General features: G+C 33.3%; 22 protein-coding genes, 1 non-coding gene and 1 pseudogene across 31 annotated transcripts; 14 read left to right on the top strand and 10 right to left on the bottom strand.

The window, feature by feature from the left end:
* The first annotated feature begins 787 nt into the window (after positions 1-787).
* Positions 788-2,924, top strand: LOC127263438 (DELLA protein GAI1-like). The gene has a single exon (XM_051292453.1). It carries the CDS (start codon positions 830-832, stop codon positions 2,483-2,485), a length of 1,656 nt encoding a protein of 551 aa, XP_051148410.1. The 5' UTR covers positions 788-829; the 3' UTR covers positions 2,486-2,924.
* A 10,641-nt stretch (positions 2,925-13,565) lies between these two features.
* On the bottom strand, positions 13,566-14,837 carry LOC127264000 (protein C2-DOMAIN ABA-RELATED 4-like). The gene is made up of 4 exons (XM_051293325.1): positions 14,727-14,837; positions 14,438-14,533; positions 14,165-14,351; positions 13,566-13,675 (listed from the first exon to the last, which is right to left on the bottom strand). The coding sequence occupies exons 1-4, from the start codon at positions 14,835-14,837 to the stop codon at positions 13,566-13,568; spliced, it is 504 nt and encodes a 167-aa protein (XP_051149282.1).
* Positions 14,838-16,603: 1,766 nt separating this feature from the next.
* Positions 16,604-17,955, top strand: LOC127263695 (uncharacterized). The gene is made up of 2 exons (XM_051292856.1): positions 16,604-17,306; positions 17,550-17,955. Exons 1-2 carry the CDS (start codon positions 17,078-17,080, stop codon positions 17,726-17,728), a joined length of 408 nt encoding a protein of 135 aa, XP_051148813.1. The 5' UTR covers positions 16,604-17,077; the 3' UTR covers positions 17,729-17,955.
* Positions 17,956-18,428: 473 nt separating this feature from the next.
* Positions 18,429-20,988, bottom strand: LOC127263691 (uncharacterized). Its single transcript, XM_051292855.1, has 7 exons — positions 20,541-20,988; positions 19,851-20,092; positions 19,647-19,769; positions 19,435-19,551; positions 19,170-19,349; positions 18,860-19,001; positions 18,429-18,757 (listed from the first exon to the last, which is right to left on the bottom strand). Exons 1-7 carry the CDS (start codon positions 20,914-20,916, stop codon positions 18,651-18,653), a joined length of 1,287 nt encoding a protein of 428 aa, XP_051148812.1. The 5' UTR covers positions 20,917-20,988; the 3' UTR covers positions 18,429-18,650.
* A 181-nt stretch (positions 20,989-21,169) lies between these two features.
* On the top strand, positions 21,170-22,812 carry LOC127263694 (uncharacterized; annotated as a pseudogene).
* A 2,474-nt stretch (positions 22,813-25,286) lies between these two features.
* On the top strand, positions 25,287-26,912 carry LOC127263808 (protein WUSCHEL-like). Its single transcript, XM_051293041.1, has 3 exons — positions 25,287-26,074; positions 26,149-26,252; positions 26,405-26,912. Exons 1-3 carry the CDS (start codon positions 25,474-25,476, stop codon positions 26,723-26,725), a joined length of 1,026 nt encoding a protein of 341 aa, XP_051148998.1. The 5' UTR covers positions 25,287-25,473; the 3' UTR covers positions 26,726-26,912.
* Positions 26,913-28,823: 1,911 nt separating this feature from the next.
* On the bottom strand, positions 28,824-31,496 carry LOC127263809 (phytanoyl-CoA dioxygenase). The gene is made up of 8 exons (XM_051293042.1): positions 31,177-31,496; positions 31,043-31,103; positions 30,625-30,693; positions 30,297-30,415; positions 29,693-29,840; positions 29,450-29,594; positions 29,282-29,368; positions 28,824-29,014 (listed from the first exon to the last, which is right to left on the bottom strand). Exons 1-8 carry the CDS (start codon positions 31,360-31,362, stop codon positions 28,972-28,974), a joined length of 858 nt encoding a protein of 285 aa, XP_051148999.1. The 5' UTR covers positions 31,363-31,496; the 3' UTR covers positions 28,824-28,971.
* A 340-nt stretch (positions 31,497-31,836) lies between these two features.
* Positions 31,837-35,777, bottom strand: LOC127263382 (protein ESMERALDA 1-like). The gene is made up of 10 exons (XM_051292372.1): positions 35,055-35,777; positions 34,857-34,926; positions 33,980-34,047; positions 33,781-33,869; positions 33,453-33,650; positions 33,141-33,345; positions 32,887-33,054; positions 32,567-32,734; positions 32,291-32,481; positions 31,837-32,195 (listed from the first exon to the last, which is right to left on the bottom strand). The coding sequence occupies exons 1-10, from the start codon at positions 35,214-35,216 to the stop codon at positions 32,012-32,014; spliced, it is 1,503 nt and encodes a 500-aa protein (XP_051148329.1). The 5' UTR covers positions 35,217-35,777; the 3' UTR covers positions 31,837-32,011.
* Positions 35,778-38,162: 2,385 nt separating this feature from the next.
* LOC127264040 (10 kDa chaperonin, mitochondrial-like) lies at positions 38,163-38,936 on the bottom strand. Its single transcript, XM_051293378.1, has 3 exons — positions 38,717-38,936; positions 38,479-38,618; positions 38,163-38,394 (listed from the first exon to the last, which is right to left on the bottom strand). The coding sequence occupies exons 1-3, from the start codon at positions 38,819-38,821 to the stop codon at positions 38,346-38,348; spliced, it is 294 nt and encodes a 97-aa protein (XP_051149335.1). The 5' UTR covers positions 38,822-38,936; the 3' UTR covers positions 38,163-38,345.
* Positions 38,937-39,074: 138 nt separating this feature from the next.
* LOC127264039 (perakine reductase-like) lies at positions 39,075-41,472 on the top strand. Of its 2 annotated transcripts, none has more exons than XM_051293377.1 (7): positions 39,075-39,331; positions 39,558-39,804; positions 39,904-40,107; positions 40,208-40,380; positions 40,495-40,591; positions 40,688-40,841; positions 41,076-41,472. In XM_051293377.1, the coding sequence occupies exons 2-7, from the start codon at positions 39,658-39,660 to the stop codon at positions 41,258-41,260; spliced, it is 960 nt and encodes a 319-aa protein (XP_051149334.1). In that variant the 5' UTR covers positions 39,075-39,331; positions 39,558-39,657; the 3' UTR covers positions 41,261-41,472. The 2 variants fall into 2 exon arrangements, with proteins under 2 accessions (XP_051149334.1, XP_051149333.1); XM_051293376.1 differs by having other exon boundaries at positions 39,076-39,331; positions 39,634-39,804.
* Positions 41,473-41,959: 487 nt separating this feature from the next.
* Positions 41,960-42,041, top strand: TRNAS-AGA (transfer RNA serine (anticodon AGA)). The gene has a single exon. It is a non-coding gene; the product is annotated as a tRNA-Ser (tRNA).
* Positions 42,042-42,825: 784 nt separating this feature from the next.
* LOC127263653 (SEC12-like protein 2) lies at positions 42,826-46,670 on the top strand. Its single transcript, XM_051292785.1, has 10 exons — positions 42,826-43,119; positions 43,485-43,579; positions 44,103-44,253; positions 44,607-44,698; positions 44,789-44,885; positions 45,200-45,275; positions 45,357-45,477; positions 45,653-45,769; positions 45,850-45,917; positions 46,380-46,670. Exons 1-10 carry the CDS (start codon positions 42,889-42,891, stop codon positions 46,469-46,471), a joined length of 1,140 nt encoding a protein of 379 aa, XP_051148742.1. The 5' UTR covers positions 42,826-42,888; the 3' UTR covers positions 46,472-46,670.
* Positions 46,595-57,024, bottom strand: LOC127263652 (uncharacterized). Of its 2 annotated transcripts, none has more exons than XM_051292783.1 (25): positions 56,580-57,024; positions 56,143-56,255; positions 55,892-56,018; positions 54,843-54,941; positions 54,702-54,770; positions 54,430-54,564; positions 54,285-54,353; positions 54,101-54,156; positions 53,820-53,979; positions 52,138-52,302; positions 51,659-51,743; positions 51,252-51,485; positions 51,002-51,120; positions 50,846-50,888; positions 49,948-50,105; positions 49,143-49,253; positions 48,542-48,610; positions 48,323-48,466; positions 48,168-48,242; positions 47,920-48,096; positions 47,732-47,817; positions 47,607-47,661; positions 47,355-47,480; positions 47,011-47,241; positions 46,595-46,907 (listed from the first exon to the last, which is right to left on the bottom strand). In XM_051292783.1, the coding sequence occupies exons 1-25, from the start codon at positions 56,694-56,696 to the stop codon at positions 46,842-46,844; spliced, it is 2,889 nt and encodes a 962-aa protein (XP_051148740.1). In that variant the 5' UTR covers positions 56,697-57,024; the 3' UTR covers positions 46,595-46,841. The 2 variants fall into 2 exon arrangements, with proteins under 2 accessions (XP_051148740.1, XP_051148741.1); XM_051292784.1 differs by having other exon boundaries at positions 51,002-51,096.
* An 8,528-nt stretch (positions 57,025-65,552) lies between these two features.
* LOC127263371 (uncharacterized) lies at positions 65,553-69,216 on the top strand. Its single transcript, XM_051292359.1, has 2 exons — positions 65,553-66,145; positions 68,021-69,216. Exons 1-2 carry the CDS (start codon positions 65,690-65,692, stop codon positions 68,984-68,986), a joined length of 1,422 nt encoding a protein of 473 aa, XP_051148316.1. The 5' UTR covers positions 65,553-65,689; the 3' UTR covers positions 68,987-69,216.
* A 2,914-nt stretch (positions 69,217-72,130) lies between these two features.
* On the top strand, positions 72,131-75,987 carry LOC127263805 (mitogen-activated protein kinase 9-like). The gene is made up of 12 exons (XM_051293036.1): positions 72,131-72,254; positions 72,791-72,906; positions 72,991-73,399; positions 73,496-73,623; positions 73,709-73,768; positions 73,860-74,009; positions 74,094-74,249; positions 74,330-74,467; positions 74,550-74,623; positions 74,741-74,827; positions 74,910-75,417; positions 75,747-75,987. The coding sequence occupies exons 3-11, from the start codon at positions 72,994-72,996 to the stop codon at positions 75,169-75,171; spliced, it is 1,461 nt and encodes a 486-aa protein (XP_051148993.1). The 5' UTR covers positions 72,131-72,254; positions 72,791-72,906; positions 72,991-72,993; the 3' UTR covers positions 75,172-75,417; positions 75,747-75,987.
* Positions 75,747-78,807, top strand: LOC127263806 (homeobox-leucine zipper protein ATHB-X-like). The gene is made up of 5 exons (XM_051293037.1): positions 75,747-75,856; positions 76,778-77,446; positions 77,557-77,762; positions 77,881-77,960; positions 78,376-78,807. The coding sequence occupies exons 2-5, from the start codon at positions 77,344-77,346 to the stop codon at positions 78,638-78,640; spliced, it is 654 nt and encodes a 217-aa protein (XP_051148994.1). The 5' UTR covers positions 75,747-75,856; positions 76,778-77,343; the 3' UTR covers positions 78,641-78,807.
* Positions 78,808-81,953: 3,146 nt separating this feature from the next.
* On the top strand, positions 81,954-82,239 carry LOC127263998 (uncharacterized). The gene is made up of 2 exons (XM_051293324.1): positions 81,954-81,975; positions 82,091-82,239. Exons 1-2 carry the CDS (start codon positions 81,954-81,956, stop codon positions 82,237-82,239), a joined length of 171 nt encoding a protein of 56 aa, XP_051149281.1.
* Positions 82,240-83,329: 1,090 nt separating this feature from the next.
* LOC127263807 (uncharacterized) lies at positions 83,330-85,499 on the bottom strand. Of its 2 annotated transcripts, none has more exons than XM_051293038.1 (2): positions 85,305-85,499; positions 83,330-83,723 (listed from the first exon to the last, which is right to left on the bottom strand). In XM_051293038.1, the coding sequence occupies exons 1-2, from the start codon at positions 85,465-85,467 to the stop codon at positions 83,428-83,430; spliced, it is 459 nt and encodes a 152-aa protein (XP_051148995.1). In that variant the 5' UTR covers positions 85,468-85,499; the 3' UTR covers positions 83,330-83,427. The 2 variants fall into 2 exon arrangements, with proteins under 2 accessions (XP_051148995.1, XP_051148996.1); XM_051293039.1 differs by having other exon boundaries at positions 83,330-83,714.
* An 8,445-nt stretch (positions 85,500-93,944) lies between these two features.
* LOC127263787 (uncharacterized) lies at positions 93,945-96,728 on the top strand. 4 transcript variants are annotated; one of them, XM_051293011.1, is made up of 8 exons: positions 93,945-94,082; positions 94,653-94,911; positions 95,470-95,541; positions 95,634-95,701; positions 95,899-96,055; positions 96,144-96,224; positions 96,322-96,417; positions 96,513-96,728. In XM_051293011.1, the coding sequence occupies exons 2-8, from the start codon at positions 94,663-94,665 to the stop codon at positions 96,600-96,602; spliced, it is 813 nt and encodes a 270-aa protein (XP_051148968.1). In that variant the 5' UTR covers positions 93,945-94,082; positions 94,653-94,662; the 3' UTR covers positions 96,603-96,728. The 4 variants fall into 4 exon arrangements, with proteins under 4 accessions (XP_051148968.1, XP_051148966.1, XP_051148967.1 ...); XM_051293009.1 differs by having other exon boundaries at positions 96,507-96,728; XM_051293010.1 differs by having other exon boundaries at positions 96,319-96,417.
* Positions 96,729-98,143: 1,415 nt separating this feature from the next.
* Positions 98,144-103,484, bottom strand: LOC127263928 (ABC transporter G family member 7). Its single transcript, XM_051293241.1, has 12 exons — positions 103,178-103,484; positions 102,434-102,624; positions 102,195-102,345; positions 101,841-101,973; positions 101,372-101,573; positions 100,799-101,072; positions 100,318-100,449; positions 99,703-99,923; positions 99,232-99,444; positions 99,027-99,111; positions 98,642-98,870; positions 98,144-98,487 (listed from the first exon to the last, which is right to left on the bottom strand). The coding sequence occupies exons 1-12, from the start codon at positions 103,391-103,393 to the stop codon at positions 98,477-98,479; spliced, it is 2,058 nt and encodes a 685-aa protein (XP_051149198.1). The 5' UTR covers positions 103,394-103,484; the 3' UTR covers positions 98,144-98,476.
* A 1,409-nt stretch (positions 103,485-104,893) lies between these two features.
* On the top strand, positions 104,894-107,331 carry LOC127264170 (beta-glucuronosyltransferase GlcAT14A-like). Its single transcript, XM_051293597.1, has 4 exons — positions 104,894-105,786; positions 106,009-106,084; positions 106,176-106,291; positions 106,392-107,331. The coding sequence occupies exons 1-4, from the start codon at positions 105,300-105,302 to the stop codon at positions 106,904-106,906; spliced, it is 1,194 nt and encodes a 397-aa protein (XP_051149554.1). The 5' UTR covers positions 104,894-105,299; the 3' UTR covers positions 106,907-107,331.
* Positions 107,332-107,589: 258 nt separating this feature from the next.
* Positions 107,590-109,189, bottom strand: LOC127263782 (putative fasciclin-like arabinogalactan protein 20). Its single transcript, XM_051293001.1, has one exon. It carries the CDS (start codon positions 109,117-109,119, stop codon positions 108,040-108,042), a length of 1,080 nt encoding a protein of 359 aa, XP_051148958.1. The 5' UTR covers positions 109,120-109,189; the 3' UTR covers positions 107,590-108,039.
* Positions 109,190-111,777: 2,588 nt separating this feature from the next.
* On the top strand, positions 111,778-113,389 carry LOC127263361 (uncharacterized protein At1g66480-like). Its single transcript, XM_051292345.1, has 2 exons — positions 111,778-112,418; positions 113,233-113,389. Exons 1-2 carry the CDS (start codon positions 111,831-111,833, stop codon positions 113,293-113,295), a joined length of 651 nt encoding a protein of 216 aa, XP_051148302.1. The 5' UTR covers positions 111,778-111,830; the 3' UTR covers positions 113,296-113,389.
* A 1,199-nt stretch (positions 113,390-114,588) lies between these two features.
* On the bottom strand, positions 114,589-121,826 carry LOC127263570 (putative 1-phosphatidylinositol-3-phosphate 5-kinase FAB1C). Of its 3 annotated transcripts, none has more exons than XM_051292669.1 (10): positions 120,582-121,823; positions 119,380-119,877; positions 119,138-119,291; positions 118,720-119,064; positions 118,091-118,639; positions 117,562-118,020; positions 117,290-117,457; positions 116,085-117,206; positions 115,094-115,360; positions 114,589-115,014 (listed from the first exon to the last, which is right to left on the bottom strand). In XM_051292669.1, exons 1-10 carry the CDS (start codon positions 121,040-121,042, stop codon positions 114,754-114,756), a joined length of 4,284 nt encoding a protein of 1,427 aa, XP_051148626.1. In that variant the 5' UTR covers positions 121,043-121,823; the 3' UTR covers positions 114,589-114,753. The 3 variants fall into 3 exon arrangements, with proteins under 3 accessions (XP_051148626.1, XP_051148627.1, XP_051148628.1); XM_051292670.1 differs by having other exon boundaries at positions 119,380-119,874; XM_051292671.1 differs by lacking the exons at positions 114,589-115,014; positions 115,094-115,360 and adding an exon at positions 115,370-115,738 and having other exon boundaries at positions 120,582-121,826.
* Between the last annotated feature and the right edge of the window lie 2,773 nt (positions 121,827-124,599).

Below are 124,599 nucleotides of genomic sequence, written 5' to 3'. Positions count from 1 at the left end.
ATAGGCGGAGAAAATACTATTTACTATTATAAATATTACATTAAAAATATTGTTTAAACTAAAAATTAAAATAAAAAAACTAATCAAATTTACAATGCCATCACACTCCACATGATTCTTTTCGAACTTTTCAAATTACTAACACAGTTCGAACGGAGGATTGGTCAAAAAATAAAAAATTACAAAATAAGCAATCCCAATATTTTTTATTCGAAAAAATTATTATATCATGTAGTAACAAGTTTCGACTTCCAATTTCAAAAATTTAAAATCTTACAATAAAAAATTATTGACCGCAGTTGAATTTATGTTCCCTAGAAAACGAAATTTGAAAAAGAAAGAAAAAAAAAGATTAGGGTAAAAGAACAGTAGGCCGAAAGTTACTAATTAGAATGTGGACTAGGTACTCTGTCACTGCATGACACGTGTAGGTAGCCCATAGGCTATCTCGATATATCTATAGTGGACGGCCTGGATTGATTCTGGATCTCAGCTCCAGGGAGTCCCCAAGAATCAGCTACATTGTATGTATAATTGCTGTGTTTTTCAGTGTCCTCTCTCTCACACACTCTGTCACCCTCTCTCTCTCTCTCATATTCGTACCACTGTTACTGCAGTCCCAATAGTGTCCTCTCTCTCTCTCTCTAATAAAAACTCAGAAACAGAAGCAAACACGGGAAAAACAAAGCAGTCTCTAGGCCAATCCCCAATGCCTTAATTCCTTTCCCTTCATTCATTCACTGTTTTCATCACAGGACGAACAGCAATTTCAAATCCCTAATTTCTACCAGAAATTGAGAGGAAGAAGAAAAAGTTACCTCGATCGAAGATGTGGCGGAGCGAGGCGGACGACGGCGGCGACGATGAGCTTTTCGCGGTGCTGGGATACAACGTGAAGTCGTCAGACATGGCGGAGGTTGCGATGAAGATCGAGCAGCTGGAGGAGGCCATGGGAAGTGTCGAGCAGGACGGTTTGTTGCAGCTCGCCTCCGACACCGTGCATTACAACCCGTCGAATCTCTCGACCTGGCTCGAATCCATGATTTCCGGCCTCAACTCGGAGCTTGAATTCAACTCCGCTTCCGATTCGTTCCGCGAGTCCTCCTCCACGATTACTGCGGACAACGCCGCCGCCGGCAGCAGCGTCAACAGCGGCGGTTCCATGGCGGTTGAGTTGGATTTCGGGTCGGATCTCACCGCCATACCCGGGAAAGCGGTGTACCCGAAACCAGATCTCCCTCCGCAGGCGAAGAAGATGAAAACGACGCCGTATTTGAGGAACTCGGGCGAGTCGGGCTCGGACCGGCCGGCTGAGTCGACTCGGCCAGTTGTCCTGGTCGACTCGCAGGAGAACGGAATCCGCCTTGTGCACACGCTAATGGCGTGTGCGGAGGCCGTACAGCGCGGGGACTATAAATTGGGCGAAGCTCTGGTCAAGAGCATCGGATTTCTGGCGGTTTCTCAGGCCGGCGCGATGAGGAAAGTGGCAACGTACTTCGCCGACGCATTGGCGAGGAGAATTTACCGATTGTATCCTCCGGCGAATCCGCACGACTCTGCCTTCTCCGATTTGCTGCAGATGCATTTCTACGAGACGTGTCCGTATCTGAAATTCGCTCATTTCACCGCCAATCAAGCGATTCTCGAAGCCTTCGCTGGTAAATCTCAAGTTCACGTTATCGATTTCAGCATGAAGCAGGGGATGCAGTGGCCGGCGCTCCTGCAAGCTCTGGCTCTGCGTCCAGGCGGTCCTCCGACCTTCCGATTGACCGGAATAGGACCGCCGGCGCACGACAATACCGATCATTTACAGGAAGTCGGCTGGAGATTAGCTCAATTGGCGGAAACAATCAACGTCGAGTTCGAATACCGAGGCTTTGTCGCGAACTCCTTGGCCGATCTCGACGCCTCCATGTTCGGACTCCGAGAAGGCGAAAGCGTCGCCGTCAATTCCATCTTCGAACTGCACCAGCTGCTCGCGCGCCCGAACGCCATCGAGAAGGTTCTGAATCTGGTCCGCGATTTGAACCCTAGCATCTTCACCGTCGTCGAGCAGGAAGCCAATCACAACGGCAACGTCTTCCTCGACCGATTCACCGAATCCTTGCACTACTACTCCACACTCTTCGACTCCCTGGAGAGCGCCGGCGCCGGCGCCGCCGTGACCGATCAGGATAAGGTCATGAGCGAGGTCTACTTAGGGCGCCAGATTTGCAACGTAGTAGCCTGCGAAGGACCGGACCGGGTCGAGCGGCACGAGACGCTTTCACAGTGGCGAACCCGGTTCGATTCCTCCGGTTTGATCCCGGTTCACTTAGGGTCAAACGCTTACAAGCAGGCTAGTATGCTCCTGGCGTTGTACGCCGGTGGGGACGGTTACAGAGTCGACGAAAATAACGGCTGTCTGATGCTCGGCTGGCACACTCGCCCCTTAATCGCCACGTCAGCCTGGAAACTCACTGAGTCAACTCGCCCACTTCTCTAGCCAGCTGTCTTATTTTATTTTATTTTATGATCCATCTATCCTGCCTGTATGTATTTATTTACATAAATTGCATATGGGTTTTTTGCATGCATAATAAATTAATGACAACCATAATTTAAAATTAGAAAAATAAAAATAAAAATCAGTATACATACATATATATTTTTATTTTAACGTAGATATGAAACTTATTAAATTAGATATTCTGATATATTTGGGCATAAATTATTCTAAAATGATTTGGCAACTCAGGTGTGTAATTAGCGATGATTAAGGGGAAATGAATAATGACAGGCCATGTTAGTGAGCTGGATGCCTAATTACATCGTTAATTAATTAGGACATTATTAATTATGGGTAGCTATCAGACATTTTTTATTTAAATGACATAGTTGATGGCTTTATGATAATTAATTGTGGGGTTATTTATATAATGGTTGATGTGATGGAGATCAGGGATTTCAATATATTATTATTATCATTATTATTATTATTATTATTATTATTATTATTATTATGTCATTCGATAACATTTGCAAGTTGTGTTATTTAATTTGGTAATCCATCCACAGCATCTCGGTTGGCTTAGCTAATTCTGATGTGATTTTGAATCTGTTGAAATCATTGGTGAAATATTTTGACCATATTTAATTGTTAACATGAATTTACAGGAGTTATTTCATTTGAGTTACAAATTATAGTCGGTCAAAATTCAAATAAGATATAGTATCATATTTGATGTTTCCTTTTTTTAAATAAAAATGTTTGATCACATTTAGTTTTATATAAAAATAAAGTTAATTACATTAAGTTTTGTGGTAATTTATTTAGATGCAACATACTTGTAAATGTTCATCTTAAATATACTTAACAAGTATAAACTAATTTAATTAAATTTCTTATTTCTTTACATAGGGTTCATTCAATTTTTTTTTTTTATGTCTATATTTTTTATTAAATAAATATTTTTATTTATATTTAAAATTTTTATTTTTTTATAAAATTAATTTTAAGTTAATTATAAATAAATATATTTATTATTTTATTTCTATCAATATTATTGTAATTAAGATTGTTAATAAAAATAATTATTGTATAATAAAACTAATTATATATTAAGATTAAGATAACTATTAAAATTATAAAATTATAAATTATTAAATTTAAAATGTGATTAAAGTGTATAATTATATTTTCTAAAAAAAGAAAAGACAAATTAGATGAGACGGAGGGAATATTAGTTATTGAAAATCATAAAAATAATTTAAAAAATGATAGTATTTGTTCTTTAGTAAAAGAACTTTTTATTTTATTTTAATATTTTCAAATCAGAAATAACATGTTTTTATGGAAAATATGCATGAAATTTTCTTTTAAAAAATAATGTAATATACACAAATCCTCAAATTTCATCAATTAATAGAATATATTTGGTGCATTTTCACACAAAAAAAAGCTGGCCTGAATTAATTTTAAACTAAATATAATGAATTGAATTAGTCATTAAGGTATGCTGTGAATTAATATATATATAATTGAATAATAATAAATCATAAACATATACTAATATTATATATCAAGTGGATCAAAACTGTTTTTTTATGATGGTTAATACTAAATCATCTTAAAGTCTTCACAAATCATGTACATATATAAAACAAAAAAATATTTCCTTTTTTTATATATACATGAAGAATTAATTAATTAGTTAATCATGTATATATTCATAAATTAATAAATTGGAAATTGGAAATTGGAATTCCAACACATACATGATTTAGCTATGTTATATTAGTGGCTGGAATATAATTAAATAATTAAGTGGAAAAGCGTTTATTGTCATATTACACCATAAATATTGGGTTGCGGAAATTCACAACTTTAATTAATAATAATAATAATAATTGCACTTTAAAGTGCAATTTATTTTTTATTTTTTAATAAATTTGTGGGCAATTAGATATAGTGGATGACATTTTCACATATATATATATATATATTTATTTATATTTATAGAATAATGAGAGGGAATTTTGGAAGCCAAGTCAGAGTAAACTTGCATGAACTAAAAAGCTAGTTAACTTTTCACAGTCACCTGTCATACATGGTTCGCCTAATGTGATTTTTTTGTTGGGTTTAATTTGTTGAGTATTAGGTTCAGCCAAATGTTTACCCAGTGCGCACTTTCAGATAGCGACTGCGGATTCCTACGTCATAAAAATAAAAAAATAAAAAAAAATACACAACTTTGTAATACATACATATCTTTAGATACTATCAACAAAATAATAATAATAAATTAGATTATTGTGTTTCCAATTATTATTATTATCATTATTATTTTATCCTTTGAAATAATTTTTAAAATTGTTTTAATTCAATATATTGCATAATTTTTAAAATTGTTTCTAGAAGATTTTTGAATTAAAGTTTTAGAGGACAGTTCTATAATGATCCAATCAAATTAGCAACACATTAACACACATATATATATATATAATACATATAAATGACGTTTATCATATCTATTTTTTTTTTCATATTTATAATATATTATATACCATGTTATAACATAATATATATTATATTTTTTTATCCGTTCTAAAACAATAGTTCTATTTTGCCATTATTTTATATTTTAAAACAATAATCTCATTTTCATTTTTATAATTACTTCCTCACCATTTTACAAAACGGTTCCAAGTTTATCACAATAATTACATAAAATTTGGACATTTTGGTTTTTTAAAAATACTTTTACACCCACTATCAATATTGTTACAATATGAAACTAAAATATTTTATTTCAATCATAAGAATACGTACGCATTTATAGTAAAATACAAATTGTCTAAATAATGCAAGAATTCTATAAATCTCTTAAATAAGACAACTAACATAAATATAATATATTGCTTCTAAATATATTTTAACAAATACTCCCTCCGTCCACTTACAATATTTACATATTTCTATTTTGGGAAGTCCAATTACAAAGTTAATATTTCATTTAATACTCTTACTTTACATTACATCATTACTTTTACAAAAAAAAAAAAAAAAGGACAAAAATGTCATTATACTACTTTAACTACTCACTATAATTAAAATACTATTATTTCTTATACACCGCGCCAAAAGTAAATGTAAACCTTGTAAATGAACGGAGTGAATATAATACTATTATTCCTTAATTGTTATGCTCATCTCAAAATGTCCCTATTATTTTGAGACATAAAGAGTATAATATAGCATATGTTTTATTAAGTAGAAATTATTATTAGTCATGTTTATAATATATTGACCGGATGAACATGAAATCAACACCCAAATTTTAATAAAATATACTTTACAATATAAATTAATGTTAAAAAATACAAATGAACTTTGCACGATAATATAATTAGAAAATTATTGTCTATCATTATTATATGTATATTATATTATATATACACCCAGGCAACTTGCCTCATTTCCCACTGCAACAAAAAGTTGCACTAAACTATATTAATATTTATATGACATATATTCATTATTTTATATTATTTACATAATTTTTTATACTTCATATAAAAAAAATTCATTTAAATTATTTCACAAAATAAATATAAGAGGTTTGTTCTTTCTATTACTTTTTCCGATATTTCAAAAAAATTAATACATTACAATATTCATTATTTTTATATTCACTATACAATTCCCTGTAACTTACGTCAAAATATTTTCCTTTCCAATAATCTTACAAAACAAAAGGCATTTAATTTAATTGGGATGAATTTGGAATAAATAGACTTCTTCAATTAGTTTTCCATTTACTTTAAAGCAATGTTGTGGATTTTAAATAAATCTATTTTAAGGTGTATTTTTTGGAATTTATTTTTATTTTTAAAAATATTATTTTTAAAATGTAAGGAAGGTTTTCTTCACTCAAAACCATCCATTTTTTTTATTATTTGATCTATGTATCTCCGAAAAAGAGATATTTTTCTTTCTCTCATAAATATTTCATCAAATATTATTTTAATATCAAATTTAAACAAAGTTTCTTCCCAAACTAATTAAAAGAAACACAACCTAATGTGTTATGAGAAAATATACTACTACTATTTTTATAAGAAATGGTAATAATTTTATAGAAAAAATAAAGAAATAAATAAAATAAAAAAATATTTTATTAATATTGTAAATCCATATTTATGAAATAAAAAAATATGTATACTGTGTGTAGACATCTTAAATAGCAAAATATATATATTTTTGTGATATAATATTTTAAATAAAACTAAATATTTAATTTGATATGCTTTAAAAGTAAATTTGTTGATGAATATACACCATTAAAATAAAATCAATTCATCTGAGATTTACTATCAAATTCAAATTAAGGTACTTCACGCTCAATTTATTTTATTTTTTTAAGAGACTTTTTCGGCTGTGTTTACTTGTGAGGTTTTTATTTTAAATTTTGATTTTGAATTGAAATAGTTATTTGATGTGATATAAATATGTATTGATACGATGTTTTGAATGTAGAATTATTTTAGTTTAATAAAATAAATAAAAATTGAGTGTTTGATTTGATATTCTTTGAGGAAAAAAAAATTAATAGTAAAATGAGAGATAACAGAACCAAAGATACTCATTAGAAGTGATTTTTCCAAGCCCAATGTTGCTTTTATTTTTAGGTAAATTCAAAATTAATAAATGTGGCCCAAATACTCAAATCCAAATCCGAAGGCTTATTGGCCATTCATTGGGCTTTTTTTATTCCAAAATTGAATGAATTCATGTAATAACTTTTATTACTTCTAAATCCATTCAATGTTTTAAATACTCTACAGGGGTTGTTTGTTTGCTTGAGTTTTAGTTTTTAATTATTATTATTTTTTTAATTTTTATTTGAATAGTGATTTTAATGTAGTAAAATATTTTATTATTATAAAAAATTATATTGTGAAAACATTTGATATCAAACTCTAAAAGTAACAAGTCTTTGCTTTAAATTATCAATAAACATTAAATTTCAATTTTAGAAAATAGCATTTTTCTCAGAGTATTAAAAAAATAATAAAACATATATTTTAATAATATTTTTACGTTTTTTAATAAGTAAAAGAAAAAAACTCATAATATATATATATATTTATATCCAATAAACCAGAGTTTTCATTTTTTATGTATCAAATTAATTATACGGATTACCCAATTTATTTATATCCAATAAACATCTATGGATTGGTTTCTTAATATATATATATATATATATATATATATTCTTTCGTATGAAATAATTATATCAAATTTTGTTATTATCTGATAAATTTATGAATAAATTATTTATAATAAAAAAAATTATGTATTTATAATATTATTACTCTTATTTCAATAAATAATAATTAATTTGTCATTAATTTTTCTATACTGTGCTCCTTTTTATTATATTTTTAATTAATTTTTATAATATTTATAATTTTTTTTTATCTACTCATAAACATTCGAGACAAAGATAGTATGTCTTTATATAAAACCATAATACTTGTATAATAATAATAATAATAATAATAATAATAATAAAAATAAAAATAAAAATCTTATAAAATTCTGGAAAAAAACAAAGTTAAAGATGTGTTTAAAAAGCACAAGATTTTTATTCCTAATATGTATAGATAAGGTAGGTAGCTATATATAGAGTGAATGAGACATATATTGATTTATGGAAGTAGATACAATGAATACATTAAAAGTAGGTGCTATAACCCCAAAAATAAATAAATAAATAAATACTTAAAAATAAATCAATACTTGATTGAAAATTTGGTTTTGTTTATTAAATGATATATATATATATATATATGCATATTGTTAATTTTGAAATGAAATAATTGCTACTCGTTAAGTCATAATAAGATAGATTTTGTACAGTAGGTTCGACCTAAAAGAAATATTGGATTTTGACCTCATGCGTTTGCATATTTGATAGTTTGAAATTGATTTGAAATGAAATATTAATTTAAATTTTTATTTAAATGGTATTCCAATGTGATATTTTGTAAAATAAGATAATAATTTTTTTTTTTTACCGAAAATTATATAGAGTAAATAATATTAATTTTGATTTAAAATAGTAAACGAATAGAACATCATGGTGCATTAAAAACCAACCTATTACACCAATTTGACCAATTTGACCAGTGGTGAATTCAGAATTTGTTTTTTTCTATCATTATATATAAAATAATAATAATAATAATAACATAATGCTATTTTTGTATATTTATAATTTTAAAAGGTAAATTAATTATTTTAATAGCATCGTGTGCTAATCCGGCCTGTCAGTATGGTAAAATCATATGCTATACGAGTGACCAACGTATATTTATACATATCTCAGCATATGATATGTTATAATATAGCATATGTAGTTATAATATAATATAATATGTATTATAAATATATATTGATTATTCATATAACATATATGTTAGACCCGATTAAATCATACCATACTGATTTGACCAAATCAGTAGTTGATCTATGTCCTATTTTATTTGAATTGAATTATAATTATTTGTGGATCAACAATTATTTAAACTTCAAATAATTCACTTACAATTTTAGAAAAATGATCCAATCGCAAATTTTAAGTGACCTCAATCCAATTTTTTAATTGCACAATTATTAAATTATAATTTTTTTTTTTATTGAAATACTTGTCACCACCGGATATAATGTGAATAATCATTATTTATTATTGGTCTTATTATTATTATTATTATTATTATTATTTATTTATTTATTTATTTATTTTATTGGTCTCATTATTGGTTGATCATAAAAGTGGATTGCCAAATATGCCCAAATTGTTGGTGGGCAGCCTTGTTGATTTCAGGTAATGGAATGTCCTGTCTCAAATCAGTCAATTTCAATTAATAATGTGTGTGGTTGTGATTTTTTTTGAGTTTTAAATTGTAAGAAAATAATGGACCATTAATGAAATAAAGTTAGTAATCACATAGACATATTTAAAATATGCTTAGTTATAGTGTAAAGTTCTTTTATTATTTTTAAATTTTTTTCGCAAAATAATTACGTTTTTGTATTATCTCCTATTGGCAACATATTTTGAAAATAATAATAATAATAATAATAAAAGAGAAGAGAGATTGTGAGTTTGGTATATTAAAGGTGTGTTTGTTTGGGTGATTTTACTTCCAATCTATTATTCATTCAATTTATTTTTTTCTCAAAATATTAAATTAACACCTATTTTTTATTTTTTTATATTATACTAAAAATTAATTTGACATTCAAAACATCACATCAACACATATTTATATTATATTATACAACTATTCTAATTCAAAATTTTTACTGTTCAAATCCCAACTCAAAATCCAAACCGTCAAACAACGTGTGTTCGTTTGAAGGATTTTGGCGAAATCCTACTACTCATCCAAATTTTTTCCTCCAAAAACATCAAATCGAATATGTATTTTTTATTTTTTATATTATATTACAAAATAATTTTACATTCAAAATTATCACATATCTATTTATTTCAAATCATACAACTATTATAATTTAAAATTTTTACTATTCAAATCGCAACTAAAAATTCAAACCCCAAACAAACACACCCTTAATATACCAATCCACTGGTTATTCCGAAGATTTAGGAATTGTCGACTCCCATTATTATTGCAGAGGTGCGCTTCACTCCTATCGAAAAAAAAGAAAGCGATTGAGAATAGGTAAAAACAACCATAACAGCAAGGTTGGGGAAGATAAAGAAGATAATGGAGGGTAATTTTGTAAATTTTTTTCTTATAGTAAGTGAATTTTTCAAAATATTAACGGTGGAGGTATTTTTTGCAATATTTTTTAAACTACAAGTAGGTAATATAAAATTTTAAAACCAAATGAGGTTTTCAGAGAATTCGGAAAACCACATGGGAATTTTATGTTATTTTGTTTAGTATTTTTTTTATTCAGGATAATTATGTCATATGTTTTTTTTTTATATATAATTTGTTAAATTTGTGTATAATTTATTTATAATAAATACTTTTATGTATCCATAATTTTATTATATTTCTTTTAACAAATAATAATCAATTTGTTACAATTACTTCTACTTACACTACAATTCTTTAATAAATTTTCGATACCACATCCACTTTGCTTTTATTTATTTCACTTATACATTAAAATACTACTCCCTTTATCATCCGTACCGTGTGCTCAAATGTTTTAGATGTCAAATTTTAATAAAAGTTGATAATAATTATTCATTTTAGCATTTTATAGTACAAAAGTACAAATATTAATGTATTTTTTTCCTAAAAATAAAATGACATAATTTTTTTTTAAACAACTCAAAATAAAAAATAAACATACTAGTATATTTGTAATTTAAGTAAAAATTAAGAGTATTTTGATATTAATTTATAATTTCTATTACTAAAATAAAAAAAAAGATACTATTAAGTGAAACGAAAAAAAATGATTAAAAAAATAATTGAGTGCATTTATGTTTTGGTTTTTAATTTAATTGTTATTGGAGACTTTTCAAATAAAAATACTTACTTATATTAATTGTTATATTTTGTTCGCCAAAGAAAAAAAACTTGAAAGTCCGATAAGGATGTTTTGGTAGTACAGGGTAGGGTCAGCATGTGACCGTGAGATCATAAATTGCAAGATATAAGTTTCCAGACTATTAATTTATCGAATTTTTATATCATAAAAAAATTAAATATTTGATATATATTTAAAAAAAATAATATTGATAAATAGTGTTAAACTTTTTAAAAATATGTTGATAAATAATTTTTTTTTTTTTTCCCCCTAAATAAGAATGAGAAGGTGTAATTAAAACTCTCACTATTTAAATCTATTTTTACTATTTGTTAGCAGTATTTTTGCATATAAATAAATAAATAAAATCGGATATTTAGGATATGACTACACACTCACTCACCTAAAAATCAATCCAAACACATGAATATATATTTTCAAATTTGGTGGGATGAAAATGATATTTAAATAATTTGTGAAAACAAGATACTATCAACATGTGTCTCCTACATAATTTGTTTAATATGATTTGCTTACCAACATAATTTGTAATTTATTATGTTGGTTCGAAAATTTACTCAATATACATATGAAAATTAGAAATTGTATGTTCTCACGTCGTCAACTAATAATAATAATAATAATAATAATAATAAGGGTAAACTATTTTTTAATCTATAACTGAACTTTCTTATCATTTTAGTTTCATAATTGGATCCCCTTATCATTTTAGTCCCGTAAGTGGAGCCTTTCGCAAATTAGTCCCATAAGTAAAAAATTTTCGTTGTTTTAGTCCTCCGACGCCGGAGACGCCCGCATGGCTTGCCGGAGGCTAAGGGCTGACTAGTGGATTTTATTATTATTTTTTTATATTTTTAAATTTTTTAAAAAATTGATTTTAAATTACTTTTTAATTATATTTGGCTTTTTTTAATTTTTTTTTATTTGGTTCAATTGAAAAAAAATTTAAATCCACTTGTCCGTTAGGTGTCGCTAACCTAGCGAGACAACGTGGCTTCCGGCGAGCCATGCGGACGTCTCCGGCACCAGAGAACTAAAACAACGAAAATTTTTCACTTATGAAACTAGTTTACGACAAGCTTCACTTACGTGACTAAAATGATAAAAGGGCCATTATGGTTACCCTAATAATAATAATAAATTAAGAGTATTTTTGTTTGGGATTTGGATCTTAGTTACATAAGAGAAAAGAGTTTTTTTTTTTTTTTTTTTATTGCACATTATCAATAAATTTTTGTTTGTTTATGTTTTATGGGTACTTTGAATTAATTCTTTTTAAATATATATATATATATATATATATATATAAAGGTGTGTTGTTTGAGTATGTTTATTTGTAATTGCTCTGTATATGCCCTTTGCATCTGTTTAAAAAATATTTATTTTTATAATTTTTGGTAAGATAAGTGTACAGTATTTAATTTTTTTTAGTAAATATAGACATCATTACATTTTATAAATAATATCAATTTTATAATAATATCATTATATTTAAGAAAAACACAAAAAGTAAAATAGTTTATTACTAGTACTAGCAACTAACATTTAGGTAATGAAAAGAGTAAATATTTTTATATATATATAATATTACATTAAATACTATTTAAATAAAAAAAGTAATTTCAAAAAATGACTCAAAAGAGGCGCATTCTTTGTTTATCTTTTTCACGGTTTGGCTATGGTGTTTTGTGTATTATTATTTTTTTATTCTCTAATTCTTCTCTCTCTATATATATTTAAAAAAACATAACAAAATACAAAACACACACACACAAAAAAAAAAATAAATATATACAATAAAAAAATTGATTGGATATAATATAGCACATAAGAAATAAATATGAAACGCAATTTTAATTATAAATAAATTAACTAAATATTAAAAAGAAAACAAATTAATAAAATAAAACACCGAAAACAATGAGTTTTATTTATTTATTATTATTATTAATTAATGTATATTTTTTCCTTCCACTCATAAAGTAACAATATTATTATTTTTCGTGATCCAACAATATTAAATTTCATTTTTATCAGCAACAAATCTCATCATACATTACAAACTCTTATACTTATATTTATTTACGTTAACATAATTACATTAATTTACAAGACAATAGTAAAATAATTGTATACGTAAAAAAAAAATAATTACATTAATTTACGAGACAATAGTAAAATAATTGTATACGTCAAAAAAATTTCACTAACTGTCATTAAATTATAATATTCATTAAATTTCATTGAAAAGAGAAGCCATTAAATAACATTATAACACATATACAAAAATACATACACACGACTAACACAACAATGGCATCAAACCTACAAGTTAAAGACAACATGATTTCATAATTCACTCAACACAAACAAACCTACAACAACCTTAAATTACACATCATTATAAATACCTTAAATCTTACCTAAAAAAAAAACAACCGCAAAAACGGAAGTCATTCATGTTCATGTTCGAAATTCATCCTTAAATATGTATACCTACGTCTCCCGGAAGATCGGTCCATTCGATCCTAATTTCAACTTCGCCGGTCTCCACATTTCTCAATTTGAGCTTCATTTCTTGACTCATCTTACCTGTCAATAATAATGTATTTTCTTATTAACTTAAATTTTAAGCAAAATGATCATATTATACTTTCATATTATTTAAATTTATACTCATTTTTTTTTGTCATAAAAAAATATTTTTATTTCTATTTTTAGTAAAAGCATACTATGTTTTTTTTATTTTTTCTCTACTATAAAAAGAAAAAAAATTATTTTTATCTATTTTTAAAATTCGTACTCGTTCAAATGAACAAAAATTTAGATGACAAGATAGTATTATACGTAACTAATAATGATATATTGAGTTTGTTCGCTTTGTATTTTTAATTAATGTGTTTTTATATTAAATATGAAAAATCTTATGAATAATATAAAAATAATATTTTTGTATTGAATTTTGTTACTTTTTGTTATGCATATATGGTTTTTTTTTATTTTATTTTTTATTATTATATATATATATTTATACGTATCATGCCACCAGAAATAAATAAATGAATTTGATGAACAAATTACCATCGGTCCAAACGACTCGGCTCTGCTCGGCTAAGCAATTGTCGGGGCTCGGCTCGATCTTCTCGACCGTAGTCCCGTCGTAAAGATCTTCCAATCCCATCCTCGTGCATTCGAACAGAGGTTTGATGTCCAGCTGAGCGTGCCCCATGTTGTCGTCATCTGTGAATGTGTCCTTGTCGTAGACTGTCTGAAAATTGCACAAATAGTAGGAAATTAAGGATCCTCGATTGATTCAAATTATATCGAAATCATCAATTGAATATGTTTAATTACGAGAATGACTGGGAGATTTAGATCCTTAATGTGAATCGTCAAATCATCTTCCCAGACAGGATTCAGAGTGTCTCTCAACACCTTCGACCTCACTTTCTGCATCGAGTAATTGTAATAACAATAACAACATCAACAATATAAAAATCAATGTATAATCCATAGATTCAGACAACAGCGGAATCTCATGTCCGAATAACATCGAATTGATTACCATCGAACAATCGAGGCGGTTTTATTTCCTGATTTTGGCTTCTAGAATTGAAATTCGATGTAGGAAATTGAGACAGACCTGGAGGCCGGATTTGACGACGGCGTAAGGATCGCTGGTGCCGCGCTTGTCTCGCACGGCGAGATTGATACCTCGGTGAACTCGAATCCTCAGGAGTCCCGAAACTTCCATCGACGAACGATTTTTCATCAATCTCCACGAATTCGATCTTCTTCGTTTTCCCTTTCGTACGGAAAAACTGGAAATGGTAGGGAGGGAGGGAAGCTGAAATATATATATAGTTAAAAGGCGGATGAATCTCCACCGTTGATGTAGTTTTCGACGGTGTGGATCTATTGGTGTTGGTCTCTCTGGAGCTTGATGGATTAATTAATTAGAGGGACAATGCCATTGTAGATTTGACACGTCATGCTCGAAAGTTTGTTGAGTTATTTTTAAAGTAAAAATAATTGCTATTATTATTCTGTATTATATTGTGTTACATCCGTCCTACGATTATTAATTTTTTTTTATTCATAACCATTGATACATTTTTAAATAAAATTTATTAAATCAAAATATATTTAATAAATACAAATTTAATTTAATTAATTACATAATACTATATAATATTATAATCACGTAGAAGTCGTTCAAAACACTTTTTTATTTACTTGTATTATAAAAAATTTATTTTTGAAAGTTGATATCTATATTTTTTATATATTTTTATTGAATTTTAATTAAAAAATAATCTAATAAATATTCCAATTATTTTTATAGTATATATTAACTTTAGTTTTAAAACTATCAAATATTATTAATTATATAAAAAATAATAAAATAATATTATAAATTTCTATTATTAATTATTTAAATATTATTTCCTTAAATATCATGTCACTAATGAAAGTGTATTTAAATTTAAATTATTGTTTAATATGATATAAATAAGTATTTATACAATATTATAAATGTACAATTAGTTTTAATATATAATACAATAAAAAAAAATAAAAAATTGATTTATATATTGAATAATAGCAAACCTTAAAAAAAAAAATTCAACCAAGCACACATGACATATTTTCTAAAGTCAAACAACTTTGTCCGCTCCGACACTTCCAGGTTCATCGGCCACACATAATTCGCGTGATTTTGCATTGTCAAGTTTAATTTGCAAGGCATTAAGTTCGACCAAACGTTTACATTTTTGGCAACGGCTTCAAATTTCTACGTTATTAAAAAATAATAATAAATAAATAAAGTCAAACAACTTTGTCTTCTAAAAGAACTTCAAATTTCGGAATGACACGTGCATAAACGTTGCATGCAACATGCTCCTTTCTGCTATGCCTATATACTTATAAAATAAAACACCTCTGTGCTTCAACACGCCATGTTGATCACCCAACACGCCCATTTTAATATTAATAAAAACTTGCTTAGCATTGCAGTAGTTCATTCAACTTGTTCTACTTTAACACGGGCGTGTCCACTATTATAGTATCTATCAATATTCTTTGTTGGACAACTAAATGCGATTAAAATTCTAAAATATGATCAATTTGATCTCTAGTAGTGGACTAGTGGGAGCGGCAGCACTGCAATTTTCAATTTTCAATCTTAACTCATATATATATTTCAAATAATAATAATAATAATAATAATAATAATATTCTCAAAATAAAAACATATACAGTAAAATTTTAAACATAAAATTTATGGATAAAGAAGTAACACGCGCAAATTTAGTAAGATATGTAAAAATATCTTATGTGATAGAACCACATATTTATGTAAATATTCGATTATACTAATTTCTAAATATATGGTATTATTTTGAAACAACTTAATACCTATTTTCCTCACCGATATTGATGATATTTGATAGATACATACATATATCTGTATCTATCTTTCTCCCTCTCTCCATATATATATACCAGAATCACGTCTCTTCTTCCTCAATTATTTGCCGCTTCGTCTCCACCCCCAAATTCGAGTCCTCCTTCCTCATCGGTGATCGGCGATTTCTTCCGATTTCTGGTTCCCTAATCGGCGAGACATTCATTCGCTATATCTTCCTTACCCCGTGCTGCGTTCGCCGATCGCCTGTGGTTTCTCCCTCCATTGTGAATGGTGAAAATCTCGACAGAACAATTCATGATCTTCCCCTCTTCCTCAAGTAGGGGGATTTCGATTTATTCCGCTACCATCGCCAATTCCTTTTGCTTTGCGTCGTGCAAGGAAGCCTGGTACCACCGCTGCCTCGGCCTCGACCCTTGAATGTTTGCTTAATCGTTTTCCGTTTTTGTGGTTCTCTCCTTTGAATTTTGCGACGAGCCCTAGTTTCTTCGGTTTTCGCCACCGTCTCTCTGTGTAGATCTCTATTGTTTAAAAATTCACCATCAGAAAATCGAACGATACACATGGCGCTTCACAGGAAGAAGAGTCAGGCCACGAAGTGCAACCGCTTCTTGATTAGTATAACAGTGTTTGGTAGCGCCGGTCCGATTCGATTCATCGTGAGCGAGGAGGAACTCGTCGCTGCTGTCATCCAGACTGCGTTGAAATCGTACGCGCGCGAGGAAAGGCTGCCTGTTCTAGGAACCAATCTCAATAATTTCATGCTCTACTGCCCCGGTCCGGAAACAGAAGGTAGCTGTTCAATTTCACTCTTCTTATATCTTCAATTTCGATTGTGATTGCGTATCTATTGAAATATATTGTGATATTGCGAGAGTTATTAGATTTCAGAGGTTTGTCCTTGTTGTTCTTTGTTGTGAATGGTTTCTTCTAACTCATGTTGATTCAAGTCTTTACTCGGACTATAACTTTTATTAACTAAATGTCTTGATTGTGATGTTGATGTTGCATTATTTACTTGTCTTTGGTTATTAGCTCTGAGTCCATGGGATACAATTGGATCATTCGGTGTCCGAAACTTCATGCTGTGCAAGAAGCCTGATGCTGGGAATGCCACTAAAGAAAACAAACTGCCCGCGATCTCTCGGAAGAGCAGTGGCAGTTGGAAGTCTTGGTTCCATAAATCTACCAGCCCGAAGATATCTTCTCATTGAGTAAATCTTATGGTGGGCAATTGGGTTATAGTTATTGTCTTCTAATAGGACTAGTTAAGAGGACTCTGTTCCAGGTATGTCTGGATCAGAAGGTTTTGAGTGATTATATACATTATGTTTGGTGTTTAGGTTTTCGCCTTGGCGATCTTTTTGTTTATATGAACAAATTATTGAAAACCATGATGAGGGTTTCTTGTCTATAATAAAAGCTTATACTTTCTTTTCCATTGATGGATGCCGGATGCCTTCACTTTTTATTTGATGCTTAAAACTCATTGTGCTATGTTTAGGATTAATTCATATCTGTGTAGAGTTCATCTCGTCGGGCAATGACAGCGATGTTGAGAATTAGCATGTGCTATTTCTTTGCTCATAACTTAGATGGTAGAAGTTTTTATGCGGCTTTTGGGAGCAGAATGAATTGGCTTTTCTTTTTCTTCTTAATAATAAATAACAAGAATAATGTCTCTTTATCTGATTCTTGAACTTCCATGGTTCTTCCCATGTTATCTTGTTTGGTTGTTTGTGTTGATGGTTGACTACTAATCATCAAAGTTTGGCCTTTGGGGCATTAATTTTTGGGCTATGGCTCTTCGTCCAATCAAGAGTTGCACTTTATTTATTCATTATCAGAGATGTCCTCTTGAATTACTATTGCCTACTTGCCCACTGGACTTGGTAGTAATTTTACTCTTATCCATAGTCAAAGAAAGAGCTTATTTTATTCATCAAAGATGGCAAATGCCTTAAAAACCAAGAAAGGGCAGCTTATAACATATAAAAGCTACCATATTTTTATTGTTTTTAAGTGTACTTGTCCTGTATGTGGAAAAGAGTTCATGTAGGGAATCTATATACATTTTTATACACATAAGTATAATCCCAAGTCATATGTGAAACAAATATTATATATTCACTTGCATTATGATAGTTTGTCTGATCCTGCATCCATCCTTTTGCATTCTCTTGATGATGATGATGATGAGGATCTTGTTCCGGTTCCCATCATCTGCACCGTTAAGCTTCCACCTACATTGCGCAGCTCGTGACTAAATAAGACATGAAGCGAAAAATCTTTCTTGTTCTCTCAAGTGAAATTGATTTTTGCATAATGCAAACGATGGTGTTTACCGAGAACAAAGGCGGCGCCCATCCATCCAAGCACACCCCATCTCTCACCGAGTAGGAACCAAGCAAATCCAGCACCCCATACTGGTTCCAAACCATAAATTATCGCAGTTTCTGTGGCTGAAACATCACACATGGCAACCATCTGCATAGTTCTTGGTAAATTATTACTTGGCAAATCATCTAACATTACCATGTAATGATCCAACAAAAGGGAACTCGAATATTTAAGCTCGTGTAAGAAAATCAGGGAAATCACGAACATATATTGGTATAAACTTAGGATATTAAGCCAAAGAACACAAAAGTATACCTCTACCCATAAGCATACGCCCGTTGAGAAACTTCCGGTATAAAGTGCAGGTATCCAAGGGAATGAAGAAATCCAATGAAAGATTGCATCCCATTTCCATGTTGCTGGATTAAATTCTTGTACCCCACACCGTCCTTCAATGAAATACCAAATGATCGATACAAGGGCGACAATGCATACCTATGAGAATAAAAAGTGTGCATCTTACAAGATTAATACAAGAATCAAAGGCAAACAGCCGTCTGAACGCGAAATATCACCCAACCTCGTATCCCAGGAGTGGCAAAACATCCTCTTTTCTTGTGTTCCGGGAAATATGTTCAGTTCTAAGCATATGAATACCAAACGACACCGCACTCAAGAAATTTAACAAGTCTCCAACCTGAAAACCGGCACAAGAATAACAGCATTAATAAATAACTTAGACCGACTTAAGAGCTACAAAAAACCTTTTATGATACCACTTGATACACTCACACAAGGAGTAGATCCACTGGACTCCAGCATTCCGACCCCAAAGATACACATGAGACCTCCAAACCAGGTACGAGCAGGTATGGAAGATCCTAACATAGCATCAATTACGGGCACAACTATGACCTGTATCTACCTCAAGTTAGCAGGCACCCGTCCGGAAGCCCCAAGCAATTATCAGATAATGGGACTGGAAGAGTTCCTTACAGTTAACATCGATATAAAAGATGCTCGTCCAGCATCAGATGTGAGGAGTCCAACTGCTTGCAATATGTATCCTAGGCTTGCCCAAAATCCCAACTCCATTCCCGCTCTACGAGAGTGACCATCATCTCTAGCCAAGAGGACTATTGGGATAAATGGAATGGCAGCTAAAGTAAACCGCATTACATTGAAGACTCCGGGGTCAGTGATGGCTTCAACTTCCTTCACAACTGAAATATTACTGGCTGCCACAAGTTCGATATATATATATATATATACACATACATAGAATTATAGAAAAGCCATTCAATGCCATATCTAGAATAATATCACAATTCAGTAAGTTATGACTTCTCTCTTTCTATATACAACGCAATTGTGAGCATTTACTCATTTAGGCATAGCCATATCCATCTCATGAAAATCACTAATGTTTCCTGGATTCAAATTCTTGGAATCAAGAAATGTATGCAATCTAACACTTCTGCTAAAATTATTTAATAAATGGAAATTAAGTAAACAGAGATTCAGGATCATCACTTCAATGAATAAGGATCAAATCAGCATATAAAGCCCTAAAAGAAAACCCCAATCTACGATCCATTATAGTGTTTAACCAAAGTGACCAAAATAAACACTACTAAAACAAGATTCAAGAACGAATTGGAAGGATTCCGAATTTAAGAGTCTCACCGTAAATAAGGGAGCTAAGATTAAGCAAAATGATGCTCCTGACTTTCTTTGACGCAAAGAAAATCCTCTTCCACGACGCTGGCGCCACAAAGATCGAGTTGAAATTCAATCCATTGTTGGAAGAAGCTACAGAGGAGGTAACTCGTTTCTGGTTCCTCGAACTACTGTTGACAGTAAATTCTCCAATCGATTTTCTTCCCACGCGATTCCTCTTATCCTTCGAAACGCAATCAATCCAGCAAGCAGAGGAACAAAACAGAGGATTTAAATTCCAAGACCCAGAGGCAATCAGGCACCGTCTCCTATCTCTGGGCAGCGAAATCGCGGATGAACTGAGCGGAGAGGCCGTCGTAGATCGGTTCATCCGAACGGCCATAGCCGTGACGGTGGTGCAGTACACATCCGCCAATGGAGTTCACTCAGATACAGATTCTCTCCGGGGAGCAACCGTACGGTCTGACACAAGTGGACCAATAATCGGACGCCACGTGCTAGGCAGACAATTTTGTGGACGGTGCTGTGAATTGACTCTTTTACCCCCAGCACGTGTTTGTAGGCCGCACGTGCATATAATTCAGCCCACTATATTTTGGGCCAAAGCCCAATAAAGTCCTTCCAACGAGCAGCGTTCAAAACCCTAATTCGGAAATCCCCAAATCGGAAACCCTAGCGACAGCCATGAGACCACTCGACGAGAAAGAAACAACTCTGGTGTTCGAGAAACTGCACAAATTCGTTGGCAACAACACAAGAACATTGTCCTGGAATCACAATCGCACGGGGGACCCGATCCGATCCCCGGCCGGTACTGCTTCCGCCTCCAGAAGAGCCGCGTCTACTACGTCTCCGAATCACTAGTCAAAAGGGCCACCAACGTGAAGCGTGAGAAGCTGGTTTCGCTCGGCATCCAAATCGGTAAATTAACGAAATCGGAAGTTTCACTTGACGATTCAGAGCTTGAATTTGTTAGCTGCCAATGCGAAGCACAAGGTGTGGCTGAAGCCCACTTCGGAGATGAGTTTTCTGTACGGTAACAGTGTTTTAAAAGGAGGGGTGGGGAGGATTACCGAGAACATCCAGGTGAATGATGGCGTGATGGTTTATTCAATGACGGATGTCCCGTTGGGGTTTGGTGTTGCGGCGAAAAGTACGGTGGACTGTAGGAAGATGGATCCTAATGGGATTGTGGTGCATCGGCATTCGGATATTGGGGAGTATTTGAGAATGGAGGATGATCTCTAGGGTAAATTCTTCTTGAATTTTGTTCTGAGAATTCTTGCACATTGAGAAAATGTTTGTTATGGTCCTGAATTTTGAGCTGTAGATTGTTAATGGCATTTTTGTTGGTGAGTTTTGTGATTTACATTATCCAATTACCATTGATGGATGTTATAGTTCACATGATCCCTAATTGTTGAAGTCTTCTTTGGAACTTTTGCTCAATTAGGACCTGGTTTGTGTATTTGTCTGTTTATGGCATCTTTTCTTGAGTGAGGATTTTGAGGGTAGGAAATGGAGTAATTAAACAGGGTAATCGAAAAGGGGTTTGGTTGATGCTCTTTGGAGAACTCTTACATCACCTCTCAATGTGATCAAAATCAGATTTCATGTTGAAGCTGAATTTGTTGGTTGTGTATTTGTGCATGTGTGCTTTATTACATTCTGACGATTTTTTCACCTCAACTGTCTTTTAGGAGATTAAAATGAGCTGAACAACTGATAGTGCTTTGAACTGCAGTTTCCATCGAAACCCATGGGCCAGAGGAAGTGCATCAAATTATACGACTTATTTTGGGAGTAAGCAAGTGCCTTACGGGGTTGTTGTTGTTGTTGTTATTTAATTTGAATTTGATGCTGAGGGGAATTGATATTCAAGTGGTTGATTTATGCTATTATTGGGCTTTGTAAAATTTGAAATCTTTTACATGAATTTCGCATTGAAATTGAAACAATGTGTTTGGAAATTAATATTTGAGTCGATGAATTGCAGGAAACGCGTAAAGGGTGCATTGAGTGATGAAGATCGTCGGGCGGTTGCTTCTTTTAATGTGGAACAGTATTGATTGAATAAGAAGAGGAGGTTGAAGATAGCTTTAAATTTTAGCAGCTGAATGAAGAAAGAAATGGGAATTATTACTTCCTTGTTTGTTATGTTATGGTGAATGAAATCAATTGAATTGAATATAGATTCAATTATTTTGGCTATAGTTACAATATTGAATGATATAACTTTTTTATTCAATTCTTGTTCAATTATTCACAGTTTTTTCTTCTTCTCTTGGTTCTTATACTTTCTTCATAATAAGAATTACAAATATTTGATCTTAAATATTGTTACCCTCCATATGGATTCAATGGATTGAGGGTAATACTTCTTTTGACATTAAAAATTTATGTATTGATATTTCCTAGAGCTCATTAGTTAATAGAGATCATTTTTTCATAGTAGTAGCTATGTGTATGCCTTGTTTAGATTTATTTATTTTTAAATAATTATTACAAAAAGAAATTGCAATATTATATCAAATATGCAATTTTATAATATTTTAAGATTTAAAAAATCTCTATCTATCTATCTATGTTGTTTTATATATACATATTCACTGTCTCGCTTGTTTGGATACTGAAGCCTTTTTAGGTGTGAAATCTCTCCCAAGTGAGATATAATCGACAACCTAAATCTTTAAATGTTGACCATTTTTACCTATAAAGAATTAAAAGACTTTTGCACACAGAGTTCAACACTAATAATAATAATAATAATAATAATAATTTCTCAATAATGTATAGCATTAATAATAATAATAATAATAAAAGTTAGTTGTTGGGGGATTCAGCGACTGCTATTTCATAATTTTGTATAAGAAAGGTATGTGTATTTACGGTGGGAGATATTTTTATTTAATAGTCAAATGTATTAAATATTAAAGAGGACATTATAATTAATTATTAGGGTGGGTTTCAAATTTATTTAATTTCCTTCGTGCGGGCAGCTCAGAGTAGTGAATTTGTGTGTGGGGGGTGGTCACCGGTGATACTCCATTATCATTATTATTATTATTATTTATCATTAATTTTTATATTTTAGAAATTCATAGTTATTACTCTTTGAACGTGCTCTTAATATTATAAAAACTAAGTTAGACAAGATAAATCACATTAGATAAACTATGTGTGACAAATGAATACACATGTGAGTTGGTGATAATGTATTAAGTGATATTCCATATAATTTTAAAGTTAGAGTAATACTTAGAAGCAGTGACATCGTAGGAAATTCTCATATTATAATATATTTTGTTTTGTCTAGATTAACTAAATACTAAAATAATTTTACTTTTTAATTTATTTTAGTGTCAAGAGCAAAATAAATATATTATACTTTATTACAATACATATTAAATATTAAGAGTAAATTTTTTATTTTGTTATTTTTAATAGGTACTTACATAGATTAATTAAATATCAAAATTTTTACTTTTTTAGGTACAATCGATGAAAGTACTTTTTCCGTTCAAAAGAATTATTTATTTATTTATTTTTTATTTTTTTCATTTTCATCAATTTTAAAACAGTTGTCATTTTTTTTTATCTAGTACTAGTTGGTACTCTACTTTACAACCAAATTATTTTTATTTTTTCACAACTACTTCAAATTATTACTTTAACGTACTTTTTAAAATTTTTCAAAAAAAATAAAATAAGTTAATATTTTACCTTTTATTTTATACTTATTTTTTAATTAAATATTATTATTCATTAATTTCTGACGTCTGTTATGAAAAAATAAGAGTATTAATCCCAATAAAAGATGGGACTGATGAAATATTATTTAAAAAAATTTAAATTCAAAATATCTCTGTTTAAACGAGGTGATATTTGTGAAATGATTGATTTGATTTGACATACATCACTGACTCACACACTTACATCATGTTCATGTTATGTATCAACAGCATATATATATATAAATATATATACACGGTAAGTATTTATTAGTCTCTTGTTGGCACGTTATATGTCCAATTTCCAATTTCTTTCCTCGTACGATCATTTTAGTAAAATATAATTAATAAGGGTTTAAGAAAATTATTAAACAAAATAATTATTATATACATTATAAATTTAACTTAAAATAATCAATTAATTTAAATAAAATATAGAAAAATATTAATTATGAAATTTAATATATAATTAATTTAAAAAAAAACAAATAGTACGATTAAAGAAAAATAAAATCAATGAACAAATAAAATGGAAGGAATAAGTATTACTCTTTATCTCTGTTATCTCACCTTTCATGTTATTTAAAAAAAAAAAAGAGATTATTACACATTTTAATTTTATTTTAATTTTTAAATTTTATAAATTTTATTAAATTAATTAATTATTTTAATCATAATTTATAATTATTTATTTATATTACGTCCTCAGTCCAATAAAATAATCTTATTTACTATTTTTATTTTTTGTCCGTTTTAAAACAAATTTTATTTTCATAAATAATCATGTAAAATTACCTTTACTTTCTCATTTTTATTACACAATTTTTATTACTTTCTACACTAATACACTTACGGTAAAAAAAAATATTTTATTCATTCTTTAAATTTTGTGTCCAACTCAATTAAGACTATAGTTTTTGGACGGAGAGATACTCATTTTTGTTTTGTCACCTTCTACATTCTCTCTCTCTCTATATATATATATATATATATATATATGATATTATATGTAGGTGTGGAGCTGGAAGCTGAGCTTCGTCTTCGTCTCAACCTGCAGTTGCAGTTACAGTGGCAGTGCAGTTCTGCTCTCATCTGACGATTTCTTCTCTGCATTTGCAAATTCTATTCTATTCACTTTAATTTACTTCAATTCAATATATATATATATATAATCTCTCTCTCTCAATCTCTCAACATCACCTGACCTGATGAGGACGACGACGAAGACGAAGATGAATGGTACTCATTCAACGCCTCAACATTATTCCTATTCCTATTCCTATTCCTTATTCACAAAATTCAGGCCTCTCATTCCACGCCCTTCCACCACCACCGCCGCCGCATTCCCTCCTCATCCCCGAAACCCTAACTCAGCCGCACCACCACCACGCACCTCCTTAATGTCAACTATTACCAATACCATTAATCAACATCCTCCAATAATAATATCTCAAACTCACAGTAATGGTAACAGTACCAGCAGCAGCAGATGGAATCCAACGGCGGAGCAAGTGGAGGCGCTGGACGAATTGTACAGAAAAGGTACGACAACACCGTCGGCGCAACAAATCCAGCACATCACAGCCAAGCTCCGGCGCTTCGGAAAAGTGGAGGGGAAGAACGTCTTCTACTGGTTCCAGAACCACAAGGCCAGAGAGAGACAGAAAAAGCAGCAGCAGAGGCACGTGAGCATCAATCGCCGCCATCGCCGCCCTGCACCATCACTATCACTATCACCATCACCAACAACAAACACGCACCACCTCATCCCTACTACACCTACACCTACACCTACACCTACACCTACAGGTCCTGACATCCACACACACACACACATAGTGGTCCAGGTTGCATTAGTTATTAATAGTATTATTATTTCGCAGGAATGAAAATGATCAAGTGGTGCAGGAAACATTTAGCAACTGATCAAGTGCATTCTCCATCCTCAAATTGCACTTGTACTACTACTACTACACCTCCTCTGCAGGTACCTACCTGCACACACTACAATATCACATGTATCTTCTTCTCTAAATAATACTCCTACTACTGTAATACATACATATCTTCTTCTTATTTTCTTTTTCTAAATTCGGAGCCGAAGCTAATAACCTACGTACATATGTTACTGTTTTGCAGTGTTGTGCTTCTACAACGTCATCAATGGTGGAATCCGAGCTATTATTAGTATTAGGTAGAAAAGACATGACTGGTAGAAGTACTAGTGCTGATGAGATTGATGAGGATGAAGATTGTGATTTGACGTGTAAGAATCAGACACTAGAGCTGTTCCCACACGAGGGAAGAACAAGCAGTAGTAGTAATATTATTCCAAATGTTGTAGGTGTTGGCGTAGGTTTAGGTATAGGGATTGGTAGTCTTAGACAGCCTCCCAATCACTTCTTCGAGTTTCTTCCTACCAAGCCCATCAATGACAATGACCAACCACAACAACAATAATGCTCATATTATTGATGTCAAGTTTGGACCTTCAAATACTAAGAGCAACTGCAATCACTACATTTAAAAAAGTTTCTATATCTTCTGCAAATTTGATGTATCCAAGCTTTGAACATTTAAATTGATTGAATTTACATATTACCATACAATGGCATTTCTACGTTAGGATGAAAAGAATGAGAGGGAGAAAGAGAGAAAACAAGAGAGAGGAGAGATTAAAGGAGAAAAAAAAACAAAAAAAAAAGATAACTTGAATGCAGCAGCATTCAATTTGTTTCAAGTTTTCAATTTTTTTTTTCTCTGAATATTAAAACCATTGTATACATATTTTTTCGATTTTGATAAAAAAAAATATATATATATTTGAATAAAATCATTCAAAAAAAGCCATTATAGTTGCTCTAAGTCAATGTCACTTGCTTTTGCCAATTTAACATAATAAATAAAATAATAACAATAATCATAATCATAATGTGCCTTTATGATGCATGCTCCCGCTTGTAGTGTAAAAACTATTAAATGACCCGACCGACTTGAGTATGGACTGTTCCAACTTGATTCCAATTTGTTCAGAGTACAAACTTGGCTCAGTTTATCAAGAATTCAGAGTTAAAATAGTAGATTCAAGTTTCAATTAAACTCGAATTCAATTTCAACTTTGAATTTTATGCATGTTGTATATATATTTATATATATAAATTAAGGAACTTAATTTCATTCATAAATCATTATAATAAAATATTCAATTATTATTAATAAATATAAATTTTGATACAAAATTATATATATATATTATAACTTCCACCTTCGAGCTCGACTTGTTTATTAAAAAAATAATTTTCCAGCTCAAAATTCAACTCGTTTATCTTTATAAATAAGTCAAATCACGTTGTTAACGATCTAAATCAAATTTAGCTTACGAGCTACTTTGTTCATTTAACAATTATTTGTATAAGCATATATATATATATTTTATTACCATCATTCATTTACAAAATATATATATTTTTATTTTGGACTCTCTAATTATAAAATAATTATTTTAAAAATATCTCATTTTTTTTTTTTAATACAAATAGCTTTAATTTAAACTCCTATTAAAATACTATTATTTTTAAAATTTTGTGCCAAAAAAATATAGTTGAACGGATAAAGTATATTATGCCATGTGTCTACAGCTAAGGAGTTCTTTTTACCATCTTCTTCCCAAAACCTATACAGTCCAAAAAAAATTAACACACTGAGAGTTCTATAAATTTCTCTCTCGGTTGTCATCCAAATTTACTTCCTTTTTCTTTAAGAAAAAAAAATTACCACTTTTCTTTAAAAAAAAAGTAAAATTTTCTATTCTTACATATTTTTTTTAAAACCCGTGTCCGGTCAAATGAGCACACAATTGGATAACTGAGGGAGTACTAAAATAATACTGCACATTGGACAACCATCTATAAAGACAGTGCAAGATCATTAAAAACACATTTATAGATAATTGTGATTTCTAGTGAAAATTTACAGTGTCTCATTTCAACTGCATTAAATTTTCTTTAAAAATTTTCCAAAACATAACCAAACATTCTTCTCCCACCAAGTAAGATCAATACCACAACTTCTCTTACTACTTAACTAGTTAATATCTCTTGCACCCATTCATTACAAAGGAACATATTACATATATGATTTTTGTAAAAGGTAAAAACATCATGATTTAGCATAGTTAGTTCTCCCGACTCGACTTGAACTCATATCTTAAAAGCTTTAATAGAAGAAACAGATAAAAGTGAAAGGCTCAAGCATCTTACCAAGCAGATTCAGTTGTCGACCGTGAAAAAAGGGCCGTGAAATCCAATCTGAAGAAGACAAACAAGGAGACAACACATTAATAGACAATGGCAATTCTTAGGTTGCTCAATCCTGTGATTGTAAGAAATATGTTAGTAGGTAGTCTAGTCATTGCCATGTCCCCAACAACACAGAGACTGTATTACCGAAAAATCAATTCACATGACTGGTTGGTTCATTTCTCTACCCAAACCCCTTTAATCTCCTCTCCAAACATTAAATTTCAGTAATGTTTCGGGAGGAAGATCAATGCCTGAAATAAAGAGAAATAAAAATGTGGATACAGAGAGCATGTAAATGATTTATTGTTGTTATCATTCGCATCCTTTTATTTGAACGTGAAGTAGACATTCATCAGCATAATAAGAGTGTTACAATCTTAAATTAAGAACTGAGGCGACGAGAACTTAGGAAGCATAGAGAGGTTCGGGATCCACTTTTCTTCTGATCCTGAAACAAATTGAAACAGAAACTAATTTAATAGCAGAAGGAAGAAGATATAATTCGGAAGCATCAAGAATATTTTCCTTGCGGTATAGGTTTAACTAATTTAAGTCGATTGATGATGAAACAAACAAGAATTGCAGAACAGGGATTGTAGGCTACTACAGAAATTATAAATTGGAGGTCAACGATAAATAAAATACCTCACATTTAAAAATTAAAATTCTTCTAAATGGAAAAGGCAAAAAAAAAATATATATATTTGCAACTTACCAATTATCCTCAGCCCATTTACAGCCATCAGTGTCCACTACATGCAAACTGTATGCGTGCCTTGATACAGAGGATTTGTTCTCGGAGCTGTATTAAGTGAAGTTAGTTTTAAAAAAGTGTACATATACCAAAAAAAAGTAGTATTAAAGATCAGAGCAGGTAGAAAACCTTCGATGAATCACATCCCCATGAAGGATTACTAAGGAGCCGGATTTTACTTCAATGGGAACAAAATCATTTTCATCGTAGGAGGGAAATGGCTTATCAAAAGTAACCCCATTTTCACCTCTGATGAATCTTCTCACCAGCCCACCTAGAATGATAATAGCAGAGCAGTTAGGGAGTGTTGAGAATTCTTATAACAAGAAATGAGAAGTGAAGCAATTTTATGAAATAATGATGCCACAGTACGTTTATGAGATCCAGGAATTGCCCAAAGGCAACCATTTGTAAGTGTGGCGTCTTCTAGGGCAAGCCATAATCCTGTACACGTTGGTGGATTCGTGTAGAGAAATGAATTGTCCTGATGCGGTACCACTTCACCCCCAATTCCGGGTTGCTGTAAATAATGTTCATTAGCAAATATATCATTAGATAGAAATAAATACACGCATGGATAGAAACACCATATACCAGCCCTAGCATAATTGGTGCAAAGAATACATTCAAATATTTACACAACACAGTGCAGAAGAACTGGTTAAAGTTCGTCTAGGCATGAAGCATCTGATGACATACCAATAGAAAATAAGATTATTTAAATAACAAAGACAGACGGCCTATAACTACAATACAACTATATAATAGGAGATATCTTTGAAATTAAATATTGAGATTGACAGGTAAAATACTCAGGAAATTATTATATATAAAACAATCAATTACATAAAAAAACAAAAAAAAAACAATGGAAACATAGCATCCAAATTCTTTTTTGTTTTTAAAGAATTGAATTGCATAAACAACAATGAAGACATACCGTCAATTTGATATTTAGATGGCAGTATAAACTTACCTTGAAAATGTACATGGACTGAATTGCAATTGGTCTTCTGTAACCAAGCGAGCATAATAAACCTGACACTTTCTTGGAGCTAGAAAAGCTCTTAAATACGGGGTCTTTTTCGTGCAATGCTGCGAAGAAAAACAGAACGTATAATTAGCATATTAATAACCCAAACATAAAATTTAGTGAAGAAACTCTCAAGCAAAAATGAGAATATGTAGGATTATCGAGTAAAAAGTTCAGTTCATGAACAAATCAAAAGCTCGAAACATGAAGTAGAGATAGGAATTTTCATCCAAAATGAACTCAATTGGTACAAGGTCTTATCAATGCATACCATGCCCAACTTTGTTTATTGAGAGCTTCTTTGGTTGCTTTAAGTTACCCTCATCATCAAAAGCTTTTTCTGTTAAAGGAGCATCAAGTGAGAAGCTGTTTAATATAAAGAACACAGATAATTATTCTAAGAAATTAAATAAATAGAACCCAACAAAAATTATAATTCAAAAAGAAGAAACCACTAATTTCAAACACAAGATTGATATTGCAAGTGAACATTGTAAATGAATCATCTGATTCAGCTATTCATTCTTATATCTTTCTTTTCTAATGGTTTCAATCAAACAGTGGTAATAACTTCTGAAAACACATGCGATGATATAAACAAAGGAATTCACAAAATACATCATCGTGTTTCAACATCGGATGATATAAAAATAATTACAAATACGATATATACTGCTGCACCGTCATACCTTCGAAGAAGAAGGAGATATTCTCGGCACTCTCATAGAAGTAATCATCCGTCGACTGTTGCTGAAGACCAGATAAACAAACGAGAAAATTAAAAAGGAGTTCTGACCATCACGAAATCGAAAGTATTTCATACCTGGTTTGTGGTGGAGAATATGGAAGCTCTGGTGGAACAATCGAACTGATCAAGGAGTTGATCCATTCTTAGCCTCATCGATTGCACCTCATCTGGACCGGCGAAAGAGTCCAATACCAAATAACCGTTGGAATTGAAAAAGTCGAGGCGGTTCGAATCAAGAATTCCATCATCAACTACTACCATTGCAATATTTGGGGAAAATCAATCTCAGAAGTGAAATTAGGGTTCAGTTGATAAGGACGAGAACAGCAGCGATGGCCGAGTAGCGACTGCCCGGCACTTCCTTGTATTGGATTATTGATTTATTAATTTCAAAGTTTATCCGTTTGCTCCAACTCATATCAATATTATCGCTTGTCGGTGATTTATAACAATGTGTTATTTATACCCGCGTTATTAATTACTCCCACTGTCTTATAATATTGGTTATTTATGAAAATAAAGACGATAAAAAATAATAAAATTTTTTTTGTATTAAAACAAGAGAGTATAATGTAAAAAATTATATAAATATATAAATATTTTTAATATTTATTATAAAATAAATGCAAAACTTAGGTTAACGAAATAAAATATTATATTTTTCTTAATATTCAAACATTCGAATTTAAAATTAAAAAAAAAAAAGAAAAAAGAAAAACAGGAGAAGAAACCCAATATAAATACATATACAAATAGAAATATACAAAGTAATACACCCACAATACCCATCATTCATAACATTCATTTGTACAAAAAAAAAAAAACTTCTATCCTATGTTACAATAATATACAATACAATACACACGGTCACATACACTGTCATTGTGTGCTACTAAAAGAGGAACACACCTCACATTTTCGACGAGGACGACGATGATGTAGCCGAAGCCTTGGAGTTAGCATTGCTCGTGCCTTTGCACATGCAATCGGGGCAAGGGAACGAGTATATCGAGTCGCGAGGCCTCTTGATTTCCATACCTTTATCATCACTCAATGCGAGCATAGCGCGCATTTGGCGCTTGAAGCTTTCCCACCTACAAGAAGAAGAAGAAGCATCTCTAGCATTAGAAGAAGTGAGATCATGTTCGGGGAGCAAAAAAGCAAACCAAGTGTCTCCAAATCTCATTACCCGAAACTTGGATTGCCGAGTATCTGGGCCAGCTTGCGCTTATCGGGCCTGATAGACCTGCCATGGCCGCCGTATAAATACCTCCGGTGCCCCAAAAGAAACTGCGGAAAGTTCCCGCCTTGCGTGATTACAAAAACTTCGCTGTGAAGACAAACTATGTAGTCTAAAGCAGCCATTCTCGATGAGTAGCTCTAAACACACGTAACTCGAGTTAAAACAAAAGTAAATAGTGTGGGATTGTGTCGAGAGTAGTACATTAATGGATGCGATTTGTACCTCGAATAGAGATAATTCGATGGGAGATGCCAGCGTATCTTTTGTTTGGAGCAACGGGAACATTTCCAACAGCGGAGCCATGTGTCTCTCCGAGTCGTATATCTTTCCAGATGCTAAGTAGATGGAAGTACTTTTGCCGAAGCCCATTCCTCTCAGCATTAAACCGACCTGTTTAATTTCGCAAGTTTTACGAAGTCTGTTACGCAAAGCAAAGATCTAACCTTGGAGCTTTCGACATAGATTCACACTTCTACAGTAAAACTTAAGGGGCATGATTAGTTGTTAGCAAACTCCGGTAAATACAGAAAGCATGAGAGTACCTCTAGAGGTGTTAAAGGGCATTTTCCATCTAATCGATTGGCTCCAGGACTAATGACTCGACCAGGTCGAGTGAATTTGCCTCTCCAACCTTTTTCCCTAGCAGCATTCATGTCCTTTTTCTCTTGCTCCCCGCCATCATACACACAACAAGAGAAGGCAACCATATCCTGCAGAAGTAGATGATCGATGCTGCTGGTGCTATAGTGAAACTCAGAAAGAAAAAAAGAGAGCCCCCAGTCAGATCCTCGCTAACCTCCTCAAAGCGAAGATGCACAGAGATGAATTTGCCATTGTTGTTTGCGCTGTGTTTTTTCATTCTTGAAACCAAGGATTCACCTAGTGTCTGTATGGGGTCTGAGAATCTTAGAGCTTCATAATTTGCCAAGCATCGAAGGCGCTGTACATCTGCTGGAGCATTGAACGATAGCCGGTTTGCAAAGGGCGAGATCCTTATAATCCTAAATGTTCAAATGATAAAAAAAGTTTAAACAATAAGACAAATGTGCAATAGAAAAATGGGGCCATAAGATGAATGGGAATGACAAGAAGAAATGGAAAGACTAACTTCTCTTCTAGAAGCTTCGGCAAAACCGTATCACGATAGTACCGGATAGATGCCCATGCTTTGATTTTAAAGTTGAATACATTACTCAGGTTGTAATCAAATCGCTCCATGATGTAGTCCGGAGGATATTTCACGATCCGAACATTTCTTTCTAGGCTTTCCATAAAGAACTGTTCGTCATAAATCTCATCGAATTGGCTGCACGTAGAAAAGCAAAGCATCAGGCATTCTATTCCTTCGAACGCAGGAAGTAATCTCATGAATAATGATGTAGATCATTCATTCGGCTAAATACACATGATACGTGTAAAAAATTTTAGCCACCTACCTCGGATCTCTCCAAATGCTGTGAAACCGGAGGCTTGGAATCAAAAGAGTTGCATTAAGGTACCCTGCCACAGCCACAGCATTACATATCTGAAAGCATCAACATTGTTGATACCATCATTATGCCACTAAGGCCACAAAATGGCGAGTGGAAGCAATCTTTTTTCGTGAACTTATACAAAGAACGCAGTTAAACCTACCGATGTTCTTTGCTGATTCAGGCCACCATTGGCCTCAACCCAAACATATCCATTTGACTGAGGTACACCTGCAGTTAAAGATAATGCTTATTTTATTAAATCCAGAAGATCAATCCATTAACAAAGGAAAAGAGAAAAAATCGCAGACATGGAAATGCTAGAGTTATGAGAAGTTTGGTGGAATTATAACTGCTGCAAAGGAAATCCATTCTGTTGTTTCTAAAACTGAAGTATTCAAAGTTGAAACTTGAAACACGATGAAGCACAGGGCTTAGCATCAACGAAAGGAGACAATGACTATCACGGTTAACATTTGATCTAGAGATGTTAACAAACGAAAAGGGAAAAAACATACAAAACACACAAATGCCAAAGTTAAGAGAACTTCTGGTGTAATTATAATTTATAACTCCTGCAAGTGAAATCGATTCTGTTGTATCCAAAATTGATGTATTCAAGGTTGAAACTTGAAACACGACGAAGCACAAAGCATGGTCTATCCTAAAATGTATCACCAATCAACACTTCAAAATGCCCAAACAAATGCTAAAGTTGTGAGAATTTCCGCAGAATTATAACTGCTGCAAATGAAATCCATTATGTTGTCACCAAAAATTAGGTATTCAAGGTTGAACTTAAAACACAACGAAGCCAAACGCAGGGCGTCAACGAAAGGGGACAACAAGAGATGATGTTATAAATAACAGGCGAAGAACAATAAAAGATACAACCAATTCAACAGGCTAATTTTCATCCTACGATGTATCACCAATCAACACTACAAAATGCCCAAATTCAGCACATATTGACATAGCAAAATTAAAGTATAAACAACACAATCGAAACTAGAGCAAAAACATTTGAGCAATTGTAATACCTTGTGAAGAGCTTTTGATGCAGGGCCTCCACACACCATCTTTATAAGAATGTTTCCAAATAGCCAATATCTGAAATCATTTACACACTTCCATTAACAGCATTTAGATTACCAAAACTATTAATTCGCAGAAACAACTAAAATCATCAGCATTATGAGATACAGTAATGAGAAACGAAACAAACAAAACACACAAACCGCATTATCAGCGGAATAATTATCAGAATCCATTTGAGGACGGAGCTTGGCGTACAACTGCGGGCTCAGATAAACCGTACCGACAGGATTCCGGAGGCTATTAACCAGAAGGGAATTGAGCAACAGCATCCCCATGTAAAACAGCAGCATCGCAACATACATGAGGGGAGCGAACAGGAGAAATCCCCGCCGTCTAAAGAGAGGAAAGAATATGCACCAGGAGAGGCGCTGCGCAGGCGACTTAAGAGGCGGCGACCTGCTCGATTTGCGGTGGCGGTTTCACGGAGACGTTGGGAGGTTGTTGTGTCCGCTGGTGAGGAACCGGTTGTACACGTGCATCGCGTCATAGCAGAGTTAACCGATCGGATTTCACACGTAACTTCTCCGATATCAAATCATCGTCAATGGCCGCGGGGAAGGAATCGTGGCGAGGTCACGTGCTCCGAACGGACGATGGCGGCGGTGGTGACGGCGACGGTAACGACCGAGATTTACGGTATCTTCCCCTTCTTGTGGATTTTTGTTGGAAATGCCCAATGTGGCAACCGAAAACAGTTTTCTTTTCTTCCTTTCTATTATTTATTTATATATTTATTTTAGACTAACGAATAAGACCCGCCATTTCACAAGTATAAAATTAAAATTAATATCTATGTAACAATAATAATATTAATATACAATCATTTAAGGTATGTTTGGCATTTTTCATTATTTCTTTTTTATACGTACTATTAAAAATAATAGTTATTTTCAAAAAAATATTACAAATTTGTTCATTTTCTTTTTTAAATAATATGATTTTTATAAATTTTAAAAAAATAATTATCATTTAATTTTTGAGTCAATCATATTCGACAGAATAGAAAAGTACTATATATTTAATCCAATATACATGATTCATTAGTCTTTTTTCTATTCTCTTAATAATAAAAAATATAATATTCTATATAAAAAGTCAAAAATTAAAATACTCATACAAAAATAGTTACAAAAAATCAAATATTCAATCTAAAATAATATCTTTTATATTTATGATACAATTCTTACCAAAAAAATTCATTTCATCCAAGCTGAGCTTTTATGTTTTTGTTCTTTTTCTTAGTATTTATTTACGATGATTCTAATTTGAAAATATTTAATTGTCTTGTATATACTCTCATGTAGAGTACGAAAAAAAGTTTGAACAACAATCACATAAGATCATCTCTAATCCACTGCATTTATGCAGTGGGTTGTACAAAAAATGGAGAGAGGAGCTCCAACTCAACCCCAAATTCCCCCCATTTTTGCAAATATGTACAGTGTTACACTGTTACTCAACTTTGTTTTTGAAGTGAAATTTTTGTGGTGTTTTTATATTTTTGGTATTTTTTTGATGTATTGTGTAATTTTAATTTTTTAGTAGATGATATATAATATTATATTTGAAAATATTGTATGTAATTTTATTTTTTTGAAAAATAACATATAATTTTATTTTTTAAAAGTGATATAATTTTAATTTTTGAAAAGTAATATAATTTTATTTTTTAAAAAAATAATGTATAATTTTATTTTCTAAATTGATATATAATTTTACTGTTGAAAAGTAATATAAATTATATGCGTATGAATTTAATGTAAAAATAAATTAAAATTAAAATATAATTTATAAATATGAAAAGTTATATAAAATAATATAAAAAATTAATATATAGGAAATATACTTTTTTTAAAGTAAAAATTAAAATTTATGATTGAAATAAAATTACTATATAACAATCGCAAAAATAGAGTGAAAGGTTGAAGATGACTAAAACGTACATTTTTAGCCTATGCAAATGGAGCAAAAACTATAGATTTGTTTTTGTATTGCAACATCATCTTCAATCTTTCTTTTCAATTAGTTTTATTTACTCCAATAGGTATCCAACTCAAAAGTAAGAATATGATTGCAAATTAATTTCAAATTTAAAATATTTTAAAAATATTCCATCTTTCATAAATAACAACTTTGATCCAACTATAAATAACTTTATAATTCAGTGGATATATTAAATTGATATACACCAACAATAAAATCATAATACTCAAATAAACAGATAAATTATATACAAACACAAACCTTGTTCACAATACAAACACTTGAAATTTAATTCAATTCAGCTCGTTAAAAACTCTATGCCCGGTGTTGTAAAATGATCAATCGTGATGAAATATTTTATCACCAATATCAAATGTCTCAATCTCTCTTTCTTCGAATTGTTGAGAGCAATTAAATCTTTCATGTCTTGAAATTTTTGTAAACTTAGCGAAGATCTAATGCTAATAATATGATGAAGCTCTGGATATTGGCCATAACCGTGACTTTTCAAGAATATTGGATGGTCGATCATTTGCATTAGATCCCACAACATTTACATTTACCGGACAAAAAAATAGTAGTCAATACTTTAGGTATATGAACTATTCACGAGCTACAAAAAAGCAATATTTTACAATAAGAAAAGTATAGGATTCATACGGAGTTCTATAATCATATTTTGCAATTATGAAAGAACCGTGTCATTTTTTGAATAAGAATATGATGCAAGACATAATGTTTGCATCCATTATCATACATAATATGATTATCGAGTAAGAATATAATTTATGTACACGTATAATAGCCGTCTTACTTCATACGGTTGAAATAATCGTCAGGGTCATCAAGTTATCGATGAAGATATCCCATTTCAACAATTTATTAGTCGACAAAAACAAAATAAAGACAAAAAAATGTATATATATCACTATACAATACTTCAATAAATTATTAATGGAAGCAATATATTAATAAAAGAAATTGTAATGAATAATATTTCAGTTTACTTATATTTGTATTTATGCCATAATTTATTTAAAATAATTGTATCTTTATCATTATTTTTTATTAAATTTATTTTATTAGTTTTATTATTTAAAAAATTATCCATATTGTATGATCTAATTTCATGAAAAAAAATAAAATATTTTTAGGATTAATATATAAAGTAATAAAAATTGAATAAAATCTATGTAATTGTTTAAAACAAAGAATATATATTGAATAGTACATTTTTAGGATTAAAGTTAAATTTTAGAAGAAAATTTGGAGAAAATGAGGTCGTTTAATAATGGTAGCAGATGGAAATATTCATCAAGTAGCAAATATCAGAGTGTTTGGCCAATGAGCAAAATCAGCAACAACCCCAAAAATTCAGAAACAGGAACTGAAGTTGAATACTTCCAAGAACTAAACCTGGATTGCATTTCAAGAATTCCAGCCATTAATCAGTCATGTAGTGTCCCCAAGATATCCTCATCTCTGTATAAATGGTACCTGCATTTGATCGCATTATCAAATCAATTCAGCCAAACGAAACCTAAAAATGGGGACTGGTTGTTATCGAGCAGAGATTATTACTCTTTTTCGCCTAATTTGACTTCAGTTCCGCCGTATTCAGGCAAGAGAACGGTGTCGCCTTCTTTAACAGCGACGGGGATGGTGTTCCCGGATTTGTCCCTCAACCCTGGCCCGACGGCAACTACTTTACCAGAGTTCAACTGTAGAGATGAAGATAACCACACCGATTGCGCCACAAGTCAGAACTCCGATGAGACTACTACGACTGAAAGCTTAATCGAAGAATCGTAAATTATACCTTGGATGATTTCTCCGGGAGGAGAATACCGGCGGTGGTTTTCGAAGGAGGAACGATTTTCTCCACGAGGACTCTATTCAGCGCGGGGATCAATCGCTTCGCCATTTCTTAAAATTCCTAGCAATCACGCCGCAGTTCGACTGAAATGGGTCGGTGAAGCACGAATTTAACCAGCGGAAGGAAGAATCTGGAGGAAGACGATAGAAGCTTCCAGGCGTTCTTCCTGGAATGGCGTAGGGTTTTAGACAGCAGGGTTTAGATTTGGGCCGAAATGATTTGGGTTAGGCTCAATAATATAATTACTCTATGGCCCATTTACGGCCCAAACTCAACCTTCAAATTTCAGGAGTCTTTTGATCGAACACCACCTTAGTTCCAATTGCTTCCTTAGTTCCTTGAATCCTACTGTGGATGCGATAGTGTGCTGCGTGCTGCTACATACTTGATTCAGTCGAATTCTCTCCAGGAGTGGTAAATATTTTCTGTAATCTCTTACAATTTCCAGCTATTTTGCCCAATTGTGTTTGTGTGTGTGCGTGTGTGTGTTTGGCGACGATGGCGGGAGTGGGACTAGCTTCCATGGCGAGAGTGCAACTGGGGAACCAAGGATTAGAGGTGAGTTTATGACAATTTCCGAGTAGGATTCGCAATTTTTGTATTGATGAGTTTGTCTAAATTCGTCACAGTATTCACCGTAAATCTCGCTGTTGATTGTCGTGCTCTGGTGTGTTGTATTCCTCAATCATTTTTCCTACTTAGGTCTTTGAAATTCCTTAAGATTTCAATGCCTAAATACGACGAGATCACCGCGCAATAGATACATGATTATTGTCGGTTACAGATGTCCTCGCCACTGCTATGAACTTGAATCGCCATTGCACCAGTTCACCGTTCCAATTTGAAGTATCTTTCTTCAGGTGTCGAAAATTGGCTATGGCTGCATGGGTCTCACTGGAGTCTACAATTCTCCTGTCTCATTGGAGGATGGAATTGCAATACTCACAGAGGCATTCAATCTAGGCATTACTTTGTTCGACACTGCTGATATTTACGGCACAAACTCGTCGAACGAGCGCTTGGTTGGCAAGGTAAATTCAGCTAACATCAAATTAACTACCTGTTGCATTTATTCAAGGAAATGGAACTTCAGTTTAATCATCTTCCGTGCTGAGTTGTGTGATTTTTAGGCCCTGAAGCAGCTGCCTCGGGATCAAATTCAGCTAGCAACAAAATTTGGTTTTTATGCGAGCACGAGCTCTGGATTCGTGATTAAAGGAACTCCTGAGTATGTCCGATCTTGCTGCGAGGCTAGCCTTGAACGCCTTCAAGTGGACTACATTGATCTCTACTATATACACAGAATCGACACCACAGTGCCCATTGAGGATACTGTAAGTCTTTCTCACATTTCGTCTTAGACCTACACACAGCTCGTGTTTATTTGGCGCTTGTCCTCGTGATTGTGTTTGGTCATTTGACTCATTGCTGCAGATGAGAGAACTTAAAAAACTAGTCGAAGAAGGGAAAATCAAGTACATTGGTCTGTCCGAAGCTAATGCAGACACCATCAGAAGGGCGCACGCAGTTCATCCCATAACTGCATTGCAAATGGAATATTCTCTTTGGACTCGCGACATCGAAGAAGATATCATTCCCCTCTGCAGGTACGGTTTGTCATCGACCCACTCGCAATTTGCATCCATGAATGATTCTTATATTATCAATCGTATAATATATATATATATATTTATATGTATGTATATCGCCTTGAAATGTAGAGAACTTGGGATTGGTATCGTGGCATACAGCCCGGTTGGTCGTGGCCTTTTTGGTGGGAAGAAAGCCGTGGAAAGCGTACCTGAAAGTAGTTTCTTGGTGTGTCTACGTATATTTGAATATGCTAATTAGATTCGAAGTTTTCTTCATTTTATTTGCGAATTTACATAACGAAATGCCAACACTATCCACCAGAACACTCACCCGAGGTTTACGGGGGAGAATTGGGAGAAGAACAAAGCCATATACTTTCATATAGAAGAATTGGCTAAGAAGCACAGCTGTACTCCGGCTCAACTAGCACTTGCTTGGGTTCTCCATCAAGGAGATGATGTCGTGCCGATTCCTGGTCTGTTACTCAGCGCTTTTAGATGAATTGATTCTTTTGTGTGGTATATGGATAACTGTATTGGTAATATAAAAAATAATATTTTGTATTGACTAATCGACTTTTTATGAATGAATAATGTATATATTATATTAATGTGTGTATATTTGTATTTTTTTAATAATATTTCTCGAAATTTGTTCCATTGAAAATTGCCGAGTGAGCAAACTGATTACTTTTTTTTTTTGTTTTCAGGAACAACTAAGATTAAAAATCTTCGAGACAACGTTCATGCCGCGAGTGTGAAACTGACGAGCGACGACTTGAGAGAGATCGACGAGGCAGCTCCTGTGAGGGAAGTTGCTGGAATTTGCACGAGTGAGGCCCTTTACAAGGTCTCATGGAGGTTTGCTGATACCCCACATCCGAAAATCCGGTAAGCATTGCTGATTGTAAACTTGATTTTGTTCATGTGTGATCGATCTCCGGACACTATGAAGTTTTCAGACATCATATATTGTATTTATACATGCTATACACCTTGTGTTGCTGTAATTTGTTTTCTGCAATTGCATTATATGGCTGGTTAATTACATTACCAAAAACTTTGTATATCGTTAATAATAATACGGTGCTGAAAAACTATTGAAGATATGAGATTTTTGGTATACTCTAATTGTTGGTGTGATATGATATATCATTGTTAATTTGTTACTGTATCTATACTCTAATTGTTGTCCCGTAAGGGGCGACCTGGGTGGTGTAGGGGTTGGATGTGTGACCGTGAGGTCATGGGTTCAAATCCCCGACCCGACGCCTCAGGTCACCTGCCACATGATTCATCTAGTGTGACTTTTCGGTCGAGCTTGGTTTGCTGGATGTTCGGCCGGATATATATATATATATACTCTAATTGTTGGTACGATATGATACGTATATAAATTATATGTATGACTAGTAATTTTTTTTGTTGTTTTATGTCATTTTGGGTGTATTTTTGTTTTTGTTATTTAAAGTTTTTTCAGTATATTACCGAATTTTGATATTTTTGGTATATTGAAATTATCAGTTTAATATTAATATTAAAATGTTTGTACAGTTTGTATTTATTTTTAATATCGGACAAAAAGTGCAAGAAGGTGGTCGTGCCGGAGTGGTTATCGGGCATGACTAGAAATCATGTGGGCTCTGCCCGCGCAGGTTCGAATCCTGCCGACCACGCTGCACTTTTTATTTCTTTTATTGATAAGTACTTACTATAATACTCCCTCCGTTTTGTATTTTTCCAGTAAATGTGATAAGACACTTTTGTTTTTTAAAATGAAGATGCTTATTAAATAAAATCTATATTATATATATTTAACTTTAATTTATCGAAAAAAATATTGGATTCAAATATTATTTTATTTCAATAATAGTAAGTTAGGGTGTGTTTGTTTATTAAATTTTTTAAAAACATTAAATTAAATAATACGTCTCTATCATCATTGGCCAAATTATTTTTTTTTCTTACAAGATATTTTTTATTTTATATATATATATATATATATATTACACGAGAACCATAACTATTACGAAAATATCCTACGAGGTAAATATATAGAAAAATAATAAAAAATAAACCTCAAATCAACCACAACATATATTTTATAATTATACATATAAGTTGTGATTGTTTTCAATTATAATTAGCATTGTATATTACATTCCAAAAATAGTAGTTCCGGTTCTACGTCATTAAAAAATTAAAATAAGTATTTGATATTATAATTTTAAGAAAAAAAAAAATTTAATAGCAGAAAAACTAAATCACCTAAACAAACACACCCTTAGTTAAATTTAAGCAATTAAGGAGTGGTTAGTAAATTATAAGTAAAGCCAAATTAGCTTCACAAATCATAATTAAGAAAGAACAAAAATTGAGTTCCAGGTATTTGAATAGGTGATTCGGGTGTGACCCGATTTGAATGATGCAATTGGGTCGAGTATAAATAACCAGCCAGTTCCTCCGGCGAAATCAGTCTGACAAGCAAAATCACGCTACAGTTCTGCGCGGAGGAAGACAAGAATGGTGAGGCAAAACGACGACGAATTGAGCTGCCAGAAATACGGCGTCCCCTTCTATGGCGCGGCGTGGGTTCCGCCCTCCGCCGCCGTGAAAGAAGACAAATCGGAATCTCCCGCGGCTATTCGCCATGTTGTCCTCGCCGGCGGCGGTGGCGAGGGTTCCAGTGGAATACCGAATGCTTTCCTTGTCACGGCCTTCGATTTGGAATCCAATTCCCTCTCTAATCCGCCGGTGAGCTTTGATCCACGAACACTGACACTCATGATTTGACGTATCCTCTTCTCAATTAGTTTTGGTATACTTGCCATAGATTCGAGATTGATTCGTGTTTTCGAGTAATTGTGTGGTTATTTTTATGCATTCTGATCTGATCGAGTTGAAGGAAGAATGTCGGTGTTGTTTTATAGAATTGCCTGCGAGTTTTCAGCGTTGCAATTATAAGAGAATTGAGGGAATTTTTGTTGGAAATTGTTTGTACAACTCTTCTTCAAAGCGATATCTATGTATTGTTGTATTTTTTGAACTAATGTTGAGGATTATCATTCTCCCTTCCATTTTGTGGTTATTTACAATGTTGTGATTTTTCCACAATAAAGGTAGCAAAACTTGGAACTGCCAGTGATCTGCCATACAGAATTGCCGTACATCCTGGATCAGAAGGCATTGTTTGTTCATTTCCCAAGAGTTGCAGGTACACTCATCGCTGGTTATCCTAATAGTGAATTGATATGATCTAGTGTTTCAGCTCACGAGTTTTCCATAGCCTGGAGGTATTAACTCTATCATTATAGAAGTTAGAATTATGAAGATATGATCAGATTCGTACATTTTGTTTATACTTCACCTCCTTTTGTTGTCGTGAGCGATCTTGCTAGGATGGTCTTCTTTGTCAAGGATGTTTCTTGTGATTCTTTTGAGCGAATTTCTATTCTTAGTTTGATGGATCATGTGTTAAGATAAGCACTGCTTCGGATTTGGGGTTTAGCACTGTTGGTCTATGCTTCTGTCCACAAATTATGTGATTAACTAATAGTGTAATTAATCCCAAAGATGTCTTATATGATTATATTTCTGTGTGCTCAAAATTTAGTGTTGCTTTGCAGCCATTAGGGACTGTATATATATATGTGTGTGTGTGTATATCTCCCTCACATGACAATATATACTGCATGGACTTTCCTTACTTGATTTTAAATCCATGGGTATTCCTGAAGGTTGTTTCAGTGGGATTCTGGCACAAACACGGATGAACCTGCTTTGAGTTTGATACCATCGGAAAGAGTCCTTGTGCAATTGGAAGATGTTGGGCAGCAATTGTCTTCGACTTTTAATGATGAGGGGAACTTATTTGCTGTTGGTGGTGAGGTAAAAGAATTACAAAACTTCAACAATGCCATTTAGTAATGCAAAACTTGAACCTTTGTTGTGCGAATACTTCCCATTGTGACTCAAAATGAAGCACTATATTGGTTTTTCATTTTAGGTAGTTGTGAATCCCTTTGTTACTTAGTTATATTCCACCCCTCCACCCCAAACCACCTTTTGTGGTGCATCCTGGTAATAATCATTCAAAGCATGATTCAATGAGGTTTGCATCCCTTGTTGTTTGCATGTTTAAAAGTTTGAAATGTTAATTATTAGCTGCGCTTTATGCATCTTTATGCATACTATGCAATCGACACATGTTCTTTTGATTATCTCATATTGCTGCAGTACAGGATGGCAAGCTTAGGGTTTTTAAGTGGCCGATCATGGAATGTATTCTCAACGAGGACAATGCTCATACTTCTGTGAAGGATTTAGATTTCAGGTTCTCTTTAAATTTGCATCTACACTCACATAAGGCAGCCTGTTATGCTAGTTCAAGTTTCACTTAATGCCCTTGGGTTTTCACTTTCAGCTCGGACGGGAAGTTTCTTGTTTCTGTGGGAAGTGGCCCTGGAAGGATTTGGGATATTACGACTTCAGCATCTTTGGCAACTCTACCTAAGGAAAATGTATAATTTCCTTTTGAAGTCTGAAGGTGTTGGGGGCTTAGTACCGTTTTACTGGATTTTAATATGCGAACGAAGCCTGAAACCATTTGCTTTTCTTCATCTTCTTGTCGCTTCTGAGAACATTTTTAGCTCATGGATAAGTTGTTAAAAAATTTGGTGTTCTTTTATTTTTTCGTCTTATTTCTTATCATATATGTTGGATATGAAGTCATCAGTTCATTTGTAGAATAAATCTATTAATGATTTTTCATTGTCTAGTGAATAAGTTATCATACCATGCCAATCACCGACTAAATTTTTCTAACCTCTTCCAGGATGAGATTTTTGGCTTCTGTCGATTCTCACGAGCTGCTGATACAGATCAGATTCTGTACACGACAGCGATGAGAGGTTGGTATGTTACATGTTTGTTTTTATTACAAAGGGGATGCTTCAGTAACAGTACTTACCGATTCTGCCCATCATTTATAGATAAAGGTGGCAGTATTGTGAAGTGGAACACTAATACCTGGAGAAGGATAAGTTCAAGTCACATTGTCAGAGATCCCATTTCTGCTTTTAATGTGTCCCCTGACGGAAAGCTCCTTGCGATGTAAGAATATCACAACTATTTGCTTCTTCTTTTATGGCATTCTTTTATTCTTCTTCGAAGGTATATCATCACTTATTGTGGCGCTTGCTTGCCTAGTAAGATGATATCTTCCCTATTTTCCAATAAAATGATTTAAAGTAAGCTACCTTCACGATTTAAACCTCTTACTTTGCAGCGGGACAATTCAAGGGGATGTCTTTATTATACGCTCTGCTGGCATGCGGGTGCACACTGTTGTCAAGAAAGCGCATCTGGGCCTCGTAACAGCGTTAGCATTTTCACCAGATTCAAGGTTGCGAAGTCTTATCCATTTTATTTACATTGTATGAGCGCCTCTTTCACGCCTAAATATATTCAATGCCTTTTGGGCAGGGCCTTGCTGTCGGCTTCCTTGGATTCCAGTGCTAGGGTGACGTTGATCAAGGATAAGAAGCAAGGAGGTATGTACTCTTCTTATTCATGCCACAAAATTATAGTTGCAAACAAGCATTGTCTACACTTTCCCATTGTTCTTCATTCTTTTCAGCAACCACTTAATTAGTAACTATAAATAACCCTGGTAAGGAAGGCTGAATAAGAAACTTCACACATTGGCTGGATTTAAATGAATTAAATTTTTTGACAGCAATTTAGCATGAATACACTTTCCACATTGTTTTTCATTCTTTTTAGCAACATAGTAAATTAGTAACTGTAAATATTCCTGATGAGGAAGGCTGAATAAGGAACTTGACACATTGGCTGGATTTAAATTAATCAAATTTTTTGACAGCAATTTAGTACTTAATGAATTAGGGTCTGTTTGAACACGGGCATGTTCATTTTGCGGCAGATTTTATTTTACATTTCGGTATGGTAGGTGTCTTGAGAACTTCGTTGTCACTTCATCTAATTTTTTGCAGGAACAAACCTGTGGGTTATTCTCCTCATCATTCTACTTGCCATAGCTTCTTATTACGCTAAAACCAAAGAACTCTTGCCCCTGAAGCTTTGATCTTCACAAATGCTATTGTGTTGCCATATCTGCAGGTTACAACACATCTCTTGCTCTAGAAATACTTTTTTGATTAAGGTTGATACATGCTCATTAAAGAATGTATAAATACGATTTACGACATACGCTTTTAATTCTCTTGTATACTGTGATTTTTTCTTTAAGTATAAAATGATCAAAATGTGACAATTAGCTTCAAGTGTTCGGACAAGTAGAATTCTATCCTACATGAGTTTATTATCATATTACTCAATGCTTTGTCCAGATAGGTGTGTGTTTGTGAGGTTTAGAAGCATCTGTGGTTTACATTTGGAAATAAAATCTCAAAGATACGCCGATTCCCAACGATTTGTCTGTTGGTCGGTTTGAGTTATTGGCGCCTTCTCTGGTAGAGCGAATATCCAACAAATGCCGACATTAAAAATGTCCAAAGAACCTGCAGCAAGGGATGTAGGTTGGATGAGTCTCTACTACAGATCAGATGGCATATAATGGATATGAAAAAGGGAAAAAAATTATGCAGCAGGTGGTGGGAATACAGTGTTAATGGCATGCCATCTTTCGAGTCGTCTGATCTTCATCTGCATCTCTTCGATTACGCCTTCCAGCTGAGAAGCTTCTCGACTTGGAGATGATTCTGAAACTGAACTGCTACCCTGTGATTGTATGTATTCGACGAGTTCTTGCAGTCGAGCAGCTTGCTGAGAATGAATCCCACTTGAACTCCTCCCGGCTTCCGGTAAGTTCTCCTGAATTATCTCAAGATAGCTCTGATAAAAGACGAATTTGGTTAGATTGCTAGCTTAAATTATGAAAACAAGGTTAGAATACTATTTTTGGTTTAGTGTATCGTTGTAAAAGCAGAAATTATGTTGCGCAAGACCTTTGTGGTGTAGGAACCATCCAGCTGTAGAGTAGAACCGGCAGCTACAACTGTTTCTTTGTTGACACCCTTAATTTGAAGGTATGCATTCGGGACATCTTGTAAGTGATCAATCTCAATAAGAATCTGAAAAAGGAAAAGAGAAACGGCGCGATATTTATCAGTGTCGAAGCTCCTTAGATGTAGATGTCACGGTTGTAAGATTAGGGATATTAGGATTCAATAATTTCATAATATAGGATATCGAAAGACCTTTCCGTCTTGGTAAATATAGGCAGATGCTTCGACATATGCCACCGGTTGATACCTGAAATCATAACAATACAATGAAAAGATCAACACAAAGGGAAGGGAGCTTAGAAAAGGTATGAACATACCCGAGATTAAGAAGGCCGGCAACTGTGCTGATGCTGATATCGAAATCTACTTTCGGTTGAATTATAAAGTCTCCTTCTCTGATAGGCTTTAGGGAAAGAGATGCACAAATAAGCAGCATCAATACGGTCGAAACGAAATGGAGATGAAATTACAAGAGAAGAGACAAATCTTCAATCTGAAAACAAACCTCTCGGATCAGCAGTGCGAATCTACCTTCGCATATTCTAACTCTTATGCAATCGCTTTCGGTTAGTGGTCCATTAGCTGTCATTCCCGATAGCCTAAGGTATATGTCGATGAAACTTTGAACAGAGCTACAGATCTTAGCAGGATCAAGAATTTTCAGAATGTCTTGGTATGCAACCTGTGGGTAGGCGGCGACAAATGAAATGAAAATAATCAGATGTTTGAGGAGGGGAAGGGAAGAGAGCTTACATGGTTATTACTCTTGAGCACAAACAATGAGCTTTCAGGCGAGAGAACAGGGTCGAAGTCGTTTCTGATTTTCAGCTGCGTCGTAGTGAATGTCCCGAGTCAAAATCTAAGAACAACTAAAATGGTGTTATCCGAAACACAAATGGAAGACTTACATGGGCTTCGACAAGATGGGGTTCGATGTGTTGTTGGAACATTGGAAACACTGTCATCATAACTTCATTTTGGGACATGAAACACCCGACTCTGCTTTTGTCTCTTTGAACCCGGGATATGAGATGTGAATGGACCCCTCCAACCTATTTCAGAACATGAAAACTACTTTCGAACTGATCATATGAAACTAAAGTAGGATTGTGTTTATCATTACTTACAACAGCAATCCATAAGTCCAGAGACTTCCGGATGTCAGGATGCAACGCATAAACGCCTTCAAAGATTACCTTTGAGAAAAAGAATCGTCATCCTCTTTAGACCATATATGATGAAATAAATAAGAATGGTTTAACATTAATGAATGATCATTTACTCAAATAACATCAATATATACAAACCTTCGAATATTATCACTTCCTACACTAGTTATCTTAATAACTTTTGTTATTAGGCAAAATTGTTCAAAACTCCCTTGGGGTTTCAAAATTCAGTAAATTTTCACTTTACTTTAAAAATTGTACGGTGCTCGCTTGTACTTTAAAAAATGTTGCATGAAACCCCCGTCATGCAAAAAATATAGATATTAAATCATCTTCTTATCACACAAGGGAGGTTTTATGGTCGTAGGGTTTTATCCAACGTTTTTTATAGTATAAAAGGAACGTCATACAATTTTTAAGTATGGGGAGATTTTACATTGAATTTTGAAACCACGGGAGAATTATGAACAATTATACCTTTGTTATTATGCTAAACAAGAAAAGTAAACGAATGGATCCGCCGACACAATATTTAAAGAACAAAAATTATTTATCATACCACACCACAATCTTCGGAAACTTCAAGCTCTTTGAAACCACTGCGAGCACCTGTCTCCAGATCGAATACAGGTACTTTTGTTCTATAGCAGTTTCTTATGTCATCAATGTTCTGCAACAGAACACATAATTCAATAGTTTTACAAGCCGGGGGATCGTAGAACTTAACATCATCAACATAGATGTTTATCTACAAAATATAAGTTTATAATGGTTCTCACCATGGATCATAAACACATTGTCAAAAGGAAAGATCCAAAAACCAAAAACCAAATGGAAAATTCTATATACCATCATAACAAGAAGACTTGATCAAACAATTCGTTTTTTCTAGAAAATTTCATGGGTTTTTTGTGTTCGTATTTCGTGAAAAGGGCCAGGGAAACAATTAGCTGAATTTAAAAATATATATATATATATATATATATATATGTAGATGGAAATAAATAGGCATCCAGTCAAAAACAAAAAAAAAAAAAAAAACACTTCTGAGCTGTCACTAAAACATTTCACCTTACTACAAGTTATCATAACTAACCATGTTACATTCATTATCAAATCTTCTATATATAGATGAGAGATTCAATGATGCTTAACCACTTAAAACCACGAATACAAAACATCAAACTGCAAAATGTGATAGGTTTGTTGTATTATGCCTGTGGAGATCAGAGTCGCATACAAGACTCAAATAAGTCATGCATCTATTTCTAGATTACAAACCACGAGGGAAAAAAGCATAAGTAAATAAAATTCATTTCTTTAATAATATAGAATACATAAAGGAAGGGAAAATAAATGCGTACTTTTGACAGTAAAGCCAGATCAAGAGAACTGAAGTCATCGTACTTAAAATCCTTCATTTGTTCAGATTTATAATAGCTTTCAAGCGAGATAACTTCACAACCAACAATATTTGCCATTTTACGGGCCAAGCTCGTTTTCCCCGACCCACTTGGACCTCCTACAACAAGATTAAGCAGAAAATGAAGTAATATAAGAAACTTAAAGAGTCAGATTCCATATGCATAGTTCAAGTTTTCACAGCATATGAAAGGCTATCAGATAAGAACACAAGAAATAGTTTAGAGAAGCCAGTTGGTTTTTAAAAACCAGACAATTAAGTTCAGACCCAACAGCAAAAACTGTAAGTAGTGTATGATAAACCAAGAAAGAATTATGCTAACAAGCCTAACTTTACATTCTCAGTTGGGGTCAAAGAAAGCACTATACCTCACCCCAACCTTGCCCCAACATTTAGATTATTTATAAGGTCAATCTATCAGTTCTACTGTATCTATATCAGATGTCTGCACCTCTTGTCATCATATTTCTGGTTTATACTCAGACTGAAAGCTAATGCAAAATAGTAATACTTTACTACAGCATTATGAAACAACTGAATCACTTGTCATTATTTGTTCAATCACCAAATTCTGCAGTAATCTTATCTGAAATACATCAATATATAAACTTGAGATATACTTGATTTGTCATGCCTCTAAATAGCTTATCACATCATTTTTTCAAGTAAGATTAGCAATTTTTATTCCAAAAGCTACACTCTCTCCCCTGATGATCTTCAGAAGATCTTAAGGGGACAAGTAAACACTTTTCACCAACACACTTCAGTAGATGCAAGCTGCTTTTAGTATTAACTGCACCAAAGATTTTATACATGCATATGACATGGGTCCATCTTACCAATTCCGACTATAACTGGTAGGCCCTTATTCTCCAGCAATGCCTGCAACAGTTAACGCACATTTGATTTCATGTTCATGAAAATTTTGGCAGGTTGATTAAAACACCATTAGTTCAAAAAGTAAAAAGATCCCATCTGTAGTAGTAATAGAATACTTGTATAGCTTGTACAGCAAGAAGCAGCCCTCTATCCAAGTCGTATGAGTCGGGCATTGGAGCAAGTCGTAGGTTGTCCTTGGAAGAGGGAGGACCTGTGGTTGTTTTATGAGAAGAATCTATCTAGAGGACAAAGATATAAAAAGCCAAATTCACAAATATAATCTAGTTCATCAAGTAAATTTTGATGCAGATGACTTCATTCAGAAAATACTCGGTAAATGTTGTTACTTATGGCATAAAAACATACCACTGAGAGATCCTTCAGATGTGACAGGATCTGAAGAGATAAAATGCCATGTTGCCATGAAAGGTTCCATCTTAGATTTTGTAGGTGATCGAGTCCATGGCAGAGATAAATCCTCAAACCGATTGACCAGGTTTGGAGTTATGCGGAGTGGCTTTGGGGCTGAAACCAACCTTTCTTGAGTTGCAACAGGAGATGCTTGTAACACCGGTGGTGGTGTATTAAGCCGTGGAACCCCTAAAAGTTGTATTGACCAATTAGAAATATTGCCAATGTCAAATCAGATTTAAGTGTGGTGTAACTGATGATTAATATAACTATAAAAACAGAAACTCGTGTAGATGAATTAGCACCTAAAAATGGAAATCTTGTTGCACTGAGTGTGTGTGTTTACAAATTGAGGTTCAAACCTTGTCTCTCAAGGATCATCTCGAGATACGATTTTGTAATCCATGGCCCATTGATGCCCAGCCTTGATGATTCAGTCCCAACTATCTGCACAAGGGATTAACCAAATCAAATATAAGCTCAAGTCAATACTAGCCCTCACTATTAAATCAAGGCTCTGCTATGTATTATGCCACAGTTAAAACCATGAAAGGCATAACAAAAAGTGGATTTCGTGTGATGAAAGGCAATAGAACCTGACGTAAACTATAATTACTAAGGATGAATGCTATATTTAAGTCTATAGGGGAGAATATGCTTGATTGAATGCACTGACAACACTCCATCTATCTAAATGACTCTAGACAGTGGGATTACAGCTAAAAACATTATCACAGGCATGACTAAGAATAAAAGAAACTGGCAAACATAATAAAAAACACAATTCTTGTTCAATTGCAAAATTCAGAATCCATTAGATTGCAAAGAGAAAAGAGAATACTTTTCTATTGGTGCCTCTGAACACCAAATAGGTTTCTCCAAGAGCATCAATTGTTTCCAACGACACTGAAAGATTGCCATCTGTGACTGTAGTTGATGCTCTTTTATAGCTAACAACCACTGTATATCCCAAGGCTAGCAAACCCCCAAGAGTCATCCGGCCAACCTGATATAGTAATACAACTTTTAAATAGTGCATATAACCATATCCATCACAAACTCTACAGTTTAATAAATTGTTGGGAGTTAAATGCAATGGGCTTACAATTTAAAATTTGGAGATAATGTTCTATACAGAAAGTCGGTAAAACAGAAACACTAGCAGTTTGTAAAACAACACTAGCAGAGTGAGTAACACTCAGAGGCAAGAAATGGAAGTATCAGTAACCACAAGGAATGCAAGTTAAACAAATTAAATGGTTCAATTCATCATTTGAAAGCATAAGACATTTTTATAGATTTAGTAATTGAAGATTTGAGGCAATATAATGTTCTTGAATTGTTCACTTGGCAATAAACCTGGAAATATGAAAGTTCCTCCAGGGGACATTGAATAAGCTCCACTAAAGTACATGAAAATTTGAAACGGTAATATGAAAGAAGTATGCAATAAGAATATGAAATATGCAACTCGAACTTTTTACAAGTGAGAAATTTTCAAAATAGTGAAAAACATAACATTAAACACCTTTTCCTGCTTATATCAGGAAAAAATGAAGAATAAACAGTGAAACTAGTTTACAACTTCAAGAATTCAAACTTCTTCATACAATTCATAAATGTAATTTCAAAATACTAAGCATGTATCTATGTCCATTTGTTCATTACAACAAAAATACAAGTTTGCAAAATAACAATTAACAAGAGAAGTATGAATAAGAATCATCGCACATCTAATTTAATCATAGTTGCATCAATAAATTCCAAATTGCTGTCCCACAAGAAGTTAAACATATATTACAGCATCTGCTACAGAAGGTTTTATTGAGTTTTGATAGTGGTTGTCAATGCCAGACAAAAGTAATTAGCTATCATATATTACAATGTAAGTGCAGCAAGTCGATTTTGCATTGTTGAGCACTATGATTTTATAACTTACTATACTGTGGATTATCCAGACCAATATGCAATAGGTTAACAAGGATCTCACACCCTTGTCATGGTCCTTGGTTTAATCTCTTTAAATGAAAACAACACGATATAAAAAATGCAACTCATCACAGATAGTCATGTAGTATACGCAACTACTTCTTGTTTTACTTTCTTTCCAGCCCATCAAACATCAGTAGAAATATAAAACATAGGTGCAGTGATCAATGGCAGGAAAGGGGATGCCATCCACGACTGGACTAGAATTTTTTTTTTTTGGTCTGTTGAGTGAAAAGAATAACAACAGGGCTATGGTGCATATAATGAACATCCATGTGTAATATTGTGATGTATATCTCCCAAGTTTTGAAGCTAAGTTGCAATGGCATTTAAACTTTAATTTCTAATGAGCATCTTCAAAATATGTTCTCCACTCTGCCCCACACATCGGAAAACAGATCTATTCTTAGGTATTCAAGCTTAAAAAAACACAGCTCTGTGGTGAGAGCAGAATGGTTGCTTTTCAGTCAAAAGTATTCAAAGGATATGCTTCCTGTATAAGGTAAGAGCAATCACAAGGAAGAGGGAAATTACCTCAAATTCTGCCTTCGGACGGATGATGAAATATTTGTCAACAAGCCTTTGATCACCCAGCGAAAGGTAGTATTTAATACCAGATTGCCGCACCTTGATCCAATCATTTATTCGTGCTTCTTCACTCGCAGAAGGTGGTCTCAAATACATCTCAATAAAACTTGAAGCAAAAATCCACAAGCTCAGATTCTTCTAACAGAAACAAAATGACAAATAAAATGGCAATTGACCATCTTCATGGACATCTAAAGCAGTAAAATTCCACAGATCAAACAGCTTACTTGTCTATTTGTGTATCCTTTCCATGAAAAATGTAGGCAGCCCGTCCACTGTGAGACTGGCAGACAATGAATTCAAAATTAAGAAGGTTCCGAACGTGGGATCAATTAACAGTTACAGAAGAGTTTACCAAGATAACAATTCAAATCAAGGACATTCTCACTCAAACAATCAATGCTAACATACCTCGCTTTTACATTTGAGCTTGTAAATTGCCTCTCTAAATGACGAAACGAAACTGTTGTTAATTCTGATCTACAAATGCAAAACATTCAAGGATGAGAATAATACAATCATAAAATATTAAGCGTATGGGATACTGAATGCCAACCTGAGCATGATGAAGATCAGGCTCAATATGCTTTCTGAAGAGTGGAAAAATGCTGTCAATGAGGTAGTCCAGCGAACAAGACTCTCCTATGTCATATTGAACTTTGGAAAGTAAACTAAAGTGAACACCACCAACCTAATTCACCATAGAAACAAAGATTAATCAGACCCGTTGAAGTATTTATTCTCACCAAATTTGAAAGTATTATGGCAGAACATAATTAGGGTTGGGACATGTTATACATGCTAAATTGATGCAAAATACAAACTTACCACTGCAACTCTTATATCCAGCAAAGAACGTAGCTTTGCATGCAGGGCGTAAATACCATCAACAATAACCTACAACAGGAACGTGTAGAATTAGACTACGAAACCCGATGAGAAATGTATAACAATAATCAGGAGACTTACCACCCCAGATGAAATGATTTTTACAGCATTTGTACCAACGCGTTTTCTTTCTTGAAAATCGAACACTGGAATTGATGTCTCCCTGCCACTTATCAAGTCCTATTGCAGCATAAAAATTGCAGACATTATGATCTATATCATACATCTCAACAGAGTACATGTTAAACAGCTCATTTTGCTTTGCAATCATGCTAAATACAAACACCAATAAAATTTTACGATGTCTTTTTTAAGAACGTAAACATCTCAGCATGGGGTTGCAAAGACTAGGGAACTTCGTGAGGCATATTTCTTGGCAACGCTAAAGGTGTGCTTGAATTAATCTACACACATTATGCGTGCATTTCTCACTCAGTAAATTGTTTTTCCTAGATCTGAGTGTATTAAGCTGTTTGTTTATGCTCTACATCTAAAAATGATTGAGGTTTTTTGTTTATGTTACTTTGCTACTCTATACACTTACATTTAAATTACTTTCATTTCCTTTGTCTACAAACACTAATTGTTACATAACCGGTAGATTAGTAAAATTGTATTCCCTCCTTCCATTATGTATTTATCTATTTGCTTTTTGTAGATAAATTTTAGAATATTAATATTTTATAGGTAAATAGTACAATAGTAGGATAAAAAGTCTTTTTTACCTCTAAACACAATTGCTTTTTGATAGCCTTCTTTGTAATGTTATGTATAGTATAGTGGTATTTTTTATTTAAGTGGGAAGTACAATTACAAAAAAATGACAAAATGGATAGATAAATAGCGGACGTTGTATTATACTTAAAATAACTAAAAAATGAAAAGTGGAATCTCACCCAAAGACATGCAACTAAAACACCTCACTGACACTTTGAAACAGTTTGTATAACGAGAGTTGATCGATAAGCATTCAAACATCAACTACTTAAACCAAAATCATTCAAGCAATGCATTAATTTGCATTCTATCTTCTTTTATTCAATAACAAAGATATCTTATAGGTGTCATATCCAAACGGAAATAACTTTTCTCTAAAGAACATGATAATGCAATTGAATGAGAACACTTACCTCAAGATTCTGCATTAGAAGATCAAAATTTATAGAATCCAAATCATGCCCATCATCAACTCCAGTGCGATAGTTCTCCATTGATATAACATTGCAACCAATTACAGAGGCTACCTTTTCAGCTAAGCTTCAAGAAAGAATTAAAAAAACACAGTAAATGATGTTAATAAAATCTTCTTTTAAAAATCTAAAAATCCAAATCTACAATGTATTGCCCCCCACAAACTGATAGTAAGTAGAAAAAGACAGACCTCGATTTTCCTGATCCACTAGGACCTCCAATTCCAACTGTAACCACACGCTCTTTCTTGGACCTAAGTTCTTGAATAGATTTCACCAGCAAGTAGTATCCACGATCAAAAGACTGCAAAATGTAAAAACCATCATTCTTAAGAATCTGAAAGCTTTGAACTGCTCATATCGAAACCTCTAGATTCAACCTTCTAACATATATTGAGAAGATCAAATAAACAATCGATATAGAATCTGGGCAGCTGCTTGTGTAATTAATTGACATCAAAGCAAGCATTCTCACGATTAGCAATCATTTTAAGCCATATGGATTTGAAACTTTGAAGTTCAATTTTCCAATTCATCTTCAATCCCTACAAATCCCCCCACTTTGAAAAAGGGGCAATTCCAATCCAATTAATTGAAACATAATAGAAACAAAAATCAAATCGCATACCACGTGCAGCGGCAGAGACTGGAGAATGGACGAATAAGACGAAGAAGTTGAAGGCTCCTGCTGGTAGAAATCACGGCCCCCTTCTTGGAATACCCGCTGCACCACCTGATCATCCATGGATGTTTCCTCACAACACACTGACGCGAAGAAGAAGAACCTAATGTTGCGGAAGCGTGAAGTATTAGATAAGAGAATCTTTGGGGGGAGTTGGGGTTTGCTTGCTTCCAATGCCTCAACAATTAATAGATAATACGATTCTGACTGATGTCCATCCAATTCTTGTATACACACACAGTGTTGTCCGACTCTTTCTTTTCTGGAGAGTAATGTAGATTAGGCGCAGGCACGATGCATTGGGAGAATCGCGAGCTTCCTGATTATCGTTTTCCTGTCTCTCTATTCTTGGATTCCTTGTAATGAACCTCTGCTCTGCTCTGCTGCTTCAGCTAATGGGAAAAAACCGCTGTTTATTATTTTTATTAAAATTTTGGTCTAATTTAATTAAAATTTATTAATTTTGGTCATAATTAAAAAATTTATCAATTTTAGTCCAATTATAAATTATTTCAATCAACTTATTATAAACAATTTCAATCAATTTTGGTCTCACTGTTAAAAAGTTAATGAAAATTGCCGGTGTGGACATAGCGGAGGTTAGTGTAACAACATGGTGGTGTATAATTATACATGGTCGTGTGTAATTTCCAGGTCAGCTGCACAATCACCTCTGTTATGTCCACGTCAACAATTCCGTTAAATTTTTTAATGGTGAGATCAAAATTAATTAAAATTATTTATAATAAAATTAAAATTGATTGAAATTGTTTATAAAATAAACTAAAATTTTTTATATTGAAACTGATAAATTTGACCAAATTGATTTTTTTCTCTTTTTACAATATCTGTCAACACATAATTTGTTAAAAGAATAAAACAAAATAAAATATACACCATAATTATATTGTCTGTTTGAAAAATTTTGATTTTAGTTTATATAAAAATAATACTTTTTCAGTATTGGATCTCATTTATTTTTTGTGTCATTATAATTAACAAACGGGGAAGGGAGATAGTATATATGAGATATTTTGTGAGAAAATATATATAATTCTAAAATCTAAAGTGTAGACGGGTAGAAATTTGAGTTTGAATGATATAAAAACAAATTTTAAAATGACAAATGAAAAATTTACTCGAATAGAGTATAAATTATACTTCATCCGTCTACATAGAAAGTAATTATTTGGCGGTATGTTTAAGAAATAATAGTATTTTAATTATAATTGGTAGTTAAAAGTAGTGTAATAATATTTTTGTTATTGTTCTTTCTGGTGTAAAAGTAATGATGTGATGTAAAATAAGGATATTTGTGAAAAAAAGTAAAGTATTTAATAAAATATTTACTTTTTAATTAGACTTCTCAAAATAAAAATATGTATACTTTTTTAACTGAACATGGACGGAAGAAATATATAATTTTGGCTGTTACATCAATGAAAAAATAGTAATATTATGCTATTAAAGTGATATGTATAAGTAAAATAAGAATACTACAAAAAAAATTATTAATGAATAAAAAATAATAGAATAAATGAAAAAAAATAATGTCATTTAAATTTTATTTTATTTTTTGTTATCATTAAAGAAAAAATATTTTCGTTTTTCAAATAGAAAAATAATAATTTTTTATTATTATAAAAATAAAATATAATTTTTATTATTCATTTTTTTATTAAAAAATGTTATCATTTATTAACATAAAATTAATAAAATTAGAAATAAATAAACAGACAAAAGTTTAGCAAACAAACTAAAAAGACATTTGTAAGCCCATTAGCCTTTACCTAACTCTACTTCAAGCCAGCCCAAATAGATTTCCAAAATCAAAGCTCATTTAAACAGAATTTACTTTCTATTATTTTATTTTATTTAAAATAAATATATAATTTCTTGATTTTAATATATTTATGAGATTTCTATCTCAGTAATGCTCTCAAACCTATATCAATTGATAATCATTTTTTTTATTTGTCCATAATATTGAGATTTAAAATTTAAATTTTATATCGATTTTTTTTTTTAAAAAAAAAAAGAATTTACATTTTTTAAGTTTCACATTTAATTCCTAGGTATGAGAATTTTTTGATGAAGTTAAAAATGAAATATAATTCAAATGAATAAAATTATTTAATATAATATGAATAAATTGTATATAAATTTAACGAAGACAATAAAAAAATTTAAGAAAATAATAGAGTACATTTTATGAACATAAGTTATACTTGTCCAAACAATTTGAACTGTATGTTTTGTTTACCAAAATGTGAAATTCAAATTAAATCTTTTGAATCATTGACGGGTTAGGTTTAGAGACTATTAGTTTAAACTTGTACTGTTAATTTATATTCATTTATTTAAATATATTTTCTATTTCTAAAAATTTAAATTTTATTCAAAAGCAATTAATTTTAATTTTATTTGAATATATAATGTGATACCCGAGTTTCTCACTACTCATTGGCCAATATATATTTTATATTTTAGGTGTTGTATATGAGATTCTAGTAGGATACAAATAAGTTGGGTAAATTATTTGGATACTAATGGTGTAAGTTAAATATAGATCACTTTGAAAATTAATTATAATAATTAAATAAAAATAAAATAAATATAATAATAAATATGAATACTAATACTAATACTAATAATAATGATAATAATATTAATAATAATAATAATAATATAAAATTAAGGCGGTGGGGGTAATAATCCCCAAACCCCCATCTTATTCATATCATTGCAGAAGAAGGAAGGCAGAGGAAAGGAAATGCGAAGAAGAAAAGAAAAAAAAAAAAAACTTTTACATCGAATTCGTTAAAAGCCTAGTTCAGGTATTTTTCGTGTTCACGAATTATAACTATTTTACTAAATAGAGGAAGTTTTGAGTAGAAATAATTATTTAGTAAATTGGGGTAATATTTGTAATTAATTATTTTTAGGTACAATACTGAAATCGGGAAAAAGGCTTTAAGAGTTAGGATTATTGACGTTTTTGGTGAATTTCAGGTAAGTAGAAACTCATTTGCAACTACAATGCATAAATATATTATTTTGTAAGTTATTTATGTTCGTTTGATAATATGTGAATATCAGAAAGCTGTGATTAATATTATGTGATTGTGTGGTTTGAGCCTGTGAGCTCCGTATACAAATTGGTTTCAGTATGTGAGCTCTGTATGTGGTCTGGTCGAGCCTAACTCTACATTTGATGTTGAAGGAGTCTGTGAGCTCCAAAATTGATGTGGTTTGAACCAACGAGTTCAATAATATCTGTATATTGTGAAATATGTTGCATTGCATTTTCATTAAACATGCATATCATGCATTGAAATGAAATAAGATGGTTTTACTATGTTTGACCGCTGATTATACACCGAGGGCGGGAGAGACGACCTGGGAAGAAGCGACCTGGGGAAACCTGGTGTAGGCTACCTGGTGTAGGCCACCGTCTATTGTGACTTTGCATACAATGCTTAAACAATGCATTCGGAAGAGGCGACCTGGGAAGAAGCTACCCGGGGAAACCTTACGAGGAAACCCGGTGTAGGCTACCTGGTGTAGGCCACCGTTTGATTTGAATATATGGATATTGAGCTCTTCCGGTGTATAACAGTGTGTCTAGGGGCCCTGGAAAGTATTTCATAAATAAATTGGTGATTTCAAACGAGAGCACATTCTGCATAGTGAGAATTTTGAGATAAACTTCACATTATGCATAATTTCTAATTACGGAGATTTATAAATCTCACTCAGTTTATGCATTGTAGGTAATCCTGATGATATATGACTTGGTGGACAGACTGGAGTAGCCATGGCGCTCTTACAGGCATTTTGAGTTACCGTGTACATAGATGACGACCTGCGGGCATGACCGTGGCTTGTTTTGCTTTCGTTGTGCTATATTACGTATGTTTTAGAAGTTGTATGGTATTGTTATAAATAGTATGTCGATTGTGTAGTTGTTGATATGGTTTGAGATCATTTTGGTAAATATTAATAGGTTACTGTTGAGTTATGTTATGTTTTGCTGAAAACAAAAATTTATAACAGGTGAACATGTTGTTATAGATGTAAGTAATTAAGATGGATTATAGCATGTTTACCCTTTACAAATAGGTTGAATTGGCGTAGTAGTATAGTGTGAATGGGGTCGTGTCATATATTTATTAATTATATACAAATAATATAAATAATAATAATTTATTAGGTTATACAGCATAAAAAATAATTAAAATAATAATCTATTAAATAATTAAATTAAATATCAAGTATAAAAAATAATCAATTTATGGTATTTAAAATAATGATGCTTAATTAATTAATAATAGTAAATTATAATATTATTTTATTATTTTTTTTTTGTAATTAATTATATTGATAGTTTTAAAATAAATTTGATATATATAATTAAATAAATTAGAACATGTATTTAAATATTTAAAATATTATTCCCTTTAATTAAGTATTCATTTATTTTTTAAGTGTTAAATCTTTAAATATTAATTATTATATCAAAATTGATTTTCAAATATTAATTATTATATCAAAACATATATAAAAAAAATTGCAAAAACATTTTACAACACTAATATAATGATATTTGTAAAAAGAATTATACGATATAATAATATTTTTAATGTTAATTACAATTATGTAAACGACAAATGAATACCTTGTTAAGAAACAGAGAAAATATATCATATGAATATCATTATATAAAAAATAAATACTTTGCCTCGGCAAATATGAATCATTTTTTTAGAATATTTTTAGGTAGTGTACATTAATAAGTTATGATATTATTTATTTTTTTATATAAATAGTATTGTTGGTATTTTAAATATTTTTATATTATATCTTAATAAAATATATGTAATATAAATATTATTTTATAAATAATAAAATTGTAGATATAATAGAATAAATAAATATATATTTAACTTAAATTAATTTTATAAAAAATAAAAAATTTTAAATATAAATAAAAGTATTTGTTTATTGAATAGGAAAAAAAAAGAGAGAGATTTTGAGTAAAAAAAAAAAGAAATGAGGCGGGAATGAGAGAGTATTCTACATTATAAAGTAAATAAAATAATATATTTATTTATAATTAATATAAATTAATTTTATAAAAGATGTGAAATTCTAAACATAGATAAAAATATTTATTGTTAATTAATTAAATTAATTTATATTTACTAATTATATTTTTATTTAATAAATTTATACAAAAATAAAAATGTCAATTGTCATATAAATAATAAAAAATGAATTAGTGAAAATAATTATTATTTAATAAAAATAGTTTTAAATTAAGATTAAGATAACTAATTAATATAATTAAAATTTTAAAAAATAAATTAAAAAATTAAAATGAGATTAAAATGTATAATACTTTTCCAAAAAATAAAAATGATAGAATAAGTGAGACAAACGAAAATAGAAAAATAAATAAGGTAGATGAGACAGATGAAGTATATAATAATAAATATTTTTGCCCTAATAAATTATTATTTCATTACACATGCACAGCGCCCCGCCCTCTTTCCTTACATATAGGCGGCGGTTACAACACGGTGCTGAACAACACATCGTGTGCTATTATTCAATACATGATATTACTATAAATAACACACTGTAAATGTTAATATAATACAAATACAACACATGAAACACACATGATATAGTCTCAACAATATACAATATTACTACAAACAACACACCGTATTACAGACAACACATTGTATATGTTACTCCCTCCGTCCCATAACAAGGTATCCATTTACTTTTTATGTGTTGATCTTTGAATATTAATTATTATATCAAATTGTATTATAAATCAAGATAAAATGACAAAAATACTTCTATTTGTGCCTTATAATACTAATATAATAATGACATTTGTATAAAAAATTATATAAATAAAAAGATATTTTCAATGTTAAGTACAATGACCTAAAAGACAAATGGATACCTTGTTATATTATAATATCAATAGAACACATAAGCTAACAACACATGTTATAATCTTATACAATACACACAACAGTTGATTTTAACATATGACATACTTGTATATAACACACTTGTTATTATTAAAAAAACAACACATACATTTATTATACATAGCATGTGCTGTGTATAATACTAATGTGGGTTGTTTGCATATATGACGTGTGCTACTATGAAAAATCAATATTATGTTGATTTTAACCATCCCCTAAATATACTTCTTCTGTCTCATATTTATGTATTTTGTTTTTTTTTTGTACGAAGTTTAGAAATCAGATGCAGTAAAAAGATTAAATTAACTTTGTATGATATAAAGATAATGATATTTGTATATGTTACGGAAATTTTAGAAAATTAAGAAGAGACAAACAAGGACAAGAACACAATAATTTGGTAACCCAGTTCGATCACGATAATCTACGTTTGGGGGCGCTGCCAAGCCATAAATTTTACTATAAAGTACACAGACACCTATTAAAGTGAGAATTATGAATATATTATAGGTTGTGTTCAACCTGAATGGGCCTCCATGAGTGAAGAAGGAGGCTTGACGTTGTCATTGCGGATGAAGTAAAATGTTGAAGTGGAAGATGAAATCAGTCTTCAAGTGAGAGATTGTTGGGATATGAAGTCTGATCATATCCTAAAATCTACGGATATAATTTAGATATTATATTCTAGATTTTAGAGATATGATTTGAGTTGGCTTGGCATAAGTTTAGCCTATAAATATCCATTGAGGCCCATTGTCTTTCAGGATTGCTCATAAATCGACTTACTATTCCCACTGCACGTGCTTTTCATCTCTTAAAGGTATAAAAAACATCATAATTACACTTAAGGAAATATACTCATACCTCCATTCGTCAATGACCACAGGGTAGTACTGTGAGCCTCCAATGGTCGATACAAAAGTTGGTTACTGCAGGTCCGTATGAACCAACTCCAACTTTTCATTTTCCAGGTCTCTCATATCCTTTGAGAACACCACCTTTCGTTGCTTCCCAAAGATATTGTCCTCGCATACTCCAATATCGATGGACTTGAGACCTGACAATCTTCCCTTTGACATGAGCTTCCCTATCCCCTTCTCGCTTATGTGTTCGAGACGAGAATACCATAAATTTGTGTTATTTATGGCCACGGAATTGATTCTGTCTTGCATGGTTTCCTTCAGGTAGAGAGTTTCATCTCTTCTTTTTTGGGCCACTACAATGGATCCTTAGGTTACCTTCCACGACTTAGGTCCAAAAAACTGTCGAATAACCTGCCTCATCCAATTGTTCAAAAGAAATCAGATTTCGTTTCAGACCTAAAACATGGCTCACGTCATTCAATCTCCACTCCCCACCATTCGGTGTTCTGATTCGAATCATTCATTTACCTACAATTTTCAATGTCTCATCATATGCAAGATAGACAACGCTAAAATTACCTGTCGTATAGGATTTCATGATTCCCGAATCACTGCATAAGTGGAATGACGCTCCTGAGACCAAGATCCATGACTCCATTGGACTGCTGATGTTCAGAATCAGCGCATCGGATATCTCCTCCGCTGTGTTTGCCAAACCCTGATCATTCTCTGGCACCCCGCACTCTCGTTTCAAGTGCCCCTTGCAGTTTCAACATATGACCTGACTTGCATCTTCCTTGTCCTTATTCTTCAGCTTCAACTTTGACCATTTTTGATCTTCATCATTTACTTTTGACTCAGATCTAAATTTAGTCGAGACATTCTCCCAAAGGGTTAGTCGAACCGCACTCATCGTCTTCCTGTCGATCTTCTTTTACTCGACTTCATCCATCTTGACTCCCACAAACAAACCTAAGGTTCACTTGATATGAGAGCACATCAAATATTTCCTCCGTTGCGTTTGCCGAAACCCTTATCCTTCCCTGCCAACCTTGCACCGCCTATCACAAAAGGACCCGCTGCCTGACCTACCAGTCGGGACCGACCCAACACTACCAGGGGACTTTCGACACAAGGCACCTCCGCAGGTCACAAGGGATTCCCACAACGACCCAATGTCCGATTCCTCTCAATTCATCTTACCAACGAACCAGACTCTGATACCACTTGTTATAGAAATTTTAGAAAATCAAGTAGAGACAAACAAGGACACAATAACACAATAATTTGGTAATCCAATTCGATCACGATGATCTAAATCTCGGGGCGCTGCCAAACCAGGAATTTTACTATAAATAAGTAGACATCTGTTAAAGTGAAAATATATGAATATTTATAGGTTAAACTTATGTCAATAATATTTAAATCATATCTCTAAAATTTAAAATATAATATCTAAATCATATTTCTTAGATTTTACGATATAATCAGCTTCGTATCCAACAGTGTAATATATTATAAATTAAAATAATATTTATAATATTAGTTAGATAATATTACTAAAAATGAAAAATTGATAAATCAAAATGAAAAAAAAAATGTTAAAAAAAATCAAAAAAACAAAAAAAATACAAAATACAAAATCGCAGGCTCTAACCGAAAGCAAACCTTGGGAAAATCTGTTTCGATTTGGATTCGATGTGTTCGATTTGAAACCGGCGAACCGGAAGTTCCAACCGCCATTTCGAAACCGATTGAGCAAATAACGTTTTCTATTTGGAAAAAATTAAAATTCTGACAATTTTTAAAAAACAAAAATGTTAAGAACAAACTGAAAAAGAAAAACTTCAGTTCCACTGTCCGCATTGATAACCACGCCACGTCAGGACATCGCGTGAATTTGTTCGGGTCTCGAGCTCCCAGGTGTTTCTATAGTTTTTTACGCTCCAACTAACTATTATTATTTTATTATTTTTTTTTTGTTACGCTCCAACTAACTGCTGGTCCAAAGTTCGCATAATCGCATTTTTGAGTCTCTATAAAAGTCTCTCGTCACTCTCAGACTCAGTGTTCCAATTCGTCTGGCAAACTAAAGTACGAAACCCTAGCTGTCGCTCTCTCTAGCTCTAGCCCTAGCCGTTGAACTTTCCCTTTCCCTTTCCGTCTCCGATCGATACCGAGAATGAGAATCCGCGGTGAGAGGAATCGCCGTCGTTTCGCCGCCGAAACCCTTTCCCCAAATCCTCCAGCCGATTCAGCGCAGAGTCCTCAGGACAAAGGCATATCGAGAATGAGAATCCGCGGTAGGAATCGCCCCCACTTCGCTGCTGAAACCCTTCCCCCAAATCCTCCAGCCGATGTGGAGCAGAGCCCTGAGGACAAAGGCATATCGAGAATGAAAATCCGCGGTAGGAATCGCCCCCACTTCGCTGCTGAAACCCTTCCCTCAAATCCTCCAGCTGATGCGGCGCAAAGCCCTAAGAACAAAGGCATGGAAACGTTTCAAGGCATTGTCATGGAGCTAGCGCAGACTCGCCCAAATAGGAAACTGACGGGAGCTGAGACAGACCTTGTCCGGAATCGCTTGAGGGAATTCGCTTCTCAGTACAAAAACCCCGACCACCCTCCTTATTCAGCGGTAATAATTCTGGCTTCAGTCATGTTCGTTTCGATTTTTGTTTTTCGGGTGCGAATCGTGTCTCTTCTACACCCGTATTTGGTAGTTGATTCTTAATTCTCCGCCTTATGAAAAAAATTGTCAGCTAATTTATGTTCGCTGGAGGAATTGTGTGATTTGCATTTCGTGCTTGGGCGATATATGGTGGATCTATTTTACTTGTGTTTGAGATATATTGGGAGTGATGCTTTCTCATGAAAAGTAGATCTTGGATTCGAATGGAAAACAAGATGTTGGAAAATAATGTTTTTGGGATTGAAAAACATTTCATTACAGTGCGAAAAATGAGAATAAAACACAATTGACCTTCACTGTAATTCAATGACGTTAGGGTTTTTAAGTGTAGGCTGTAATAGGGTGTTTATGTATCTAAATAGAGGGTTTTGTTTTGCTTGCAAATATCTTGAATTAAGGGATGCTGGATAGCTCTAGAAAGGCATTGATTCGCTTCCACTTAACTAGGTGTAACTCAAGGTTAATTGAAGATGAATATTTAGGCTTCTGATGTTATATGTGCTCCGAATAGCATTTAACATTTCTTAGTATGCGAGGGCTTCTATTGAATGATGTAAGATGTTAGTAAGCTTGAGGAGTTGTGTATTTGATTGGTTTTATGTGCTAGTTTTGTAAAGTTCTATGGCTTGTTTTGCAGTAGTTTCAATTTGTAATATTTTTAACGAAAGAAATCTGTTTGTTGAATTTATGATTTGGAGGAGGGTAAGTTACTAACACTGGCTGGTGATCATCATCTTTGTTGTACTAGTCGTTCTCTTATATTGGGAAAGCTTATTACACCCACCAGATTTTTGGGGGCAGTAAAGTGCCTTAAATTCTTTCCTATCGGAGGAAGGTAGTTGTTGAAATTGAATTTGTGATCACCATTGTCTCTGTACAAAGAAAACGGTGATCACAATCGGTGTCAGTAACTAACCCTCCTTTGAATCTATAAATTCAACAAACATAAAGTGCCCTAAATTCTTCCCAATCGGAGGAAGATAGTTATGGACATTGAATGTATGTTCACCATTGTCTCCGTACAAAGAAAATGGTAATCACAATCCATGTCAGGAATAACCCTCCTCCGAATCTATAAATTCAACAAACATAAAGTGCCTTAAGTTCTTTCTTGTCGCAGGAAGGTACTTATTGATTTTGAGTGTGGGATCGCTATTGGGAACATGCATTACATTTTCATGCCTGATCTATGGGCGCATTAGACTGCCTTAAATTCTTTTCCTGTCGGAGGAGGGTATTTACTGACACCGGGTGTGCGATCACTGTTTTCTCTGTCCACATGGTTTTCTTATATTGGGTATAAAGACTACATTTTCACCCATATCTATGGGAGCAGAAAAGCGTCAAGTTCTCCCTTATGATTGAATGATTCTTGTCCGTTTCACCCACCTCATTAAAGTTTGTCCTGTGAAAAAACCCGTGATTCATAATTGGTGCCATCGAGTGATTAGCTGTGCATATTATAGTGCGAGATTTGGCGTATCACATGGCATGTAGTGCAATTTAAAGCCGTAGCAATATGCTTGTTTTGGTTAATTTTTCTTATTTCCGTGGTAGCTATATGCTTGTTATGGTTAATAAGGTACTTGGATGATTATGTTGTATTGCATATTATGTATATTATCAATATATTAGTCATGCAACATTTACGCCTGTTTCTGCTTTCTAAAGCTGTCGTCCATGGTGCCTCTCTTGTTTTAGATTCTTTCTTTCCTTTATGCCCTTTTTGCTTTTCTGTACTAAATACTGTTGAAATATTTCTGATGCAACCATGCTGAAATGTCGTTAAGGTTTATATATCTTCCTATTTTATTTTTTCAGATGATAGAAACTGCTCTTGCTGAGTTGAATGATGAAAATGGTTCGACTGTGGACGAGATATCTCAATTTGTGCAAAACCGATACAGTAATTTGCCTCTGGCACATGAAGAATTTCTGCAACATCATCTGCGACAGCTCCGCGGATCCGGTTACGTCGTTGCAACTAGGGGCAAGAGATACATGCTGAGCGCAGTTGAAGAACCGGCCCCTGAAGCAACCCCCGCAGCTGAGATAAAGGCAACAAGGAGTAAGTGCCTGTGCAAGAAGTGCGAGATAAAAAGGAGGCGGCACAGGCAGAAAAGAAATCAACCGAGCGAAATAGACGGTGAAGATACTGACCAAAAGCCTGTTTCTAACGACGAAGAGACGCTGTCAACCGAACGTCTAGTGCAGAATCAACCCGACCAGGCTGAAAACTGTACTTCAGTAGAGATTCCATGCTCGAATGCAGCAGACGAGGAGACGTGGTCGGACGAGACGAGTTCATCCAGCCGAGAAACCAGTCCTGAAACTTGTGAACCTTTATCATCAGAAAGGCCTTCGGGTGTTGAACTCACTGGATTGCAGAAGCTAACGGCGACACTGAAACTTGTGCAGCTGGCGACCGCTTATGGATCTTGCAAATCGTGCAAGACGTGCAAAAGGTGCCGATTACTGTGCAAGATGAGGCACCAGAGATGTGAGCATCTGCGTGTACCGAAAGTGACTAAGATACCTCGAGAACCAGCCAACATGGAGATTCGGCAGTTGGTGCCACAATCAGCCCCGAAGCATTTGCCTGTTCACGGCCCCGAAAATGGTGAGGAGGAAGGTGCACCAGTTGACTTACCCAAAGAAGGCAGGGAGCTCAGGCCTCGGAAACGGAGGATGGAGCCGGACGAAGCTGATCCTGAGTATATGCCTGGGCGAGGTCGAGGAAAGAGGCGCAAGCGTGGGAACCACCAGGTGATTCGTCGACGTCGGTGAAGGCATAGCAACAGATGCCATGGATGTTGTTATTCTCTGACCTATTACTTACATTTTTGGTTATTTATCTTCTGTCAAGCTTTAATCTTGCAGAGCTGCTTATTATCTGAGAAGGGAATTTGTAGGAATTGTTGAATTGTGTATATATATGGATGGATGGACTTGGAGATTTTTTGAAGTGACTTTTTGATTTGAGGGTTAATGAAATGATACACAGATGATATAGGTTTGGATTTTGAGTTGAGATTTGAATAGTAAAAATTTGGAATTTGAATAGTTGTATGATGTGATATAAATGGGTGATGATGTGATGTTTTGAATGTAAAATTGATTTTTAGTATAATATAAAAAATAAAAAATAGGTGTTTGATTTGATGTTTTTGGAGGGAAAATTTTGGATGAATAGTGAGATTTTGTCCAAATCTCTCGACCGAACACACCCTAAAAGAAATAAGCGTAATATAATTTCATAAAAAAAAGTATTATTCTATAATGAATATTCCTCTGTTATGTTTCACTGTGACTTTTTTTTAAAAAAAAATTATTATACATTAATTTTTTTTTATTTTAATTATATTAATTAGTTATTCTAATTTTAATTTATTTTTATTAAATAATAATAATATTTACTACTATATTTTTAATTATATTATTTTAAATTATTTATAGTAAAAAATACACCATATCTCTACAGTAAAAAAGACCACGTATCTAGACTACATTAAATAATTTGAAGGTCAATTAATTTTTTTTATAAATAAAGTTCTAACAAAACTGAGTTTAGAATTTGGTTAACTGAGTTTGGTTGATTTTATATATTGATTTAGATAATTTTATAAATTTGATTCAATTATTTATCAATTTATATAGATTTTATAGAATTATAATATATATTTTTTTAATAATTTATATCTATAAACCCATATAAAATACATTTCTAGATAAAAAAATCATTCAAATTATTAAAATAAAATACCAAAAGTATAGTATTAGTTTTAAAAATATATTATTATTTAATATATCAATTTTAATTATTTTTATTAGTTATTATTATTTATATAATTATTTACATAAAAAAATATATAAATAAAATCCAAATCAAAATTTACGATTTAAAAAAATGGAATTTAAAAAATATATACATAAATCAATAATTTAAAGCTAAATTACAAAAAATTCACATCTAATTTAACAAAATTGCACCAAATCTTTCGTACTTCTAAGGCTGTGTTTGTTTATAGGATTTTGAGAAAAAAACAACTATTCATCCAAAATTTTACCCTAAAAACATCAAATCAAACATTTATTTTTTATTTTTTATATTATACTAAAAATCAATTTTATATTTAAAACATTACACCTAACACTTATTTATATCATATCATATATTTCTTCCGTCCATTTTCTAATATCTTATTTGATATTTACACGCATTTTTAGGCAATTAGAATTTTTGTTATAAAATGACAAATTTACCCTTAATCTTGTGTATAAAAAATGAAAGAGTAAATAAACTAAAGGTAAAAGAGTAAATTTTGTGTATAAAAATAGAAAGAAGACCATAATTGTTGGACGTTCCAAATAGGAAAGTAGGACGTTAGTTTGTGGACGGAGGGAGTAATTATTTAAATTCAAAATATTTACTATTCAAATCCAAACTCAAAATCCTAACCCCAAACAAACACACTTTAAAAATGCGTCAAACTCCATCGTGGTTTCATAACGTCTAACCCTCGACGGTCCTTATTTAACGATGTTTAACCTACACACGCTCAAACTGCGAATGCGAATGAATTTTAAATTTTAAATTTATAGACACCGAAAATTACAAATATATTCAATCATCGTATTTTTAGGTTCAAAAAATAGTAAAAGAAGCTATTAAAACCCCAAATAACTATTTTTAATATGTTTACTGTCATTTGGGATTTGGAGATAATTATAAGATAAATAAATATATTTGTAAATTTAGAAGTATATAAATTAAGATTCTGAAATTCATTCACACCTTTAGACGCATACATATAAAAAACCGTTAAATAAGAACCCATTATATGTTAAATAGAAAGTTTATAAAATTATGAGAAAATTTGACGCACTTTTAGAAATATAAAAAATTTGACACAATTGTGTAAAACTAAGGTAAATTTGGTGCAATTTAGCCATAGTTTAACAAAGAAAATATATAAATATCTCATCAATTTTTACCAAAATAGCAATGTAGTGTATTAATAATTAGTAAAGAGTGGACAACAATAATATATTTATTATGATAAAATAATAATATTTTTTAAATATTGTATTTATAATATAAAACAAACATTTTCAAAAAATTTAAGAATAACATGTTAAGTATATTTTAGTTTTAAATTATTACTATTATTTTTATTAAATTATTATAAAAATATTATTTTCGTCTCCCAGCTAATTTGTCTTTTTTTAATTTATACACTAAACTATTATAAATATAATAATTCAGTAAGTAATTAAGAAGTATATTAATAAAAATAATTATAAATTAATATTAAAATAACTAAATCGTTTAATTAAAATAAAAATTATAAATTATAAAATTTAAAATATAATTAAATATATAATTATATATAAAAAAAGAAAAGAACAAGAAAATAAGGAAAAGTGGAAAAATTACAAAGGGTGTAATAAATATTATTATAGTATTTATCACACACACATATATATATATATATATATCAATAATAATAATAATGATAATAACATATTTTAAATAAAATTCATAAAATTTTTAAAGTTTATAGAATATTGAAATTAAAAAGATAAAAATCAATTGAATAAATTTCAATTTTAAAAATCTTTAGATTAAGTTAATCTGAAGGTAGTAAGCAGCAGATGCTAATTAGTCTAATCAGCAATCACTAATCAAGTAATCATCACATTAAGCCTCATTTAATTACAATTTTTGTTTAACTTGGTTCCATTCATTCGTGTGTTTGTTTGGGTATTTTTCCAAAAATACACTATACAATCAATTTTTGTCGTCTTTAAAAAATTATTAAATCAAATATTTACTTTTTATTTTTTATATTATATTAATAATTAATTTTACATTTAAAAGATTATAGTGTACCAATTTATATAACTATTCACATTGAAATTTTTTTAATTGAATTGTAGGCATCAATTAATCCACAAGACTTGTTGAAGTTGGAGAGGGAGATGAGAGAGGACAGTCAGAAGTCTGCGCCGGTGGCGAATCGGTCAGCCGATTTTCTCTGTATGTGGCCACAAGGTGCGTGCTTTCAATTTCGAGGCTTTCACTCGGTTTTTTCTGTGTCTCGACAGCAATAATTTACCTACGCATGCTGACTTTCTCGCATTTAATTTCTTGCAATTTGCGACGTCCTTTCTTCCAATCGAAACTGCAAATTGATAGAGGCAATTGGCTGTATTGACTGTTTTGTGTGGTGTTTGATCAGCTAATTTTCCTGTGTTTTCGTAGATAGGGTTATTTTTAATTTGGGGGAAAAAGAATTTGGGTGATTTACTAATTTGTAGGCTGACATTGACAATTACACCTTTAGGATCACGACACGCTCGCAAATGTGGCAATTGAATATTCTCTGAAAAAAAAAAAAATCATGTGTATTTTGCAGTGGATAAGAGATCGTTGTTGTGCTGGATTTTCTTCACTGAAAGCTGGAAAGTGAAATTTTATTGTCGTACTACGTTATAGAATCTGAGGATAAAGATGTTGACGTCGTCCATTTTGCCTCTTCATTCATTGAAAGTCTATGTTTAGAATGTCAACTCTTTTTTAATTTCTAGGGTTCATTTACTTCAAGTAGTATTTAATGGAGTTGAGGAATTTGGTTTGATCAAGTGCATTTTAGCAGCGTGTTTATTCTTGCGGTGCATTATCAATTCTTCAAATATTCCTTCAGGTAAGAATCCAAAGATTTTGTGGATATATAGATTTTCTAATTGGAGATATGCATTTGGCGATGATATGATGAATTCCATGGCAGAGTATGCCGTTCAATGATTTCTTCACTGAGTATGGCGAGGCAAATCTGTATGAAGTTCAGGAGGTTGTCGGCAAGGGGAGCTACGGCGTAGTGGCGGCTGCGGTGGACACTCATACTGGGGAGAAGGTAGCCATAAAAAAGATAGCTGATATTTTCGAACATGTGTCTGAAGCGACTCGGATTCTTAGAGAAATCAAGCTCCTAAGGTTGCTTAGGCACCCGGACATTGTGGAAATAAAGCACATAATGTTGCCTCCCTGTAGGAGAGAATTCAAGGATATATACGTCGTGTTTGAGCTGATGGAGACGGATTTGCATCATGTGATCAGGACAAATGATGATCTTAGCCCTGATCATCATCAGTATTTTCTGTATCAGCTGCTTCGAGGGTTGAAGTACATGCACTCAGGCTGGTCTTTTAACTTTTTATCATTCAAGCTTCGATTTATTGTTCTGTTTAGTTCGTTTCTTGGAATCCTCTGAATAATTTGTTTAATCTCTGCAGGGAATGTTTTCCACCGCGACTTGAAGCCCAAGAACATACTCGCCAACGCTGACTGCAAGTTGAAGATTTGCGATTTTGGGCTGGCTCGTGCTGCGTTTGGCGATGCTCCATCGCCTGTGTTTTGGACTGTACGTCGTCTGTCGATCAATACAATGAATGATACATTCATTTGATACTATTTTGCATCTTTAACCGAAGTTTTATTCTCTGTAGGACTATGTGGCTACCCGGTGGTACCGTGCTCCTGAACTTTGCGGTTCTTTCTTCTCCAAAGTTCGTCTCCGTATTAATTTGTGCTTTTCCATATAGTTCTGTAATGGAAAATCGATGCAATACTTTATACTATGATGTCTGTCCATTGCAGTATACTCCTGCTATTGATATATGGAGCATAGGGTGCATATTTGCAGAAATGCTCATCGGAAAACCGATGTTTCCCGGGAAAAACGTCGTAAATCAGTTGGATCTCATAACCGATCTCCTCGGTTCCCCTTCTGATGAAGCCATTTCAAGGGTGTGTTTTCCTACAAGAACTCTGTTTTTAGCGATTTGAATTTATGCCAACGTCTTGGTTTCTACTTTCTTGTGCTATCTGCAGATTCCGAACGAAAAGGCTCGAAGATACTTGAGCTGTATGAGAAAGAAGCCTGCTGTCTCTTTATTACAAAAGTTCCCCGATATTGATCCCCGGGCTCTTTGTCTCCTCCGACGTTTGATTGCTTTTGATCCTAAGGACCGCCCGTCTGCTGCAGAGGCAATATTTTTTGCACGACTAGTCCCTACAAATGTTGTTCTTTGAATTCGATTAGGTCTAACGGTTAAATTTCTGTCCAGGCTCTAGCAGATCCATATTTTGACGGCGTGGCGAACGTGGAAGAAGAGCCATTGGCCCAACCCATTTCGAAATTCAATTTTGAGTTCGAAAGGAGAAAGTTAACCAAAGACGACGTGAGGGAGCTAATTTACCGAGAGGTATATTCGTTTTTAAAGTAAAAATGTTGTCTGGTCCTTGCATTGTATGATCGTTTAATCAATCTATCCATTTACCGGACAGATCTTGGAATATCATCCGCGGATGCTCCGGGAGTACCTCGGTGGCTCCGATCATATTCACTTCATGTATCCAAGGCCAGTTTTTATCTTAATACAAACATTTCAGGCCTATCTTTTCTTTACTTCCTATGATTGCATCCTAGTCGACCTCGGGTTATTACACCGTTTAATTATAGGCTCGTAATGTTTCAGTGGGATCGAGCGATTCAAGCAACAATTTGTCCACCTGGAGAAAGTCGACCGGAACCCATTGCGAAGGCGCTATGCCTCCTTGCCAAGGCAATCAATACACACTTTACTTTAGATCATCAAAAGGCCATTTTTCCTTACAATTTGAAAATTCAACGTTATTTTCTTGCAGGGAACGCGTCTGTTCTCCCATAGACAGTGACGACAACAACAACAACAACAACTTGGACATCGAGTGTAAGAACCGACGAATGCCTCCCCTCCCACGCCCCCGGGCCCCCAGGAATTCACCCGACATCAATGCCAATGCATCAAACGACAGTCAAAACGGAACGGTGCAATCGAGCCTCGACGCCCGAGCACGATGCCTGTTACGGAGCGCCAGCATTTGTGCATCGAGATGTGTCGGGGTCGAGAGTAGCCGATTACTATGAGGTTCGAAACTCCATATCCATTATGTAAGTCCCAATTAATGAAATCCAGCAAACAATAAAAACAGAACCTCAATATTCAAGATGAACTCAATTACACACAGACAGTTTGTAATCAGACCAGACAACGTAAGCACGCTGGAAGCTCTAAATTCAAACACACAAAATCAGTTGTTAATCAGTTCGATCATCAATAACCTACGTTCGGGGTTTCAGTCCAAGCTCATTTCAACTCGTCAAGGAATCAATGTTAGAAATCCTCAACTCAGATTTTTACTTTTTTTGCCTTAACATCACACAATCTGTATCACCTTCTAAAATCTTCTTCTCTTTCGGACTAAATCACACATACTCACTACACTATCACATCACAATTACCACCAACCTCATATTCTCCATACATCCATAATCTTTTGTATTTTTTCACTGGATTTGTTGTAACTGAATATCCAAATTTATTTTCGTTTCACATAGAGAATCAACCTCTCTATAATTTCTCTTCAAGAAATCAGAGGATCATATTATTATTGATGGAAAGTTCATAATCTAACTGATTAGGATATGTTTTTGATTAATAGGGGCAGAATATGAATGGAAGACAAGTGGGGCCCAGATGGTGTCACCCAGCAACGGCGTGTCTCCGGACAGGATTGACGACGAAGATGATTGCTTGCTTTATTGCAATTTGGTACACGACACACCGCACACATTCTTTTTTGGATAATAAAATAGTGTGCCCCTTTTCGAGCAATTTTTCATCTACTTCATTTTCCTCCAATTCAACACCTCGTAATGGGACTCGTTTTGTTGCTGGTTATATATTTATCAGGAAATTACCATCACTAATATCCTTTTATTTTTAGTCATAATCAATCTATCAAATATGCTTCGACAATACGCACCGATAATTTATACAACACATATTATTTATAGATTATTAATATATTTCTACCATTCCGATGCAAGATTACCATTTAATTTTTGCATAGTGTGGTTGACGCTAGAGATATCTTTATATTTTGATAATTTACTTTATTGTATTTATATTATAAGAGATAAATAATTTTTTTTTCTTAAATTGTACTACATATTGACATTTAAATATTACTGAACAAAGAAAGTATATTGCATATTTTATTTTATCTGTACAATGTTAATATATCTAACGTGATAAAATTAATAATATGTGCTATATATCGTCCAACTCTCAATCGTAATTTGCATATGTGATGATAAAACAGAGAATTTGTAAAAAATTAATGGATCAATTGTTACTAAAAACATGAATTTTATAATTGGAATATTCAAAATAAAAAAATATATATATTTTGTAAGTGATGAATAGTAAAAAAATATATTTTATCTATTTATATCTTATGTACTGTTGTTAAAAATATATTGTTAAGGTTAAAACCACTTTTTTAAATTATAAAAGTTTTTATTATTGTTATTTTTTTTGTTTCCAACAATCAAACTACTACCCAAAAAAATAAAATAAAATTTTGAAGATATACTTATAAAATAAAAAAAAAAAAAACATTTTAGATTGTATCTTGAGTGACTTTTATAAATGATTAAATAGAAATAATAAAAGAAGCTATTTTTGCAGCGAAGAAGAACAGGGCATGTTTTTGTGTCTGGATCGAGCAAAGACACACACACGTGCATGAAGTAATGACCATTACATACATTGGCACGGACAACACAACACAAAATTCACAAAACACACAGACATAGACATCGACACGACGTCGTAATGATGGTTGGGTTGGGGAAGGAAGCATTCATTCATTATTGCCATTGAAATTTGGAGGCTCAAGAAATCCGCTGCTCCTCCATTAATTTATTATTTTATTAATTAATTTACCAACACTCTCTATTATTATTATTATTATTATTATTATTATTATTATTATTAGTATTATTATTCCAGCCAATCATTACAAGAGCTGACCGTTTTTGAGCCGACAACTCGTCCCCGAAACAGGGAGGCCCCACTGCTGCTTTGTCTTTCATCAATCTCTATCCTGTCGACACGTGGCTCCAATCGGACGGTCATCCATCCTTGACTTGACAACAGCACAGCCACAACACTACTGTGTCCTAAACGCCATTGATTTTTATTATTTACTTACACACAATTCTGTATATATATAATCGATTTGCCCTAAGTTTATGGTCGTCTTCTTGCTTAAGCTAAGCTCCATGAACGAGCTTTGCAAGAATTCTTTCTGTCTGAACCTATCCATAGCTACGCCTCCGTCGATTCGATCTTCTGGTAAAATTAATAATATCGTTTAATTTACAGAAATGGAGATATATATATATATACATATAGAATTGTGGTGTATATGTATTGATTAAGCATGGATTGGTGATCGATTTTAGGGCAACGTGCGATGAAGGAATTACTGGACATAAACGAAGTGCCTTCGCCTGAACAGTTAGTAACAGAAGAAGAAAGCGAGGAAGAAGATGAAGAAAGCCCGAATATAGGTGACCCGAACCCGAACCCGAGAAAGAAACTCCGACTTACTAAACATCAGTCTCGCCTTCTTGAAGAAAGCTTCAGACAGAATCAGACCTTAAACCCTGTGAGTGAGTGAGAGTGAGAATTTAAATTTAATTTTTTTATTATTTATTTCAATTCTTTATATTTGTATTATCGATCATTAACATTAATATTATATGTATATAAAAATAATAATTCAGAAGCAGAAGGAAATATTAGCAGATCAATTAAAGCTTAGGGCAAGGCAGGTTGAGGTCTGGTTTCAAAATCGCAGAGCAAGGTAGCATAAATTATTATTATTATTATTATTATTATTATTATTATTATTGTTGTTGAAGTACACTACCTCCCTCCATGTTGGTGTCTTGGTCATTGTAAACACGACAATTTAGAATAAGTATATTTAATTAGATAATTAAGAATATAGTAGTAGAAATAATAAATCTATAATATAAATTATTATAAATTAAAATTAAAATAATTAATTAGTTTAATTAAAATTTTAAAAAAATTTAAATTAAAAAATTTAAAATAAAATTAAAATGAGTAATCATTTTTCAAAAGAAGAAAGTGACATGTGAGACGAACAGAAACGACGACATAGAGAAGGTAAGTGGAACGGATGAGTAAGTATTATTTAAAATAAAAATAATATAATTTGGTGATATATATATATATGTATGTATGTATGATAGGAGGAAGATGAAGCAAGCAGAAGTGGAATGCGAGTACTTGAAAAGATGGTTACGGTCACTGACAGAGCAGAACCGGAGACTGCAAAAGGAAGTCCAGGACCTCAGGGCCATCAAAGCCACCGCCGGCCGCCGCCTCCCGCCGCCGACTTCCGCCGTCACAATGTGCCCTTGCTGCCAGCGTGTCACCACCACCACCACCACCACCACTGCAGCCGCAGCTACTCTTCCGTTTCTGCACCCACACAATTATCACTGCACTAATTAAATCAATGCTTAATTCCTCATATATATATATATTTATTGTATGTATATAGTCCTCTTGTTAGTATGAAATACCTCCCTCTCCCTCTCTCTCTCTCTCTCTCTCCAGTTATATATATATATACATATGCAATGGACACACGATACGTACATATATTTTCAAGTATAACAATGGTGGGGATTAATTGGGCAATTAAGGGTTTTTTTCTTTCTTTACATATAAGTTAATTAGGAAATTAATGTAAGAATTTTATAAAATAGACCACAATTGCTAAAAGAAAAATAAATATATGAATTGTAAATGGATCATATTAACAAAATGAATAAAATAATTACAAATAGAAGAAATGTAAATTTTCTTATAAAAACATCATTTCTTAAGCCCTATTAAAATAAAAATAAAAACTAAAAATCAAAATCCAAGAACATTAATTATCACAAGTAAAAACAAGTGAGAAGTAAATTAAACCCTTTGAAAAATGGATTGGAATTAAGTGCATATATATCTATATATATATATATATTTTTAAAAATGTATGTATAAATATATATACAAATTCCAATGATCGCAGTTCATTTAATTACTTGTTAGAATTGAACACACATGAAGTTATATATATAAGCATTCAATTACATTTGGGAAATTGACACTTTCGTAACTTCAAATTTTTTAAAATAATATTCCCTCCGTCCAGTAAATATATTTTTAATTGGGTTGGACACGAGATTTAAAAAATATTGATATTATATTGGTGGTGGATAAAAAGTATGGATAAAAGATTTTTTTGTAAAAATGTAAAAATAGGAGTAATTTTATGGTGATATGATTATATATGTAAATAATACTATTGTTTTGTGACCGACAAAAATGATATACAAGACTGTTATATTGAGACGGAGGGAGCAGTAGATATTAAACCGAATGTGTTTTGGGATTGAATATCGATTTTCTTTGTAAATGAAGCAAATTAAATCATATCGAGAATCGAAATCATTATCTGGATTTTGTTGTTTTTTATTTAAATTTTTGTTTAAATAATTAATTTAATATTGTGTTGAAAAAAAAAAAGTGTCCTTATTTAACAATGTTCATGAATTAATTTAAATTCCTTTTACATATTTCAAAATCAAGTTGTGTGGAGAATTGTTGAGGGATCTCAATTTGATAGAGAATTATAGTGAGAGAAATTATCTTTTTATTTTCAAATTTTCTATCATTTTTCATGTTTTCAAGAAAATGTCAAATTTCTAAATGAGATATCGGAGATTGATCGATTATAAAAGATGACGTAATTTTTGAGAGGATAGTTATCGATAATTGTTTGTTGATGCATTTGTTCATATTTCTTTTGGAGAATATGTATAATAAACACTTTTGGATTAGAATCTTCATTATGTAAGTTTTATATAATGAATTGAGTCAACAAACACTTTTTTGTTGTTTATTTCATTACGGGGTTTTAATTATTACGCTTTTGCCTACTACGTGACAACTATATTATTTTTTATCTTTGTAGTTCATAGCTCCGTTTCCCGTTAGTCAGAGTAGTTCATCTCTTGACGGATCAAATTGTTTGCGATCGTATTTCCGAAAGAAAAAAAAAAAAAAAAACCACAACATACATCTAATTTTCATGAGTTCGTTTGATTGTGATTTTAAAAAAAGATGAGTTTGTTTGATTGTAGTTTAATGTGAAATGAAATATTGATTAAAAATTTTATTGAAATATTCTTGATATAATATTTTATGATGTAAAATAATATATTTTTATTTAAAATATTGTACGAACTAATTATTGAAAATTTGTGTTTAAATCATAAACAAACAAACTCGTCCTTATCTAAATTGAGACTATGCAATTTAATTTTATGAAATAAAATGCACTATTATTATTAGAATAACACATAATTAATTTTTTTTAATTTTTTTATCTATTTTTTTTTTGATATTTTTAATATAAATTCATTAATAATGTATCTATAATTAATTTTGATGATTCTCTATAAAATTATATTGTTAATTTTTTCTTTTTTAAAAAATCACATACTAATGTGCAACTAGTATTAATTTATATATATTCTTTTTCTTTTTGTATGTTTATGTTTTTCGTTTAGATATTTTAAAGGTAAAATATAGGTATTGAATATAATATTATATATATATCTATAATATCTTTTAATAGTAAAAAACTTTTTTTAAAAAAAAGAAAAAGAAATGCACAATCCCATAAATGGAAATTAAATTAATCCTTTGAAAAATGCATAGGGAAGTGCATATATTTATTAGAATATAGTATAATACAAATTCCTATTTTTTGAACAAAGTTCGATTCCCTTATAAAATTAAAGGAATAATACGAAGTATAATTTTTATTAATATTCAATTGCATTTTGGGAATTGACCCTTGTAACTTCAATTTTTTAAAAAAAATAATAGAGAAGAAAATTTAAATTAAATGTGTTTTGGAATTGAATTTGATTTACTTTGTAAATGAAAATTGAAAATCATTGAAGGGCCTCGATATGCAAATAAACAAATAAATTTGCATGTTTAAAAAAAAAATAGTTAATTTGAGTTATTAAATTAAATATATTCGAAATTCAAGTAGCCATATATTTCGCTTATCAATGACTAAAATAATAAGAGATTATTTATTTATTTTTATAATTTGAATCTAGTCATTCATAACTTCATATTTTTATACCTTCTTATTCAATATTCAATGCTATTTTATTCAATAAAGTAAAAAAAATAAAAATAAAAAAAAATAAATTCACTCTTTCAATATTATCCAAAAAAAAGGTTATTAGCGTAAATTTGTATTTCTTTTAATGAACTTGTATTTTATTTTAAAATTTTATAAATCATATTTAAAATGTTAAATTATCTCATATAATTAATATTGATATTTTTAATATGATATATAAAATATTATTATTATTATTATTATTATTATTATTATTATTATCATACAAACTGAGTTGCCTATTGGTACTCCTAGTTATGAACGAATTAGTAGTTTTGAACTTGAAACTATTTTTATTCTTTCAAAAGCACCTATTAAAAATATATTAATTATTGGAGTTCCAAAAACGGCTTTTACTTTCAACAAAAAAATCCATACAAATTTATATAATTTTTTTTTTCCCAAAAAAGAAAAGCCAAAAGTATTTTAAATAAGAATTCAAACATGCCCTAAATGTTAAAAAAAAAAAAAAAAAAAAAAAAGTCTATTGGTACAAAAATATAACTAAAAACAGACAAGTAAAAAATAACCTTTAAATCTGCAAAACAACTTGTATTGCATAAACCGAAAATGAGCTGTCAACAAGGTCAAAGTACACGTGGCCTAACATGATTGGACATAGGCAACAATAAATAGACATGCACTGACGTTTCAACAATCAAACTCACCTGTAATTAAAACATTCCAAACCCTAAATTGATAAAAAGTGCCTGGAAAAGGAGGCGGCGGCAGCTCCGGCGGTTCGGGTATGATGAAGGCACCGGGTGGCGGTGGGGCCCAAATTCCTCGGGCCGGGTTCGAGAGCAATCCCAAAAGTTACTTTTCTGGATTGCATGCTTCTGGAAAGAAATTCTAATTAATTATTAATAATATGTAATGGCAGGTGGATTATTATTATTAGTGATTATTATTTTGACTTTGGAATTAAGTTACATATTATGGATCCACATTTTGTAGTAATATGGATCTGATCGATCAATTGGGATATATATTGCTCATCGATTATGTATTAGTTGTCTTGAATAAAATTTCCACCTGATTTTAATCCTCTATTTGGTTTGAATTTCAAGAATCAAATCAAGGGTGTTTAGTTTATCATTTTTGAATTTGTCAGAAGTACGTAACAATAATTTTAAATCGAATGATAAACTTTTATTACAAATGATATAAATTATTTGCATAACATATGGTGAACAAGATATATATATATATATGACCTTTTATTTTTTTATTTTTTCCCCCATGCACCAATTGTGTTAATGTACTTCCCATTGTTGAATGCTTTGCTATTATTTTTAATCTAAACTTTGGTAAAATTTCTAAATAATTTACTGTTTCTTCTTTAGACAAGATTGTAGTAACAATTAAGTTCTCAACATTATCTATTTAATTTTTATTTATTTATTTTATTGATAGAAGGGTATAATATAAATTCGACAATGTTTACTTTTATGTAGTATAAAGTCATGTACATAATATGTGTCATGTCATCGAGTCGTGACGTAAATTCAAAACGTTGGTTGTGTTCTATGGTAAATTTTATAATATATTTTTACTATTAATTTTTTTTCTCTAAAAATATCAAATCAAATAATTTTTTTTATACTCTCTCGGTCCCATATCTATCTATCAATTTACTTTTTGCACGGAGTTTTAAAAATATTAATATTATATTGAGATGTAGTAGAAATAAAAGTAAAAAAAAATACCCTTATTAGTATTGTATAATATAAAGGTAATGACGTTTATGTAATATATTATAAAATTAGAAGAGCATTTGTAATGTTAGGTAGATAGTACAGTTACTAAAAAATGAAATAGATACTTTGTTATCAAACGGACGAAAATGAAAAAATGAATAGATTGTTAAGGGACGGAAGGCGTATTATATTTAAAATCTATTTTATATAAAAATATAATATTAATATCTATTTATATCACATGAAACAACTAATCAACTTACTATTCCAATATCCAAATCTAAAAATCCAAAGCCACAAACAAAAACAAAGTTGGAGATATTGCATGCACATATATATAAGAATTACTTAAAAATGTATGCAACTATGAATATGCAGAGAGAGGCAGTGAAGAAAACCATTGCTATTGTCGATGCAAAAATAGAAGCAAGCTCCATCGACGACATCAAGATAAGGTTGAGGCTGCGCCACCGTTTCCGGTGATCGTCGTATCGAGTGCTGTTATAATTCCATCCGATTAACTGTCGTCGTCTACTACTGTTCCAGCTGCTGCTTTCCTTGATTCTTACATGCTCCATTCTCTGTCTTAAAACATTCATGTTTGCATCCACTTTGTTTGGGAAATTTCTTCCTGTGATTACTTTTTCAATTTTAATTAGTTTAATTGTAGTATATCCAGAAAATAAAAATTTTGTTTCATTTCTCTCTCTATATATATACTATATATTGAAGTGAAAACCTTACTTCTGTGTTTATATTAGAATCTCCTAAAAATGTCTTTACATACTTTGAATGGTTAGATATTTGAGTATAATAATATTAGAATTGATTAATTTTGGATGCTAGCTTGCTATATACTTCATTCGTCCCGGAACTATAGTCTTAGTTGAGTTGGACACGAGATTTAATGAATATTGATATTATATTAGTAGTCGGTAAAAAATATAGATAAAAAACTTTTTTACCCTTGTGAGTGTATTAGTGTAAAAAATAGTGGCAATTGTATAATAAAAATGAAAAAATAAGAATAATTTTATGCTGATATAGTTATTTATGAAAATAAGACTATTGTTTTGGGACGGACACAAATAATAAACAAGACTAATGTATTGAGACGGAGAGAGTATAATTCAAGATTTTTTTATTTATTTATATTTTCTTTACCATCTTTATAACTTAGCACCAATCACTTAAATAAATTGTCATTTAATGTATCTAACCCTAAATCACCACTTTAATTAGTGTAGTGTTGATATCACATAAAATATTAATTATCAATATACTTTTTTTTTCATCTAAATTTATACTCTTTTTTTTTTTTTTTTGAATTGTTATAAAAAAATATTGTCTTTTCTTTTTAGCAAAATAGTACATCATTTTTTTTTTTATTTCTTTTTCCTACAAACAGCAAAAAGTAATAATTATTACATATTTTTATTAAAATTCGTACTCAAATATTTGAACACATAATTGAATAACAAAAAACTATAATTTATGTTAAATATTGTTTTCAGTATAGGAAATAAATTCGTAAAATATATATATATATATATAAATGTGAACTATTAGCAAATGATTTCAATTAATACAATACATATTTATGTAAAATGAACTATGTGATGTATATTTTCTTATGTATGTGCGTGTTCATTGGAGCTGTAGGAATCGGATCAGAATATATCATCTGGAGATTGAAAGATTTTATGCCCGCAAGAAATTGACAAGGTTCAAACCTTGATTTTGGCACACACTCAATTCTCAGTTGTTATTTTTTTTAGTATAATTTGGATAAATTCCGGAAATAAATTGACAAGGTTTGAACCCTGACTTTGGCACAAACTCAATTCTCAATCGTTATTTTTTTAGTACAATTTGGATAAATTTCGGCAAAAAATTGACAAAGTTCAAACCCTAATTTTGGCACGCACTCAATTCTCAGTCATTATTTTTTTAGTACAGTTTGGATAAATTTCGGCAAAAAATTGACAAGGTTCAAACCCTAATTTTGGCACACACTCAATTCTTAGTTGTTACTTTTTTAGTGCAATTTGGATAAATCCCGACAAGAAATTGACAAGGTTCAAACCCATTCGTTATTTATTTTAGTACGATTTGGATAAATTTCGGTCAAATCTAGTAGCGAAGTCTGTATATAATTGTTTCTCACACACACACTATATATATATATGTATGTATATATGAACATCGTGTATGTACGTACCTTGGTCGTCATCTGGGAGGGTTTGGGATGATCTGATAAAATTGGAATACTGCCATGAAATACTATTAACATTATTATTATTATTATTATTATTATTAATATTTCTTGACCTTCCATTGCCAAACCAGATCAAGAACCTCCAAGTACCCCTTGTAGCTGCCATTAACGCCCAGTAATCTTATTCTCTTCTTTCTCTCTCTCTCACAGCTTTATTTCTATACAGAAGATCGCGATGATATATATATATATATATGTAAGATATGATGTATATGGATTAATATATATTATTGTATTCGATCTCTTTTTTATATATATATAGGGTTAGGTCCTGATAGGGATATTAGTAGCCTCCTGCAGGATATTTTTGGAGCAATTATATTCTTGAGCGCTCCAAGGACTCCAACTTAACGCCACTCCCATCGGGTATCTTCAATCGTACGTCTTCGATCTGGCGTCGGACTCCCGGGACTTTCTGAGAATACTTCGGCATTGGTTTAACTAGCTAGGTTGTACTAGAGGGATTAACCAATTCCTTTACGACGACGTTTCATTTTAACTGTACCAACCCTATCAATATATATTTAATTATGTATATAACATAATTAATTAAGTGCGTATGCATGCATGTATGCATAGTATTGGTTTGTGTTTTTTTTGGGATGTTTTGAAAATAAATTACTTTCTATCCATTCACAACTATATACTTGAATTGGACATGAATATTTGTTGGCCTCAAATTTCGATTAACTTATTCAGTAACAACAACTTATTTCCAAAATCAAATCTGCAAATTCACTCAAGACAGAAAGGTTGTTTGCAGGATGATCGAACTAGAAATGCACACACTGGTAATGATAAGAACGAAAAATACAAAACAATTGATAACCCAATTCGGCTTTAACTAGCCTACATATGAGGGTTTCAACCCAGACTAGATTAACTATAAACACAAAAATATTTGGACACACCTCAAGAAATCAACACACTCATTTCTTGATTATTTCCCCCAATCCAAAAATTACCTTCTCTATGCTCACTCTCTCAACGTTTAATAATCTCTCTTTTTCTTGATGTGCACAACTAGAATGTTCCACACATTTATTATATTTTATCATTCACATATATAATCATCTAACAAATTCAATCTACAATGGAACCCTTTTATTCCACTATCTCTCTGCCACTTTCACTAAGTTTGTTACAACCAAAATTTGTTATTCCTCTATCAACCTCGATCACTTCTTTTTGTATCTTCATTGGATTGATCAATTTTGGATCATCTTATTGTTTGATTGAGCTCAAGACAATTTGGGCTGAATTTGTTTATCAATGTTCGTTCGTTGATCGGACCATTTGCAAACAACATCAACTAAAATCTAAAAACAAATATAATCTATTTTCAACAATTATATCGATTAACTGACTGTGATATAAAGTAATTATTATTTTGAAAAGTAAATGTTAAAGTCATTTTTTTTTTGATAAATTGAATTTGTAAATAGTTATAGTAAAAAATCATTTTACATTGAAAATATTATATCAACATCTATTTATTTCAAATCATATCATTATTCTAATCCAAAACTTTTATTATTCAAATCCCAAATCCCAAATCCAAATCTCCAAACAAACACACCCTAAACAATGAATTAATATGAAAAAGTTATACATAAAAAATGAACAATTATACATAAAATCAATGTTATAAACAAACCTATATATTCCTTTAATTTCTAATTACCATTATAAATTTAGAACAAATCGTTATATATATATGAAACATTCATTATTGTTTAAAAGAAAAGTGGGTTAAGTAATTTATATTATTAACTCTGATGTAATTTTCGAAGACACTTTTCTAAAGCTTAATTATATATATAGCTGGCTTTAATACTCGAATCAAAATTTAAAGTTGGAAAGCAGTAAAGCACTGGCAAATTACAAAGTTCGAAAATTTTATTAAACAAATGGTTTTGGCAAAATTAATTTATTAAATAAAATAATAATAATAATAATAATAACAACGAAGCCCAATTAAATATTTAGAGTTAGTGCATATTGATCGAACTCAATCTTCAAATTGTTACATAGGGCTTAACATGTGGCAATGAAATCTAATCATTGAAGTCATTATATATTTTTTTAAATTTTAAAGATGGAAATATAAATTATAGTGGTTGCCACGTCAGATAATCACTTTTTATCATGGCCATGCAAACAAATCAAAATTCTTTAGAATTAGGGTTTCATCATCAATGGTGTTTTTGTCACGTTTGGATCACTGCCACGTGTAAATTTATGTACAAGTAAATGAAATAAAGTATTAGGATATGATATTCTATATTATCAAGAAGAATGAAAATTAAAATAAATTGAATTATGCCATAGAATCCAACCCCACTTTGTATCATTAAAGTTAAATCGTAGATCCCAATTATAATTATATATATATATTATATCTTATAAATACGAGTTTGTACGGATCTGCCACTTGAAAAGTCTATCCTGCCCCTCATTTCGAAAATGACAATTTAGTCCTTAACCTATCTTTGTACTGGCTTGAAAAGACGAGATTGTATGGATCTGCCACTTGAAAAGTCTATCCAGTCTCTCATTTCGAAAATGACAATTTAACCATTAATATACCTTTGTACTGGCTTGAAAAGACGTTTTGGAACCGTCGCCAGCAACCACCGTCAACCGCCCAAGACGAAACGTTTTGAAACATCGTCTGGTCGGTTACATCAACCGCCTCGCCAAATGCCTCCACCAGTATCAGAACTCAAATAGCCCAACCGACCAATCCAGAGACCAATCGCTATACCAAAAGACTTCTTGGCCGCACCAACCAAGCGACCTGTCTATCCGCCTGCGAACCAGCTGACTTGCCTATCCGACCGCAGACCAGCCGACCTACTTTATCTGACCGCAGACCATCAGACCTGTCTGTCCGACCTGTTGACCATCAGACCTGTCTGTCCGACCGCTAACTATCCGACCGAGGACCAACCGACCATACCAACCGACCGACCGAGGACCTTCCGACCTGCCAATCCGACCGCTAACCAACCGACCTGATCATCCGACCGAGGACCAACCGACCAGACTAACCGACCGAGGATCTTCCGACCTGCCTATCTGACTGCTAACCAACGCACCTGACCATCCGACCGAGGACCAACCGACCTGAGCGCAATTTTTTTTTCCTTTTCCACCCGATTTCGTGTCTATCTTCCTTTAAGATCCTGCTATCCTTATTATTATTATTATTATTTTTTTTTTTTTTTTTTGCGTAACAATTATCAAAGTTGAAATATCCTTGCTATTTTTGACATTTCAAAACTCATAAAGAGATGCAGGGTCACCCTTCTTATCTCAAACATTTCATCTACATTCTCCTCTATTTTATTTTTTATTGTTGTTGATGCAATTTTTCAACAATAAAAAGTAAAATCTGAAAATAAAGTGTTGATGTATTTTTTCAACAGACAAAAAGTAAAATTCAAATATATGGAAAATATCCTTAAATTTGATTAATTAGCGCCTGAGATTAGGAATCTCTAATTCCTCCTTTAATGACACGTGCCTTGCACCGTCTCGCCAAACGCTTCCACCAGTTCCCAAACTCAACTTGCCCGACCGACCATTCCAGAGACCAATTGCTAGACCAGCCGACCTACTTTATCCGACCTGCTGACCATCAGACCTGTCTGTCCGACCTGCTGACCATCCGTCTGTCCGACCTGCTGACCATCAGACCTGCAGACTTCCCGACCTAAGGACTTCCCGACCTGATCACTTTTCGTCTTGACGACCTCCCGACCTGAGGACTTCCCAACCTGACCACTTTCCGTCTTGAGGACCTCCCGACCTGAGGACTTCCCGACCTAAGGACTTCCCGTCCTGACCACTTTCTGTCTTGAGGACCTCCCGACCTGAGGACTTCCCGACCTGACCACTTTCCGTCTTGAGGAACTCCCGACCTGAGGACGTCTCGACCTGAGGACTTCCCGACCTGACCACTTTCCGTCTTGAGGACCTCCCGACCTGAGGACTTCCCGACCTGAGCGCAAATTTTTCTACTTTTCTGCCCGACTTCGGGTCCTACCTTCGTTCAAGACCCTGCTACCATTATTTTTATTATTATTATTATTTTTGTACGCAACACCTTAAATTTGATTTTTTAGCGTCTGAGATTAGGAATCTCTAAACACTGTACGGTACATAAAAGGAAATTGATTGGAAAATTAAAATGCTGAAAATTTAAAGTGGTGATCCCCAATCTGACTTTGCTTTGTTGAAGTTGATTGAAGATGCTTGAAAATAAAAAATCTAAATCCTTAAATATTACTTGAAAAGACGTTTTGGAACCGTCGCCAGCAACCGCCGTTAACCGCCCAAGACGAAACGCTTTGAAACGTCGTCTGGTCGGTTACATCAACTGCCCACTAATTCCTCCTTTATTGACACGTGTCTTGCACCGTCTCGCCAAACGCTTCCACCAGTTCCAGAACTCAACTGGCCCGACCGACCATTCAAAAGACCAATTGCTAGACCAGCCGACCTACTTTATCCGACCGCAGACCATCAGACTTATTTGTCCGACCTGCTGACCATCACACCTGTCTGTCCGACCTGCTGACCATCAAACCTGTCTGTCCGACCTGCTGACCATCAGACCTGCAGAATTTCCGACCTATGGACCATCCGACCCGCTAACCAACCGACCTGACTACCCGACCGCAGACCTTCCGACTTGTCTGTCCGACCTGCTGACCATCAGACCTGTCTGTCCGACCTACTAACCATCAGACCTACAGACTTTCCGACCCGCTAACCAACCGACCTGATTAACCGACCTGAGGACTTTCCTTCCTGATGACTTTCCATCTTGAGGACCTCCCGACCTGAGGACCTCCCGACCTGACCAACCGACCTGAGCGCAAATTTTTCTACTTTTTTACCCGACTTCGGGTCTTACCTTCCTTCAAGACACTGCTACCATTATTATTATTATTATTATTATTATTTTTGTACGTAATAAGACCTTATGTATTAGTTGATTTGGGTATTAAAACTTGTATGTTGTTATACACGAGATTGTATGGATTTGTCACTTGAAAAGTCTATCATGCCCCTCATTTCGAAAATGACAATTTAGCTCTTACCCTACCTTTGTACTGGCTTGAAAAGACGTTTTGGAACCGTCGCCAGCAACCGCCGTCAACCGCCCAAGACGAAACATTTTGAAACGTCGTCTGGTCGGTTACATCAACCGCCTCGCCAAACGCCTCCACCAGTTCCAGAACTCAAATAGCCCAATCGACCAATCCAGAGACCAATCGCTAGACCAAAAGACTCCTTGGCCGCACCCACCAAGCAACCTGTCCATCCACCTGCGGACCAGCTGACTTGCCTATCCGACCGCAGACCAGCCGACCTACTTTATCCGACCGCAGACCATCAGACCTGTCTGTCCGATATGGTGACCATCAGACCTGTCTGTCTGACCGCTAACCATCCGATCGAGGACCAACCGACCAGACCAACCGACCGAGGACCTTCCGACCTGCCCATCCGTTCGCTAACCAACCGACCTGATCATCCGGCCGAGGACCAACCGACCAGACCAACCGACCGAGGACCTTCCGACCTGCCTATCCGACCGCTAACCAACCGACCAGACCAACCGACCAAACCAAATGACCTGACCCACCGACCTGAGCACAAATAATTCGATTACATTTTTGTTTTACAGTTTATATTTCAAATAAATAATGTTTCACTACATTACATTATAGAATAGTCGCGCGGTATACCGCGCAAGAGCGTGTTCTAATATATATATATAGGTCACATAGTATAGTATTAGGAAAGATGTGGGCCGGGTCAAACATGTATGGGTCGGGTCATGGATTGTGCAACTGACCCTTCATTTGTTTCTCTTTTAATTGCCAATTTTTATTATTTGATGCAAACTTTTATTTTTTTAAGTACAATTACGTTTTATTCTTGGTCGAGATTTCTTTTTATAATATAAAAATTTGCAGTCGTTATTCTTGAAAGTATGTATTAATCGGAATTCTTATAAGTAATAAATTCCCACTCAAAAAACTCGATCATTTGATGATGTTCTATGTATAGTCAACAATATAATTTAATGGTTCTACAAAAGATACCTTTCTTAATCATTGAAATTGAATCTAACTAAATTTTGATCTTACAACTGATATTTAATTGCAAATACGATTAAAAATTACGTTATTGATACCTAATTCTCTCCTCGGTCACACGTACATCATTTGAAATAAATAATAATATATGTTTCAACAATTATTTCACCCACACAATAAAAACCAATACACAAAAATATAAAAAGAACACATGTTTGATGTGATTTGTTAATAGAAATTGAAAAAAAACAAAAAAACAAAAAAAAAAAAAAAAAAACAAATTAATGTAATATTTAATAAAAAAGTATTATTATTAATTTTATTATTCTACCATGTATCGTTCAAAAAAGAAAACATAAAAAGATTTTAAATAAAACATGTATTGGGCTTCAAATATGAGCCCATTATAAGTGGGCCGGCCCATAATTTCTCCTTGAAATCTACTATTATTATTATTATTATATTAATGTATTATTGTTATTCTTCAATTATTTCGTCGAGTGTTGGTTTCTTGTTACGCGATGTGTACAATTAATTTATACGAGAATATATTTATTGTTATATAAAAAAGGCTAGAGTTGGATCATCTAACTTACCTGCCCAATTTATTCACAAAGAAAATAATAGTCCAATTGGCGACGTCCACGTGGAGACCTAACAATCTAGTTTAGGATTTCGTCCACTTTCATTATCGACGACTCTGATTCAATGATTAGTCCCAAAATCTATGGTCACAAATATCCAAAAGATTCCCAATTATTATTGGATAAAAATTAAGCAGGTGGTTCCACCTAATTTTGTACAATTTTCATTTAGTGGCCACTGCTAAATATTTATTAAATAAAATAAAAAAAATATTAGCTAGAATAATTATTTTTATTTCATAAATCGTGTTCCTTGTTTTGCCTAAATCACTAGAACTACTGATAAAGTAATATTTCTTACATTTGTAGACTATTTAATTTAATTTAATTTAATTTTACAAATTACTACTGCCTAATTTATTTATGTTTATATAATTTTTTATTTTAATAATATGTGAATATATTTCCCAGGGATGAAATGGACCGCTGACGAGTCAACATGCAGGCCGCGAAAGTCAATTGTTGGTTGAAATAGTCAACATATTTTCGGTCAAAAGTTGTAATTGGTTTTGACCGTAAATGCACGTTCTTGTGTAAATGAATTAGTCAAACCATACGACGGCTGGTTCACTTGTCTGATTTTTATTTTTTCTAAATAAAATTTTAAATATTTTTAGAAAATTAGTAATTTGGATGGGATATATAAGTCACAAGTAAATACGCTTTTATGTGTATGTGTGTGTGTGTTTTTTTTTTTTTTCCACATATGTTTTTTTTAATAAATTTATAGTTAGATGTTATGTTTTATGTATGTATTTATAGTAAATACGCTTTTAGGAGTTACATGTGATATTTTTTTAAGAAATTGATAAATTAATTGAATGGAAAAGGAAAAAAAAAAAGGATTAAAATGTAAACAATATGATAAAACTCGTTATTATTTAAATTTATTGAGTTGATTGTTGCTAAATACTATTAGGTTCGGCCGAGGTTTACTCAGTGCGCATTTTCGAGTAGCGGCTGTGAATTCTCACGTTATCCAAATATATATATATATGTATATTGATTAGTGTCATATTCAATTTATTTGTTGATGGAGTTTCTCAATTATTTGATGAGTATTGTATTTGTATTAATTGATAGCATTATTGCATATTTAAAGTAATTTAAATATTATTTTGATATAATCTTTCGTAAGAGAGAATAATATATTTGTAGTGGAAATTGTAAATAAAATTAATTTTGATTTAAAATATTAAAAAATGTTAAAGACATATTGTATTTATAACATTTTTAGTGGAACTATCACCAAGCCATATATAATTATCGTGTGTTTCTTTAGCCCAAAATTTTCAATTTTTTACTATTTGAAAATTATATTTTTTTTATCTCACAAATATTTTATCAAATATTATTTTAATATCGAATTTAAATTAATTTTTTTCTTCCAAATCAATCAAAATAAACACACCCTTAATTTAGGGTAAAATCATATACTCCCTCTATCCCACTTAATTTATCCACTTTTTCTATTTTTGTCTATTTCATATTATTTATTAATTTTTTTTAAAATATAATTATACACTTTAATCACATTTTAAAATTCATAATTTATAATTTTTTTATTTTAATTAAGTTATTTAATTATTTTTATTAAATTATAATTATTTTTACAAATATATTTTTTAATTATTTACTAATTACATCGTACATAAAATTCTATATAAGATATTGTGTGACTTTTTTCCTTACGTTTTCTGTTTTATTATTATTATTATTATTATTATTATTATTATTATCATTTATTTATTTATTTTATTAAGGTCTGAAGATGTCTCGAACGGTGTCGTGTGGGTGCGTATATATAATAACAGAGATTCAAACCCTATTTATTGCATAGTTTGAAGAACAGGCGATTATTGATTCGTTCGTTCATTTCATTGTCGTTCAGACAACACAGATCGAGAGGGAGAAATTACTCAATAGATTTCTTAGCTTTCGGACACCCAAATCCCTGTCTTGTAAGTAACTCTCTTCTCCCCCAACTTTCTCTGCAAACTTGGATTAACTAAGATTAATGATTTTTCATTTTCATTTTCATTCTTCATCTGGATTTGCTCAAATTTTCTTCACTTGAATGTGATTCGATTAAGGAAGGGCTTGTTTGGCTGCTGCTCGAATTCATTTCGTGTTTGTATCGTTGATTTTTGTGGTGTTCTTATTTTTAATTCAGACTTTCAACGGAAGTAATTAATTATTATATTATTGTTATTATACTCCCAATGGTCGATTTGTTTCTCGAGGAAAAAATTAAAGCAAACCGTCCCCCACCTTTTGAATTTGTTTCTTTCTGTTGTTTGTCTGCTTCAGACAGAGTCGCAATAATCATTACATATTGAACTGGTCTCCCTTATTTGAAACCACTCCCGCCTTTTAATCACGCCTTTATCAGTTCGAACCACCTGCTAGAACAATCAAAATTTATATAATACTCCGAATTTTCGTGTGTTGATTTTGAAATTCTTGATGTTATTACATCATAGCTGATCAGTTTCGTCTATTGTTGTTCTGTTGTTTTAACTATTTTGTAGAATTGCAAATATGGGGGATCATTTTGTTCTTCTGGTGGATCGGATGCTAACGGAATCGACTCTCGAGGCGGCAATCGAGAGTCGGATTTCATCCAAGCAAGCTGCGCCGCCGGCAACAGCTGCTATCGGCGTGGACAGCTTCTCGCAGTGTAAGGCCTCGGCAGGAGGTGTCGGGGAAGTTGTGGAATGCCGGATATGTCAGGATGAGGACGTGGATTTGAATATGGAGGCTCCTTGCTCTTGCTCGGGTAGCTTGAAGGTAATCAATCGTGTCGATTTTAGTTTTGATGATTCTTGATAATCTTTGAATTACTATTACTTTGCAAGAATGGATAAATGGCTGCCTGTCTTGGCAGGACATGGTTTTGAGGTTGTTAGAGTCTTTGTTGGTTACATCGTCCTGTTTTGATGTTGGAATATAAATCTAGTGTTTCGTAATAGCCGTATTTTTTAATTGAGTTTCGATGATTCTTTTGTATCTTTGAAATTACTATTACATTGCAAGAATGAGCAAATCGATGTCTTGGCAGGACATGTTTTTGAGGTTGTTAGAGAGTTCGTTGTTACATTGCTTTGTTACGATGTTTTTTTTCGAGTGGTTAGCATTCGTATTAGCCATATTTTCGAATTGAGTTTCGATGATTCTTGCTTACCTTGAATTGATTTGATTACATTGCAAGAATGAATGAATGGCTGTCTTGGTAGGACATGTTTTTGAGGTTGTTAGAGTCTTTCTTACTTACATTTTCCTGTTTCGATGTTCAAATTTTTCCGGTGTATATAACTCTAGTGTTCGATTCTCGCCGTGCTTTTTCAGTACGCTCACCGGAAATGTATACAGCGATGGTGCAACGAGAAGGGAGACACGACGTGCGAAATATGCCATACCGTAAGCTTCTAGTCCCTCGAAAATTCTTACATCCTATTCGAGCTCAAATCTTGTTCAAAATTATGTCTAACCTTAGCGTCCTTCTAATTCAGCCATTCAAGCCGGGATACACGGCGCCGCCTCCAATCTTCCGTCTCCGGAGACTTCCGGTGAACTTGAGGTAGTTCTCCGCAAGCCCTTTTATTACAGCACACATCCTTACCCTGTCCTTACTTGGTTTGTAGTTGTCAAAATCTTTTAGGGAAACTGAAAAATTGCATTATAGACTCAAATTTATGCATAAAATCAAATCTTCTAAATCGAAAACTGGATATCTAAAATATTTCAACAGTCATAACTTATTTGTCGCCGTGACAGGGGAAACTGGCGAATCACGAGGACTGATCCCGACAATCCCCACATTATCGCGATGGTTTCAACTGATCGAACTCAAACTCTGTTAGATCCAGAATATGACGAGTATGCGGCTTCCACGCTACGAAGCATCGTTTGCTGTCGCACCGTCGCCATAATCGTAATCCTCTTCTTGTCTCCGCGATGATCGAAATATCGTCTTCTCTTTTTCCCTCGATTTTCTTACCACATCTACCTTAATTATGCAGCTCATGATTCTGCTGATCATTCGACACACGCTCCCGGTCATCGTGAGCCAACCGGGGGACTATTCTTTCGCGCTACTCGTGGTAAGAAAAAGAGTTTGTAGTTAGTTACACATGTTGTACACCTGAAGACAATGACCATACTCATTCCTCCTCCTCGTCGTCATTGCTGTCGTAGCAGTTGCTGGCGCTTCGGATCGCGGGAATTGTGGTCCCGATTTGCATATTGTTGAGAGGGGCGACTTCGGTCCTCGAGAATCGAGGACGGCAAGAACAGGTAACATAGTTATAACGTTAAGTAGTAATTATGTATGATTAAAGAATCCATGATTGATTGGATCTTCTAACATTGATCATATGTTGTAGTTGCAGTTGCAGTTGCAGGGTGACATTGTTGATGTAGCAGATGAAGAAGAAACGGGCAGTGAGGCACATGTTATTACTATACAGCAATTGGAGTAGATATATTTTATCTATGTTGTGTTGTGTTGTCTATAACAAACAAATCTTCTGCTTGTGCATCTACCTTAAAATTATTAGACCTGTGCAATGTAAGAATCTTTTGCATTCCCCAAATTTCTTTTATTTTTTTACTTTTTATTTTTACAAATTATGTTACGTCGGCTTAAGAACATATTAAGAGAACCGATGTAGGGAAAAAAAAAAAAAACACCCATGTAGAGAAACTCATCAATAGTTTTTCTCTATTTTACACCTCTTTCTTCCACTTTAATAAAAAATACATATACTTATATTTATATCAAAATTATATTTTCAAAAAATAAATTTAAATAAAAATAGTAAAATGAATAAATTAAATTGGGAGCGGAATGAGTATAATATGGTTGCAAAAAGGGGGCCCAAAACTCATTCTGGACCCAATAGGGTCCAACAACTGTAATAGATACAGGGATAAATCTGTTTTTAGTATAGTTGCGACAATTTTATGATTTTGATCGTTTAAATAAAGTTTACATTTACTAATATTATACTTTAAAATGTCACGTTTTCATTGGTTCCATATTTTATGTCACATTTTTCTTTTAAAAAAATTAAAATTATATATTTTAATTATATTTTTCATTTTCAAAAACATAATTTTTAAATTTTAATGATATTAATTGGTTATCATAATCAACAATTATCACCTCTAACAGCCGATATGGACTAATCACATCACAATTTCAATTACTAATATCGACATGAATTTAATTTAATATATAAATTTTTAATATATTTGTATATTTATTTTTTTAAAAAAAAAACTCAAAATCAATATTTAGTGCTAGAAATTATCAAATAATTAATCCATGTCAATTCGGGCAGCACTATTTCAGCACATATGACAAATATTCTAGTATTTAATGACATTTTAAGTAATTACGGATTATATATAAAATTATTTTAACATATCCATCATCTTTCCCTCCTAATATATCACATTTAGAGCTGTTAAAGGAATCGAGCCGTTTGTGAACTTGACTCGATTCGGCTTCATTCGACCCATTTAAAGCTCATTCGCGAACGTTAACGAGCTGAGCCGAACAACATAAACAGACTCGTTTGATTAACGAACGAGCCCGAACTTTGTTCGCGAAAGTTCGTTTAAATAATATATTTATTATAAATATTATATATACATATAATATTATAATTTACAAATAAATAAAATATTAATTTAAAATATATAAATAAAAATATTTAAATTTTCTCTAAAATTTATATATAAAATTTAAAAAAATAAGACAAACAACCTCGAACGAGTTTAATCAAGCCTAAACGAGCCGAACACGACCACGAACTCAAACAACAAAAATTCTTAACGAACCGAGCTCGAACACTACGAACGAGCTCGAAAGCTTAACGAACGAACACGAGCCTTGTTCGCGAACGTTAACAAACACTTAAAATTTGGCTCAACTCAGTTCGGCTCGGATCGTTAACAACTCTAATCACATTCAATACCTATATTTTATGTAAAACATTATATATATTCAACTACTAAATAGCAAATGCTTCTTTCCCACAAATAAGAAATTTTGCAAAGTACACAATCTGCATCATTTTAAATAGAGAATAGAGCAAAACTAAAATTGTAGTGGTAAATATATTTGCAGTGTTCAAATAGAAGAGCAAAATGCACCTACTGATAATCTACCAATGAGTTAAACACCAACTGTTAATAAGTTACATGGAAAGCTAGCTAACTATTTCTCACCTAAAAATCATCGACGAGTTTCGACAATTTTCCGGCTTCTAAAATAGTTCAATACTCACCCTGATTGTATGCCGCGACACATTTTCTCTACCTGGTTTGTAATGGCATCATCTCCGAATTAGTTGGCACCTGTAGGAGATCAAAAATAATAGCAAGCGGCACAATAATCCCGGATTAAGATCACCAACAGGCACAGCCCAAGCAACTAACTAAAAACCTTCTAGGCGAAATAAGTTAAGTGGTTCCGAGGGAGAAGAAGACTCAAGTGCCTGGTCAGGATTACCTTGGTCAGGAATGGGAGATTCCGGTTCCTCAGGAGGATCACTTTCAGGTGGTTGTTCGAGCATTGGATTCGATGGGGGTGGGGATGGTGGTGGCTCGAGTTGCTGGTACTTGGGTTTATTTTTCTCGAGGAGAAGGTAAGTGGTGTAATACCAGAAGACAAGAATTCTGGTTTGAGCTGTAATGGTGTCTCTGATTCGACTGCCTCCAAAGGAGAGTCGATTGAGTGCCTGCCGGGGAAAGAAAATGGTAAAAATTCAATCCAGCTACATGAAATATGTATTAGTAGGAGAAATCAGACAGAAAAATGCAACCTCGAATATGAGACGTGAACTAAAACAGCAACATGTAGACGATCAAATCGCAGGTGTAAGAGAAACACTCACTTGTTCGCCAGATTGAATGTCGTATGAGTTCTGATGCTCAAATTTGAGGCCAGTGAATTCATTGAGGCAAAGCCCTTGAAATGCCCTGGAAATAAAACCGGGATAAACAGCAATCATGCAATAATTTGCTAAGTTTGGAGGAGAGAATTCAGCTGATCAACTAAAGAAAATATCAAATTATAACCATAAGCTAAGAATATGATACCATCGAATTAGGGAAACATGAGGAATCCAGCGAAAGATAATTGGTGTGTTCTCTGAATTCACATAGTAGCCTCCAAACACGATGAACACTGTCATAAGTGACGGCCCTAGTGCCATAGCTGCCTCGGTGGTTGGAACCATAGCTCCAACAGTTAGCCCCATTGCTGATGCAGCAAAGGACTCAATAGTCACTAATCCACAGAACTTACCAAACCTGGATTAAGAAAAAAAAAAAAAAAGTTGTAGTTAGTCCCAAGTAAATTTTAGTTACAATCCAAGCTCAATCATTTTTCTAGTTTTTTGGGATAATTAGAAAGAAATGGAGTACGATCCAAAGTTACAAGCTTCCTGTAAGAAGAATTAGTTATAATCCTACTAATGAAATAAATAGAAAAAATAGTTGTCAAATTAAATAGATAGCATTACAGCAAACTTAAGCAATATCCTGTTTTTATCGATATCAAAAACTCACCTTGCCATAGTTGGATGAAGGCGGGTCATGGGGTACAGAACGGTACCAAAAAGCAATGGGAATGCTGCTCCTACAGGGATCTCAGCTAATAGTTTTGAAAGTAAATATGGTCCTAGCGAGTAGGATCCTTTGGCTCTCTCCCGATCAACAATTGCACGTTCCTTGGGAAAGACACCTACAGTCTTTGTGAGAGCAGCCATTGCAGTGTTTATAGCAGTAACCTGAACAAGAAGGCGAAAAAAGAATAATAAATATAAAGGGCAGGACATGAGAAACCAAATGTTGCCTGACTCAACTTAGCTATCGTGAACAATTCAGAAAGGAGAACATAATACTTATTTGCAGTAATTTTACAGTTTTTTTTCCCTTTTCAAAAAAATGCACTAAGGAAGGGGGGGTTCAAAGGAGATCTTGAAAAATTACAAGAAAATTTTCTACAAAGAGATTTTTACTAGATTATAATCACAAACTATCGATGACCTACAAATGCTAAGGAGCAAATATAATATATGCCCATGAGACTATGATAGTGTGTCATGCAAATAGTGTTTTTATCACTTATTTTAAATTTTTTTGTGATTAGAACCTGGATCTAAAGAAAGTCGAAGAAGTTACCTGAAGTAATCCCATTCTATCTTGTATAGAAGTTTGTGATCTCCCCATTCTCCAAAATACTGAACCAAATATAAGAGCTGATGCTACCGACATCCTAGCTCGAACTTTGTTTGTTGGACCATCACGGGAAGCCTTTTCCAATCAGCAGGGAAGGACCAATTGGAACACAAAAAACTAAATTACAAGAGTCAAGAAGTAACAGAAGCTAAGAGATTCATCAATAGCTAAGATCTATAAGTAAGGATTCTAAATCTTTCGCGATCTCAGAATTTTTACTTATATACTGATAGAACTTGTGTTGAATGCTTTATAACTCCACTACACTTGCATGTATACGTTGATTATTAGCTTCATGTTGACCATCCACCACACAAATACATGTATATTTATATAAACAGCCATGTTCTGCATATGAAAGGAATCTATCAAATCAGCAGTTGTCTATCCATCTTAGGACCAAGTAGAGAAACTATGCGACTACCTGCATCCATGCACGTTTAAGGAGTAACCAGAACTGCCTCCACCAACCACCTTTCTTTTTGGTGATAGTTTTCCTCCTTAAGTCTGCCTGGTTCTTAGCATCTGTCTGGGTAAGTGGAGTAGCATACAGGATGGGCTGCATCTGTTCAGAAAATGAATCAATGAAACCATCTATTCTCTTCTGAGAAGCACTGACACTTTCTGCTGAACTGTAGTCTACTGAAATGAGATCAGCCAAAAACTCAGCAGGATTCACATGATCAGGGCAAGTATACCTGTCAATTATTGAAAAGTTTGAAACAATTCTTTAGATAACCAAGCGAATATTATTTTCAACACCTTGTAACCATAAATGTCACTTGTTTGTTCATGAATGACAAAAAGGATAGTTTTCTAGCTCTGGTGACTCCTAATGTAATCAGTGTATTATCAGCTGAAATAGTAATATAAAACTGATCAAGGAATCTTCAAAAGACCTATAGGCACAGCATTGAATTATCTATCAAATAAAAAATATGCGGCATTTAGAGAAACAGTCACAATTATAAATTATAATTCAGTCAGACTAACATACCCAAACTTTGCAAAGTAAGCTAGGGATTCATCTCCGGCAGGACCAGCATAAATAAGTGAACCTTCAGCAAGTAGCACAATATCATCAAATTTGGCATAGACTGATCCTCTAGGCTGGTGTATAGAGCAGATGACAGTATGACCATCTTCTGCAAGTTTCCTTAAGGTTTCCATTACTTTCTCGGCCTGGAAAGCATCAAGTCCTGAAAAGGTCCGTTCATGTAAGAAAAGGAGACTTATTGTAGGAAAGCAAAACAAGCTTGGCTCATCAAAAGACCACTTTAATATTGTCAGTATTTGTATGAATGACTATGACAGTTTACGAAAAATTATTTTAGTCTGCGCCTGTTAAGAGAGTATTTTAATTCTACTGTAAATCATTAGATTCAATTGGGTGAGCAAAAATATAAAATACAGAAACAACCAAATTTCTCAGTTCTAAAGAGATATGGAGGTCGAAACAGCCATGCCTGTAGTAGGTTCATCAGCAAAAATGACTGAAGGACTGGCAATTAGTTCACATGCCAACGACAACCTTTTCCTTTCCCCACCACTGATTCCACGAACTTTAGCATCCCCAACACGTGAGTCAGCGCAATTGATCTTTAAGGAAATACAGCAAAAGTGCATCATGCATCAACATTTTAAGTCCATCACCATGACAGTATGAGATTGACTGATGTACACAGACTTATGAAGGAAATATAAGTTTTGTGTTATGTAATAATAATAGAATACATAAAATGGTGCAAACTTAACAACAATCAATTGCTAAAAGTTAATCCTTAACAGCAAAAACTTGAGCAAATCAACGTCATGCTTACCAAGCCAAGATTGAACAGCAGATCATTTACATATTCAACTCTTTCTTCCACAGAAGAGATGTCCTGCAGCTGGAGTTCAGCAGCAAGAGAGAGTGTTTCTCGAACAGTCAACTGCGAGAAAAAAAGATCCTCTTGTCTGACAAAGGCATACCTGCATTGACATTCAACACAAGTAATTAACTAACAAAGATTCCCAAGCAGTGAAAGAACCTCAATTCGATATGAATCACATGACATACTTGTAAGTTTTATTTGAGAATGGACGCCCATTGATCTCCAAGAGGCCAGACAAATGTATTCTAGGCGATGCCACTATCTGACCTGCCAAAACATTTAGCAAGGTTGTCTTTCCCGATCCGGACGGGCCCATTATTGCCAGTAATCTACCTGGTTTCGCTTCTCCACTGACATTTTTCAGCAAAAATCGGACCTAACAGGTTAAGAAAGGACTGATCCTTAGTTAACTCGATTAAATTACTCATCAGGAATTCAGGATAGTGTATCAGATTCACTAAACAATGACCATAAAGTTAACAGAAAAAGATACAAATTAATACAGAAGAATAACCACCTCTACAAACTGTAAAAAAGAACACTTGATACCAGTTTTTTGTATTCAAAAAATTTGTGGTAGCTATCACCAGCTAGCACCAATCCTATCATCCATTGCCATAATTTTGGTCTACAATTATGAACATCTTCATATCAAAGATTTGGAGAGACAACCAAATTACTTGTGCTGCTAGTGTTTAAATAAATCATCAATTATTAAGAGTTCATCTGACGAATCATACTCCAAATTTCTTTCCCATTCATCTAACGCAAAAATTCATTTTCATCTCGCCTTAAACTTCAGATACGATAATCAAGGAAATGATGACAAAACTAGAAACGAAGTCCTGTTCAAGCAATTAAAGGAACAGATAAACCAGGCTTTAGCGAACTAGTAGCAAGTATGCAACTGTGTGCGGCAATCCACTTACAGATTTAGAGGACTTATCAGATATAGAGCAATTAATTCCTTTCCATTTGATAGTGACCGGCGCAACTTTCCCCTTTACCGGCGCGCTCCCTTTTTCATCCTCGTCTTCTCCCTCGGGAAGCAACTCCGGTCCCGGCGAGGAGAAAAGACGGAGCAGCAGCGTCGCCGCGACTGCAGCCAGTAATTGGCCCAATCCTCCTCCCATTTTCCCACCCATTCTCAGCTTGTCCGCCGCTTTCAACCTTCCATTCGCTGCGCAATGGCCTGTAAAAGAAGCTCCGTCCGGAGTGGGGCAAACAGTAGTCTGTATGATCGACACGTGTCCCCCCAAGAAAGATAATACGAATAGATGGATTAAGGGTAGTTTATTAGAAATATTAGTTGGTAAGAAAAAATAATGTATATATATTTTTTTTTATTGAAAATTAATTTTTTAATAATAGAATTGATTTCAATTTGGGATTAGAATCTAATAAATCAATTATTGAAGTTTAACTATTTATTTAATTGTGTCATTTTTAGAATAAAAATTGTGATAAATATAGATCCTTATTTCTTTAATATATATTTTTTTTCCAAAATTTTTATGAAATTAATTAGACTTCTTTTATTTATAATGATTAAAGTGATGATTGGACAATTTAAGCACTTCATCATCCACATTTTTCCGTTCACTATTTTTATTTTTCGTATGTCTCAAATTAAAATTTAATAATGATATCATAGGAAAAAAAAAAAAAAAACATGAATGTCAAACTCATATGGCGATTAATGCATATGAACATTTTACCGAATGCCAAAAACAAATTTTAAGTTCACTATGTTAACAAAAATTTGTTGTGCTCTTCATTTTTTAATTGTTGTTCGAAATACTTATTTTTGGTTTTTGTTATGAATATATGTGATGAATATGAAAGGAAATATACTTTAAAGGTGTGTTTGTTTGGGGGATTGGATTTGATTTACACTATTCATCTAATTTTTTTTCCCTCAAAAATATCAAATTAAACACCTATTTTTTATTTTTTATATTATACTAAAAATCAATTTTACATTCAAAACATCACATCAAACACCTATTTATATCACATCATACAACCATTCAAATTCAAAAAATTTACTATTCAAATTCCAACTCAAAATCCAAACCTCCAAAATTTAGAATTTGAATGGTTGTATGATCGTGATATAAATAGGTGTTGATGTGATGTTTTTAATGTAAATTGATTTTTAGTATAATATAAAAAATAAAAAATAGATGTTTGATTTGATGTTTTAGGCGAGAAAAAAATAAGATGAATAGTGAATTGAAAATTCAATCCCCAAACAAACCTACCCTAAATAGAAACAACTCTTATGAAGGCTTTCAAAATTCAAATACTGGTGTACAATGCCCGTGATGAAAATGAATTTAATGTCGCATGAAAAGGTATCGGATGTTTTTTTGTTAATTAGTGATTAATTTTTTTGAATGTGAACTATACAGGTTTGACGCCTATTAAAAAAAAGAAGTTGGGGAGTGAGGAGAGATGACATGGCACAGCCCAAATAAATAAATTCATGAATCCTACTTCCCAGCGGTGGCGCGTGGTACACAGACGCCCATCCCTCCGCCCACGTGCTGGGCACGCCATTGTTAGGAGCGTAGCAGTAGCTGTAGCAGTGGCACAGCTCACAACAACAGACAGACAGACAAAACAAGCCAATTCTACAAACATTTTCTCCAAAACTTTTTCGAAACACCCATCTCTCTCTCTCTCTCTCTCTTTTCCAGATCGATCATTATTCAATCCAATCCAATTCAAACAGGAAATCAAACCAACCAACTCATCAACTACAACTACTAAAACTACCGATTCCATTCCATTAATAAATCTACGGATTGAATCTATCTAATTGAATTGAAACCCTCATTTACTTCGCATCTAAATCTACCTTCCCTTCAAACTAAACCCTAATTTCATTTCATGCGCACAACACAGATCTCTCCTCTCCTCCCCGGTCCCCAAAAATGGCGATTCATCAAAACCCACGCAATTGCAATTGAAACCGCCCTTCTTCTGTCCCATCCCCCACACCCACACTTCTTCACTCCCAATTTTATCAACATCTACAACATCTGAATGAGAACTGACAAAAAATGGCTCTTCACTCTCTTTTCCGGAGCCTTCATCACGTTCCTCATCTTCCTCTCCTTCATATCCGGTCTAACTTCCTCGCACTACTACGCTTTCCCCTCCGCAGTTCATCGCGGCCCGGGGTATCCCCCGGCCTTCGCCTACTACATCACCGGAGGGAAGGGCGACGGCCACAGGCTCTTCCGCCTGTTGCTGGCGGTGTACCACCCGAGGAATAGGTACCTGCTCCACATATCGGCGGAGGGGGCCGACGACGAGAGGCAGCGCCTCGGAGTGTTGGTGAGGTCGGTCCCTGTGGTCCGAGCTTTCGGGAATGTGGATGTGATCGGAAAGCCCGATCCGAACACAGCCCTGGGGTCGACGAACATCGCCGGAGTTCTTAGGGCCGCCGCCGTGTTGCTGAAGGTGGATGGAGGCTGGGATTGGTTTATCACTCTCAGTGCTTCGGATTATCCCTTGGTTACTCAAGATGGTATGATGTTTTGATTTAAATTTAATTGTTTCTTCAATTGGATTTGGTTACAATTTCTGTTTGTGTTTCTCATGGAAATCACATATTTGTGGAAATACATTATAGATTGTGTATTGATTGATCTCATTCATGATGGTAATTGTTATTGTTGGATTATCTTGTGGATTGCTGAAGTTAATCATATCATGTTTCTTTCTTTTTGGGTAATTTTGGATATAACAGACTTGTCCCATGTGTTTTCATCGATTAGAAGAGACTTGAACTTCATTGACCACACGAGCGAGTTGGGATGGAAAGAGTAAGAAGCTACACTTTACATGTTAGACTAAGGAACACATAGTGGATTCACATTTTTACAGCATTGTATCTTCTTTCCAATGGTGTTGCAGAGCAGATAGAATCAAGCCTGTGATAGTTGATCCAAGCATTTATTTAGCAAGGAGATCTAAGGTGTTCTACGCCACTCAAAACCGTTCTATCCCTGAAGCTTTCCGGGTTTTCACCGGTAAGTTTTGATCAATATTTTAACTAGCATTTGTGGTAATGCTAAAATTGTTGCGTAGTTTGTTGATGCTATTTAGCTTTTGTTTGTTTCTTTTGTCTAGGTTCTCCATGGGTTGTCTTGAGCCGGTCCTTTCTCGAATTTTGTATTTTCGGCTGGGATAATCTTCCACGTACCCTTCTAATGTACTCTACCAACGTCGTGTTGCCCCAAGAAGTCTATTTCCACTCGGTCATTTGTAATTCACCACAGTTCAAAAACACCACCGTCAACACTGATTTGAGATTCCTCAGCTGGGACGTGCCGCCTAAAATGGAGCCCCATTTCCTCACTCCCTCCGACTACAGGGACATGGTTAAAAGTGGAGCTGCATTTGCCACACGATTTGAAAAGGACGGGCCGGTGTTGGACATGATAGATAGAGAGATCCTTCTGCGCGGCCGTAACCGTGCCACACCGGGGGCGTGGTGCAGGGGTCAGAAGAGCTGGTTCATGGATCCGTGTTCAGAATGGGGCGATGTGAATGTTGTGAAGCCAGGGCCTTGGGTTATCAAGTTTAGGGAGTCAATGAACCAGTTACTAGCAGATTGGAACACAAAGTCTAATGTCTGCACATGACACGGACAAGGGGATTGACGAGCACGTATGTATTACTTTCGATGTAGGGTAAGATAAGGGTGTCAGCAGGATATGATTATTCCATGAATCTTGGGTGTTTCTTACATTTCTTGTGCAGAGAGACATCTTGAGTTTCCATCTATAGAGTTATAAAACCCCAGGGCGACTAGATTTTATCCTGTAAATCTTTTTACATTTGTTTTGTTCTTGTGACAGGCATTTTAGGAAGATGGGGTGGCATAGAAAAGAAAATGTACCCTTGGAATTACTATGAATTTAAAACATGTTTAGTGTACTTGGATGAATCTGTGATCCCAATGTTTACTGAGATTTAAATTATGGTATCACATGATTCTTCACCTTTGTGTATCTTATTCTTCCTTTGGTAGCCCTCAAGAATCATCATATTGCTTTTGTTTGGGTTATTGGATTAGATTTACACAATTGATCTCATTTTTTTCCCCTCAAAAACATCAAATCAAACACCTATTTTTTATTTTTTATATTATACTAAAAATCAATTTCACATTCAAAACATCACGTGAACATCCATTTATATCACATCATATAATTATTCAAATTCAAAATTTTACAACTCAAAATCCAAACTCCAAAACAAACACACGAGTAAAATGATTTATAATATAAAATAATCAAGTAAGAACTCAGATAGCCAATTCTTTAGAGAACCCAAATCAAATATTATTGAATCAGCACAATCCAATTTACAATTATCTTGATAAAAACAAGCATCAGCATGTCTCATTACAAGAGAAACTTAAAATCAAAACTATTTCAGTCGCAAAGAGTAGTGCCCTTCAAAGATCTCATAAGCCTAATTCCTTAGAGCTATTATTCTATCAAAATGCAGTTCATAGGAGCATGAATTTTGTTTATTAGAAATCCCCAATTCTAATATCATAGATCAATTTGATGAATATGCAGACCAGCAACAATCATCTTTCAAAGAAAATAAAAATAAACAAGCTATTTCATGCCAGAATGTAATTACAAACTTACCTCACAAAATCTCCGCAATGCCATCCCCAAGAACAGTGACAATCCCCATATTTTCCAAGAATCACCATTCAAGAAAAGTGGCCAACACCCAGCAAGATGATCGTTCAAGCAAATCAAAATTCCCCATGAATATCAGGATCAGGGGTAGCCTCTGCTTTCTTCTCTCGGAACTTCTCAGGTTCGATTTCCTCCTCGCCCTCGGTGCTATCGGGTAAAGCAATTACTCCTTGTATCCCATGAACCACTAACCACTCGTTGTCAAATATTTCTGGGAACACAATTTCAACACCATTCACCTTCAGTGATTCACCATTTTCATCTTTTGTGACCTCCATACTAAACCCCTTCACATTGTTTGAAACCACAGTCCCATTCGCCATGTCTACTAGATCGGCCCACCCAACTCTGCACGGCACCAAATGTCTCATGAACAATGAAGAGTATCCGTTGAAATCTCCAGAATACTGCACCATTTCTTCATCTGCTGGCGCGAATACTGTCCATTTGATTTTGACATCCTCTGAGAACACTTCAGGACAGAAGAATCCGAAAATCTGCAAATCCATGAATGAGGCGATGATTGAGTAGCCTCTCGACTTCAGAACGCTGGATGCCTCGTCAAACCGAGAGACTGGTTCCAATTTCAGGCATTGTAAACCAGATTGGGATTTAGGTCTTGTTCTGCTCGGATCGAAGGAACTGCTCAGCGTGAAATTCAAGTCGAAAAAGTCGTCAATTGCGTAGACAATGACCAATCCGTCGTCGTAAATAGGAGAATTGGAGATTCCGACCTTGTTTATCGATATTTTCTGAGCATCTTCGGAGGTTATATAGAGGCGCTTGGAAGGCGACAGCGACGGTATAGTGGACGAGAACGGGAGCGAGAGGAGAGACGAAGGAGGCAAGGAGAGAGGAGAGAAATGGAGCAGGAGGAGCGCGAGCGAAGGCTGACCGGAGACGGCGAAGGATTTGTCCGGCGGAGAGAATATGGTGAGGGCGGTGTGGGTGGAGGAAGGGAGAGGGAGGGTGGGGGCGATTACCTGGAGAGTGAGTGACATCGCGGTGTATCCTGAGCTGGCGAGAGTCTCCGCGGCGTTGAGGATGGACTGAGGCGGCCACACCGGCGGCTGGGCGACGGCAGAGAGGATGGAGAGAGCTACAATGAAGGAAAGGATCGGTTTCAGAGACGCCATTGATGTGCACTCTGCGTGACCACTCCCTCCGTCAATAACTTCTGCAACTTTCAGCAGAGGCTTGGCGGGAGAATTCCGAGTGCCACGTGGATGCAATCTATTGGCTCATATGTAACAGAATTTTGTTACAAAATTTTCCATCCTATTGGCCTCATTTTCCACGTCGCTTGTTTGGATAATTAAATTAAAATTATTTATATTTATATTTATTCAATTTTTCTAGAGATTTTTGGAATTTTAAATAATAATAAAATAATGGAATACTGCATTTATCTTCTATTTTTTTTGTTATTATTTTTAATTTTGAATGTTTCTTTCTTGTTCTTTTTTTTTTTTTTTTTGCAATTTACATATATATACATTTTTTAAAAAAGAAAAAGAAAGAAACATTCAAAATTAAAAATAATAACAAAAAAAAAAGTAGAAGATAACTGTAGTACTCCATTATTTTATTATTATATATAGGTGTAAGTATGGCTTTACATTTTCGTGTCAACTTGAATTACTAAATATTTGTGGAATGCATGCTAAGTCAGATATATCGCACTGCATGATCATCAAGAATATTCAACGTAACTGAATTATCATCCAATCCAGATATGTAATTAATTAATTTATTTAATTTAATTACTTATGCCCCCAGATATATATATATATATATATTAATATTTGAACTTTCTATATATCGTACGGCCCCACCAAATTGATGTCCTTAAATTGTGGATAATTAGACGATTATTTCAACGTATTAGTTACTAACAGTTGCTATTAATCAATTACGTACCACACAGTTTATGTAATAATAATAATTATTATTATTAAATAAGACGGACCTCTTTTCTCCATCAGTTCACACCTGCATGCATGCAAATTTATATTTTCGAATTTATCTTATGATTGAAAATTAGTAATGATTTTATTTATTTGGACAAAGACCAACTGTTATCGGTAAGTATTAGTCAATTAGTAGTTGTCCATCAAGAACGGTACCACACCATCCTTTAATTAATTTGAATTCACATAATAACCTCGAATTATACATATATATATATATATGGAATTTTTTTATAGTAATTTTTGGCATTATTTGTTAATAATAACATTTTTCTAAAAAAAAAATATTATATATCTTTTTTCTCACGAAAAAAACTCTAATGATATTTTCAATTTGTTTTAATTGTCAAATAAAATATTTTTAAAAAAAAAAAAAAAACAGATGGTGTGATGTGATTGGCGGGTCGGGTGGGTTGCAAGAGGGGCAAGAGCCCACATGGATTGAGCACCTGATGTTCCGTATAATTATAAGGCAAAACTGCTTATATCCCCCTGTGGTTTGAAAAATTGGCGTCGTTTTTCCCTATAGTTTAAAAACGGCGTAGTACTCCCTTATGTTTTAAAAAACGTTGCATGAAACCCCACCACTATGAAACTTTCCTCGTGATAAAAAGATGATTTCCTATCTATATGTTTTGCATGACAGAGGGGTTTTATACAATATTTTTAAAAGTATAAGTAAGCGTCATGCAATTTTTTAAAGTAAAATGGGGATTTATGCTGAGTTTCGAAATCACAAAGTGGTTTTATGCAATATTTTTTAAAGTATAAGGGGGCGTCATGCAATTTTTAAAGTAGAGAGGGAATTTACGCTGAGTTTCGAAACCACAAGAGACTTATGAACAATTTTGCCTCATTATAGTTACAAATGTTGAAGATAATAAGCATTTTTAATTTTTTTTAATTAAATTACATATATAATTAACATAAAATAAATTATAGTGTATTAACTACCATGTTTAGTTACTCATAGTTTATGGGACAAATAACAAAAAAAATTGAATGTATTTTTTATTGAAGATTAGGGCTAATAAATACAATCGATACATAACTTATATAGGTTGACAATGCATGGGTAATTGGGTATACACTGATGGTGAATAGGGTAGATAATATTATTTTCTCCGCCTAATCTCGTATTTACCTTAATATATTTGAGAAAGTTTTATAAACGAAAACACCTTAACTATCTCCATTTTTATTTTTACTTTACACTATACAATTTATAATAAAACACACTCCCTCTCTTCTTTAAATAAGTATTCAGTTGCTTTTTGCAAATATAACTTTTAATATCAAGTATAATATTGATATTCAGTACAAATTAAGAGAAAATTATAAAAATAATTTTATTAGTATTGTATAATATAAATGTAATAATATTTTTGTAATACTCCCGTCGTCTCGACTTAATATATTTTTACTATTTTTATTCGTCTCACTCAAAATTATTATTATAATATTATACTAAAAGTAGTCACACTAATACTAAAATATCATTTAATTTTTACATAAATTATTATTATATATACAATTAATTATATATAAATAATTAAAAGTAAAAATATCAAAAACAATCGTACACACCTCCGGTAAAATATTGTAAATGAAATAGAGTATCAAGAAATCGTTAAATTTGCAGGCAAATAGAGCCTATGTTTATAAAATGAATAAAAAAATGTGTGTGAAAGCAAAAAATGACCTTATTTGGAAAGAAGGTTCTGAATTTTAAAATATGGAAAATTAAATCCATGTTCTTAAATTGACCCACCCCACCCCCACCCCCACCCCCCATGACAAGTACATAAATTGGTCGTCTTCTTGGTTATTTCTCAAAATTCAATTTATTCAAATAAAATAAAACAAAATTCAATTCCATGGGGAACACTTTGGGGGGAAGAAGAAGTGCAAAAGTTATGAAGATCAATGGCGAAACTTTCAAATTGAGAGCGCCGGCACGGGCCGGGCCCCTGCTCGAAAGCCATCCGGGCCACGTGCTGCTCGAATCGGAGGCGGTTAAGCATTACGGCGCCGGAGCCAAGCCGCTGGAGCCGCAGCAGGAGCTGAAGCCAAAGCGCCTCTACTTCCTGGTCCAGCTGCCTAAGTTCCCCGAGCCGCCCAAGGCGCCGCCGGCGCGGCGCGTCAGCTCCGGGATTCAGATGAGCGCTAGAGACCGGCTCGAGAGCCTGATGCTGGCGCGGAGATCGGCGTCGGATTTGTCCTACGCCAGGCCGTCGCCGGCGATGAGCGCCGCCGAGGATGGCGGCGGCGGCGGCGTCAGGCTCCGGCTGAGGCTCCCCAAGGCGGAGGTGGAGAAATTGATGGCTGAGAGCAAGGACGGCGCCGAGATAACGAAGAGAATCATCGACCTCTGCAGATCTGGCGGCGCCGCCGCGGAGCAGGCGGCGCATTTCAGGGAAGACGACGGTGGCGGATCCGCCAAACACGGCCCCAAATTCCGCCAGGTTTTATTTTATTTTGGTTTATTTTATTCAATAATTTGTGTTTGATTGTGTTTTTGATATTATAATCTTATTATGGTCAAATATTTCTTTATGTCTATTTAAAAATTAGTTTGAAATACTCAAAAGCATAGAAAGTACCGTCATCCAAATTTATTTATATCCTTTTTTAGCGAACATCTGAACTTATTTTTATTTCTCTATTAATAAAAAAAATATCACTTATTCTACTTTCCTTTTTCTACCACAAAAAAATATTTTTTTATTTTAATTCACTGTTCTTAAAATTTAGCTGATGTTTTTCAAAGTCTACAATATAATTTCAAAAATGACAAAAATTTAAAACGAATTAATATTTATATTATTAAAAAAAAGTAAGATAAGTACAATAGATTGGGGATAAAAGAAGAGGTTCCTTTTAGTCCAATAAGTTGTGCTGTGGAGAACTAAAGCACCAACAAACTTTCCATCTTTTAACTACTTTGATTGATATATATATATATATATATATATATAAAGCACTTTTTTTGCTTTAATAATATATATTCATAAATAAATAAATTAATAAATAAATATTAAGTTGCATAATGCACATGCACACCCAACACTCATTAATAATTTTCTGGCTGCCCTCTTACACTTTTTACTTTTTTTAAAAATAAAAAATAAATAAATGAAAAGATTGAAAGAAATAAATAAAATAGAGTATTTCCAGAGCATGCTGTGATTTGTGTATCAAATAAAATAAAATAAAATAAAATAACATAACAGATATTTTCTTAATAATAATAATTTAATTATTGATGTTGCAATGCAGAAGCGAGTGAGTTTCTTGGGCATAAGTGAAGAAGGGATCTCTCCTGCTGCTGCTGCCTCTTAGAATTTATTTTTATTAAATTTTAATTGGTATAGAAATAGAAAAAATGTTTCTGTTAATTTTTTGGTAGTAAAGCATGAACAAAGTTGTCTTTTGACTTTACACTTCAATTATTTCTAATGCATATATATATATATATATATAACAGCATTTCAAAAATGCATTTCAATAAAATTCAACAATTGGACAGATGTAATTAAAAAATCAATAATTCAATACATAAAATATAATTTTTTGTAAAATTATCTAAATTTTCTATATTACCATAAATATTAAACAAACAAACAAACTAGTAGGTCTATATATTAATTGAATAATTCAGGCTCTATTTAGTTAATAAGTTTCTCCTATTTTTATTCATGTACTATATTCAATAGTTTTTGTAAAAATATAATTTTTTTTTAAAAAATTATTATATTAATCTACTCAGTTTGTCTAGTAAATTTTAATAAAGATTATGTTTTAATAATGATTAGTGAATACATTTTCTACATAAAAAATACCATGGGAAGGATAAAAATTATTTGAATTTATCATAAATTAAATTTTAAGTCAAGATCCCTTATCAAATAGTTGAATAAAAATAAATATAACATGATTTTATGGTAGCAATCGGACTTGAATTTTCAAATTAATCGAAAAGATTGTGATTTTCAGATATTTGGAAAAAAAAAAAAAAAAATTGTTTATGTTTGTTCTCTCCACGATATAAAAAGTAAAGTGTGGCCTCAATATATGTGTCTCATCCAACAAATTTTCAAAGGGAGTGTTTATTTAATGAAATTGTTTGAAAATATATTTTTTTTTATACGAGTATAAGAAATTATGTAAATAATATAAAAATAATTTTCACAACCTCCTTTTTTTTTTTACACAAATACCACAATTTTTATAAAAAATTACATAATTTTTTTCTAAAAAAAAATCAAAAAATCAAGATAAACATAACCCAAATTTCACCAATATTACTATGAATTCAATTCATTTCAATTCTTCTTCCGGACCAAACTCTCACAGTATGTTTCTTTAACCAAAATTTCTCAAATTTTACTATGGGTGTGTATGTCTGGAGTTTGGATTTTAAATTGAGATTTTAATAGTAAAAATTTTAAATTGTAATAGTTGTATTATGTGATATAAATAGACATTAATGTCATATTTTGAATATAAAATCAATTTTTAATATAATATAAAAAATAAAAAATAGGTATTTGATTTGATTTTTTTATGAAAAAATTTGATGAACAGTGAGATTTTGGCAAAATCCTATGAATCGAACACACCTTATTTGGACTCTGAGTTACCCAAAAAAAAAAAAAAAATACATCTTTTCCTCTCACAAAATATCCCATCAAATGTAATACCAAATTCAAAACAATTCAGTAAGATCGATCCCATATTAATTTAAACAAAATCACAACTAACAAATCCAAAATGAATCCATCTATCTTGTCATCTTCTTCAAGAGGACCATTGATCAGGCACTGTAAGAAAGTATGTAGTCATGGCCTTCCTGAACCTCTTCTTATACTGCTTGGGGGAGACAATGGTGGGCAGCAAACCATTTTTCGCCCCTCCTAGTATCCCCGAAGCCTTCACCCATGTCTCCAAATGCTTGTCCCAAGTATACTGTCTCATATAATCTATAATCCCCACCACCACCTCCTTCTCCTCCCCGTCGACAATTCCCACCAGCAGCGAATAATCCATCACGTCGATCGACTGCAAATCCGAAAAAACATAACATTACAACACACGACAAATCAAATAAAAACGAATTCTTACAAAAGATCATTCTTACGGCTAAGAACCACGTATCATTCCATATCGCCCTCTCGAGCCTCCTCTTCGCCTTGCTCCCGAGAAATATCGGATCCGTCCGCAGTGCTTCTAGAAGGTTCATGTCTAGAAGCACTTTGTTCGCACCCGTTGTGTCCGAATTGTACCTCGACCGCTCCGACCCTTTTAGATCGTACACTTTCGAAATGTTTCGGTCGTAGAATAGGTTCTCCATTACCATCACATCCATCCTCGTTTCCTTCCCGGTTTTCGGGTTTTTCACCGCAACCTATTAAGAACAAAAAGTCGCGAATCAACAACTTAGTTGTAGCGGTAAGGGTGGCAATTCGGGCCAGCCCGGATCTGAACTGTACTTGGCTGGACACGGCCCGATTCCCGATCGGGCCTGTGAAGCTAGGCCTGAACACGGCCCTTTTATTAATCGGGCCGGGCCGGCCTGGTTTTTGAAAAAATATTTTCTTCCCTTCCTAAGTTTAAAATTAAATAATAAAAAGAAGTTTCCATTCGGTAGAAGGAGAAATCAAACTCCTAACCAGCTACAAACTTGATTGAAAATTTTACCGTACTTTGATTTTTTTATTTTTTGATTTCGTGAGAACTTGCAGCAGCTACCCAAAAATACGTACCGGGTAAACTCCTGCGGAACCTGCAAACCAGGCCGACTGGATTGATTTTTGTTTCTATTTCATTAGTCAATATATATATATATATAACAATTTTAAATATTAAATAGTACTTTTAAAAACCAGGACGGGCCGGACCGGGCACAGTCCAACCTGAATGAGCCTGGTACGACCTAAAAAATTTCAGACCTATTTTTTTAAGTCTAAACACGATCTTTTCATGCCGAATTCAGATCGAATTTTCGGACCATGCTTGTTTTTTTAAACTCAAACACGGTTTTTTCGTGCCGAATTCCGACCATGTCTATTTTTGCCAACTCTACGTAGCGGTAATAACATAACGACATGTCTACAGTTAGGACAGCGAACCTGGTAAATTCCGAGAATCTTGGCGAGACAAGTCGGGCTCCCGGAAGTAAGAGCGTCCGCAAAGTACCTGAAATACTGGTGAGCGAATTCGTCGAACGAATCCAACTCCGTTTTTGTCACCTGCTTAATTATGAACCGCTCGTCGAACGACTTCGCAAAGTAGACATTGCTCTTCCCGCCTTGTGCGCTCCATCGCCGGCAGCGGCTCATCGAGCGTACGAAATCGACGTCGCTCGGACAGCAACGATTCCTCAGACCATTGAACTGCTTCGCGAAATAACACGTCACGGCGAACTTCGCCTTTGAACCAGAGTCGTCCTCGAACAATATCCGAAAATGAGGCGTCTCGGAAGCGTCTTCCGCCGAATCAAGAGACCCGGACAGCTTCCGCGTCGAATTGTTCGCCTTATCGGAAATCCATTCGGCGTATTCGCCGGAACAAAGCGCATACGATATTACGCTCGTGGGCTCGTCGTCGTACACCATTATGACACTCCCGTTTCGTGCAGCCATCAATCGGGCTCCTTCGGGTAAAAAAGATGCCCGCGGTACAAACGACGGCGCCGGAGCGTAATTTTGTTGCACGTCGGAGACGGGATCTCTCAGCATGTACTTGTAGTCTCCCGAAGCATGGAACGATCGAAGCGTCGAGAGACGGAAACCGGACGGCGGTATTTTTCTACTTCTTTCTTTGAGCCTCTGAGCAGAATCGAAAGAGTAAACTCGAGTTGGCACCAAAATTCGTCTGAAAGCCGGCCCGTCTTTCCGACAGATTTTCCCGACCGAGACGGATTCAGACAAATCGGTATTCGATTGCGCCTGGTCAGCACCGGACCACGCAGAATCTATCTGATCAGACAGGGTCGACGCAGCTGATCGAACGCGTTCCAAAGATGTAATTAAATCCGATTCTTCACTATGCTCGGGTTTCGTTTCCTCGCCGGGAGATTCACCCGATTTCGGGGACTTCGGACTCGAAACTCGTCGAAGAAGGGAATCTAGTAAATATAGCTGCCTATCCCAATCGTGCGAAACGATTAGAAGCGAATGTCTCAAGTGATTAATTTCGAGAATATCCATGTCTCGATCCCAAATCCCGTCATCAGCCACTCGGAGCAAATCCTGCGCAAATCCGACACGATGAGCTACGACAAAACAACTTAACGAGAAATTATTACAAGCATCGCAAGCAACTTAGGACTCACATTGTAAGAATTTCTTTCGTTCGCAAGGGTGTTGTGTAGTTCGAGAATATGGCTATGCAGCATGCTCACATCATAGAACTCGGACGTCGAAGATAATAAGCTTCGGTCACTGATGTCCTGAAGAGCAGCCGAGATTTCGGCGTAAAGGGCTTCCGCTTTGCTAAAGAGCTGATGCATTAAAGAAGAGACACACATGATAAACTCGTTAGGACATGACTATAATTCGAAAACACGTCATGTATGTAAGAAAAGCTCGTCGAAATTTCAAGAACCTCATCGGCTTCTTTTCTAATCCATCTCTGCGCTGCGGGACTGCCGAATTCGAGCAATGAAGGGGGCAGACGAACCGAGAGGATGTTAATCGGAGAGTACCGGAAGCAAGCGACCGTACTCCCGAACCCGTAAAACCTAAGGCAATCTCTTTGCAGAGAATGGCCACAAGTCGCGACACGGTTTCCCGACGCATGTTTCGAAAAACTAAGCTCGAGAAACTTCCCGAACGAAAGACCCCACGCAGCGTCCGACATAACTACTCGTTTTGACGCTGGCGGAACTCCTTTTTTATGACTACATCTGAGGCATCTGTGCCACATCCATATTTTGCCGTCGTCTTCTCCGGGAAGGTGTGCTGACGATAGTTGTCGTACGTTGATCATCAGATTCCCGTGCTGATGAGTATAGCATATCGCGTGGGCTTCAGCTGATTCCTTGCACGATCGACATCGAGATGTCTGGACATAGATACAAATCATGTATAATATATATATTAAGAAGTTGTAACGACGTAAACGTTACGATTACCTTCGCAAAAAGATCATCCCTGAGGTATCTCCCAAGCGGTTTATCAGACAAGCCGTAGAACTTTATACGAAGGAGACGCGAGCGTTCGCATATGGTTTCGTTGACGATGGAATGGCTGGAGAAAGACACTAATATGCTCTGGCTATTCGACGAGGCTTTGTCGACATCTTCGTCGACTATTACTGTACGATTTTGGACATCGTCGCGCGACGAGTTCAGCGCTAAATTCTCCTTACATGCATCGGACAGGGCTTGTCGGTACCGAAATTCATTGGGCGTAGTCGAAACATCTTCGTAACTCACTTTCCCAAGCTCGTGCAGGGATTCCTGCAATCCGAGCTCCAAATTGAGATCGGCCGATCCCGCGTTAACAAGAGGGACGGCAACTTCACCTAACCTGGAAGCTTCCGAACCAATTTTCGGAAGCCTCGCGCCTTCGTCGGCGATGAATGACGACTCCAACGACAAGTGATAAGCTGCAAAGACGGCATACTGAACCACGTTTTTCACCTTCTTAAGTTCGTCGTGAGTCGAACCCCTTATTATAACCTACAAGATTCCGTGTAAGAATCGGACGTAACGTTTAAATGCAAACGATGTATATCAAGCGTGCTCGGTAAAAGTATTACCGTGCAACCTAGCCGCCTCGGACAACCTTCGAAGAACATCAACGTTTTCGACGGCCTTCGGTTGAACTGATTGATGGGCTCATGGTCTTCCAGAACCTTCTCCAAATGGAAAAGTTCACAGTGCCCCAATCTCGCCCCCGACAAATGCTCGGTCGATGGCGTAATAACGGCGCCGCTGCACCTAGCGATTCTCTCCAATAGCGGCTTCTTAACGTTTAGGACTAACGAGATGTCTTTCGCCAACAACAGGTCTTGCGCAAACGAAGACGCGCTTTTTTCGACGAGCAGAACATTCGGACGGTGGGATTCTATCTTCGATACGATCTCCCTCAGGCTATCGTTTTCCTGATTCAAGAAAGCTATCTCGATCAATTCATCGATATCAATCTAGATATTATATTACCGATCGTTACGGCACCTGTTGCAGCAATTTCTCGAACGACGCCAGCTGATTCGGGTCGCGCTGACATTCTAAAGCTCCCCCTAAGAGCATAAGCCTCGTGTTTTTATACTGCGACGTCATTCGCTTGTGCTTAATGTTCTTCGTGCAAACGATTCCTTTCACAAGCTTGCTGTAGTCGGTAGAAAACATCGAATGCTTAGTAACGATTGATCGACACGCGTAATTCGATGGCGTATTACCGTAATAATAAGGTTTACCTTTCGCTACGACTTCCCGACGCGACACATTTGACCTTTACGTAGTCGCAAGGATCCATGCTACCTCCTCCACTAGTATCCGGCTTTACAAAGCTCGCCGCTCGCCACGCGATTGAAGTTATTATGCTCAGCCAGTCCTCTTCGCCGGAAATTACATTTACGCCCTGCGCGTGCAAAAGCTGCGACACGAGCTCTTTAAAGTGCCCGTGCACGGAAGCGTTCGAAGTTACGAATTCATCATCATCCTCGTCGTCATTGTAAGAAAAGAAATTGTACTCTGTATCATCATCAAGATTGTGAGGCTGTGGAGGCAACCAAATGAGACTTCCAGTTTCGTTACGACTTTCAGGCTTTTCTAAAACAGCCATCGAATCGGGCGTAGGACTAAAAAATTCATTTCTAGCGCTACCACGGACACAATCTACATCGGAAGTGTCATGAAAGTATTCGCTCGATGGGGTTGCGGCGCGATCCTCTCCCTCATCTTCGTCGCACCTGCTACACGAACTTAAACCATCATCAACCAATCATACATGATCGATGCAATTTTTTTGTGGCGAATATTGTTGAGATATTTTAGATATTTAATACCATGTGAAAACATTTTACGAAAATTGAAAAATTGAATTATTTTCATAATCAGAATAGAATAGTAGCCTCCACCATAAATTCAAATATATACAATCTAAATCTAAATCTACCAAATTTAAAATTAAAATCGGAAACAACAGAACTCACAACTGAGTCGGAAACTACAACTCTCATTGAAGCCAAAAACGACACCAGTACTCTCCACAAAGTCGGAAATAACAGGACTCTAGACCGAGTCAGAAACGAAGAAACTCTCAATGCAGTCAGACAAATAACTCTGGTACGCCGAAACCAAGACTCCAAAGAACAGAAAGACTGCCGACAAAATTTCAAAATCTTTTTGGAGACCTCCGGATACATTCTAGGTTGAATTGAATGTACCTGGAGAAACGTTGATTGATATATTATATAGGCTCTATACCGTCTGAAAATATTTTACGAAAATTGAAAAATTGCATTATTTTCATAATAAATAGGAGTCTAAGCACCATAAAATAAACTCGAAAAACTCAAATTTAAACAATCTAAATCTAATTCTACCACATCTAGAATTAAATATTTAAAATATCTCAACAAATACGAATATGATTACGAATCCATTCGTGCCATACCTGCTAGGCGAGCGACGAACATTTCGTGGAGACGGATGATCATTGAATCTCCCACCAGTAAAACTCGGGGACAGAGGTTCGAAGCTCTGTCTTGGAGATTCGACAGGGCAAACTTTGCTACGGCTTCGACTAACCGAGCCGAGCTTGATGCAAAATCTACATGATCTGATACTAAACACGCAATCTCGAGACTCCTCCTTTATTACAACGTCGAAAGAGGGGTGATCTTGCACACATTTACCACATAGAAACCTCCCACATTTCTGGCAGTGGTACATGAGGCAAGATTTCGACACATTCGCCGCACAATTGCAGCAGCATATTGCGAAATCGAGGCTGTTGTCGAGCATATCAAATCCACCGGAATCCGAACTCATGTCACTATTGTATCCAAAAGACATCCAGGATATAAACTTGTCTAGAAAATCCAGCAATGAACTATCAGATGATATTCTTCCCATAGACCAGCAGATGAACTAAGCTGAGTTAAGCTAAAGCTATGATCCAAAATCAAGAACTACTATCCCAATTCAATTCAATCCAATTCTATTCATATCAGATGATTAATTAAGATCAATCCAAATAACTAAAACCCACAATCAAAAAGGTGGATTTCTAAATTATGTAAATCTATATATATATATGCCCCAAGTATTGTACAAAAACTATATAACTGTGGGGATAGAACTAACTAGTAACAACATAATATTTACACCCAAAATTGGAGAGAAAGAGCATAAAATAAATATCATATTTGCTCAACCAATTCCAGATTCATCAATATCAGATTCGAAGACTGATTCATTCATCAAAGGGAGCCCAAGATCCAGAGCTCACACGAAAACCAAGATCAGGATTAGTACCCCCAAATCAAAACCAAAGGCAATCAAGAAAACCCTAATTTGTAAAACAATCCGGAGATCCAAACCAAAGAAAAAAGGAAATTGCAAGAATGGAGTTAACAGGAATTAATCCTGGTGATTAAAAAAGAGCACGCAAAAGGGAGAAATTTTGAAAAAGAGAGTTAACTTGGAAATTGAAAGAAGAGGAATGGATAATTTTGTGTTTTTTAAGTAGCAGCTAGGTGATCCTTCCGAGGTCCGGGACTAATGGCGGTGATTGCTAGTTTTGCTTCTAAAACCAACCAGGGAGGGGAAGAGAAGAGAAGAGCTCCCCCTTTAATTCTGCCTCTGGTTTCTCCCATAACTGTCCGCATGGCTTTTCTTTCTCTGCAATAAAATATTCGCCCACACTCCCTCCCATTACGCCTACCCATCTGTCCTCTACCTCAACTTTTACTACTGTACACTACACTATGCAACTATACATACACTATAATACCTCATTTCAATATATTTTTATTTTGTAATATTTCACAATATTTACTACTATATATTTTTTTTTATTTTAATAAAAAAATATTCTTTCGAATTATTTTACAAAACATAATTTATAAAATTATCACATATGCTTGCAAGGTGGAAGTTAATAGTTCAAAGTTTAATTTTAGTGTGACTAAGTATTATTTTTTATAAAATTGAATTATAATATGATATATATTTAATTAAAAGTAAATTTAAAAATAGTTTTAAAATTACTATATTTCAACAGATTATATTCAACATAAATATTGTTTTAATTAAAATTTTATATAACACAATTTAACAAAAATTAATTTATAAGTAAAATTTCTTCTATCATTCAAATTTATTTTCAATTTTTTTTTATATCATCTAAATTTATTATCATTTTTTAAATAAAAAACATTTTTTTACCCTTTTTTCCAATTTAAAAAAATATATTACCTTTATCTATTTTCTTTAAAACGTTTCCCGTTCAAGTGGACATACATATTTAGGACAGAAGAAGTAGAAAAATTTATTTTAAAAAGAGAAAATACAATAAAAATACTTAGTACAAGTGAAAAAACAAACAATTAGCCTTAATAGACTGCAAACAGCAAAATTGAAAAGGTCCCTAATCTAATATCCATCAAGTATTTTTTAAAAAAATTATTTAATCAAATACATATATTTATTTTTTTCTTTGTTATTTTTTATAATTAAAACGTCACATTAAACACCTCAAACAATATTTTAATTTTTTATTTTTTTTATATTTTTTGTTCTCTCATGCCTCATATTTACAATTAAACTTAAACATAGGAGTAAGCACTTTTTGTGATTAATATTAAGGTAATGAAATGGATGGATGCTTACTTTGGTTGTCTACTGTCGCCTTTTCAATGGCTTTTTGGGAATGGATGAGTTGGGAATTAATTGGCTTAGGCTATCATCCTAATTAGACTCTATTTATTAGATATTTTTTTCAAATAAAAATACTAAAAATAAATAAATAAATATTAGACTATATATTTTTATTATAAAAAAAATAATAATAATAATACTCCTTCAATTCCACATAATTTGTCCATATTTTCTATTTTCGTCCGTCCCACATAATTTGTCTTTTTTTTTTGTTAAAGATGATTATACACTTTAATCGCATTTTAAATTTTATATTTTATAATTTTTTTTAATCTTAATTAAACTATTTAGTTATCTTAATCTTAATCTATAATTATTTTTATTATACAATAATTATTTTTATTAATACATTTCTTATTACTTACTAATTATATTTTACCTAAATTCTCGTATTTACAGAAATAATCCCATATTTCTTGAGACGGAGGGAGTATATATTAATCTATTATTTTTAAAAATAATCAATAGTGTTTAAATTTATAAGATCAATGTGCAAAAAATAAATATCAATATTGTAAATGAACAAATGTAGTACTATTGAAATTCCAATCGAAAATCTAAACCCCAAACAAAAATATTATTTGGCGTTTTGATTTGAAATAATATATATATATATATATTTTTATGTAAAGTATTGATAATTATTATTATTATTATTTTTCTCTTTCTCTATGTGACATTAACATTTATCTTCTTTATTAAAGGGGAATCTGATTAATTAATCAGGATTAAAGTGCCATAATTTATTATTAGTGGTTTATCTTTTTGTCGTCAATTTATTATTATTATTATTATTATTTTGGGTATTCTATTTCTATGGATTGAATTAATTCCGTGGGATGAGATTTGGTTGCTAAGTCAGCAGCAGCCGCAGACAGTTTTTTATTTTTATTTTTTTTGTTATTCAGCTTGTCAGCATGACCTGTAATTGCTGGAAATAATAATAATTATTATTACTATTAAAATGAAGGATGTACTTTTTTAAAAAAATAATATTTTCCAAAAAGTATAATTTAAAAAAAAAAAACATATTATATACGATCATTATTTTTATATTATTTATATAAACTTTTATATATGATGTCAACAAAATATTTTTTAAAATTATTTCACTAAACAAATAAATTCGAAAACAATACTTCCTCCGTTCCACTTAATTTATCAATTATTTTTTATTTTCGTCCGTCCTACATAATTTTGTCTTTTTTTTTGAAAATACGATTATACATTTTAATTACGTTTTAAAATTTATAATTTATAATCTTTTATTTTAATTAAACTATTTAATTATATTAATCTTAATTTAAAATTATTATTATTAAAATATAATTATTTTTGTTAATACATTTTTTAATTACTTATTAATTATACAATACCTAAGACTTTGTGCATAATCTAAATACGACAAATTCGGAACGGAGGGAGTAATTAATTCAAAATTCTAGAATTACAATACAGTCCGATAAAGAATTGGAACAGTTAGTTATGTTATTTTTTGAGTTTATATATATATATATAATTATTATTATTATTTTATATAAAAAAATAAATACATACAATTTTTATTTTTTTTTCAATAAGTATCAAATCAATGTTTAAACACAAATCACAAATTTAAACATAAACCAAACACACGAATGTGTTTAATTGTGTTTTAGGATATTTTTAATGAAATAATAAATCAACATAAATGAATAAAAGTACTGAAATTTCAAGTTCCAATGCTACTATAAATTTCAGAAATCGAATTT

Source organism: Andrographis paniculata, unplaced genomic scaffold, assembly GCF_009805555.1.
Source record: "Andrographis paniculata isolate CXL003 unplaced genomic scaffold, ASM980555v1 Contig69END, whole genome shotgun sequence".
NCBI classification, from domain to species: domain Eukaryota; kingdom Viridiplantae; phylum Streptophyta; class Magnoliopsida; order Lamiales; family Acanthaceae; genus Andrographis; species Andrographis paniculata.
The sequence above is the reverse complement of the archived record's forward strand: the minus strand, read 5'-3'. Positions and strand labels throughout refer to the sequence as shown.

Coding starts and splice junctions, on each gene's coding strand:
- LOC127263809 (XM_051293042.1), bottom strand. CDS start 31,362: ATGGTAGTAGTTGATGATGGAATTCTTGATTCGAACCGCCTCGACTTT. Junction 29,595..29,692: donor AATTCCTGGATCTCATAAAC/GTACTGTGGCAT, acceptor TTATCATTCTAG/GTGGGCTGGTGAGAAGATTC. Junction 29,015..29,281: donor AAATGGGCTGAGGATAATTG/GTAAGTTGCAAA, acceptor AATTTGTTTCAG/GATCAGAAGAAAAGTGGATC.
- LOC127263695 (XM_051292856.1), top strand. CDS start 17,078: ATGGCGCTTCACAGGAAGAAGAGTCAGGCCACGAAGTGCAACCGCTTC. Junction 17,307..17,549: donor CCCCGGTCCGGAAACAGAAG/GTAGCTGTTCAA, acceptor TTTGGTTATTAG/CTCTGAGTCCATGGGATACA.
- LOC127263806 (XM_051293037.1), top strand. CDS start 77,344: ATGGTCGTCTTCTTGCTTAAGCTAAGCTCCATGAACGAGCTTTGCAAG. Junction 77,763..77,880: donor AGAATCAGACCTTAAACCCT/GTGAGTGAGTGA, acceptor ATAATAATTCAG/AAGCAGAAGGAAATATTAGC. Junction 77,961..78,375: donor TTTCAAAATCGCAGAGCAAG/GTAGCATAAATT, acceptor TATGTATGATAG/GAGGAAGATGAAGCAAGCAG.
- LOC127263652 (XM_051292783.1), bottom strand. CDS start 56,696: ATGGATGATCAGGTGGTGCAGCGGGTATTCCAAGAAGGGGGCCGTGAT. Junction 54,354..54,429: donor CTGATCTTCATCATGCTCAG/GTTGGCATTCAG, acceptor TTGCATTTGTAG/ATCAGAATTAACAACAGTTT. Junction 51,486..51,658: donor GATGATCCTTGAGAGACAAG/GTTTGAACCTCA, acceptor TACAACTTTTAG/GGGTTCCACGGCTTAATACA.
- LOC127263371 (XM_051292359.1), top strand. CDS start 65,690: ATGAGAATCCGCGGTGAGAGGAATCGCCGTCGTTTCGCCGCCGAAACC. Junction 66,146..68,020: donor ACCACCCTCCTTATTCAGCG/GTAATAATTCTG, acceptor TTATTTTTTCAG/ATGATAGAAACTGCTCTTGC.
- LOC127264000 (XM_051293325.1), bottom strand. CDS start 14,837: ATGGAAGTTTCGGGACTCCTGAGGATTCGAGTTCACCGAGGTATCAAT. Junction 14,534..14,726: donor TCGTCAAATCCGGCCTCCAG/GTCTGTCTCAAT, acceptor TACTCGATGCAG/AAAGTGAGGTCGAAGGTGTT. Junction 14,352..14,437: donor TAAATCTCCCAGTCATTCTC/GTAATTAAACAT, acceptor TGCAATTTTCAG/ACAGTCTACGACAAGGACAC.
- LOC127264040 (XM_051293378.1), bottom strand. CDS start 38,821: ATGGCGAAGCGATTGATCCCCGCGCTGAATAGAGTCCTCGTGGAGAAA. Junction 38,619..38,716: donor TCCCGGAGAAATCATCCAAG/GTATAATTTACG, acceptor TCATCTCTACAG/TTGAACTCTGGTAAAGTAGT. Junction 38,395..38,478: donor GTCAAATTAGGCGAAAAAGA/GTAATAATCTCT, acceptor GATCAAATGCAG/GTACCATTTATACAGAGATG.
- LOC127263805 (XM_051293036.1), top strand. CDS start 72,994: ATGCCGTTCAATGATTTCTTCACTGAGTATGGCGAGGCAAATCTGTAT. Junction 73,400..73,495: donor GTTGAAGTACATGCACTCAG/GCTGGTCTTTTA, acceptor TAATCTCTGCAG/GGAATGTTTTCCACCGCGAC. Junction 74,828..74,909: donor CGCTATGCCTCCTTGCCAAG/GCAATCAATACA, acceptor ATTTTCTTGCAG/GGAACGCGTCTGTTCTCCCA.
- LOC127263438 (XM_051292453.1), top strand. CDS start 830: ATGTGGCGGAGCGAGGCGGACGACGGCGGCGACGATGAGCTTTTCGCG.
- LOC127264170 (XM_051293597.1), top strand. CDS start 105,300: ATGAGAACTGACAAAAAATGGCTCTTCACTCTCTTTTCCGGAGCCTTC. Junction 105,787..106,008: donor TCCCTTGGTTACTCAAGATG/GTATGATGTTTT, acceptor TGGATATAACAG/ACTTGTCCCATGTGTTTTCA. Junction 106,292..106,391: donor AGCTTTCCGGGTTTTCACCG/GTAAGTTTTGAT, acceptor TCTTTTGTCTAG/GTTCTCCATGGGTTGTCTTG.
- LOC127263998 (XM_051293324.1), top strand. CDS start 81,954: ATGAGCTGTCAACAAGGTCAAA. Junction 81,976..82,090: donor GAGCTGTCAACAAGGTCAAA/GTACACGTGGCC, acceptor ATTGATAAAAAG/TGCCTGGAAAAGGAGGCGGC.
- LOC127263787 (XM_051293008.1), top strand. CDS start 94,663: ATGGGGGATCATTTTGTTCTTCTGGTGGATCGGATGCTAACGGAATCG. Junction 95,702..95,898: donor AGACTTCCGGTGAACTTGAG/GTAGTTCTCCGC, acceptor TCGCCGTGACAG/GGGAAACTGGCGAATCACGA. Junction 96,225..96,318: donor ATTCTTTCGCGCTACTCGTG/GTAAGAAAAAGA, acceptor TTGCTGTCGTAG/CAGTTGCTGGCGCTTCGGAT.
- LOC127263382 (XM_051292372.1), bottom strand. CDS start 35,216: ATGTATGTTGCGATGCTGCTGTTTTACATGGGGATGCTGTTGCTCAAT. Junction 34,927..35,054: donor ATTATTCCGCTGATAATGCG/GTTTGTGTGTTT, acceptor AAATGATTTCAG/ATATTGGCTATTTGGAAACA. Junction 32,482..32,566: donor TCGAATTATCTCTATTCGAG/GTACAAATCGCA, acceptor ACGTGTGTTTAG/AGCTACTCATCGAGAATGGC.
- LOC127263928 (XM_051293241.1), bottom strand. CDS start 103,393: ATGGGTGGGAAAATGGGAGGAGGATTGGGCCAATTACTGGCTGCAGTC. Junction 102,346..102,433: donor TTCTCAAATAAAACTTACAA/GTATGTCATGTG, acceptor ATGTCAATGCAG/GTATGCCTTTGTCAGACAAG. Junction 100,450..100,798: donor TTAAACGTGCATGGATGCAG/GTAGTCGCATAG, acceptor TGATTGGAAAAG/GCTTCCCGTGATGGTCCAAC.
- LOC127263808 (XM_051293041.1), top strand. CDS start 25,474: ATGAGGACGACGACGAAGACGAAGATGAATGGTACTCATTCAACGCCT. Junction 26,075..26,148: donor ACCTACACCTACACCTACAG/GTCCTGACATCC, acceptor ATTATTTCGCAG/GAATGAAAATGATCAAGTGG. Junction 26,253..26,404: donor CTACTACACCTCCTCTGCAG/GTACCTACCTGC, acceptor ACTGTTTTGCAG/TGTTGTGCTTCTACAACGTC.
- LOC127263807 (XM_051293038.1), bottom strand. CDS start 85,467: ATGGCAGCTACAAGGGGTACTTGGAGGTTCTTGATCTGGTTTGGCAAT. Junction 83,724..85,304: donor CCTCCCAGATGACGACCAAG/GTACGTACATAC, acceptor AAATTGAAAAAG/TAATCACAGGAAGAAATTTC.
- LOC127263691 (XM_051292855.1), bottom strand. CDS start 20,916: ATGGCCGTTCGGATGAACCGATCTACGACGGCCTCTCCGCTCAGTTCA. Junction 19,770..19,850: donor CTTTTATATCGATGTTAACT/GTAAGGAACTCT, acceptor AGGTAGATACAG/GTCATAGTTGTGCCCGTAAT. Junction 19,002..19,169: donor GCGTATGCTTATGGGTAGAG/GTATACTTTTGT, acceptor AGAACTATGCAG/ATGGTTGCCATGTGTGATGT.
- LOC127263570 (XM_051292669.1), bottom strand. CDS start 121,042: ATGGGAAGAATATCATCTGATAGTTCATTGCTGGATTTTCTAGACAAG. Junction 119,878..120,581: donor GTTCGTCGCTCGCCTAGCAG/GTATGGCACGAA, acceptor AAGTTCGTGTAG/CAGGTGCGACGAAGATGAGG. Junction 119,065..119,137: donor TCGAGAAATTGCTGCAACAG/GTGCCGTAACGA, acceptor TTCTTGAATCAG/GAAAACGATAGCCTGAGGGA.
- LOC127264039 (XM_051293376.1), top strand. CDS start 39,272: ATGGCGGGAGTGGGACTAGCTTCCATGGCGAGAGTGCAACTGGGGAAC. Junction 40,108..40,207: donor CAGTGCCCATTGAGGATACT/GTAAGTCTTTCT, acceptor TCATTGCTGCAG/ATGAGAGAACTTAAAAAACT. Junction 40,842..41,075: donor TGATGTCGTGCCGATTCCTG/GTCTGTTACTCA, acceptor TTTTGTTTTCAG/GAACAACTAAGATTAAAAAT.
- LOC127263653 (XM_051292785.1), top strand. CDS start 42,889: ATGGTGAGGCAAAACGACGACGAATTGAGCTGCCAGAAATACGGCGTC. Junction 43,580..44,102: donor TCATTTCCCAAGAGTTGCAG/GTACACTCATCG, acceptor GTATTCCTGAAG/GTTGTTTCAGTGGGATTCTG. Junction 44,699..44,788: donor GTGAAGGATTTAGATTTCAG/GTTCTCTTTAAA, acceptor TTTCACTTTCAG/CTCGGACGGGAAGTTTCTTG.
- LOC127263782 (XM_051293001.1), bottom strand. CDS start 109,119: ATGGCGTCTCTGAAACCGATCCTTTCCTTCATTGTAGCTCTCTCCATC.
- LOC127263361 (XM_051292345.1), top strand. CDS start 111,831: ATGGGGAACACTTTGGGGGGAAGAAGAAGTGCAAAAGTTATGAAGATC. Junction 112,419..113,232: donor ACGGCCCCAAATTCCGCCAG/GTTTTATTTTAT, acceptor GTTGCAATGCAG/AAGCGAGTGAGTTTCTTGGG.